The sequence below is a fragment of the Sorex araneus genome, chromosome 3, assembly GCF_027595985.1.
Source record: "Sorex araneus isolate mSorAra2 chromosome 3, mSorAra2.pri, whole genome shotgun sequence".
Taxonomy (NCBI): Eukaryota; Metazoa; Chordata; class Mammalia; order Eulipotyphla; family Soricidae; genus Sorex; species Sorex araneus.
The window spans coordinates 23,557-145,452 of NC_073304.1; the positions used below are offsets into that span (position 1 = coordinate 23,557).

Sequence of the window (121,896 nt, forward strand, 5' to 3'; positions counted from 1 at the left end):
AGGCCGGCTGAATAAGCATCATCTAATAATTTCTCTTCCTTGGTAAAAGTGAAGACTATCGCGGCCGCGCGGTTTTGGGTTTCTAATATTTTAGCTCAGTTCACAGTCAAAATGGATGGCTGCAAGAATCTGCTCTGGTGCCAAAATGGGTTAGGAGACCTCAGGATCACAGTCAGTAGGCGCGGAGGCTCTGCTTCTCGTGCCACGGCTCTTGGTTCATCTCTGGGCGGAAGGCGCGCCGGGAACACCTCCCCTCCCAGGATCACCTACAGGCTACGTCACTAAAGAGAGTCCTACCTCCTGGTGGAGGGAGCTTTAAGACTCTTTTTACAGGAGCCCGCATTGTAGAATAACTTGTCTTTCTGTCCCTGAGCAAGTAATTTGGATACAGGCGCCCTGGGTTGCAAGAAGGGTGGTGGCCAGACCAGATAACCAGATGCTTCTCACGAGACCCATATCACAAGACCCGTATCACAAGACCCAGGACTGACCCCAGAACCTGGACATTCCTGAATATTGGCGCGAATACTGATCTCTAAAACCATAGGCTAAGGAATGATGTCCCTTTAAATGGATTGGTTAAGAAAGTTTGTAATATTACAAATCTATTGGCTATGAAATGCGCGGGCTCTGCTGTAACGGCCAGGGAAGGCCTATATAAGATCTCCTTTGGAGAAGCTCGGGGTCTTTGCTCAACCTGCTGGACCTGCGTGTCCGAGTTGGTGGCTGGACCCTGGCTAGCCAGTCTTACAATAAACCCTGCTTGCTGTTTGCAGTCTCTGGACTCTTCGTCGGTAAGGGAGATCTCGATCCGCCCCCTAATAGGGAGTCGGCGGGAAAGGGGGGTATACTGGGGATATTGGTGGTGGGGAATGTGCACTGGTGGAGAGATGGGTGTTTGATCATTGTGTGATTGTAACCCAAACACGAAAGCTTGTAACTATCTCATAGTGATTCAGTAAAAAAAAAAAAAAAAAAAATTTTAAAAGAAGCAGTTATATTTCTGTTCACAAATATTTGTCATTCAAATTTTCACAAGATGCCAAATTCCCAGACTATGTTCCAGGATATTTATCCTTAGTGGGACTTGGAAATTCTACTGGTCGATTACCCATAGAATTACCCATAGTAATCTACTGACAGTGACATTGATTTTTACGAGTTAATTTTTTCTTTCTCACTATTTCTACTTTTTTTGCCTTGTGGCCCTTTGCTCTCCCTTTGCAGGACTTCCATGTGTGGCTTTTTCGCTGTAAACCAGACTTAGTCTAAGGTCTCTGTGAGCGGAGATGGGACTCAGGCCTGAGTGACCTCCACATGCAGGCAGGAAGGATTCCCTTTCCATGGGGCTGTCTCTGAACACATCTCCCTGGGGAAACTAGTGTGAATCAGACTGGGCTCACTTCCCAGTGCTCACACTTCCTGTCCCCGATGGTCTGAGGACGCACTTCCTCTATTCACACTGGGAATTGGGGGATTCTGAAGGACTCCCCCAGACCACAGGAGGGGCTGCAGGGCGCTGCCAACCACCAGAGGGCACTCGGGAGCCACCTCGGAGAAGACCTCAGCCCCACCAGGGGCAAAGAGGGTCACCATGTGCTAGAACCCACACGTGCCAATATTCTGTCACAACACAGAGACACTCAGTCCCCATCACCCCACCCACTCCCATCCATGCCCAGTTCCAGCGTCTTTCCCAGGACCCTTCCATCGGTCCCAGAGCAGCTCCACTTTCAGTGACACCCTCACACTCCAACCCCCTCCCTGTGGTCTGTCCTCCCTGTCCCCAACACTCACCCCACCAGGCCCACAGGACTCCAACACCTGGCAGGTGAGTATTAATTGGTACTTTCCTGTTTGTTATTATTTTCATAGCTTTCTCTTCATATTCATGTAAGATACAGAACAGCTTTTCCTCATTTTTCTCCCTCCTTCTAGAAAGCTCGTGTGACCCTTTTTAAAGGTCCAGGACTGAGAGTAATCCAAGACGCCTTTAGGCCTGAGTAAAAACCCACAATATATCCCTAGAGTGGAAGGCTATTGAGACTGAATCTCCATCATCACACCCTACACACACTTACACAAACAGGAGGCACTGCAGAGAGCATGAGGGAGGGGTGAGGCGTGGGGGGAGGAATAACACGGGCCGAGGGGAAACACTGGGGTGAGGGGTTCACCCACTGCTGTGGTGTGATGATCACTGCACAGGTTTGCATATATACGTCAGTGCTTTGAAACACAAATGCCCTATAAGTCAATATTCTGTGTAGGGTGTGGACTCGTGATTTTTACTACTATCCAAATGCTTACAGGGTAAGAAGGAGAGCTGGAGCCAAAACTGATGTGAAGATTCAATTCCGTGTACCTCCAAGCACCCTGGTCTTCAACATACTCCAGGGGAACAAAAAATTTAGAATAGGGGAGGAGGGGAGGGATGTTGGGTTTACGGGTGGTGGAGAATGGGCACTGGTGAAGGGATGGGTTATTGAACTTTGTATGGGGGAAACATGAGCATAAAGATGTATGGATCTGTAACTGTACCCTCACGATGACTCTCTAATTAAAAATAAACTAATAAAATAAAATAAAAATTAGAATAAACACAACTTGTTCTCATTACAGGGAAAAAGTTCTTGACAATTATCTAGTCCATATTTTGTTTACATTGTTGGTTTTGGCTTTTTGTTCATTTGGTTTAGGTTTGAGAGCCAGACCCAGTGATGCTCAAGGGTTCTTCCTGGAGCTGTACTTGGGAATTATTCTTGAGGGTGCTCATGGGACCACATGGAATATAGGGGATCGAACCTGGGTTGGCCGTGTGCAAGGCAAGTGCCCTACCACTGCACTATGTCTCAGCCCCTGTTGGTTTGGTTGTTACTGACAATTTGGGTATACTTCTGGTTCTGTGCTCAGGGGTCACACCTGGTGGGGGATGGAAAACCATGTGAAGGGAAGGGAATCAAGCTGATGAACCACACGCAGGGGAGGATCCTTCCCCCTCTGATGAGGAAGAGCAGAGATGAGCAGACACAGGAGCTCCCCTCACTGGCATGACATGTATCAGGGCCCTGTGATCTGGCCATTCTGCCTTAACTCCCGATTCTATCTTAACCCTTGCTTCCCAAAACAGTGACAACTGTGAGTGATTCAGTGGATTCCTTTTGTCTCGATAGTGGGACCAACTCTTAAAATGTACTTTAGGGGCTGGAGTGATAGCACAGCGGGTAGGGCGTTTGCCTTGCACGCGGCCGACCCGGGTTCGATTCCCAGCATCCCATATGGTCCCCTGAGCACCGCCAGGGGTAATTCCTGAGTGCAGAGCCAGGAGTGACCCTTGTGCATCGCCGGGTGTGACCCAAAAAGCAAAAAAAAAAAAAAAAAAAAATGTACTTTAAATACACTGTAAAAACCATTTACGCTTTTATGTGTCACATTATATCACAAAATGGAAGTAATATTGTACAGATTAGAGAATTTATATTAAAATAAACATTAAAGAACATCAAATAGGTTTTCACTTAATAATTGCATACTGGAATAGCAGAGTTTCTGATACTTTTCATGGTCACCTGCACCCCCAGAACCCCTCACCTGCCCTGGAGTCCTCCCTTCTCTCTACAAGTTCAAAGAGAACTTTTTATAGAGAAGGAGGACATGCAAATAAGACTCTCCACAGTGATGAAAACAGCCTGGGCCAGCCTCAGCTCTGGGAGAGGAGTCAGTTCAGGGGTTCCCAGGGGCTCCATCCTGACTCACACAGAACCAACATGGTGTGTGGGCTGAGCTGGCTTCTCCTGGTGGCTGTGTTAGGAGGTAACTCCTGGGCGACAGAGACACGGAGCATGGAAGAGATGGGAGAGCAGATCCTCTGTGAGGAGAGTTTCCTGACCAGGATGTCTTTGTGTTTACAGGGGTCCAGTGTGAGGGGCAGCTGGTGGAGTCTGGGGGAGACTTGGGAGACCTGGGCGGTCCCTGAGACTCTCCTGTGCAACCTCTGGATTCACCTTTAGTGACCACTGGATGTACTGGACCCACCAGGCTCCAGGAAAGGGCCTAGAATGAATTTCACACATTAGTTATGATGGTGGTTTTGCAAATATGCCCACGCTGTGAAGGGCCGATTCACCATCTCCAGAGACAACAGCAAGAACACGCTCTCTCTGCAAATGAGCAGCCTGAGGAGGAGGACACGGCCCTGTACTACTGTGCCACAGACACAGTGAGGGGAAGGCTCTGTGAGCCCAGACACAAACCACCTGCAGGAGGAAGCAGGGTGAGCTTCAGGGGCGCAGGCCCCCAGGAGGCTCTGAGGACTCACCCCTGAGGAAATGTTGCTCATAACCAGATGATGTTGCGTGAACATTCGTGCGGTTGGAGGTGCTGAGATAAGGAATGCAGAAGAAATATGTCTCATGGAGGTCCAAGGCTCATTCTGGCTCTTGGCAAAGGCAGAGGGCCTCGTGGATCTCCTTTTATTGATCATGGTAACTCTAAAGGGCGCAATACAGTGACATCACCAAAGGCATCAAAAGAAGTTACAAGAAGAACTTGAGGCAGTAGAACATATTGTTTCCTTGTACCTGTAGGCCTGTATCCTCTGCCTCCTCTGGAAAGAAGATACAAACCAAAACTAAAGCCTTTCTTGGGCTACAGTCACCTGGATTTACATCCCAAAGACTAGGCTGGGCCAGAGCCTGCATTTTGCAATCTCAAAGGTCAGGCCTGGCTAACACCGGAGATCTGCATGTCAAAGACCAGCCAGGCTTCTGTGAGAGAAGGAAAACTGCTCTTTTCAATATACTGAAATTATTTTCTGAAGGCAGCTTGAAGGGGAAAAATGTTCCTGTCTGTAGTACAGTCTATGTGGGCTCGCCCTGGTAGTTCAGTCTATCCCCAACAAGATGAAGCATCCTTTAGGAAGCTCTGCATGGAAGTGATTGAAATCTTGATAATAATAATAAAGTCACTAACAGCAAAAAAAAAAAAAAGATGAAGCATCTTTCTGTGGAGATCAGGACTGACCTGCCCCTCAGCTCTCAGAAGACCCCACCAGCACCATGTCCTGTGGATTGTGGCTCTGAGTCTTCCATCCCCACTGTGGGTGGGAGAGAGTTTGTCTCACTCTCTGCATCATGATGGAAGTTTCTGCTGATAGGACCATGACTTCCCTGGGGCCTGAGTAGCTCATTATCCTCTTGTAGAAATTAAAATGACCCTGTAGAGATTATCATGGTCTCCTGGTAGGAGTCACTTCATCACAAAGAGAAATCCTGGTGTCCACTCAGCCGTGTGCTGGCTCCTTCCTTCTGCTCTCAGACACACACTCTGTGCCCACTGACCTCTCTGACCTCTACCCTCTGCCCTGCACGCAGGCAGCCTCTACCTGCTCATCCTGTACTGGCAGTCCTGCTCTCTGGGATGGGCTGACCTTGTCCCCTCATCTGCTCTTGAGATGGACATTCAAGGTTTCCCATTCCCTCGGCCCGCCTCGGCCGCTGTAGTGGAGAAACCAGCCGCTGTGGCAGGGGCACTCTGAAGCCTCCACACTGAGACAAGAGGCAGATCCCATGGGAACGCCCCTCCCGCCCCTCACCATAGCAGCCCTGGGTGAGTCCTGACAGGGTTCCCTCAGGGAGGCACCTCTCCTCAGGGCCTCTCCTCAGGGCATCTGACTCTCTCAGGACTCGGTTCCTCACACTGAGTCTCCAACAGTCACTCAGGGCCGTGAGCCCAGACTCAGACTGCTCAGTAGAACACTGAGAACGTAGACTGTGCTCATCGGTAGCTTTCTTAGTCTCATTTCTCAAACTGCAAGTCAGACTGCTTTGATGGCACTGCTCATAGAATCTTAAAACCTCTCTTTTATTGTTGATTGCTGATGTGTTTTCCAGACTACTGGAAAGAGTGAGAGCAATGAGATGCATGAGGCGGGTGTGTGGAAGCACCCAGCGGCAAGGCTGTGTCTGAACACAGCCAGAATCTCCGAGTCTCACCACACAGAACCCACTGAGCCGCCCTGCCCTGAGCTTCTGGAGGCCAGTGCATCTGCCACAGTCCATTGACCTCACTCTCCACTCACTCCGCCCAAGTGGTAATTGGGGATTTGAATTTCAATTTTTACCCTCTAACAATGGCTGACCCTCTGAAGCTGTTCTTCTGTTCTGGTGACCTTTCAAAGTCACCATTTAACAACAAACACACCACTGTCACTGTCACTGTCATCCTATTGCTCATCCATTTGCTCGAGCGGGCACCAGTAAGGTCTCCATTGTGAGACTTGTTACTGTTTTTGGCATATTCAATATGCCACGGGTAGCTTGCCAGGCTCTGCCACTAAGTCGGCCACCAGTAAGTCTGATTAAATTGAAAGTGATATGGTGGTTCAATGTCAGTGACAAAGACCGAGACTGTTTCTTCCTGTGAATCACTTTCTCACCCTGGGACCAAATGACTAAATGAGGATAAAATTGGGGAAACTGGGAGACTGTGACTGTGGCGGCTCGAGGGCTGCCCTGCAGGGGGCGCTCACACCCACTCAGAAGAGGTGCAGCCCAGGAGCAGGAGCACAGGGCCGGGAGGGTTTCTCACCCAGGGTCCCGGTTTCCTGTTGGAACAGCAACAGAAACGCTCTGATGACCGGTCAGCAGGATCGTGTGCCCAGAGCGGGTTTCTGTCTAATGCCTGAGTCACTGTGAGAACTGACCTACTCAGGGCAGCCAAGACAGTATTAATGACAGTTTCTGTTCTACAAGTCAGGACCCTCACCCGCAGGACAGCGGACAGCTGCATGTGCGTGTGAGTGGCCACTGCTGCCCACAACCAGACAAGCTGATCTCCCCTGCAGGGCAGGCCTGGGGTCTCTGTGCCTCTCTGGTGGGTCCCATGAGGACGTCCCTGGGGCTTGTTCCTCAGTGGGTGGAGTTCTGCATACACAGAGCTCAGGGGGTCAGAGCTCTGACCTGTCCACACCAGGGTGAGGACTTGACCCTCCTCCCACGAGATCTGGACCCTGCCCCTTCCTACTCCTCTTAGATCAGGCCTGGGGTTCAGCTGTGATTCATCCTCCCTAGGAATATGCAAAGGGCCGGGGGCTAGTGGGTGAGACACAAAGAGTGGACCCTCACCCCACCCACACACACCCCTGAGAGCTCAGCCCTCACCTAGCCTTGCCCAGACAACCCCCTTCCTGGGAGGCCCTTGATTGTTGTCATGACTTTCCACACTATGTGCTGAACGTGACAAGTGTAGACAGGACAGGCGTGCTGAGCCGTGGAGGAGATGTGCCCAGAGCTGAGTCCTGGGAGTGCCCCTGCCCCGGCCCGCTCCTCATACCCCGAGAGCAGCCTGAGGTGTCTGATTCCTGGGACACTTCGGGTGCAGGGAGCCCCAGTGGGAGATTCACACACACACCCAGAGCTCTGCCTGCGCGCCTGGAGTTTCACTTCTGCCTCCGTCCAGAAATCAGTGTCTGAGACGAAGGCCAGGGGGCCGGCGGGCTGTCTGTACTGGCAGGAGGGGCCGGCCGGTGTCTGCAGACATGGGGCCTCAGGTTCCAGCCTTAAAGCCTCACAGCAGATGCCAGCAAGGAAAAGAAATTCAAAAAATCCAGTTTATAAAGTAGGTCAAATGATCGCTATTTTTTTTAAAAATTTTATTTTATTTTATTAAATCACCGTGTGGAAGATTACAATGCTTTCGGGCTTAGGTCTCAGTTATACAATGCTGAAACAACCATCCCTTCACCAGTGCCCATATACCACCACCAAAAAAAAAAAAACGCACAGTACACCTCCCATCCCGCCCCCCCACCCCCTACCTTGTAACTGATAAGTTTCATTTTACATTCTGTTTACTTTGGTTACATTCAATATTTCAACACAACCCTCACTATTGTTGTTAGGAGTACCCCACTAGATTCAGACCTACTGTGAAGACAAATAAGGTCGCAAATAAGGTTTTGAATTTCTGTGCTTTAACACTAAGTCCAGGGAGATTTCTTCCAGATATTGGATCATTGCAGGCTTGAAAACCCAATCTGTGGTCGTCTTAATATGGCGGCCACCGCGCCCTTCATCCCCGGAGAGAAAGAGGCGAGAGAGAGAAATACCTTTCCCCTCCCGGGCGGGCACGGGGCCGAGGCTTAGTTCTCAGGCTGGAGACATTCTGCGGCGAGGAGTTGCTCACACCGAAAGAGGTTTTGCTGGGTCTGGATTCACACTTGTACAGCTGCGGAGAGGCCGCACATGTGTGCGGCCCCCAGGCAAATGATCGCTATTTGAGGATAGCATGACAATATACAAAGACCCTAAAGAGTACACAAAATCTCCTAGAAACAACTAGGAAAATAATTTTGACACAAAAGTGGAGAACCTAAAAGAAATGGATAAATTTTTGGACTTGCATTGCCTTCCAAGGCCAGTAACTACCAAGGACATCAACAATGAAAATAGTTAATTGACCCTGCTGGTGGGATCAGTGATAGAACCTTGTATGTCGAAAACCCAACTATGAATAACTTTGTAATACATGGTGCTTAAACTCGGCCCCGTGCCCGCCCAGGAGGGGAAAGGTATTTCTCTCTCTCGCCTCTTTCTCTCCGGGGATGAAGGGCGCGGTGGCCGCCATATTAAGACAACCACAGATTGGTTTTTCAAGCCTGCAATTATCTAATATCTGGAAGAAATCTCTCTGGACTTCTTGTTAAAGTACAGAAATTCAAAACCGCGCGCGCGACCTTATTTGTCTTCACAGTAGGTCTGAATCTAGTGGGGTACTCCTAACAACAATAGTGAGGGTTGTGTTGAAATATTGAATGTAACCAAAGTAAACAGAATGTAAAATGAAACTTATCAGTTACAAGGTAGGGGGTGGGGGGGCGGGATGGGAGGTGTACTGTGTGGGTTGTTTTTTTTTTTGGTGGTGGTATATGGGCACTGATGAAGGGATGGTTGTTTCAGCATTGTATAACTGAGACCTAAGCCCGAAAGCATTGTAATCTTCCACACGGTGATTTAATAAAATAAAATAAAATTTAAAAAAAAATACATGGTGCTTAAAAAAAATTAAATGTTGGGGGAAAAAAGAACTCAAAAATGGTAATACCAAAGTCTCCCTAGGCTGGATCTAGCAAGTTTTTCAAAATCTTTTTTTGTTTTTGTTTTTGGGTCATACCTGGTGATGCACAGGGGTTACTCCTGGCTCTTCACTCAGGAAGTACCCCTGGCGGTGCTCAGGGGACCATATGGGATGCTGGGATTAGAACCCGGGTCGGCCACGTGCAAGGCAAACGCCCTACCTGCTGTGCTATTGCTCCAGCCCCAAGTTTTTCAAAATCTTGAAGGAAATCATACTATTAGTCTTTTCAGTTTCTTCCAGAAAGTCGAAGAAACAGGATTCACTACACACACACACACACACACACACACACACACACACAAGAAAAACCTAGTTTCGATGAGGTAAAAATTATCCAGAAGGCTGCTCTCCACAGGTTTGGATGAGCCTCACCTACAAGGGAACCTGCAGAAAAACCCAGGTATGCAGACCCGTGACTGAGATCTCCAAGCTTGCCTGGATCGAGACTGGGTCTCCTCCCCTAGCTCCCCAGTTTTCCAGTAGTTTGGCAGTCACACCCACAAACTGCACTCCCCCATGCCATATAATCTCATCAGTGGTCAAGATCCAGAGACTAACTATGAAATAAAGATCCCAAAAGAGAGCAACACAGAACATCTGGAGCACATAGCCGCAATTGTGGCCATGTGACCTTTTATACTCTAGCCCACTGATGTACCAAAAGTAGCACACATCTGTTTGGGTTTAACATAGATGCTTGTAATCTCTTATACAGCTCCAGGATGAAATACAACAATCTTCACACACTTTCGTGTTAAGGTGGTGGGAAGGTGCATGGTGGTGGTATTGTTGTTTGAATATTATCTGTAATGGACTATTGTGAACAACTTTATAAAAATAAAACTAAATTTAAAAATTATCCAGATGTCAAAAGCAGACACGGCACTGGAAAAAAAAAAGAAAATAATATTATATATCCCTGATAAGTATAGACACAAAGATCCTACACAAAATATTAACAGAATCAAACAAAAAAATCAGAAAGAGCATATACTGCTAGAATTTATCCTGGGGATTTAACTATGGCTTAATATAATTAACAAAATACACCATATCAATACAAAGAAACATAAAAATCATTTAATTGTATCAGTAGATGCAGAGAAAACATTTGACAAGATCCACCATCTATTCATAATAAAATTCTCAATAAAAATGAGAATAGAAGGAACTTTCTTCAAAGTGGTTAAAGTCATTTTCCATGAACCTATGGACATAGAACAAATGCTTTTAAAAAGTTTTATTGACTATTTTTGGGGAGTCACACCTGTCAATGCTCAGAGGTTACTCCTGTCTCTGCACTCAGGAATTACTCCTGGTTGTGTTAGGGGGGACATACAGGATGCCCAGGATTGAACCTGGTTTGGCTGCATGCAAGGCAAACACTTTACTCGCTGTACTATCACTCTGGCCCCTGCTTTTGAAATTTTTATAGAGAGATAAAACCCCCTGAATAGCCAATGCAATCCAAGGAACCACCAGCTTTAATCCATACTCTAGAGCCTTAGGAACCAACATGTGTGGGACTGGAATAAAGACCTAAATAATGAACTAAAGACCTGAATTCATCAATTATGGAAACCTAGGCAGGACCCCTCATGACACTGAATCTAGAGGCATCTTCAATGACAGAATGCCACCGGACAAAGTAACAAAAGCAGAGATTAACAAATGGGACCACATCAAACTCAGAGGCCTCTGCAGAGCAAATGAAACAAGGAGTGTCAGGCCTGCTCCCCAGGTCTGGATCGGATCCCGCCTGTGGAGACAAGAGGCCTTCGAGCTTCCCGCTTGGCTCCATCATGGTAGTGGAATAAAGACAGACCCACAGATTAATGAAACAGCGTTCAATATCCTGACACGTACCTTCAACTATATGATCACTTAATCTTTGATAAGGAACAAGAAACATGAAGGGGAACAAGGAACGTCTTTTCAAAAAATGGTGCTGTGAAAACTGGGCACCTACATGCAAAAAAAAAAAAAGAGAGAGAGAGAGAGATCCAGATCAGTCTCGAAAGAAAACGGCCCCTATGCTCCTTAAAGACTATGATCAGGAAGGTCTACTAACCCATTTTGGCACCCAGTGGCTTCTTATAGAAATGCATTTTCTATACTGTGAACTGAGCTAAAATATCAGAAATCCAAAACCACGAGGCTGCGAGCTCGTATAATCTTCATTCTCAGCAATGGAAAACAAATTATCAAATGATGCCTTTTCAGCAGGTTTGATTGTTGGGGGAAAATTCCAAATAATAATAGTGAGTTCTCTGTTGAAATATTGAAAGTATTCAAAGTATAGATAGAATAAAGTGAAGATCATTAACCACTCAGGTGGGGGGGGCGTGTGGGAGGGGGTATATTGGAGTTCTTGGTGGTGGAACATGTGCACTGGTGAAGGGATGGGGGTTTGATCATTATATGACTGAGACTTAAACTTGAAAGCTTTATAACTTTTTTCACGGTGATTCAATAAAATAAAAATTTAAAAAAAAGAGCTCAGACCTCTAATGTCAGGCAGAAAAGTAAGATAAAATGGAATAAGACCTCAGGGCTTTTTTAATTCATGCTATGGCAAGACTCTCAGTACTATATCTTGAATAAGAGTGCAAGATTGGCATCCTTGTCTTGTCCCCAATCTTAGAAGAAAGGCTTTTTTATTTTTTCTTTTTGGGTCACACCTGGTGAAGCTCAGGGGTTACTCCTGGCTTTATGCTCAGGAATCACTCCTGGCGGTGCTCAGGGGACCATATGGGATGCTGGGAATTGAACCCGGGTCAGCTGCGTGCAAAGCAAGCACCCTACCCCTTATGCTATTGCTCCAGCCCCAGGCTTTTGGTGTTTTTATCCTCCCATGAGAGTGCCTTGCCCACGCATGTGGCTGTCTTCCCAGGGGGCCCTCGGAGGGGGTGGACTCCAGCTTCCCTCCCCACCCAGAGCAGAGCTCCCTCGGCCGAAGACCTCCGGAGCCTAGCCACAGCCATGCTCAAGGCCCCTCTCCACACGTTCAGACAAGCTTCACGCATGAAGGGACTGGCAGAGGAATCCAGGTGTATGGGACCTGGGGCTGAGACCTCCAAGCCTGCTCGGATCAGGACTGGGCCTCTTCCACCCAGATTTCCCATTTTCCAGTAGCTAGCCTATCACACCCAGGGACTCCCCCCCAGAGCCATTTAATCCCACCAACAGCCAACATCCAGAGACTATAAAACCAAGCTCCTGGAAGCAATATCTTATAGCATACTTCTCCCTCTGGGAGAACCTGGCAAGCTACCAAGAGTTTACTGCCCACAGGGAGAGCCTCACAAACTCCCCGTGGTATATTCATATGCCAAAACCAGTAACAATGCTGGGTCTCATTCCCCTGACCCTGAAAGAGCCTCCAATGCCGCATGGTTGGGAAGGATGAGTAAAGAGAGGCTTTTAAAAATCTCAGGACTAGGACGAATGGAGACGTTACTGAGACCACTTGAGAAATTCGACGATCAATGGGATGATGATGATGAGGATGAGGATGAGGATGAGGATGATGAGGAGGATGATGATGATGATGAGGAGGAGGAGGAGGATGATGATGATGATCCTCCCATTGAGAATAATGCTAATGCTTGCTACGTGTAGGATAACGCTGGTTTATCCTTTCTCCCTGGTCCAGGGAGCTTAGGTTTATTAGGTTACACCCATCACAGTGTACCCAAGACACTCCCATTCCTCTGTGTTTATTGGAATATTGCTCTAAACACTTTAGGTTTAACATTGGTATGTCCTTTCTCCCTGGCCAAAGGAACCTTAGGTTTACTGAGTAATACCCATCACAATGCTCCCGTGGCACTCCCATTCCTCTGTGTGCCTCTGTAACCTCTTCTCTGTGCTTTGCTTCCCCAACCAGTCAATCACCTTTATCCCCCAACCAAACTCTGTTAACTTGTAAGGTCAGATCCTTCTAAGGACACTTGATTTGTATTTGTAAGTGCATCACTTGTATCATTTGTCTTCCTGTTGATCTTCGATTTGCTTGAGCGGGAGCCAGTAACGTCTCCATTTGTCCCTGTCACGTGCTAGTGTAGCCCAATAATATCTGCTCACTCCAGGGAGGAAGTGCCTCAAACCGTTCATTCAGGGTTTTAACGAAGAAGTCTGACCATCTCATTGGTGGGCGGCCACTCGGTCTTTTGAGGTCCCATGGAATCCAGTTGGTAACAGCTCAAGTCCAGCAGTCATCTCTGAATCGCATTACATTTCTGGCCCATCTGATTTTTGACGCGTTGGCAAACGAGACAGCGCCCCTGATTCTTGACTGTCGATGGAGGTCAGAACTTTGGATTCCTTCTCTCACTTGAGTGAGACATGATACTCCCAGCATAGCTCTTTCAATTCCCCTTTGGGATACCCGAATAGCTTTCTCATCCTCTTTGCATAGGGCCCAGCTCTCTGAGGTGTACGTTAGTGCAGGAAGAATGGTGGAATCGAAAAGATGTGCCCGGAGTTGGAGATCCATCATCCTCTTAAACACTTCTTCGACGTTCTTGAAGGCTTTCCACGCTGCTCTCTTCCTCCTGCGCAGTTCTGGCGCCAAGTCATTCTTCATGTTGAATTCTTGACCCAGGTACACATAGCTGCTGCATTCGGAGATGTTCGTTCCATTGAGAGCAAATGAAGCGTCAGGGACTAATTCGTTTTTCATGAGCATCGTCTTGTTGGGGTTCAGCTGCAGTCCAACCTTTCCATACACGCGGTTGAAGTTGGCCAGCATTTGTGCCGCTTGGCTAATGTTTGGCATTATGAGAACAATGTCATCAGCGAAGCAGAGGTGGTGTAGTTGCCGACTGCCTATCTTCACTCCCATTCCTTCCCATTCGTCGTCACATGACGTTCTCAGGGGTGGCACTGAAGAGTTTCGGTGAAATGGTATGCCCTGCTGAATCCCTCTCTTTACATCAATGATCACTGATCACTTTCTTATAGATCCTGGTGGTGAATCCATAATACAGCTCATGGAGGATCTTGATATACTGAGTTTGAACGCCCTGTTTGGCTAGGGCTTTGATGACCACTTCAGTCTCAACAGAATCAAAGGCCTTCTTTAAGTCAATGAACATTAGTCAGAGCGGCATCTTGAACTCTCGCGAAACTTCAATGAGTTTGGTCACTTATTTGTAAGTGTAATATTGCTTTTCTCTTCTCCTTATGTCCTTTGCATAGTTACTTCAGAGCAATGTTCTTTTTATATAGACATAGGAAGATAGTGCTATGCTTTTGTAACTTGGAAGTTAATTGATTCCAAATAATATTCACTCCTGGGCATGTTTTCTCGATTTACGTCTCAGTTGCCCTTAGTTCCTAGCACCCCAAAAGCAGGGTCCCGATGAGGAACTGGATGGACCTAGGGCAAGCTGTGAGTTACCCTGGCATCGAAACAGGCTAGGCCAAGTGCCCCACGTGCCATAATACTTAACTGTAAGTTAAGAGCACGGCCGTAAACAAATTTTGTCATGATCCAATGAATAACAATGGAATCAGGACCCTACTAGGGTTAGGAAAGATTAATCCAGCCTGAGCACTGTAGTCTGAGATCTATAGCAAGATGTCCCCAGGAGAGTCACCCTACAAACTTAATGTATCTCTTACTGTGTCTATACAAAATGACTAATATTATGAACTAGAATATGAAAGTTTAAATGGTTGTTGGACTAAGGAAAGGAGAAACGCACCCCTAGATGGTATTTTGCCCTTAGGCAGGTCTTGCTGGATGAGAGTTTGTCCTAGGAGAACTTCCCAGAGGGAAGGTCATCTTTTGATTGTTTGACCACACCTATGTGTAATTGTTACCCCAACCCCTCATGGTTTGGGGAGATAACTAAGGCTGTAGGAGTGGGAAGATGTGCAGAGAGGGAATCAAGGAGAATCGTGGAGAGAAGAATCAAGGAGAATCAGGGGGAGGAGAATCTTGTCTCCAGACAAGATGGGAATAAACTGCCACTGATACCAACCAGCCTGGCCCTTGTTTCCTGTTTTGTCCACCCATTGCCATCGGCTGTCTCAGGGTGGGGGAAGCAGCCCATGACCACCAAGAGAGCACCACGGGTTTTCTATTCATTTTTGAATACACACTGTGGGCTTGTGGTAGATGGCTTTGACTATATTAAGGAAAGTTCCTTCAACTTCCATTTTGTTGAGTTTTTCATCATGAATGGATGCTGGTTCTTGTCATGTTTTTTCTGCATCTATTGATTTGACCATCTTCCAGCTGCTTGCCGGAGAGAGTCTCTTGCCCGCATGCCTGGCTATCTTCCCCGGGGCCCCTTGAAGGGGATGGGCTCCAGCTTCCCTCCCCACCCCGAGCAGAGCTCCCAGCGACCGAAGACCACCGGAACCTAGCTACAGCCATGCCCGAGGCCCCTCTCCACACGTTCAGACAGGCCTCACGCATGAAGGTACCGGCAGAGGAACCCAGGTGTGTGTAATTCCATCAACGACCAATATCCAGAGACTTAAAAGCAAGCTCCCAGAAGCGGTATCTTGTAGCCTACTTCTCCCTCTGGGAGAAACTGGCAAGCTTCTGAGAGTTTCCTGCCCACATGGGACAGCCTTGCAAGCTCCCCATTCATATGCTAAATCCAGTAACAAGCTGGATCTCATTCCCCTGACCCTGAAAGAGTCTCCACTGCGACATGGTTGGGAGGTCCAAGTCGAGAGAGACTTCTAAGATCTCAGGGAAAGGACGCTCGAGAAATTGACGATTAATGCGGATTTTGTGATTCGTGATTCGCTATTGATTTGATCATATAGTTTTAATCTTTTGCTTTTATTGATATTGTGAATTATATTGACTTACTTGCAAATGTTACACTATCCTTGCATTCCTGGAATGAATCCTACTTGGCAATGGTTCATGACCTTTTTGATCAGTCTTTTTATTCTATCTGCTACTATTTTGTTGAGAATCTTTGCATCTCATCTGTGTTCATCAGCGATATCAGCCCATTATTTTCTCTCTCTCCCTCTTTCTCCCCCTCTCTCTCTCCTTCTTTCTCACTCTTTCCACCTCTCTCTCTCTCTCTCTCTCTCTCTCTATCTCTATCTCTATCTTTTGTGGTGTCTCTGTCTGCTTTTGGAATCAAAGTAATATTTTCCTCATAGAAACTATTTGTTTATGTTTCATCAATTTTCTGAAAAGGATTGGCAGTAGGTCCTTTTTAAAGGTTTGGAATATTTCATTAGTGAATCCATCTGGGCTGGGGCTTTTGTTTTGGGCAGACTTTTTGACTACCATTTAAGTTTCCATGATAATGACAAGGGTGTAGGTGGGGGGAACTGGGAACATTGATGGTGGGAAATGTACATTAGTAAAAGGACAGGTGCTAGAACATTGTATGACTGAAACCCAATAATGAGCAACTTTGTAACTGTGTATCTCATAGTGATTCACTGTCACTGTCATCCCGTTGCTCATCGATTTGTTCGAGTGGGCACCAGTAACGTCTCTCATTGAGAGACTTATTGTTACTGTTTTTGGCATATCCAATATGCACGGGTAGCTGGCCAGGCTCTGCCACGCGGGCTCGATACTCTCGGTAGCTTGCCAGGCTCTCTGAGAAGGGCAGAGGAATCAAACTCAGGTCAGCCACGTAAAAGGTGAACGCCCAACCACTGTGCTAGCACTCCAGCCCCATAGTGATTCAATTGGGAAAAAACCTCAATATCAGACCTGAATCTATAAGGTACATGGAAGAAAATGTAGACAGAATCTCTAGGACATTGAAGTTAAAGACGCCTTCAAAGATGAACCACTGACCAAGCAAATGGAAGCAAAGATAAATAGGACTACATCAGACTAAGAAGCTTTTGCACCTCAAAAGAAAGTGACCAAGCTACAAAGACAGCCCAGATACCAAGATACAAAGATAGGAATGGGTAAAATTATTCACCCAATACCCATCTGATAAGGGGCTAATATCAAAGATATAAAAGGCACTGGTAGAGTTTTACCACAGAAAATAAAAATCCATCAAAAAATGGGGAGAAGAAATTAACAGAAACTTCCTCACAGAAGAAATACAACTGGTCAAAAGGCACATGGGAAAATGCTCTACGTCACTAATAAGGGAGATGCATATCAAAACAGTGAGGCATCATCTCACATCACAGAGACTGGCACACATTAAAAAGAACAAAACAACCATTGCTGGTGCGGATATGGGGAGAAAGGGACTCTCCCTCACTGTTGGTGGGAATGTCATCTGGTCCAGCCTTTTTGGAAGATAATACGGGCATTTCTCTAAAAACTAGAAATTGAGGGGCCGGGGCGATGGCACAGCGGGTAGGGCGTTTGCTTTGCACGCGGCCGACCCGGGTTCGATCCCCGGCATCCCATATGGTCTCCCAAGCACCGCCAGGAGTAATTCCTGAGTGCAAAGCCAGGAGTAACCCCTGAGCATCGCTGGGTGTGACCCAAAAAGCAAAAAAAAAAAAAAAAAAAACTAGAAATTGAGCTTCCATACCACCAAGCAATACCACTTCTGGAAATATACCCCAGGTGCCAAAAAACACAGCAGAAATGCCATCTGCACTTATATGTTCATTGCAGCACTGTTCACAAAGCCAGTATCTGGAAACAACCCTAGTGCCCAAGAATAGATAGAAACTATGGCACATCTACACTACGGAATACTATGCAGCTGTCAGAAAAGATGAAGTCATGAAGTTTGCTTAGAAGTGGCTAAACATGGGGGCTGGAGTGATAGCATAGCGAGTAGGGCGTTTGCCTTGCATGCGGCCGACCTGGGTTCAAATTCCAGCATCCCATATGGTCCCCTGAGCACCGCCAGGAGTAATTCCTGAGTGCAGAGCCAGGAGTAACCCCTGTGCATTGCCAGGTATGACCCAAAAAACAAACAAAAAAAAAACAAAAACAAAAAAGAAGTGGATAAACATGGAGAGTATCATGCTGAGTGAAGTGAGTCAGAAGGAGAGGGACAGCTATAGAATGACTGCACTCATTTGTAGGATATTAAAAAAGAAAAAAATGGTATGAGACTAATATAGAAGGAGAGCAGAAAAAATGACCAGGAGAACTGGTCCCATGGTTAGAAGCTTGCCACAAGGTGCGGGGGGGAGCAGTTAGGATAGAGAAGGGTCCACTATGACAGTGATAGAAGTGATCACTCTGGATAAGAACTACGTGCTGAAAGTAGGTAAAGGACCAAACATGATAACCTTTCAGTAAAATATTGCAAACCATAATGTCCAAAAGGAAAGAGAGAGAGAATGTGTGTGTGTGTGTGTGTGTGTGTGTGAGAGAGAGAGAGAGAGAGAGAGAGAGAAGAAAATTGCCATAAAGGCAGGTTGTGGGGAGAGGTGGTGGGAGAGAAACTGGAGACATTGGTGATGGAAAATGTACACTGGTGAAGGGGTGGGTGTTGGAACATTTTATGACTGAAACCCAACCAAGAATAACTTTGAAATTGTGTATATGACAGGGATTCAATTTAACAAAAAACAAGATACATAAAAACAGATTTCCATGTCAGCACAGCATATTTTTAGAAATCTTGAAAATAACAATTCATCGTTTAATTTTGTTATTCACTTGTGAGAAATAAAATTAACTGAAAGGACCTAGAGTTAAAAGACACTTCAGGGGCTGGAGAGAGAGAACAGTGGGTAGGGCCTTGCACTAGGCCGACAGGTTTGATTCCAGCACCCCAAAAGATCTCCTGAGCACTGCTAGGAGTAATTCCTAAGTACAAAGTCAGGAGTAACCCCTGAGCATCACAAGGTATAACCCAAAATCTGAAAATAAAATAAAATAAAAGACACTGCACACAGAAAAATATATTGGCCCCCAACTTATCTGACCAAGATATATAAAATAGCTGTAAAGCTAAACAGGATAAAAACAATTGACCCCATTTTAAAAAATGAGGGAGAGAGAAGAACAGAAACTTCCTCAAAGAAGACATACCAATATCATTATGAAAAAAATTCTCTGCATCACATCATCAGAAAAATGCAAATAAAAACAGCAATGATACATAACTTCACACCAGTGAGATTGGCACACATCACAAAGAACAGGACCAACCAGGGCTGGTGTGAGTGTGGGGGAGGAGCCCTCACCCACCGCTGCTGGCAATGCCAGTGATTAAACTGTTTTGGACACTCCTCATGATCCAGCAATCCTACTTCTTGGCTCAAAAATTTTGTTCAGAGCGTGTAAATGTTCCTTTTTGGCAGGGCTTACCGTGGGGGGAAACTCCAAACAACAGTACTGAGTTTTTTGTTGAAGGGTAAAAGATTATAGCGATAGAATTTTAGGCAGAATTTTCCCTGGACTTTATATAGAAACCCAAAACCGTGCGGCCTCGGCAGCCTAATGTCATCTAATCATCAGCAATATGAAATGGTTCCTTTGTAATGGGTTGGACTTTGGGGGGACCATAATAGGGTTAAAGTTTGTAGCGATGTGTAATTTCTGGCTGTACTTTCCCTGGACTTGATACAGAAATTCAAAGCCGCGAGGCCGCTGCCATGGCCGCGCAACCTATTGTCATTTAATCATCACCAATATGAAATGGTTCCTTTTTAGCGGGTCGGACTTTGGTGGGAAATCCTAACAAGAATAGTAAGTCTTTTGCTGAAATATTGAAGGCTACCAAAGTGGTAGCCATCTCTATAGACTGAACTAAGCCATATCCCCACGCCGGCTGAGAAGAAATATCCTTCTTTCTCGGGAAGAAACGCGGCGTGGCGTTAACCATAGTATGATGTCCATTAAGCTGACACGGACCTGGTGGCGTGGAAACGGGATACAAAGGAATAAATTATTATGTACTTGGAACAGCGGGATGCTGGTGGAATCTCGAGCCGGGGCCGATACCAGCGTATTACTTTTGGTTTCAGAAACTGCTTGCAGACATTCTACCAGACTATCAACTAAGCCAGAGCCCCACGCCGGCTGATGACGGGAAATAACCATCTTTTTTGGTTTGTTTTCCCTTTGTCAGGCAGTGTGGTGATTACTAAACAGGCGTGATCTCGGTGGCTCGGGACGAGGGGGGAAAAAAAAATAGAAAAGTTATGTAACAAACAGCGGGACTTAATATCTCTACATTCTCAGCAATGGAGAGCCATCAAATGCTTCCTTGACAGTGGGACTGTCTTTTCTTTTTTGGGGGGAAACCCTAGCAACAATAGTGAGTTATGTGTTGAAACATAACTGTAACCAAGATAAAGCTTAAACGAAGTGAAACTTATCACTTACAAGGGCGGGGACTGGGGGGTCGGGAGGGGGCAGGAGGTATAATGGGGTGGTTGGTGATGGAATATGGGCACGGGTGAAGGGAAGGGTGTTTGAGTATTGTATAACTGACATAATCCTGAGAACTATGTAACCCTCCACATGGTGATTCAATAAAATTTAAATTAAAAAAAAAATTTGTTCAGAGGGGCTGGAGCGATAGCACAGCAGGTAGTGCGTTTGCCTTGCACGCGGCCGACCCCGGTTCTAATCCCAGCATCCTATATGGTCCCCTGAGCACCGCCAGGGGTAATTCCTGAGTGAAGAGCCAGGAGTAACCTCTGTGCATCGCCGGGTGTGACCCAAAAACCAAAAAAAAAAAAATTTGTTCGGAAAAGAAATGTATGCTCCATTGTTTACTGTAGTACTATTCACAATAGGCAAAATATTCAACGACCCAAGCGTCCAAGAAAAGGTGACTGAATAAGGAAACTATAACATATATATACATAATATGTAACAATGATTTTTTGATATGTACTTTTAAATGTGAAATATATGCACACAATGGAATACAACTCAGCTCTAAGGAAAGATAAGGGGCTGGAGCGATATAGCCCAACAGGTAGTCTCAGTTCAAATAGTGTGGGCACGTGCAACACGTGCATTTGGTGGCAGAGAACCACGCCCCGCCGCTGGCCCACAGTGACAGAAGGACAAACGAGGGAACAAGGGAACAAGGGAACGGAGGAACAGGGGTCAAAGGCTGGTTGGTAGTCAGGACCGTTTATTTTTCCTTTATCCCATTTTCTCTTATAGCGTCATATAGAATCATGAAGGGTGGAATAAACACAGGTGGGAGCTGGAGCGATAGCACAGCGGTAGGGCGTTCGCCTTGCATACAGTCGACCCATGTTTGATTCCTCCACCCCTCTCGGAGAGACCGGCAAGCTACCGAGAGTATCCCGCCCGCACAGCAGAGCCTGGTAAGCTACCCGTGGTGTATTCGATATGCCAAAAAACAGTAACAATAAGTCTCATAATCAGACATTACTGGTGCCTGCTCGAGCAAATCGATGAGCAATGGGATGACAGTGACAGTGACCGTGGGCTTGAACGTTACCATAACAACAGAGGTAAAGCCATTCCTTCAGGGGAAGTTCTAGGGCATTAACTAAAGGACAAAATCTCATCTGAGGGTTCAGGACTCCAGATTACCAGGAGATCCGCTCAAGGGCAGGACTCCATCCAGGGCATATTGCTCTTTCCTTTCCTCAGCTAGTATCTATTTAAATAATCATACTGAATACTAATATTTCTGGCCATTTTGTATGAACACAGTAAGAGAGATATTAAGCTTAAAGAGCGGCTCTTCTTGGGGACATCTTGCTATATATCCCAGACCACAGCCTCAAGACAGGTTAGTCTTTCCTAACCCTAGCAGGGTCCTTATTTAGTCATTTCTTTTTGGGGACATGACAGAGTTTGTTCCAAGACCATGCTCTTAACTTATTTTACTACTTATGGCACTAAGCTTGTCCCTTTTCAATGCCAGGGTAGCTTATGGCTTGCCCTGGATCTATTCAAATCCTTTGCTGGGACCCTCCTTTTGTGGGTGTTAGGGAGCAAGGGTAACTGAGGCTTAAGTCAAGTAAATATGACGAATGTCCAGGAGCAAATATTATTCAATTAATTCCCATGTTACAAAAGCACAGCATCAACTGTCTTCCTGTGTCTGTACAAAAAGGACATTGTAAGCCATGCAAAGGACATAAAGGAAAGAGAAAAGCAATACAGGGCTTTTAGTACCTGATAGAATTGGGTGTGCCTCGGGAGCACTGTGGTGGGAGTCCTGAGGGAGAAGCAAGGACAAACCAACGTTATCCAACAGGGGAGGGCACATACCTTACATGTGGCCACCCAGGAATGATCCCCATAACCCATATGGTCCCTTGAGCCCAGCCACGAGTGATCCGTGAGTGCAGAGCCCAGAGTAAGCCCTGACTACCTCTGGGGTGACCCCAAAGATGATGTTAATGCTGATGATGAAATCGTCCAACTGGCTTCTGCAGGGTGGGTCTGGAGAGGATCATGCTGAGTGAAGTCAGCCAGGGAGGGGCGGACACAGAATGATGTCTCATGTGTGGCATATAAAGACACATGGTAAGGAACACGATGCCAGAGGCAGCAGAGCCCGAGATCTGGTCTGAGATCTGAGCTTGCTGGGTGGGGGCAGGCGTGGGGGCGCTCTGGGGGAGGCCATGGTGTCGGAACATTGTTTACATGAAGCCCAGCCACTAACAGTACTGGAAATCACGTGCCTAAAATCAAAATGAAATAATTAAGACAGTTAAGGGAGCCAGAGGCGAGGGAGTCTGGCCGAGTGTCCTAAGCAAAATCGATGGAGCCCTTGTCCAAGAGGGAAACCGTGCCTGGGAGAGGCAGCTCGAGGCCACTCACCGCCCGCCGGCTGCCCTGCTCCTCCGGCGGGCTGCCCAGCTGGCCAGGCGCCGGGAGAGCAGTGGCCGCACGGCTGGCCTGACTCATTCGCTTCTGCCCACCACACCCCGCCCAGGCAGGGCTGAGGCTGAGAACCTGCGAACACCCCGCGCACCACTCGCCTCCAGCGTGGGTCTGTCCCCGTCACAACGACGGCTCTGCTCACCTGTCCCAGGGCTGCTCTTGCCACATTCCGGGCCACTCTGGGGTCCCCATGCAGCAGGCCAGGAAGAACTGACCCTCTCCCCTCTACAGCCGCCGGGCAGACAGTCAGGCGGAGCCCAGAGGAATCTACAGAGGACAAGGGGGCTCGGACTGAGGCCTGCGGGTCTCGGGAAGCTGCTGGAGCATGAGGCAGAGCACTGTGCCAGGCGGAGAGTCCGGCCGCACTGCCCCCGCCAGAGTCTAGAGGGAAGAGACAGCGGGGACGGCTGGGGGCCCGGTGCAGGAGGAGCAGAGTGACCAAGTCCATCCCGGAGGGGCCGGAGAATGTGCCTCTGAGCACTGTGACTGCACTGATGTGCCGGTGCACAGGGCCCCCCACTCTGCTGAGGTCAAGCCCGGGGGCTCCCCAACAAAGCGCCCTCTGTGACCTCAGCCCTCGGGGGACAGGACACACCCGAAGCAGCCACTGGCCACTTGGGGCAGCCCTTTGCTCTCAGTCAGCACCTCTCTCCCTGGCAGAGTGGCGTCTGGCACCGCATGGCTGAGACCCGGCCCCCTGGCCCTGCTCACTGGCAGGTGTCCCTGGGCCTGGGCATGAGGCTGGCAGAGGGCCAGAGCCCCCCGTGCGCCCCCCTCCTGCTGCTTGTGCTCTGGGTGGCGCTGGCTCCGGCCCGGTGTTCTCCAGGCCGGCCCTCCTGGCGCTACGTGTCCTCGGAGGTGGTTGTCCCTCGGAAGGAGTTGTACCAAGGCACGGGGGTCCCCGTACCTGGGTGGCTCTCCTACAGCCTGCGTTTTGGGGGCCAGAGGCACGTGATCCGCATGAGGCGCAAAACCCTGTTCGTGCCCGGCCCGCTGCTGCTGCTGACGCAGGATGACCACGGCCGCTTGCAGGCGGACTACCCCTTCATCCCGGCCGACTGCTACTACCTGGGCTACCTGGAGGAGACCCCGCTGTCCATGGTCACTCTGGACACGTGCTACGGGGGCCTGAACGGCATCATGAAGCTGGACGACCTCACCTACGAGATCAAGCCCCTCAAGGACTCCCGGAGGTTCGAGCACGTGGTCTCCCAGCTGGAGGCCGACGCCCAGGCCACGGGGCCCGCGTCCCCGCCGGGAGACAGGGAGGACCTGGAGCCGCTGCTGCCGAGGCGAGTCAGTGGGTACCCCAGGCCGTCGGCCCAGCTGTACGCCGCCCACCAGGGCCACATCCGAGGCCTCTTCATGAGCTCTTTCTCCACGTACTCGCTGTTCCGGAACGTGACGGAGTGCGCCAAGTTCCTGGTCCGAATAGGCAGTTTGATAGACACCTTTCTGCGTGGCATTGACCTGCGGGTCTACGTCTACATCTTGCTTATCTTTAACACTAAAGATCCGGCCCTGATGAGTGATTACCGGGTGCCGGGAGGCGCGTTTCACACCTACTATAGGTATTACATATATTTGGAACTCCTTCCCGACGCGGGTTTTATAGTGATAACAGGAGGGCCGTTAGACCATGATTTTTCACCAAGTGCACGTGCTATTTGTAATGATGACAGTCTGGTCATGCTTGGTCACGGGGACAGACACTTCCTACTGCTTTCCATCACGGCGACCAACCACCTGGGCAGAGTCATTGGTCTGTATTACGACACTCCAGAGTGCGTCTGTCAGAGGAGAAGCACTTGCCTCATGTACAGGTACCCTGAGGTGACAGACTCCTTCAGTAACTGCTCCTTTGCACACGTGGGCACCCTCTTTTACAACTCGTATGGCAAGTGTATGTTCAGCAGCATCGTACCTTACCCAAACAGAACCCGGACACCGGATCGCTGTGGAAATCGGGCAGTGGGCCCCGGGGAGGAGTGTGACTGTGGCTCGCTCAAAGAGTGCTCCCTTGATGCATGCTGCACGACCGAGTGCCAACTCTCACCCGGAACCCAGTGCCACAGGGGTGACTGCTGTGAGCATTGCATGCACACCCCCGCCGGCAGCCTCTGCAGACCCATCATGAATATATGTGATCTTCCCGAGTACTGCCTGGGCACGCACCACACCTGCCCCGATAACACTTACGTCCAGGATGGGACCCCATGCTCCGAGGAGAGTTACTGCTTCCAGGGGAACTGCACTGACCGCACCATGCAGTGCCAGGAGATCTTCGGTCAGTCTGCCAGGAACGGTGAAAACTGCTACATAATTAATGCACTCGGCTTTCGATATGGACACTGCGGTAGGAACCCTGAAAACCGGATCCCTAAGAAATGTGACTGGGCAGATGTGCAGTGTGGAAGACTGCAATGCACCAATGTCACCAATATTCCCCAGCTGCAGGAGCACGTTGGATTCCACCAGTCTCTGGTCAGAGGGGATACAACGTCCCTGTGTTTCGGGCTGGACGAGCACCGTGCAACAGTGACAGCTGATGTCGGCCAAGTGAGGAACGGAGCCCCCTGTTCCAGAGGAAAGTTCTGCCTTAATAACAAATGTGACGGAGTGATCAGGGAATTAACCTATGACTGTACTCCTGAAAAATGCAACCATCGGGGAATCTGTAACAATCACAAGAGCTGCCATTGCCGGGCTGGCTGGAAGCCCCCAAAATGCATAGCTCCAGGGTCCGGGGGGAGTAAGGAGAGCGGACAACCTCGATTCCGAAAGGTGCTTGATGTACCAAACACAACAAAACTGACAGAGCTTAGAATTATCTTTTGTCGTTTGTACATGTTTGTAGCTGCTCTTCTTCTTGGCGTGGCTGCAAACTCAAAAACTATCCTGGCTGAAGACATAAAAGATGAAAATGAAGCCAAAGAGGCCCCTGGGAAAAATGTGGCCAATCCAACACAGAAACAGTGAAGATGGTGTCCCCATTTCTAGAAGTCTAGGTGGGCACAGAAGACCCCGCGTAATGTACGGAGTGAGAGGCAAAATAAACCTTGTAGACCATCCCCTGGTGTCCACCACATGCAGTCCAGGCGCTTGAGTGCCCAAGCTAGATGGGCCTGCAGTAGCCCAGGGAACTGCTGAGAGGTCCCTGGCTCTGTCCCCGCTCAGAAAGCTGCTCTCTGGCCTGCCAGGGGTCTGGATCTCGGAGGGCCACCTGGTGCCTGGAGCACACGGTCCCTGCAGCTGAATCTGGAGCTAGAGGATGACCCACTACCCATGGCACCCGGTGGGCCCGCCTGTTCTCAGGTAACTAGATGATGTGCCTGGTGGGTCCCCTGGTCTCGGGTAACTAGATGGTGACCCACTACCCATGGCACCTGGGGAGCCCGCCTGTTCTCAGGTAACTAGATGATGCGCCTGGTGGGTCCCCTGCTCTCACACAACTGCTTGATGCGCCACTTCCCATGGCGCCCGCCGGGCCCCCTGCTCTCAGGTAACCAAGGTTGAAAGACCCAGAGTTCTGTGTGTTGCTACTGTTAAGGCCAGGGGGCAGAGACATGCAGACCCTGAATTGTCAAGTCACCGTGCCAGGTTGGGGCGGGGGGATGGTGCCAGTAGGGCAGGGAGTCGCCTGGGGCTATGCTGGACAGGTGCAGGACGGGAAGGGAAGTGTGTATGTGCGAGGCTCCAGGCCTGACCCACTACAGGGAGGGGGCCTGATGTCCACAGGGTGTGACCTGCCCCTGCGACAAAACGGAGCATCACAGGCCCGGGTGCAAAGCTCCATCGGCCTCCGTAGACTCAGAGCCCACGGGCGGAGAATCCAGGGCCCAGGCCCTGTGCTCCAGGGCAAGCCTCCTGTCACTTTTCCCAAGATATCTGTAGGACTGACAGAGGACACAGCCCCCCAGAAGATTCACGAGGCACCCCCTGGGCCCCACGCCAGGGCCCCCTGCATTAGGGCCATGAGGGGTGACAGGCTGGGGCTCGAGCAATCTACCAGGAGCAGGCAAGAGAGGGATGTCAGTGCACCCAGCTGAGGGGCCACAGGTCCCTGCTGTGTCCAGGGGAAGAGGCCCTGCCTTATCCAGTCTCGCAGGACGGGGTGAGAGAGGGAAGGAGGGAGGGGGAGAAAAAGGGACAGGTGTAGAGCAAAAGTAAGGATCAAACTGGCAAACCCGAGCCAGGGAGATGGTACTGCGGGTCGGGCACTTGCCTGCATGAGATCAGCCCCGGTTTGATCCCTGGCACATCCGGTCCCCCGGCAGGCACATCAAGGAGAGACGTCTGAGCACAGAGCCAGGGATGGGAGCATCAATGGGTGTGACCAATAAAAGAACATATCTCAAGATAGCAATGACTACTCACATCAAGCCCACAGCCCACAATACAAACAGCCTTCGGAGAGCAGGCCCAGGGCTGGGTGTCCTCCCTCTCCACTTACCTGCAAGACAGTCTGGAAGTGCCACAGCAATCAGGCAGGAAAAAGGAAGTAAAAGGGATCCTAACTGGAAAAGAAGCTAAACTATCACACCTTTGCAGATGACATAATAGCATGTGCACACACACACAGAAAAATCCTAAATATTATACAAAAAAAAAACACTTAGAAATAGCAAATGAGTGCAGAAAACTAGCAAGCTTCAGAATCAATACACACAAAAATATCTGTTGCATTTCCGTGTGCAAGTAAAGAACTAGAAGAGATAAAAAGCCCCACTCAGGGCTGGAAGGATGCTACAGAGGTAGGTCATTTGCCTTGCACATGGTCAACCTGGGTTTGAATCCAGCACCCCATATGGTTCCCTGAGCCTGGCTGGAGTAGTCCCTGAGTGCAGAGCCCTGAGCACCATGGAATGTGGTCCAAGAAACACAGAACTGATAACCCTATTGGTAACAGTGTCCAAAAACATCAGATACATCAGAATCAACTAAGGATGTGAAAGACCTCTGTGTTTTTCTGTATTTTTTTCTATTGTGTCTTGCTGTCTCCTGGAAGCCCTAAGTTCTGCAAAGCACTGAGCCTTATATTCCTCTCAGGCGGGCCCAAGTGTGCACTGCAGTGCCCCACTGTTACCCGCTCTTCACACACACTCTCGGGTAAAGACTGAAGGTGGCGGGAGAGTGGTCTCGAGTCAGGGCGGTCTGGGCGCCCAGGCTGCAGAAGGGGCTTCTCAACCTGCAGTATCAGACGGGGAGCTCCAGGGAAGTGCTGCTACTGCCGCGTCAAGGTAGAGCACGATGCTCAATACCAGCACTGCAGGTTGTTCCCACTCACCCAGTCTCCTGCCGTCCCACGCTGACTATCTCACCACCAAGGACGGCTTTGACATTTCCAGAGGTACGACTGGTGCACTTGAGGCTCCTGGACACTTTTGAATGGGGCTGTCCTCATGCTGATTATTCAAAAGGAGGGAGCAGTCCCAATGGGGAAGATGTCTGGCAGGAAAGCCAAGAGATGCTTGATCTCTGTCAAGAGCAGGAAACAGGAAATGCGAGGGCAAAAAAAGATGGAATCCCGGTCTTGACCTTCCCCTTCATGAAGGTCACGGCAGATGGCAGGTTCAAAAGACAGACTGGAGCCTTTTACATTTCTGTTGCCACCTGGATGACAACAGACAGCAGGGTCTTTGTGGCACCTGTGCCCTGTGACTGCCCTGGGCCGGGCCCAGGGGTCCCAGTGGCCACCATCTGGCAGCTGGTGCGATGGAACAGCGACCAACCATGTGTCACGGTGCCCAGCAGTGGCCACTGGGCTGACTCCTAAGGGACGGACCGCACTGGCCAGCACCACCGCCGAGCCAGCCCGGGGCTCACCTCCTGGGGGCTGCTCCTCGCTGCAGCACCAGGCTGACCTCACAAACAGCTGTTCCCAGCTGCCATGCCAGGGGCTGTCTGCTCCCAGGCACTCTCCCACGTGGTGAGGCTCGCACTGACCCTTGGGGCCCCTTTGTGCTCACTGTCCTCTCCTGTCCGGTGGAGACAGAGTCTGCTGCCCACAGTGGGGAGCTCCCTGGAGTCCGAGTCTGTCAGGTGTGGGGGATGGAGGCTCTGGGTCTGTGCCCAGGAGTGGACTCTCAGCTGCCATCCTGTGGGGGCCAGGGGGCGGGTCATGCCACTGGGGGTCACCTCAGGTTAGACATTCCCAGTCTGGGCCAGGGTCTGTCCCACCTTTACTGGGTTTAGTAAGTCCCAAGACTCTTTACAACTCAGTGAGTTTAAATTCAAATCTCAATTCTAGATTTGGGCAGTTCTTTTGTCCGTCCGTTTTTGTTTTTACAAAACGAACACCTTGGTGCTGAACGCCCCACTCCACACTGTCAGCCCAGGTGGTGAGCCTGTGTGGGCATCTCTGGGCACAGCTGAGGGTGCAGTTGGGTCGGGGTCACCATGCGGGGGGTGGGGGGTGGACAGCTGTCCCCTGCTCCGGTCAGCAGCAGCCCACCCTATCCGACTCAGCACAATCCAAGTCTTCCCAACCTAGCAAAGCTGATGCCACATCAAACCTTTGCATGCTGCTCCCCCACCTCTAGTTGGCACTGGGCACAGCCCCAGCTCGCCAGTCCCCTTCCTCCCTCCCCGACCCAGAGGACGGTCCTTGGCTCAGTCTTGCCTGAGAGTCTCCCTGGGGGACACTGTTCTCCCGGGTGACTGTTCTCAGCGGCCCCTCCTGCCGCGTGTGCTCACTGGGTCTGTAGGGTCCGAAAGCTGGTGCCCCAGCAGCACTCACAAAGCTCTTCCCTGTGAGCCATCCCAGTCCTGCCCCTCCAACCGCTGATGTTTCAACTCAGTACATTGGCAATACAAAGAATTCCTTTTAATGTAACAATCACCAACAGACAAACCCACAGCTAACAACATCCTGACTGGTGAGAGGCTGAAAGTGTTTTCCTTAGGATGTCTGCTCCAGTCACCATCTTCAAGATTGTATTTAAGCTTCTACTCAAAACAGCTTCACAAGAAAAATATCTGAAAGGAATCTAAATTGATGCAGAGGCCACTGACACTTTTGGGCCCGAGAGAGAGTACAGTGGGTAGGGTGTTTGTCTTGCACAAGACCAACCAGAGTTTGATCGCTGCCACGCTCCCAGCTGGACCCCACTGCTCAGACAAGCCTCATCCAGAAATTTGTTGAAAAACTCAAGTATGCAGGTTTTGTGACTAAAATCTCCAGAGCCGGGGATGGGCTACCTCCCCCCATCTCCTGTACTTCCAGGAAGCCCGGCAACCACACACATGTCCCAAAGTCACCAGTCAGTTAAGCATCAAACTCCAGCCATATCACTTCATTAAAAAGTTCAGCTGTGCTACATCTCAAACTCTATAACACTGATAAACCAGGAGTAGCAGCACAGATTGAGATGTAATGAAGAAGATAACCAATTTCAATTAACAAAGTATAAACACAGGAGACCTAACTTATAACAACATTTTAGTAATCTCTTCTACCAGGGCTTTAGGGCTCCATGGTGAGAAACAATCTTCACTAACTTTCATCTAAGGAAACATTCTTGGATCATCCTTTTAGCAAGGTATTTATAAAAAGCAATGTAAAAAAAAAAATTGACGGCTGCTGTGGGGGCAGCTCCAGGGGTGGTTGGGAAAATTGGAAATAATGGTGGTGGGAAGGTGCAATGGTGGTAGGATTGGTGTTGGAATACTGAATGTAACTCAAACTACTGACAATAAAGTTATTTAAAAAATAACAGGGTTTGATCTCTGCCACCGTGTATGGTCCTCCTTGCCCCAGCAGGAGTAATCCCTGACCACAGAGCCAAGAGTGAGTTGTGAGTACATTTTGGTGAGGTCTAAACTCTCCTCATAACACTATTTGCAATTATCATGAAAATATGCATCAAAGACTCTAATGGATGCACCAAAACACTCCTAAAAATTACTGAGCTCATTACCAGCATGATATAAAACCAATATACATAAATCTACTGATTTTCTACGTGCAAAGAAAGGATTGCAGGAATAGAAAAACAATTCCACTTAAGATTACACAAAGAACAAGGAGGTACGGCATGGCTCTGGGCAGAGCACAGGCACACCACCTTTCTGAGAGAGAAGTAGAAGCGGAAAGAGCATCATAGAGTAAAGTTCCCTCACTTCCAATTGTATTACAGGGTACTGGAAATTCAAACAGCTCGGTACTGGAAGAAAGTCAGGTACACAGACCAACAGAATAGAATAAAGAGTCCCCAAATAAACCCAGACCTAGCGAGACATCTAGTGGACAATGAAGAAGCCCAAAAGGAAACATTCATATATCTCACACACAGACTCGCAATCTCACATGATACAGACTCCCACAATCTCACACTCACACACATACAGACTCACACACATTCACACACTCACACTCCTTACACACATAACATACAGATTCACACTCAAGAGTTCACACTCTCGCACTCACATACATAGACACATTCTCACACTCACACGAGGACTCAAAAAACACTCCTTTATACTCAAACTCATAGACACACAAACATGCACTCATAAGAATTTTCTCACTGTCAAACTCATGTACGGTCACACTCCTACACATTCACACTGACTCTTTCACACGTACAGTCGCATGCACACACACCGAGAATGATGCGGGAGCAACGCTCGCCGGCCCACACTGGCAAACCCTGTGGAGTCTGCTGCCCCGTGTGGCCGAGGCGGTATCGCAGGCGCGGCTGCAGGAGCCGCTTCCCGCTCCCGCGGTGTCCCAAGGGCTCCTCGGGACTCAGGGGGGTGCTGCAGAGCTGCCCTTGCCCCAGCACCCACGGGCGCCCGCGCCAGGCCAAAACCCCTTGCAGTGCCCCAAGCACATCTCCAAAGAGTGAACCCGCAGCCTGTCAGGGAGGAAGCTGTCTGGAGACCCCCAGGGCCAGGCAGGCTCTGCTGGGCAGGTGGCCGCGGCCCGTGCTGCCCTCACGGCCAGGGCCCAGGGGGCGTCCCCAGCGGTCGACCTGGACCCAAAGGGCAGGAGCACCCGCATCCCAATGGTGCCCTCGGGCTTCCAGACACCCCGAGCCGCAGCTAGCCTCTGGCCCGACTCCAACAACTCAGAACCAAGTTTTCCAAGAATTTAAACCACCAAATTTAGGGACACAGGAGCCACGCCCTCAAGTCACCTGCGGTTCCACCATACAAACTCCTGAGACTCAGAAATAAATCTTGTAAGAAATCAAAAAGAGGAGAGATAGCACAGCAGGTAGGGCGTTTGCCTTGCACGCGGCCGACCTGGGTTCAATTCCCAACATCCCATAGGGTCCCCTGAGCACCGCCAGGGGTAATTCCTGAGTGCAGAGCCAGGAGTAACCCCTGTGCATTGCTAGGTGGGCCCCAAAAAGAAAAAAAAAAAAAGATGCGGCACATCTCGGACCTGCACACGGCTGAGTAATCCGGGCCCATTTGAGAGTGTTAGCCCAGTGTCCCCCAAACAGAGCCCCCAGCACTGCTGCTCCCACAACCCAAACTCGCCATGTCCCGGCCAGACCCCACACTCTAGGTGGATCTCCCCGAGGCTCGGGTAGGAGGCAGGATGGGCTGCCTCCCTCCCTCCCCACTTCCCTATACTCCCAGAATCCCTGGCAGTCACCCCCACGAACCAACTCTGCTACTACCACTTAAGCTCTTCCACCAGACTTGCTTCAGAGAACCATAAATAAATCTTGAAAGAGATCAAAAGCCACAATGAATATCAGACCCGCGCATGGCTAAATAAGCTGGGGCACATGGAAGCAGGGCAGGTTAGCCCTGTGTCCACCCAAACAGAGCCCCATATAGCCACCTGCTCCCAAAATCCAAAATCACCGCCATGTTCCCATCTGGACTCCACCATCTCAAGATAAACCACCAAGAAATTTACCTGCTGAAATCTCAGGTGTACAGATTTTGTGACTGAAATCTCCAGGCTTTCTCAGAGTCGGAATGATCTACCTCCCACCACCTCCGTGCACTTCTGGAAACCCCGGCAGTCATATCCACACCCCAAAGCTGCCACCCATTAAAAAACCTACTCCAGGGGCCGCAGCAATAGTACAGTGTATAGGGAGTTCGCCTTGCACGTGACCAACCTGAGTTCAATCCCCAGCATCCCATATGGTGGGGTGAGCACTGCCAGAAGTGATTCCTGAGTGCAGAGCCAGGACTAAGCCCTGAGTATTGCAAGTGTTTCCCAACCAAAAACAAAAAAAAAAAAAAAAAGCTACTCCAGCTGTACCTTCCCAATAAAAATACTAAGCTCCTGAACAAACATGATGACATAGTGGTACCTGTATTGCAAACCATAATGCACAAAAGGAGAGAGAGAGAGAGAGAGAGAGAGAGAAGAAAAGTGCCTGCCATAGATGCAGGCTGAGGGATGGGGGGTTGGGGATGGTGGGAGGGAAACTGGGGACATTAGTCATTGGTGGTGGGAAATGTACACTGGTGGAGGGATGGGAGTTGGATCATTGTATGACGAAACCTAATCATGAACGGTTTTATAATGGTCTATCGCACAATTATTCAATAAAAAATTTGTAAATAATTTTTTAAATTGTACACACAAATGCATGTTCATGCTCTCGCTCTCTCGCTCTCTCGCTCTCTCTCTCTCTCTCTCTCTCTCTCACACACACACACACACACACACACACACACGTTCCATGGTCTCTGCTGCCCCTGTGTGGCCCAAGTCGGCATTGCAGTTCCTGGGCTGCAGGAGCCTCTTCCCAGTCTGGGGTTAGGCTAAGAGGGGGCGTGGAAAAGGGGGCGCAGCTGGTCAGCAGGCAGGTGAGTGGCTCAGAGGAGAGAGGGGCTGGGTATGAGAGGTAAATAGTGGAACAGGGACAAGCATGGGGCAGGCACAGTTGCTCCTGTTTAGTTCATGACCTGTGCTAATGGCCTGAGGTGACAGTCTGGGTGGTCCCCAGGTGACTCATTCTGGGCCAGTTCCACATCCCAGACGCTGAGCAAGAACCTCAGCATTCACACTCACTGTGACACTCACTCACTATCACACACACACACTGTCACACACACACACAAACTTCCACATACAGACTCACATTCTCCTACACACAGACTCACACACATATAGACACACTCATAGTCACACAGAGACTCAAACATGAAGAGTCTCCAAAAAACACTCATTAGCAACATGCACTCACATCACACTCATTCATACATTCTCACAGACACAATCATAACATTTGCTCACTTATGTACACTCACTCACTCTTCACACATACAGTCGCATACATACACACACAGAAAAACAAACACTCGCTGTCACTCAGGCAAATGCACTCTGTGGAGTCTGCTTCCCCCATGTGGCCCAAGGCGGTATCGCAGGTGCGAGCTGCAGGGGCTGATTCCCAGCCCAGGGTCCCAGCAGGAGGGGACAGAGGCAGAGGGGTAGTGGGGCAGAGGGATGGTCACTGGCACAGGTGAAGGACACGGGAGAGTGGTAGGAATGAGGGGCCAGAGGGGGGTCAGGGCCAGGCACACGCGGGCCATGCAGCCCCTGCAATGGGACCAGGGGACCTGGTGGGTGACCCGGGCTGACAGTCTGGGTGGTCCCATCAGACTCCCACTGTCCAGTTCCAGAGCCAAGACACTGTGCTGACCCTCAGCAATCACTACGCTACACCCACGGAGAATGATGCAGCACTCACACTCACAATAACACGCAAAATCATACACACACACACACACACACACGCAGATTCACACACAAGCACAACACACACACACACACACCACGGACTCTGCTGCCCCCATGTGGCCCGAGGCGGCATCGCAGTTCGTGGGCTGTAGGAGCCTCTTCCCAGCCTGGGGTTGGGTTAAATGGGGGCGCAGCTGGGCAATGGGTAGTTGAGTGGCGCAAAGAAGGGCTGGGTGTGAGGGGCAAATAGTGGGACAGGGACAAGCATGGGGCAGGCACAGTTGCTCCTGTTTAGTTAGTGACCTGTGCTAATGACCTGAGGTGACAGTCTGGTGGTCCCCGGGTGACTCATTCAGGGCCAGTTCCACATCCCAGACTCTGAGCAAGAACCTCAGCATTCACACTCACTGTGACACTCACTCACCATCACACACACACACACACACACACACACACACACACACACACACACACACACTTTCTGTGGGCTCTGCTGCCCCCATGTGGCCCAAGCTGGCATCACAGGCTGCAGGCTGGCAGGAGCCTCTCTCAGCCCTGAGGGTACAGGGCAAGCAAGGGGTGGGCCGGAGGACAGCTCACGCCAGCCTCCTGCAAAGGGCTTCACCTGCCTCCAATGGACAGTCACAGGTCTGCTCTCAGCCCCTGCCCTGACCTCAGGCTCCAGTGGTCCCAGCTGTGTCATGGACAGTATGGGGGTCTCGTGGCCTGTCCCCGGGTGCCCCCCTGGGGGTGGGTGCTGGACCATGGTCTGGGAAACGCGCCAAGCCTGGGCCACGCCTGTCTCACTCCCTCCCCCAGAACTCAGATGCAGATGCCCAGGTGGGGTCCCCAGGAATTCTGAGGGGACACTGCTGACACGGAGAGACACAAGTATGGGGGTCTTGGCCCCCATGGGAGGCCGCTGATGCCAGCCAGTGGCCTGTCCCCACAGTTCCTCCACCTGAGCACTGGGAACTCCTTGGGGTCCTTGGGGTCAGGCCAGGATAAGCTCCCTGGGGACACTCACAGGGCACCGAGAACTCCCAAGATGCTCAGGGAATGCTCTGAGGGCAGGACAGGCCCCGGGGACACTTGCAGGGCCCTGACCAGCTCCAGGACAGGACAGGGGACACTCGCAGGGCCCTGACCAGCTCCAGGACAGGACAGGGGACACTCGCAGGGCCCTGACCAGCTCCAGGACAGGACAGGGGACACTCGCAGGGCCGTGACCAGCTCCAGGACAGCACAGGGGACACTCGCAGGGCCGTGACCAGCTCCAGGACAGGCCAGGGGTCACTCGCAGGGCCGTGACCAGCTCCAGGACAGGACAGGGGTCACTCACAGGGCCATGACCAGCTCCAGGACAGGCCAGGGGTCACTCACAGGGCCATGACCAGCTCCAGGACAGGCCCCGGGGAGTCTCCCAGGCTGACACGCTGCAGGGCCAGCTGGTGGCTCCAGCGTGGCGAGCTCAGGTCAGGCCGACTCTGCACTGAGCTGGCCGCCAGCCCTGGGAAGGACAGAGCTTCGGAGACCTTCAGTGCTTGGAGTGTGACCGCAGTCTGTCAACAACTGCCCCGTGTCTGTGTGGTGCCATCTCGGCCTGCCCGAGTATCCACACAGCTGGAACCCTCAGCTCCCTGCGGCCGAGCCCCCCTGCCTGTCCTGAAGCCCGGGGGCAGCAGTGGCCCGTCAGCATCGGGACTGGGGTTAGCTGAGAGCCCGGGAAGGAGGGGCGAGGCTGGAGAGAGCACAGGGGCGAGGCCTGGCCTCACACATCCATCCCCAGCACCACGTCAAGTCCCCGTACAGATCCCTGAGCACTACTGGGTGGGGGAGGGAGGAGGGGGCGGAGGAAGGTGCAAGAGGAAGGAGGAAAGAGGAGGAAGATGAGGAGGAGGGACGAGAGGCGAGGCCTGCAGGCTGCATGTGACAGGGACAGGCCACTGCAGACAGCCCTGGGCAGTGGCCGCGACCTGCCCATCCCAGCGCCCTGAGGCCTGTGCTCTGAGCGTGTCTGCACCCCTTTACCCAGAACGTTCTTTGGGGCTGAGTGGGCTGGGAGCAGTTTGATCTCAGAGTGGGTGAGCCCCGAGGGCACCTCCAAACAGAAGCCCAGAGTCCCCCACAGGGGGCGTCACCCACAAAGCCCGCAGCAGCGAGAGGGACGGCCAGCGCGGACACCGAGGCAGCCCTGGCATCTCCAGGCAAGCAAGGGTCCCTCTCGGTGCCCAAGGGGCCTTTGGAGACCGGCAGGCTCCCAAGACACAGTGAGTGGCGGGACACCCACCTGACCCGGGTGAAGGAAGCGAAGACACAGCCGTGCGGGGGGTGAGGAGAGGGGCCCCGCAGGCCGGGCCAACAGACCCCGACTTCAACGGGCCAAGGGCAGTGGTCTCCCGAGGGCCGAAGCTCACAGACCCCCAGCCCCTCAGGAGGCCAGCGGGAGTGAGGGACACAAGGGCCACCCAGGATGGAGCTGCCGAGGCCGAGACAGAGCTGGACGCGCGTGCAGCAGGGCCGCGACTCGGGTTCAAGCCCCGGCACCATGCGTGGGCCCAGATCCCACCAACTCATGAGCCCGGCTGTGACTGCGGGAGTCAGGCGGTGAATCCGCCCAGTGCACGAGCTCTGGCCACCGAGCAGCATCGCTGCTCCCGGCAGGCAGACCCTGTCCCTGCCCCAGCCCCCAGCTCCTGCCGCACCACAGGGGGAGCCAAAGCCCGCCCGGCCCCAACTACGCCCCCCACCCCCCACCCCACACCGACTGCTCGCACTCCAGTCTCCCACACCCCCTCAGGCAGCTCCACATGAACCTGCCCCCCTCCTCTTGACCCCGTGATGAGCCTGCCAGGACGCATGCCCAGTCCCCAAGGGCCAGTGCCCAGTCCCCAAAGGGCCAGTGCCCAGTCCCCAAAGGGTCAGTGCCCAGTCCCCAAAGGGTCAGTGCCCAGTCCCCAAAGGGTCAGTGCCCAGTCTTCAAAGGGTCAGTGCCCAGTCTCCAGAGGGTCAGTGCCCAGAACCCCAAAGGGTCAGTGCCCAGAACCCAAAAGGCCAGTGCCCAGTCTTCAAAGGGTCAGTGCCCAGTCTCCAAAGGGCCAGTGCCCAGTCTCCAGAGGGTCAGTGCCCAGAACCCCAAAGGGTCAGTGCCCAGAACCCAAAAGGCCAGTGCCCAGTCTTCAAAGGGTCAGTGCCCAGTCTCCAAAGGGCCAGTGCCCAGTCTTCAAAGGGTCAGTGTCCAGTCCCCAAAGGGTCAGTGCCCAGAACCCAAAGGGCCAGTGCCCAGTCCCCAAAGGGTCAGTGCCCAGTCTTCAAAGGGTCAGTGCCCAGTCTCCAGAGGGTCAGTGCCCAGAACCCCAAAGGGTCAGCGCCCAGAACCCAAAGGGTCAGTGCCCAGTCTCCAAAGGGTCAGTGCCCAGAACCCAAAGGGTCAGTGCCCAGTCTTCAAAGGGTCAGTGCCCAGTCTCCAAAGGGTCAGTGCCCAGAACTCAAAGGGTCAGTGCCCAGAACCCAAAAGGCCAGTGCCCAGTCCCCAAAGGGTCAGTGCCCAGTCTCCAAAGGGTCAGTGCCCAGTCCCCAAAGGGTCAGTGCCCAGTCTTCAAAGGGACAGTGTCCAGTCCCCAAAGGGTCAGTGCCCAGAACCCAAAGGGCCAGTGCCCAGAACCCAAAGGGCCAGTGCCCAGTCCCCAAAGGGTCAGCGCCCAGAACCCAAAGGGTCAGTGCCCAGTCTTCAAAGGGTCAGTGCCCAGTCTCCAAAGGGTCAGTGCCCAGAACCCAAAGGGTCAGTGCCCAGAACCCAAAGAGTCAGTGCCCAGTCTCCAAAGGGTCAGTGCCCAGAACCCAAAAGGTCAGTCCCCAGAACCCAAAGGGTCAGTGCCCAGAATCCAAAAGGCCAGTGCCCAGTCTCCAAAGGGCCAGTGCCCAGTCCCCAAAGGGTCAGTGCCCAAAACCCAAAGGGCCAGTGTCCAGTCCCCAAAGGGCACCAGCCCACAGTGGCCATTCCTCCGCCCTCGGCCGCTCCTCCGAGAGAGGAGTGGACACCAACCCCACAGGCCATCACATCTCCTGACGCTCCTTCCTCGGGCCTCGGGGACACCGGGGCGTCATCAGCCCCATGCAGCTCAGTCACTCTCCCTGTGACTGCAGAGAAGGGATAGGGCAGCCTGTCAGCGGCACCCACAGGGGAGCACCGGAAAGAGTCACCCCACTGCCGCGGGGACAGTGCCCAAGGGGGACACCCAGGGCCCCGCTAGCTCGGCAGTGAGAATGACAGCGCGAAGGCTCTGCCCGTGCATCGGCTGTGAGCAGCTGAGGGACTCCAGTGACACCACAAAGGATGCTCAAGGGCACCAGGAAGTGACGGGGCAGTCAGGGAACAGGAGAAGGTGCGAGGGCAGAGGGACGGGACAGAGGGCAGCCTGGGCTCAGCCCCCAGCACCGCCAGCAGCAATTCCTGAGTGCAGAGCCAGGAGGAACCCCTGAGCATCGCGGGTGTGGCCCAAAAGCAAAAAGAAAAGGAAGGAAGGAAGGAAGGAAGGAAGGAAGGAAGGAAGGAAGGAAGGAAGGAAGGAAGGAAGGAAGGAAGGAAGGAAGGAAGGAAGGAAGGAAGGAAGGAAGGAAGGAAGAGAAAGAAGAAATGAGAAAAATACATTCAGAAATTTCAGAAATGAAGAATGTGGTTTGTGATATAAAAACGCAATAGAGCGCATATGCTGCCCGGGTCCATATGCTGCTTGCGCCCACGTGTCCGAGCACATGTGTCACCCACATCTCCCCTCTTGAGATGTGGACTTTCATGCTTTCCTGTCTAATGCTGGGCTGTGTAGAGGCTCTCTCCACCCTTGGAGAAGCCTGTGTTCTCTCCTGAGCACGCTACTCTCTCTCTCTCTCTCTCTCTCTCTCTCTCTCTCTCTCCACACACACACACACACACACACACACACACACCCCTTCAAAACCCTCCAAATAAAATCTATTTACTTCACAAAATAAAAATAAAAAATAAAAACTTAATAGAGGGAGTTAGAGAGATAGGACAGTGGGCAGGGCTCTTGCCTTGCACATGCCGACCCGGGTTCAATTCCTGGTGCCCCATATAGTCCCCAGAGCACCACCAAAGGTGATTCCTGAGTGAAGAGCCAGGTGTGACCACTGGGTGTGGTCCATATAAACAAGACCAAAAAAAAGGAACTTATGGGGCTGGAGCGATAGCACAGCAGGTAGGGCGTTTGCCTTGCATGCGGCCAACCCGGGTTCGATTCCCAGCATCCCATAAGGTCCCCTGAGAACCACCAGGAGTAATTCCTGAGTACAGAGTCAGGAGTAACCCCTGTGCATCACCAGGTGTGACCCAAAAAGAAAAAAAAAAAGGAACTCATAACAAAGAAAAGCCCGTCAGATTCATAATTAGGGGCCGGAGCAATAGTACAGCGGGTAGAGCACTTGCTTTGCACGAAAAAATTCATAATAAATCTAACAAATGAGACTCTAAGAACAGAAAAAGATGGTGGAATACAGAAGGGGAAAAAAATCTAAATAAACACCTTCCCAAGAACACTCTGTCCCATCCAGCTAGACCATCACTCAGACCCGGAAGAGCAGCCTGAGCTTCACAGCCAGGAGCCGCTAAGGAAATTCGTGGCCTCGAGTAGTTTTGTGAGAAGCAGCTTTAAAGCAGCTCCCTTGGGGCTGGAGTGATAGCACAGCGGGGAGGGCGTTTGCCTTGCACACGGCCGACCTGGGTTCGATTCCCAGCATCCTATATGGTCCCCTGAGCACCGCCAGGAGTAATTCCTGAGTGCAGACAGGAGTAACCCCTGTGCATCGCCGGGTGTGACCCAAAAAGCAAATAGCAATAATAATAATAATAATAATAATAATAATAATAATAATAATAATAAATAAAGCAGCTACCTTGCAGGCAAGACAATTTCTCAGCATCTGCCGGGTACTGAGTTTGGCACTCACGCAATGCACAAGGGCTGCCTTGCAGAGACGAAGGGTCTGTACACTCCCAGCTTGCTAAAGGTCTGCACTTCCTCAATACCCGGGTTCCAGGCTGGGCCCTACCAGGAGTAAGCCCAGAGCACCCCACCCCGTTATACCCCCCCAAAAAAATATTCCTCTCATGTTTGGGGTATAAACGAACCTAGCAGAGGACAAGTGACTGGGAACTGAGCCTCCGTGGAGGGCCCTGGGCACGCTGGCAGGGACGCAGGCCCCGCGGTGCGGGTGTGCGGGAACGCAGGACACTTGAGGAGGGAATCGACAGCACCGCGCCCCGGGGCTGCGGTGACAAGACCAGAAACCTCTCACCGTCCCTAGCACTGGGTCTTTTTGCCTTGGCTGCGTTGTTGCGGGGAGGGGCTGCACCCAGCAGTGCTCAGGCCTCCTCCCACGCTGCCAGCTGGCCCCAGGTGGGCTGAATGCCCCAGCGGCTGGCCCCGTGGCCGGCCCTGGGCCTGGCTCTTTCTCATTAGCATGTGCTCTAGCACGTGACTGGACCCACTCTCAGGCACAGCGGCCACCTGACAAGCCTCCTCCGTCCCACACACGAGGGAGGCTGTTGCTCGGCCTTCGGAGCATCCTGATGGGAACTGGCGCGTCCCGTCGCTCGAGCCCCCCGATGGCTACCCCCTTGCTTTCCTGTGAAGCCCTGAACCCTCCCAGCTTCCCGCCTGCTCCTGTGCTCTCCCCGCTGTGGAAACGCCCGTCTCCCACCTGTCCCACGGCTCCCCTCCTCAGCAGCCCTCTTCCTCAGGTCTCCCGGCCCCCATCTGGCATGAGATGGCCAGGCAGGGGCTCCTGTCTGCGCCCACATGTGCACCCCCACTTCCCATCCGCCCCAGATCAAAGCCCAGAGCAGCCCTGCCCCGCCTCCTCCCAGCACTGCAGGACTCAGACGAGCCTCTGTTGGGTATCACTGGTTTGTCCTTTCTCCCTTGCCACAGAGTTTGGGCTTATCTGGTAATAATCTCTAAACTATTCTAGACTACATTGGTTTGTCCTGCTCCCCTTGCCACTAGGAGCTTAGTTATATCAGTCACACCCATCAGAGTGCTCCCAAGTCACTCCCATTCCTTTGTTTATCTGTAGCCACTTCTACCAGTTTATCTGCTCTTCCTCTAATCAAACTCTGTTAATTTGTAAGGTCAGACCTTGCTAGGACAGTGAACTTGTATTGTAAGTTAATATTGTCTTTCTCCTCTCTTATGTCTTTTGAATAGTTTACTTTAAAACAATGTCCTTTTTGTATGGACAAAGAAAGACAGTTGTTAATATGCTTTGGTAACGTGGGATTTAATTGGCTTCAAATATTATTCACTCCCAGGCATCTGCTTTCTCGACTTAAGCCTCAGCTGCCCTTACTTCCTAGCACCCCCAAAAGCAGGGTCCCGATGAGGGACGGGACGGACCCAGGGCAAGCAGTGAGTTATGTGCTACCCTGGCATCAAGATGGGCCTGGCCAAAGCGCCTAATGCTTAACTATATGTTAAGAGCTTGGTCATGGACATGTTATGTCATGATCCAGAAGCAACGACGAGACTAGGACCCTGCTAGCGCTAGGAAAGACTAATCTGGCCTGGGCACTGTAGTCTGAGATCGAGATGACCCCAGGAGAGCAATTCTATAAGCTTAATGCATCTCTTGCTATGTCCATACAAAATTATTTATAATATGAATACTTACATGTTAGTTGGACAAAGAGGAGAAACACACCCAGGGGATTCTGCTCTTGGGCGGATGTCCTGCTGAGAGATTCTGTCCTAGTGAAAGCATCCCCTAAGGGATAGAACTTTACCCCCTATTGATTGTAACCACATCTATGTGTAAGCCCCAGCCGGATGGGGGGGTGGGGGCCGGGCGGGGATTTAAGGTGGCTGTGAGAGGGGGCTGGGGGCGAGTGCTGTCGAGTTCCAGGGCCAGTACCAGCGCCAGTCCCAGGGCCAGATCTGGAGAAGCTAGATCGAGACCTAGACCCAGAGGAGAAGGAGAATGAAGCAGCCTGGGGGAAGGAAGAAGCAGGAGGAGAATCAGAGGAGAATGGAGATGGGAATGGAATAAACTGCAACTGAGACCAACCAGCCTGGCCCTCGTTCCTTCCTTCGCCTGCCTCATCATCGCCGTCAACTTCCCCGGGGTGGGGGAAGTGGCTGGAGACTACCGAACGCGGGAGGCGGGAGAGACAGCGCCACTGCCCTGTGCCCTGTGCCTGGCACGGTGCCGTGAGGCACTCCTCGCCCCTTTCTTTTTCTTTTTTGTGTTTTTACATAAGCCTCCACTGGGTAAGACATGGTCCAGGGGCACCTGCCTGTGGTCAGCTGGCCCAGCTGCACCCCAGCCTCCTAGACGTCCCCCAACCCCCTCCTGAGTCACCCCTGAGTGCAGAGCCAGGAGCCCGCCCGAGCACCACCAGGAATGGCAAATAATAAACCTTTGTAAAATGGTCAGGGTGGGGCTGGAGCAATAGCACAGAGGGTAGGGCGTTGCCTTACACACTGTGGACCTGGGTTCGATCCCCCAGCATCCCATATGGTCCCCTGAGCACCACCAGGAGTAATTCCTGAGTGCAGAGTCAGGAGTAGCATCACCGGGTGTGACCCAAAAAGAAAAAAAAAAACGGTCAGGGGGTGTTATGGCAGCATGACAGAGGTTACTTGAGGGGCCTGAGGCAGTTGGGAGCAGTCTCAGGAAACATCCAGAATCAGAAGCTCACGGGGCAGGGGCAAAGTCCACCACAGCGATTCCGGATCCCGCAGGTGAGGCCCGAAGCTGACTTGTCGGGAAGACCGTGAGGGGCCCGGCTGAGGGACTGGGGATTCGGGGGGTGTCTGAGTTCCCAAGAAACAGGAAATCCGAGGCGATGACAGTGGAGAAGCACAGTGACTGGGTGTGAGAGCCACCGAGAGGCGCTGGGGCAGACGGGACGGGAGCAGAGCGGGGTGCAGCAGGAGGGCGTTCGCCTTGCATGCGGCCGACGCGGGTTCAGTCACGGGCACCGCATACGGTCCCCCAAGCCCACCAGGACTGAGTGAGCCCCGAGTGCAGGTCTGGCCGGGGTCTGCGCGCTGAGAACTGCTAGTTTGGTTCTGGGAGGCTGCCATGAAGTCCCGGGCGGGGGCGGGAAGCACCTTTTTGTGTTGTGGTGTTTGGGGGCCGTAGGGGGCTTGGGGACCATGGGGAGTTTCCGGGACCCAACCCCAGTGGCCTCATCAAGGCAAGGCCTGTACCGTTGTGTTCTCTCTCCGCTCACAGGGCCTGAGCTTTCCCTGTGCACCCGCGAGGACACGCAGTGGGGTAACACGCTCTCAGCAGCCATCCAGTCTGTCCTGGACGCGCTGCCAGCCAGAGCCTTCGCCGTCCCGTCCCCTCAGCCTCCACAGGAGCGGGCCGGCCTCCGTCTCCCGCCCATCCCGGCACTCCTGCTCCTCTAGCGGGACAGGCGCAGCCTGGGGGAGGCTCTCGAGCTCGGTCCCGCCAAGCACACACGCCTGGCTGCTGGCGGACGCCTGGACGGAAGGGGCGGGGAGAGGCGAGACACGCGACTGTGCCCACGACTCCTGCAGGGCTGTAGTCTCCAAGGGCCCAGCTCTTTCCCCCGATGAGCGCCTTTCGTTTGGGGGAAATCTTAGATTTTAACTCCATAGACACCTGTCACTCCAGCATGAGATGAGCAAGCCGCCCACCGAGGCCCTTTGATCTAAGACTCGGTTGACCAAGCCCACCGGGGTGTGTCTCTACCAGGGGGAGGCTCCCTGCCCTGTCGCCTTTCGCTCTACCATGCTGGCCCCTCTCCTCCACCCCCCTCTCCAGACAGTGGCGGGCTTACCGACATCTTCTGTGCCCGCCTCTTACCTATTTCTGCTCTCGGAGAGGTTCCAGCGGATGAGTCTTTTCCAATAGAAAGATTACCGAATGGGGGCCGGAGCAATAGCCCAGCGGGGAGGGCGTTTGCGTTGCACGCGGCTGACCCGGGTTCGATCCCTGACATCCCATAGGGTCCCCTGAGCACCGGACTGGTCCACTGTTGGAAGGCTGCCACGGAGGGGGTGAGGGGTGCAGTTAGGACAGAGAGGTGTTAGGACATAGCCGTGCCACTATGCCAATGGGAGTTGGAAATGATCACTCTGGACGAGAACTGAGTGCTGAGAGGAGGGGAGGACACATGCTAATCTGTCAGCACCTGCACAGCAAACCATGGTGCCCGGAAGGAAAGAGAGAGACACAGACCGAGAAGGAAGTGCCTGCTGCTGGGTTTGATTCCCAGCATCCCATATGGTCCCTTGAGCTCCGCCAGGAGTTAATTCCTGAGTGCATGAGCCAGGAGTAACCCCTGTGCATAGCCAGGTGTGACCAAAAAGGCAAAAAAAAAAAAAAAAAGAAAGAAAGAAAACAAGGATCTTTTCTACCCTAGGACACAAAAATACTTACTGAAAAAGACATATGCAAGTATTATTATTCGCTGCAGCTCTTAGAACAATAGCTAGGATACATAATCAACCTCACTGTCCAACATCAGACAAATGGATCAGGAAAATGTGGTATATAAGCACAATGGAATACTATGCAGCTGTGAGAAAAGATCAAATCATGCCGTTTGCTGCAGCATGGATGGAGCTGGAAGACACCGGGTTAAATGAAGCGAACCAGAAGGACAAACGCAGGCGACCTCACAGGCTGGTCTCACTTATCTGCAGTATATAGGGTAACTGGGCGAAGGAATGCAATGTCAGAAGGGGGGCCCTGTAAGGGCGAAACTGACGCCATGACAGGAGGCAGAAATGAGAAAATCAGGTAGGCCTCAGGTTCAGTTCCTGGAACTGAAACAGATTCAGTTTCCCAGCAATAAAACAATGTGTAACTAGCCAACCTGAACCCCCCTGGGAAAGCTCCTGGGCTCAGCAAGTGGGCTCAATTAATCAATTCTCACAATGCCCCAGAAGCTGCTTTTTGTTAACCCTAAAAGAACAAGAAGTGGGGGCTGGAGCAATAGCACAGCAAGTAGGGTGTGTGCCTTACAAGCAGCCAACCTGGGTTCAATTCCCAGCATCCCATGTGGTCCCCCAGCACCGCCAGGAGTAATTCCTGTGCATCGCCGGGTCTGACCCGAAAAGAAAAAGAAAAAAACAACAAGAAGTTTATGTAACCATAAAATTGGTACTGATACTGCAAATTACTGTGTAATTGTTGCCTAACCACTGTCACCCAGACACTTGCCAAAACACCTTTGGTAACTAAGTAAGATTTCTTTCTAAAACAATAAGGCATGTACTGCTTATGTAAACCTATGTAAACTGCTTGCTGCCTGAAATTGGGGTCGCTATCAGAGACCACTCTGCGGGTGAGAGAGCTGACCCCAGTATACTGGAATAAAACTCCTACAGCTTTTGCATTACCAAGTTAGTGTTTCTGTTTGTCTCACCGCCTGGGAACCCAGAATCCCGGGCTTGACAGTCCCAGAGTATAGGGCGGACAGAGAAAGAAAGAAGCTGAGGTGGGAAAGATTGACGGGAAGCAACAGGCAGCAGGAGTGCAGGGTCAGAGTCGTGGGCGAAAGGAGCCGTGTGGGGGCTGGAGCGATAGCACAGCGGGGAGGGCGTTTGCCTTGCACGCGACCGACCCGAGTTCAATTCCCAGCATCCCATATGGTCCCCTGAGCACCGCCAGGAGTAATTCCTGAGTGCAGGGCCAGGAGTAACGCCTGTGCATCGCCGGGTGTGACCCAAAAAGAAAAAAAAAAGGAAGAAAGAGAGGAGCCGTGTGGCCAAACATCCAGGCCACAGCCAACGGCACTGAGAATAAGAGATCCGAATTTCGTTTTGTTGTTCTTGCTTATGTTTCGTTTGGGGGTCCACACCTGGCAATGCTCAGGAGTCACTCCTGGCAGTGCTCAGGGGACCATATGGGATGCCGGAGATCAAACCTGGGTCAGCTGTATGCAAGGCAAGCTCCCTGTCCACTGTACTACGGCGTTTGCCTTGCACGCGGCCGACCCGGGTTCAGTCACGGGCACCCCGTACGATCCCCCAAGCCCGCTCTGGCCCCAAGATCCAAATTTCAACAACCAAACTTAAAAGTGTGTGTCTCTGTCAGGCGGCAGGCTGGGGCGGGGGGTGGAGGGAAGACGCGTGATGGTGGGATTGGCCCCAGGATGTTGCCTAAACCCAACAAGAATGACTCTGAGAATCATGGGGGTCTGCTACAGCGAGGACTGAGGACGGAGCATCATTCCGAGGAGGGCCTGACCTTCTTGCAGCCGCTTTTCCTTCTTTTGTCTTGTTTGGGGGCCACATCCAGCAGTACTCAGAGCTGCCAGGGGTCGAACGGAGGTCAAACACCCCACTCACTGCACTATCTCTCCAGCCCCAGCTGCTTTTCTTGACCTCACACTCCAACCCAACTCTACTCCTGTCCCCTCTGAGCTCATGTCAGGGGAATCTAGAGCATCACCATGAGTGAAGTGAGTCAGAGGGAGACGGACAGACACAGAGCGAGCTCTCTCCTCTGTGGGGCATAAAACTTCCTAGGGGGATACCAGGTTCCCGAAGGCGATAGAAATGAAGAGCGGGAGAACTGGTCTCCAGTAGGAAGCTTGGCGCTGGGGGGAGCAGGGGGCTTACATTAGGGAAGGGAACAAAGGAAATGTGCCCCAGAGGCGGGCTGGGGCGAGGGGGTTGGGGGGGAACCGGGGACATCAGTAGGAAGAGGTGGGTGCTGGTGAAGGGGCTGTGATCGAGCCTTGTATGCCCGAAACTTCAACGTGAATATTTTGTGACTCTATTATTCACAGTGATCGAATAAAGAAAATAATCCTGGACTATACTCATTCGTCTCTGACAAAGAGAACTGTTGAAGTCTCCCAAACATCCTTAGACCAGGGCCCTGGGTCTTACTGAAAGGGAGAAAGAGCAGGGAGGGTGTATGCAGCCAGCCGGGTGTGACCTCGGCAAGAGTGATCCCTGAGCACTGCCGCGTGTGGGCGGCCCCCAGAAGGAGATAAGAGACAGCTGGAGGGATCGTACAGGAGTCAGAAGCTTGCCTTGCATCTTGCCAATTCCTTTGATCCCTGGCATGGCATAAGGGCCCCCAGGCACCAACTGGAGTCATCCTCGAGCACAGAGCCAGGAGTAAGCTCTGAGTACTGCTGGGCGTAGTTTGAAAACAAACAAAAAAGAAAGAAAAAAATTAAAAATTTAAAACTTAAAAAAAAAAAAAAGGAAAAGAAAAGAGGAGCCAGAGAGATAGTCCTGGGTTAAGACACTGTCCCCAAGCACAGGCTCGCCGTCCTCACCTCTGCTCCTAGAAGCTTGACCCCCAGGCCAGCCAGCCCAAGCTGGCAGCCTCTTACCCCGCCCCAGCCTGAATGACCCTTGAGGCTGTGGACACCCGCTTGCTCTAGGTGAGTTGGCTCTTTCACCGTCAGTTCCCTGCCCAGGGGGCTTGTCGCCGCACCTTGTCCGGTCGAATCTGCCTTCCCTTCTCACGTCTCTTCTCTTTCCCCGCGCGAGCCCCTTCGCTCGCTCGTCAAGGGCCCTTTATCTCCAACCCGTCTCCAAACACCCGCAGCTCTGTCCCTGAGTTTGCTATGCAGAGTGAACAGCACCGACGCAAACGGACCTGGCACGGGTTGTCGGCGAGTCCCTCGGGGTGAGGGGCCCGTCTCCCACAGCTCACTGTGACATCACACTGTCACGGCACAGGCCACAGTGTCTGAGACCTGTCAGCTGCTGGGGGCTTGGGCCAATCGGGAAGAACAGCACTGCTGCTTGGTCTTGTTTGGGCAGCCATCCCCAGGTGGGCTCGGGGGACCATACGGGACGCAGGGGATCAAACCAGGTCAGCCACGTGCAGGGCAAACACCCGACCCACCGTACTTTCGCTCTGGCCCAGAACCCTCTTTTAATGTTGATGAATTGGGATCCCCCAGTCCTCGCTCCCCTAGAGCAAATCCAAACTAGGGTTGCCTCTTCATGCCTCATGCCCACATTGAGCCATCTTGGAAGCCCAACAGGAAGCTTTCCTTGGGCCGAGATGCCACCTCCTGCTGGCGGTGCTCGCCCGGCCTGCTGAAATACCGTTTCCTTCATCCGTACAGGCCCCCACGGGTACTCGGTGCAGCCCAGCAGCAGGTGACACTGAGGGCCCATCCTGGACATCCCCTCGCTCTCCCTAACGAAGAGACATCTCCTTGGCCCTGATGCCCACCGAGGTAGGTGCAGAGGACAGACCACCAGCCCCATCCGTGGAGATTCATGAAAATGAGGAGGATGGAGTAGGGGCATCTTCCAGTGAACCCACCCAGGCGCTGTTCTAGGGGTCAGATCCATTCAGGACGGGACTTTGTGAGTCAATGCAGTTCAGATTATCTTACAGGGACAAGGAGCAAAGGGCTGAAATCTGTCACCAGGCCCTACTACAGCGTCGCGCCCAGGTGTCCACGGCTCCCAGCGGCCTGGAACCCAGCACCGTGCTCCTGCCAGCACAGCCTTGGCTGAAAATAAGGGTTTTTTCCTTTTTTCATGGCGGGGGACGGAGGTTGTGGTTGGGCCTTCCCTGGTGGAGCGCAGGACTCTGCCTGGCTCCGTGCTCAAACCTGCCCCCTCGCGATGCCCTGAGGGCCGTCTGGAGTGGCGGGAATCTGAACCCAGGTCAGCAGGCTGCAGGACAGGCGCCCCAGCCCACTTTTCCAGGACAGTAACTGAGGGTGTGCCAACGTTCCTGGGTGTTTCTCTCGGTTCTGCATGTGCCTGTCTCCCACCGCACAGGCGGGGCGGAGGCCAGATCTCAAGCCCCTCGCATTATTCTGTCTTCTTGCCCCCCAACCCATCCTGAGTGGCAGGATGCCGTGCTCTCTGGAGACCCCTCACGCCCCTGCAGGCAGCTCCCGCCGCGCCCCCGTCTCGAGGACAGAGGTACCACATGCGTGCCCACTGCAGGGCTCTGGCGCAAGGGCTGGGCCGGTTGGGAGCCAGCAGAGAGGAGCTGGCAGGAATAAGACGCAGCACCCCGTGTTCTAGCCCCCCAGCTCCCCCGGGGCACGGGGCGGCAGCTGCCTCTGGGGACTGAGAGCAGGAAGGGCTCGTCCACGGAGGGTGGGGCAGGAAGCACCCCACCCCACCCCACTCCCACGGGGTCTGTCTGCCCTCAGCCCAGCCCTGAGGCCCAGAGGGCCTGAGACAGGGCACAGGGGGTGACCTGAGAGCCCTGGGGAGACCGAGACCCAAGGAGCCTCAGGGGTCTCAAGACTCCAGGAGTCTCAAAATGGGGAGCAGCCCTGGGAGCGGGCCTTGAGATGGGCAGGGGCAGTCTTGAGACTCAGGGGGTCCCGAGACCCCGGAGTGAGTTGTTTTCTTCCCTGGCTAGGGGACATTTCTGCCTTCACCACCCACCTGGCCTTCAGCTCGCCCTGAGGGCTGCAGGTTTCGGGGTCCCCCGAGGCCGCGGCTCCCAGCCAAGCGTCTCAGCAAGCACCGGGACTGATAGTTGGGGCACCTGTCCCTGTCTGGGGGCCTGTCTCCCGGGGGTTCCCCGCACTCATGAGGGCCGTGACCCAGTGCTGCCCAGAGGAGTCCCTGTCTACATGCCAGCCAGGCCGCTCCCCACTAGGGTGCCCCCCTGAGCCCGCACGGGCGAGGGAGGCTGGGCCCTGTCCCGCAGAGGGAGGCCTGGCCCCCAGAGAGCTGGTGGCTGCAGGCACGGAGCCCTGTGCTGGCCGCAGTGACACCAGCCAAGGTCCCTGCGGTGGTAGTAGGGACCCCACTCCGGGGACGCCCCACATGCACCCCGTCCCCTGCACAGCTCCTCCCAGAGGGCCACCGCCTCAGGTCACTGCCTCAGCCCAGCCCGAGCTTGACAGCCCACCCAGGTCCCCAGAATAGCCCCAAGGCCTGCCCTCCACGTGGTGTCCTCAATGACCGCCCACGTCCCCAGTGACCAAGTACGCCCCCTTCAGCACCAGGCAGAGCACCACGGGACATGAATGGGGGCCTCTTGTTCTTTGAGCCCCAACCTGGCTTGGCCCCCCAATTTCCCTGGGGTGCCCTGGCACACCCGTGATGCCAGCTCCAAGCCCCCAGAGGACCCACGCCTGGGATCCAGGGAGGACATGCTGGGTATGGCCGCACACCTGAGGCCACGATTCCAGCCCGGCCGACGGCAGTGAATGTGGGGGTGAATGTGGGGTAGCCTCACGCTCCAGGGTCACAGGGACCGGTCACTGACAGGTGTGGGGCAGGGGGTCAGATGGGGAGGGGTGTGGCAGGAGCACAGTCTGGACACTCCCTCTGCACCAGGCACCGGAGGGCCCTCCCCACGCTGTCCCCACATCACTGAAAAGGTGCTGTCTAGTGCCACCGGCTACACAGGCGGCCTGGGCATCGGTGGGGACAGGAGGGGCACTGAGGGCCAAGCCCTGGGGGCCGCAGGGGCGCTGGGGACGCGCAGGCCGAAGGTGGAGGCCACTCCAGCCCCCGGGCAAGGAACCACCCCCTCCACATCGGGGTGTTGGGGGCTGGGACGCAGGGCCGCGGGTGGATGAAAACACAGGTGGAGCCCACGGCCCCTCGGCAGCTCGGGACGCGGACAGAGCGGGACCACGTCGGATACAAAACTGTAAACACGAGTCTTTAAAACGCCAGAGGCCCCCACCAGGGGCCCCGGGCCCGGGCCTCCGCCCACCCCATCCTCCCCCCTCCCAGGCCGCCTGCACGGGGCCGAGGGTCTGCGGTCCGAGGGATTCCTGAGATGAAGAGGCGGCCGCGAGAGCCGGCGCCCCCGGCCGCACCCTCGGGGCCGGCCCGTCACGTGTCCAGCGCGTCGCGCGAGGGCGAGGGCCCGCGGGGCCGGCCCGGGGGGCCGTGCAGGGGCGCGGGCGGCGGCCCCGGGTTGCGCTGCGGCGCGGGCGGCTGCAGCTCCAGGGCCAGCGCGGGCGGCGGGAAGTCGCGCACCTGGCGCCGGTACTCGAGGAAGGTGCAGGCCTTGGTGGCCAGCGCCACCACGTTCTTGCCCACGAAGATGGCCGAGACGCGGCTGTCGCGGAACAGGGCCATGTTGGCGGCGCGCGCCAGCACGGCCACCACGTTGACGGTGGCGAGGCTGAGCACGGGGTAGAGCATCATCTTCTGCGGCGCGATGTGCTCGCCCTGCATGCTGACCTCGCTGAGCGCCACGCACGGCAGCACGAGCAGCAGCATGTAGCAGTAGAAGAAGGTCAGGCCCTCGGCCCACAGCGGCAGCCCGGTGCGTGGGGGCTCCCACAGGTTGGCCTGCATGTCCAGCAGGTCCAGCAGGTCCAGCGCCACCCAGAAGAGGCGGCCGCGCAGGTCCTCGCGCTTGCGGAAGGTGCGCACGTACTCCATGCGGTCGAGCGCCACGAGCAGCAGGAAGAGGCCGGGCACGCACACGGACAGCAGCAGCGTCAGCGCCTTGCGCGCCACCGGGTCGGCGGCGCCGCGCCGGCTGGCCTTGTAGTTCTGGAAGATGAAGTAGAGCTTGATCTCCAGCACGAAGATGTAGAGGAACCAGAGGATCATGGCGTAGCCGCGCTTGGCCGTGCGCACCTCGGCGCCCACCCACACGGCCACGTAGCGCAGCACCAGCAGGAAGCACACGTCGCCCACCAGCACGATGATGCACACGCCGATCTTGCGCGGGCCCTGGTTCTGCTCCACCAGGTACGCGTCCATCACGGCCATGCTGCCCATGATCACCAGCGTGGTCAGGCACACGTGGCGCCGGTCCGGGGGCGGCAGCACCATGGTCGGCCGCCGGGGCCTGGCCCGGGCGCGCGCGGCCCCCACGCCAGGCGGGACGCGGCCCTGCGGCGGCGGCGGCGGCGGCGCTCAGCCCGCGGGCATGGCGCGGCGAGCCGGGAACCTGCGGAGACCAGGGCACACGGTCACGGCGGGGCCTCCAGGCGGCGCTGCGGCCTCCGCGCCCAGCCTCGGCGCCCGCGGCCCCGCCCCGCGCGCGTCCCCGCCGGGCCCGGCCGCTGCGGGCCGCTCCCCGCGCCCGCGCCCGCAGCCCCGCGGGCCCAGCACCTCCGGCCCGGGCCGCGCGCCGCCCCCCCAGAAGCTGGAGCACTGCGGCCCGCCCGGCCGCCCCCCGAGACCCCCGCACGCTCCGGCCGGGACCGGGACCTAGAATCGAATGTCACCGTGATGGGGCCGGCCTGCCCGCACACACCCCCGCAGCCCAGGGACCCCCGGCACACGCATGCAGCCCCGCTGGCTGAGGCGCCGCAAAAGAGGGGTGGGGGTCGCTCCCGGTCCTGCTCTCGCGCACCCCCTCTTCATCCCGCGCGCATCTCGGCCCAGGACGCCCCGACCCCCTCCTCGGGCTGCAGGGATGCGGCGGGGCGGGGGGTGGGGGAGTACCCTTCCTCGCAGCCTCCCCGCCCCGTCGCTCCGGCCACTCGTCACGGAGCTGTCCCGGCCCGTGCTCCCAGGGGGCCCCGCACCCGTGCCCCGCTCCGGACCGGCCTTCCCGGGATCCCGTCCCCACCCAGCGCCTCCCAACGCCCGGGCCTCGGCACCCCGGCCCCCACACTGCGCGCCCCAGCCGTCCCCCAGCCCCACCCCCCCGTGCCCACCAGAACCGGGCGCCTACGGGCCGCCGCGCCCCCGGTTCTGCCTCCCCTTGCAGCCGCCGCAGCCCCGGCCCGCGCCTACCCGCCGCCGCCGGCTGATGCTGCGCCGCGCCGGGCGGCCCCGCCGAGCACTGCGCTGGGCCGAGGCCGCGCTCCGCCGCGCGCGCGCCCGCCCCGCCCCGCGCCCCCCGCGCCGCGCCCGCCAGCCCGGAGGGGCCCGGCGCCCCGCCCCTCTGCAGCGCCGTTGCCTCGGCAACCTCTCCGCGCGGCGGCGGGTGTGGTCTCCCCGCACCCCTCGGCACCCGGCGGCGCCCCCCAGGTGAGCCCGCAGCGCCCTTCGAGGCCGGGCACGGCGGGCGGGGGCCCGCGAGCCAGAGCCCACCAGGGTCGGAGACAGGATCAGGGCCTGTCCGAGGAGGGACCCCGAGCTGCGGGGGCAGGGAGCAGCGCGAAGCCGGGAGAGGAGGCCCTGGGAGATACTGAGGGGCGTCCTCGGGGTGGGTGGATGGGGCCTCCCCACCTTCTTTCCCTCCCCTGAAAATCCATAACTACTCTAGCGTCCAGAACAGAGACGGGTCACCTCCCCCAGGGAGGCTTCCGTAGCCTAGCAGGTGCCCGCACCTCCACACCTTTGCCAGGGCACCAAGGGCGCCCCAGAGCACGCCTGAGTCCGCGGAGCAACACCCAGCTCCCGCTCCCTCAGATTCGCTTCTCTCCTGGTCGTGGGGGTCCCCCGCTTTCTGCTAATGCACAGTGCACTGATTTTTGTTGCTCCGTTTAGGCTTGGGGGCCTTACCCAGCAGTATTCGGAGACTATTCCTCATTCTGCTCAGGGACACTACAGGCAGTGCTGGGGTGACCCAGCCAGGCTGGCCACCCCATCCGCGGCTGTCTTGGATTTTGAGAAGCTGCGGGGACTTCTCAACCAGGCCCTTCTGGCTTCTCCTCAGAGACTGGGCCTTCCTGCGGCCTCTGTCCACCGTCTGGCGTGGTGCCTGGTCCAGGGGCACACTGGGACCCGGTGGAGGACGTGCCGCATCAAACCCAGCCATTAAGAGCACTGCAAACCATGGTGCCGAAACTTAAGGTGGAAAAGCCCATTTCATTGTATTTTTCAGTACAATAAAGACCGACCAGTCTTGGTCTTTATTGTACTCACCAAGACTAGGCTGGAGAAACTGTCCAGTGGGTAGGGCGCTTTTTGCATGCAGTGACCCCCATTCCATCCCCAGCACCACAAAGGGTCCCTGAGCCCCATAAGGAGTAATCCCTGGGTGCAGGGTGCAGGACAAGCTCTGAAGTGCCTCTTGTTTGGGAGCCACACCTGCTGATGCTCAGGGCTTACTCCTGGCTCTGCACTCAGGAACCACTCCTGGTAGCGCTTGGGGAACCATTTGAGATGCCAGGGATCGAACCTGGGTCAGGCGCGTGCAAGGCCAAGCCTCTCTCCTCTGGCCTCTCGGGGTGCCGGGCATCAGGTGCCGATGCCCCTCCCCAAGACATAGAATAAAGTGCACACCTGAGGAGCAGAAAGAGCTCAACAGCTGGGAGCAGGATTTGCATGGACGCCCAAACACAGCCCAGCGCAAGCCTGAATACAGGCTTGGTTTGATGCACTGGGTTTGATGCAAGCCAGGAGTAGCCCCTGAGAACTGCTGGGAGCCAAACCGGTCAGTCGGGTGCACAATCGGACACACACTCTTGGAGAGTGACACGGACATGCAGGGGTGGGGGAAGACACTCAGCCAGGGTTGGTGGTTGCCAGGTCCCCACATCAGTGGACAGCCGCGGATTCTTAAAGCAAGCCTAGCAGGTAGGAGACCAGAATAGAGCCCTGCCAAGCTGAATCCGAGGGTCTTCCAGAACCCCAACCTGGACCAATCCTGCCCACGAGCCGGAAATGAACCCAGCCTGAGGCTGAGCTCCAGGAGAAGCCGAGTTGTCCTGGGCACCTCAGTAAGGGAGCACTGGTGTCCACAAATGCAGGGAGCACCTAGGGAGTGGCATGGGTCCCTCTGCACTCACCCCAGCCCTTCAGCAAAATCCTGCCACGGGAAATCAAAAAACACAAAAATAAGCAAATACCCGCTCATAGGAGGCTCCCCAGGAATGCAGGCCAGTGCAATGTGTGCAAGCAATGCTGGTGGCCCCGAGTGGCCGAAGCAGCACCGTCCCCAGACGCAGGGCAGCATCGTCCACCGGAAGCATTTCAGCACACTAGCAGCAGAGTGTACCCTCGAGGCCAAGAAAACAAGGCGGCCCTACTCTGACACATACACGCTTTGCCCTGAGAGCATGGACAAGCGGCCAGTCTGCCCGCTGCAGGCAGTCCTCGCTGCTGCAGTGGGGAAAGGACATACGGAAACGAAAACTGCGTGGGAAATAGTCTGAAGAAAACCCCAAAGGCTCTCAAGAAACGCCTGACTAAGGGCTAGAGGAGAGTACAGGGCTAGGGCACTACTGTGCAAAGTGCCACCCTAGGTTGGGTCCACAGCACTGCCGGGCATGAGCCCTGAGCACAGAGCCAGGAGTGAGCCCCGAGCACAGAGCCGGGAGTGAGCCCTAAGAACTGGCAAGAGTGCCAAAAACAACAAAAAGAAAGGAAAGAAAAAAGAGGGAGGAATGAAAGTCTAGTCTCTTCATTAAGGAGTCAAGGTTGTGGAAATGCAGCGCAAAATCCTAATTCCAGTGTCCTGTACACAGCAGGGCTGGGCACACTGGACTGCAGTGTCCCGGGGATTGGACACTTTGCTACTTTGCTGTTCCACAAGGGGTGCACCCAACACTCAGAGGGTGGCGTCTGGGATCTAATTCACAGCCTCGCTCCTGCAAGACGGGCATTCCTGCTGAGCTGTTTCCAGGACCCAAGGAACGCCAAGTGGCTGGGGCCGGGGAGATGGTGCAGTGGGAAGGGCACTTGCTGTGCATGAAGTAAACCAGATTAGATCCCGGAACCCCATAAGGTCCTCTGAGCCCCACAAGAAGTAAATCCTGAGTGCAGAGCCAAGAGTAAGCCCTGAGGGACCAGAGTGATAGTACAGTAGATAGGGCCGGCCAGGAGCCAGCCCCAGGAACCACTGGGTGTGGACTGAAAACAGAAAATGAAAGTAATAAATTAAAAAATAAAAAGAGTAGGGGCTGGAGTGATAGCACAGCGGGTAGGGCATTTGCCTTGCACGCGGCCAACCCGGGTTCGAATCCCAGCATCCCATATGGTCCCCTGAGCACCACCAGGAGTAATTCCTGAGTGAAGAGCCAAGAGTAACCCCTGTGCATCGCCGGGTGTGACCCCCCCAAAAAAAAAGCAAAAAAAAAAAAAAGAGTAAGCACAGCAGGTGTAGCACAAAAGCCAAAAGAAGAGAAACAAACACTGGACTGCAAAACGGAAACACCCACTTCTCCCTTCCTCTTGCCGCCATAGGAAGGTGGCGAGGCGGGGCGGGGTGGGGGGTGCAGGTTGGCTGTGGATGCCTGGCTGGGAGTCCTAGAGATCTCACATTTGGTGCTGGGGATCCCCAAAGTGGCAGTGCCCCAACGTCTCCTGCCTCCTGCCCTCCCTCCGCCCCCCCCCCAGCAGTTCTTCTGTGCTCTGTGCTTGTCATGTCAAAAAGCTCCTGCTGAGGGGTGGGGCAGAGCTCAATGGCTCAGCACAGGCTTTGCTGGGGAGCCCCTGTCTGACCCCCAGACCACCTGATCCCTGGAGTATGACTGGGGGACCCCCAAGCACAGCTGGGGCAGCCCCTGAGCACTGCCTTTATGGCCTCAAAATAAAAATAAGAAAAAGGCTTTGCCTAAACAAGTCTCAAATTCTCTCCCACAAATCTTAGTTTTGTTTCACATTTAGATGGCTGACCCATTCCGTGTCAAATGTCCAGCATATGTAAGAAAGTGGTCTGCTGTGAAAACTGACCCAAAACAGATCTGCTGCTGGGGCAGGAGATGGGACAAGAGTTGAGGAGCTCGCCTTGAGCAGCCAGTCAACTCCCTTTGTCTCCTCAGCACTGCCCGGGGTCACCACTGAGCACAGAGCCAGGAGTAGCTCCAGAGCATTGCCTGCGTGGTCCCAAAACAAGATGATCTACTGGGGGGTGGGGGAAGCAGTGCCCTCCTCCCCAGTACCCACGGCTATTGTCTTCTCAGAGATTCCCTAACCCAAGGGCCAGTATCCTGACGAGGGCAGTCAGACAGGGGACACAGCTGACTGCCCAAACACCAAGGACTGGTGGACACCCCCAGAGTCACCCCTCGGACTCAAAACACTGAGGGGGCACATTTCTGCAACATCAGTTCCAAGTCTCAGCCACATCTACTGCAGGTCCCCGGGGTGCCAGGCAAGCACCCTACTGGCCACAAGACCATTTCCAGTCTGCTCTGTGTGGACACTGCTGTGCCGGCCACACAGTAGTGTACGCTCTGCGGGAAGTTTCCTAACTGACCCCCGTGAATCTTCCAGCCGAGTTCTTTTTGAAACCCTGGGTCATCCCGAGCTCCTCGCATCTCTCCAGGATCTCAGATGACTGTTGATCTGGCACAGCCCAGTGGGATTCTGGGAGGAATGGCAGCGCTGACTCTAGAGGCGACCTGGAGCCCAGGCTGGCCCTCCGTGACTCTCCCACCCATCAGCAGGGCCACTGTTGAGTTCTCAGGGTTGGGGCTCTTTTCTCCCTCTTGCCTTTTGAGTCCCACCTGGCAGTGGCCAGGAGCTACTTCCAGCTCAGTGCTCCAGGGTCACTCAGGGTGGCACTGAGGACCAGGAGGTGCCACCAATCAAACTCAGGATTGCTGCGTGTAAACTTGTGCTTAGCTCCTTGTTTCCTGCCCAGCCTCTCGGGTTCGACTTGATGCTGTTGCAAATGCAGTCGCTTTCCTGGCCCCTTGGAGCTGCTCGTCACCGTGAGTTCAAGCCCAGTGGACGTCTCAGACCACGCAGCCAGCAGCGTCGCTCACCTGTCCTAACGGCTTCTGCGGATTCCTTAGGGTTTCCTGCAGAGGTCACACTACCTGAGAATTCCATTTTACTCCTTTCTTTCCAGAATGGATTCCCTCAGTGTCTTCTGGCCTAATGATGGTGACTTGAACACACCCGCACCCCACCGCTGCCGCAACAGCCTAACTACACAATTTGCTGAGAATCCCTGAAGTGGGACTGAAGAGATTTGGTAAGGCACTTGCTTTGCACGTGGCCAACCTGGGTCCAATCCCCCAGCATCTCATGTGGTCCCCTGAGCATTATCATGAGTGATTCCTGAAAACAGAGCCAGGAGCAACCCCTGAGCATTGCTAGTGTACTTCCCCCTCAAAAAAAAAGAAAATACCTGCCAACTCATCTCACTTATACCTAGATCCTTAAGTTTCTGGACCACGTGGCTGCAAATGTGGCTGTGCAACTCCTCCAAATTCCACAGTACTGAAATTCAAGTAGGAAAGTGTAGGATGACATTGGTTTGCCCTTCCTCTCTGGCCTCTGGGAGCTTGTGTTTCCCTACCTGTCAATTACCTTTGTCACCTGGTCACCTGACTTGTAAATATTGTCATTCTCTTCTCCTTAATGTCCTTTGCATGGTTAGCTATTCCAGAGCAATTGCTTTTTGTATGGATACAGGAAAACAGTTAAAAAGACAAGCCTGTGGCTTGGGAGTTGATTGACTCCAGATATTACCTCCTCAACATCTGCTCCCTCAACTTAAACCTCAGTTGCCCTTACTTCCCAGATCCCCAAAAGCAGGGTCCTGACAAGAGACTGGAGGGACCCAGGGCAAGCAGTGAGCTAGCTACCCTGGCATCGAAATGGGCCTGGCTGAAGTGTTCTAATGCTTAACTATAAGTTAAGAGCTTTGTCATGGACAAATTCTGTCATGATCCAAAAACAACTAGGTTTGGCCCCTTCTGGGATTAGGAATGATTGATCTGGCCTGAGCACTGTAGTCTGAGTCTGTGGTGAGATGTCCCCAGGAGAGTCACCTTACAAGCCTAAAAGTGTCTATTTCTGTGTCCACACAGAATGGTAAATATTAGGAAGGAGAATTAAAGATGTTAATTAAGTTGCTGGTCTCAGGAGAGGAGAAATACACCTTAAGGGCTATTTTGCCCTCGTGGGCTGCAGGTGGTCAGGAAGACTGGAAAAACATTTTGATTGCGATTCCCGTGGGGAGGCGTGGCTGGGGGGGTGTGGGGAGAGAGAAAAAAGAGCAGCTGCAGGGAGGGAAAGGAAGAAGAGTGAGTGAGGGACAGACAGAGATAGAGGAGACGAATACAGCAGGAAGAAAGAACTGCGGGGTTACAGAGACAGAGAGACGGTTATGGAGAGAGGGAGAGAGACAAAGAGGTAGACAGTGACAGGGATGAGTGGATTGAGACAGAGAGTTCAAGGAAGACTGAGGGAGAGACAGAGACAGACAGGGACGGAGAGAAGACACAGAGCTAGAGGAGAAGGCTGCGAGTTAGAGAGGAGACTGAGAGCTGAGAGTAAGAGTGGCTGGGGAGATTGGAGGAGTCTCGGAGAGAGTTGTGGAGCGAGTTAGAGAGGGTTGGAGTGACTTGCTCTTCCTTCGTCCATCCAAGGCAACAGCTGTCCCGGGTGGGGAAGCAGTGAGAGCCACCCAGAGAGTCCGGCCCGGGTGGGCCAGGGGGCAAAAAGGGGATTGTCACAGCAGAGCGTCAAATTAGAATGAGAAAGTAATAGAAGCCAACTGAGCCCACAAAAGGCTCAACTAGCAAGGAACAGATTAGGAAATCCTCTGACTTAACCACGTGGTGAGACATAGCGACTTTCACAAATTTTCTTTTACTAAGTATTTTTTGATAATAATTCCTTTAGCCATTTGTTTTAACAAGTAATATGTAACAAATTATTGCATGCCTGCTAAGAGGACAGGCTTGGGGGTGGTTGGAAACATCGGGACAACGGTAGAGAGATCACTTAGGCACTCAGGTGGTGGGACTGGTGTTGGAACATCAAAACCTGCAACAACTGTATTATGAACAACTTTGTAAACTACGGAGTTTAAATAAAGTAAAACGAAAAAGTTTGCGGCTGGAATTAAGCACAATGTTGGGCAGCTGTGGTGGGGCGGCGGCTCTTGTTCCCAGTCTCAGGGCAAGGCTAGGGTCTGGGCTCTTGAGAAGGCACCTAAGATTAGCATACCAAGCACCACAGGACTTCAGTTTTATGATTCTTAATTAACTGCTCCACTTGGTCCAGGCAAGGTAGGCACATCAGAAAGCAGCAAAATCACGGCCAGGAAGGTATTAAACAGGATAGGGCTCATGCCTTGCTGGCATGTATGGTGTCCAGCCCCCTAAGGCCAACCTGGGTTCCGTCCCTAATCCCTGGGCACAGAGCCACAAGTAAAGCCTGAACACCGCCTGGTGTGGCTCCCAAACAAAAATAAAACCAAAAGCAAACAAGAAACAAATCTAGGGTCAGAACAACAGTACAGTGGGGTGCAGTGCTTACCTTGCACATGGCTGCCCAGGGTTTGAGCCCCGGCATCCCATAGGGTCCCCTGAGCACCACCAGAAGTGATCCCTGACATAGAGCCAGGAGTAAGCCGGCAGCACCTCTGAGGGCAGCACAAGAACAAAAACAGAACAAAATAAGGTAGTAGTAAAAAGCAGGTAGTGGAGGCGGTGGAGGAATAAGGGCCTTTCCATACTGACCTGGTTTTTATATATTTTGTGTATCCCGCCCCTTAGTTGTTTTAGCTATGTAATTGGTCACACCCTAAGGTCATCTGATTAGAACACCCAATCGAGTTGTGTATGCAAATGAGTGCCAAGTTGTGGAATGACCAATCAAAGCACACATACCCTAATATGGCCATGCAAGAGGATGTAATCCAACCTTATGCAAACGAGGCCTGAAAGACAACCAATCAGACCACACATACCCTTATATGGCTATGTTAAAAACCCATCTCGAGGGGCTGGAGCAATAGCATAGCAGGTAGGACGTTTGCCTTGCACGCGGCCGACCCAGGTTCTAATCCCAGCATTCCATATGGTCCCCTGAGCACTGCCAGGAGTAATTCCTGCCAGGAGTAATTCCTGAGTGAAGAGCCAGGAGAAACCCCTGTGCATTGCCGGGTGTGACCCCAAAACCCCCAAAAAAAAAAAAAAAACCCACAAAAAAAACCATCTAGCAATATTCATGCAGTTTCTATAGGATAACCAATTAGACCTCACATGCAAATTAGTGTGTAATATGACTCCCCAGAGGGTTTGACCCATCCCCCCTCTCTCAGGTCCCTCCCTTGACTTAAGTGAGTGATGTCCTTGAGCCATGTAAGCAAATCCCCTTCACTGGGCTGAGAATGTTGACTTCCACTGCTGTTGGCAGAGTGTGACCTCTTTAATAAGGTGTAAAAATAACAGAGAGACACGTCGGTATTTGTCCCAAAGTGGACTTACATAGGCAAATCTCCATGCTAAATCTTACACCATACACAAAAACTCAAAATGAGTCACAGCTCTAAAATAAACATAAAACTCTAATTTTTTTTGGTTTTGGACCACACCCCGTGACACTTAGGGATTACTCCTGGCTCTGCACTCAGGAATACTGATGAGCACTTGGGAGACCTTATGGGATGCCAAGGATAAAACCTGGGTCAGCCACGTGCAAGGCCTGCCCCTCACCTGCTGTACTCTCTCCAGCCCCCTAAGGCTCTAAATCTTTTACAAGAAAACATGACTGAAAACCTTCATTAACAAAATGCTTTTAGATATGACGTTTTGGGTTGACACCAAAAGCACAACCCATGAAAGATGTATCTATTAACTGTGCCTCATCCAAAATAAGAACTTCAGGGGCCAGGAGCTAGATGGGTACTGTGCCTGCAGGCGCTGCCTCTGAAGCCCAGCACATCCCTGAGCACCGCCAGGTGTGATCCTGGTGGGTGTGGGTGTTACACGCTCACGCTACATGATCAGGTTGCATTAATCACAGGAATGCAAATATGCTTCAACACAGAAAAGGCACCAAGGTCGTCAGTGTGACACCCAGTCTGTGGCAATACTCGGGCAAGAGAGATAGTACAGTGGGTAGGGTGCTGGCCTGGGTTCCATCCCTGGCATCACATATGGTCCCACAAGCACCAACAGGAGTAATTCCTGCATTCAGGGCCAGGAATAACCCCCTGAGCATTGCTGGGTATGGCCCCCAAACAAAACAAAATAAAACAAAAAAAGCAGAGGAGGAAGTCTTTGAAAGACCAAGGCAACGCCTTTGACAGCACACAAGCTCCAAAGAAAAGAGGGAACATTTCCAAAATGCTGGGCAGGGAGGGGCTCGAAGGGCTACGCACAGGTCTGCATGCAGGATGTCCGGTCCCAGCCCTGCAGCTCCCAAACAAAACAAAACCCAAAAAGTCAGTCACATCTCGAAAGCAGTTCTCGCTGTCTCCAGGCCTTGGCTTTACTGGAGACACAGAGCTGCCCATTGTCATGGGTAAGGCCACCTGCTGGCCGAGGCCCAAAGGAAAGTGCAGTGGTCAGGTCTTCCCACCCTGCGGGCCTGAGTCTCCTCCAGTGGATGGACCTGGGCAGCACCACTCGGGTGGATCTGAGACAAGGCACAGACCAGAGCAGAGGCAGGAACTGAGAACGGGCAGGAAGGGAAGTTGGGCCCCTGTGATGGACAGATGTGGAGATGTGGTGGGTGGGACAGCCAGCCAGAGGGAAGGATATGCAGGACAGTCGGCTCGGGGGAAAGGGAGTGGAGCGAGAACACGGGGGCAGCGCGTGTCTCGCACTTGGGCAACCCCAGTTCCATTGATGCCCAAGCACCACTAGGCATGACCCCGGAACTCAAAAACTGGGAACATGTCCCAACCCGCTCAGCTCAGAAAGAATGAGGGGATGCTCAGAGACGGGGAGATGCCAAAGGGCCGAGCGAAGGCTCTCCTGGAGCAGGTCCCAGTTCTACCAGGAGCACCACGTCAGGAGCACTAAGGCAGGATCAGGAGAAGCCCTCAACAATGCTGGGTGTGTCGGCCCCCAAAACGGGGGTGGGGGGTCCTTGTTCCCCCTAGCCTGTCCAACACTAAGCTGTATGGCACGAACAAACCAGTGCTGGGTGGGGTTCCTTTTCACATGGCAGACAATGAACACCAGAGGTGCCGCCGAGGTAACGGCCGAAGCACTGAACCCTGAGCAAAGGTCCCAGCATGGAGGGTCCAGAAGGCAACAAGGAGGGACAGCGCCCGCACACCCTCACTGCTCCCAGCAGCGATGCCAGGCCCGTGCCAGGAGGGCCCCGGTGGCCTGTGGCTGGGGGCTGAGAGGAATGGGCGTCCCTGCAGCAGCCCCTGAATGGGGGCCATCCACTCCTGCCTCCCGCGGGGCCCGTCCCACCCATCACTGGTGCTGACCCAGCGGCCTCCTGGGAAGGCCAGCAGCAAGGCCGGTGGACTCCAGCGTGCCCTGCACACCTGGGCCAGGAGGGCCACTGCAAGACGAGCGCGTCCTGGGCTCTCTCCAGTCCTCTCCCTAGGGCTCTCTGGAACCCTGCGCAGGCGCAGCCCCAAGCTTATACCCCGAGGGCCGGGGCACATCCCCCGATCCCCACACAGGCGGCTCTTTGTAGGGCCGAGCCGAGAGCAGCGCACAGAGCAGCCTGGGGAACAAAGGCCACCCTGTCCACGCTGGCCTCCCCCTCGGCCCCCCGCCCCCCGCCCCAGGAAAGGCACAGAGCCCCCTCCAGGTGCCCGTCCGGCGACATGCCACCCCACAAATGCGCGGCACACACATGCACACACGCACATTACACACGCACAGGACATGGCACTGGGACAGCAGGGGAGCGGGGTGCGGGCGGCCAGGCCCAGGACATGCCTGTGACGGGCCCAGGGAGGGCAGCCTGGCCTGGTGGGAGCCACCAGGAGCTGCCACCACCTACAGCATGCACATGGACAGAGCCCGGGCCCTGCGCCCTCCCTGAGCTGGACAGCACGTGCCTCAGCCTCAGCGTCTGGGTGGCAGGATCCAGAGGAGGCCGGGCTGGGCTCCTGCCAGCCGGGCCAGCTCCTGCCGACACTGTCCCTGCAGCTGGTGCAGCACTGCCTCCAGGCAGGCCTCCCGGCTCCTCAGTGCCTCCATCACCTGGGCCGCTCTCAGGCCTCGGCCCTCGGATCCTGCCGCCTCTCGCTTCACAAGCCGGTAGGGCCCGCAGGGTGGGATGGGGGCCCCATCCTGCTCCCAGGCCTGCCGCAGCACTGCCAGCTCCTGTCGCACGGCCTCTTGCGAGACGCGGTGCCAAACTGTCCACTCAGGGCCCAGGGCTCCAGCCTGCATGGCACACACTGGCCTCAGGCCCTCGCCCCCCAGAGGACCCAGAGCGGGGACCAACCACCCCCACCCAACCTCAGGGGCTGCACTGGGCATGGAAAGTCTGCTGCCGAGAGGGGCTCCCCCACATTCCGCCCACCCTGACCAGCCTAACCCCTGCAGGGGTCCCTCACCCGAGCCTCCCAGGCTGCCCGCCGTGACTCGGCCACATCCTGAAGCTCTTCGTGCAGGGCCCGCAGCTCCTGCGACAACAGCTCCAGCTCACCAGTCCCCTGCGTAGGGATCCTGGGCCGCGGGGAGTCCGGGGGGCAAGTCCTCAGCACAGTGTCCTGCAGAGAGAAGCCCCACCCGGGCTGCACCACAGGCTGCCAGGCCAGGGTTGTACCAGGGCTGGGAGGGCTCGGTCAAGCCCGGCAGCCTGGAGGCACAGACCGGCTGTGTCGCATGTGGGAAGGGAAGGTGGGTTGCAGCAGGGCCTGTGCCCACCACCGGTGTCCTGGCCCGAGGACTGGCAGGGAGCCCCTGGAGCCCCGGTGCTCACCGCCCACTGCCAGAAGACCAGTTGGTGGCGCCTCCATGCCACAGCGGCCTCCAGACGCACGTTCTCCTGCTCCAGGCTCCGAAGCAGCTGCAACCAAGGTAAGCCTTGCGCTGTGAGCAGCCGTGGGCCCCGGCCCGCCCCCCGGACTAGCTCACAGGCTCACCCCTGCACCTAGATCCCCACTCGTCCCCAGGCACCTCAGCTCAGAGCCTGCCCATAACTCAGGACCCCGAGGCAGCAGAGCAGCTGTCCTGCGGACTGCTGGCCAAACAGAGCTCTGGAGGGACAGTGCTGGGGTGCCACGGGAGGGGGGCACGGTCCGGGGAGCCAGGACACCCCCGCAACTGGCTCCACAGCCAACCAGCATGGGGCCTGCCTGGGGTGGCTCAGCCTGGCACCCAAGACTGGGGAGGCCTGTCCACAGGGCAGGTGGGGCCTGGGAGCTTCGGAGAAGCCTGGGAGGGCAGTGCAACAGAGGGTGCAGCCCACCCTCCCCACAGTCCAGTTAGGGGCCCCACCAACAGGCGCAGGGTGCCCGCCACGGGGAATGCCACTGGTCTCAGGCACATGCAGCATGCGGAACACTCCCTCGTCTGCTCACCCCGGGCTGCCACCCGTCTCTGGGGGGTCCCTTGGCAGCCCCTGCTTGCATCAGCTAAGTCACCCTCGAAAGTGAGCAGGGCAGGGGCACATGGGGATGCCTGGCAATGTGCAATACCACGCAGGCTCTGGTGGGCCCTGGCCGTGGGCCCCATCCAAACCCGGCAGGGGAGCAGGTGCCCCTGAGGGACCCTGGACTCTGAGCTGGATCTCCGGGTGTGTGTGAGGACCCCCAGCTCGGCCTGGCCTCCTGGTAGTGCATCCCTGCTGGGCAAGCAGTCCCCGTCCACCCTGGAGAGGCCAGTCCCAGGCAGACCCTGGAAGGTCAGTGGTATGGGGTGGCTCCCAGGGTCCCTGAAGCCCGAGAGCCGGGGGTGACGAGGCAGAGCCCATAGCCTGTGGCCCTTACCTGCTGGCCGTGCCGCGGGTTCCTGAGCAGCTCCGTCTCCACCACAGACAGGTGGCCGAGTATCCGGTCCCCATGGCAGCCCCGCGTATAGCTGTGGATCTAAAACAAGCCGCAGAGGTAACACCTGGCAGCGCTGCCAGCCGAGGGACCACCAAGAGCCCTGCGGAGGGGAACCCAGGGGGACCCCCGCCCCCTTCCAGCCCACATGGGGGAAAAGCAGCCTCTGGCCCAGCACCAATGAGTTGACAGGTGGGGACATGATAGCCTGGGTCTGTGGGGAGGGAGGTCTCTCCAGGGGGGCAGGCCAGGCCCAGCTCAACGCTCAGTGACAGCCTCAGCCAGAGACACTTCTGGACAATGACACCCCACTTCCGCAGGACTGCCTGGAACTCGGCACCAAACCGCACACATGGCCCAGCGGGGCGCGGGAGGCCCCCACTACCTTGGCCAGCAGGGCGCACTGCTCCTGCTGCATGGAGAAGAGGCTGCGCCAGCGGAACCGCAGCTTTCCCATCAGCCACTGCAGCTGGCGGATGTCCACACGGCCATCTGCGTCCACACAGGGGGTGGGCAGGCCCGGGCTGGCCGGGTCCTCACACTGGAGGGGGAGTAAGGGTCACCAGAGGTCCCCACACGCCTCCAGGAGAGACCAGCGGAGAGGAGAAAGGGAGGGGCGCCAGTGCCCAGGGTGCTGGGACAGGGGAGACCCCGGGCAGCCCCAGGCCTTGCCACCCAACCGGAGACCAGCAGGTGGCACCAGAGTCCCGCCAGGGCCGCCCCAGCTCGCTCACCCACCTGGCACACACACAGCTCATCGCCCAGACGCAGGCGGGAGCGCTCCAGCAGCTGCTCCAGCAGGGGTCCGTGCGCCAGGAGCCAGGCCAGGGCCAGCAGCAGCTCCCGGCTGCCCTGCGAGCCATCCTCGGGGAGCAGCGCCAGCGCCCGCCGCGGGTAGCCCTGAGAGCGCAGGGCGGCCTTCGCCAGGCGGACCTGGGCCTCTGCACACGGGGACGGGCAGCTCAGCGGGACCCCGCGGGGCGGCGCCGCCGCCCGCCCCACCCGCCCCGCCAGGCCCAGGGTGAGGGCCGATTTGGAAGGAGACCGGGACGAAACCAAGATGAAGCAGGGGACTACCAAGGGGGACGGCTGACCTGCCCAGCGCGGCTGACCTGCCCAGCGCGGGCAAACTCGGGTGACACTTTACAAGAATAGGCGGAGCCAGCAACACTCCCGGGGCGTGGCCTATTGATGGGGATGACGGTGGGCGGGGTCTCCGGGCCAAGCCAATCGCGGGGCCCGGTTGCGCCGGCGGGGCGGGGCTTACCTAGAGGTAGCGAGGCGCCGGGCGCCGGGCTCGGCGAGAGCACATCCGCGAGCAGCCGCCAGAGCGCGGGGGCCTGAAGAAACCAAACTACGGACGGTCAGCCGAGGGGTCCTCCTCGCGTCCGCCAGGGGCCCCCGCCGAGCCCCAAGGCCCCTGCGGCGCGGGTCTCACCGCCTCCGGACGGTCGAACTTGGCTCGGCGAAAGGTTTCGGGACTGGGCCCGGCGGGCAGTACCCGGCTCAGCGTGGCGATAGTTTCGGGCAGGGACCCGGCCCCGTCCGCTCGGCCCTCGCGGCCCCGCGGCCGCCCCATGGAGCCGGCCCTGGCCCTGGCCCAGTCGGACTGCCCGCCGCCGCTAGCCCGCGCCCGCGCCCAATCGTAGCGCTGATCCCGCCTCCCGTGGGCTCTCGCCCAATGCCTGCGCGCGCCAGAACGCGCCTCCGGCCCTGTCCAATGAATGACATGCGTCCCGTGCGGGCTCTTCCGGGAGGCGCGGACCAATCGGAAGATGGCGGCCCCGCCCCGCCGCCTCGGGCCCCGCCCTCCGCCCCGGGCAGCACGGGCCGCAGCACCTGGCTGGCGGCTCCACGCCCAGATCACTGCCCCGGAAACCCCGCCGTGCGTCCCGGACAGGCTCTGTCCAAGTCCTCGCGCCTTTGGCTTCTGTCGCTCCCTCCCCTTGCTGCACCCCAACCGGCCCCTTAGAAAAGCAGCTCGGGCCTGCTTGAAGAGCTCAGCGCACCTGCACCCTAAGGGGCCGCAATCCTGGGGGCGGGGGCGGGGGAGGGAACCCAGGAGATTCCCTGGGCGCGCACCCCACGCTAGGGCGTGCATGCGGAAGCCCCCCGCCCCCACTCCCAGCGGCGCCGTCCTTTGCCGCTCAGGCTCCCATATACGCCCCCTCCACCAGCCCTTCAGCCCAGACACCAGCTGACTCTTTTCCACATGGAGCTCGGTGACTTCCCCGGCCCCGCCCCTCCCAGCGTGGGACACTGAGGCACATCCCTCACCCTTGAGCCCCCTCAGGTCCGCCTTTAGAGCAGCTTCCTGGCAGTCCTGCCCCACTCACCACTGGTCTTTGGTTCCTGCTTTGGGGTTTTTTTTGGGGGGGGCGGGTCACCCACCTGAAAATACTCAGGTTATTCCTAGCTCTCAGGAATTTACTCCCCAGTGGAGCGATAGCACAGCGGTAGGGCGTTCTGGCCAACCTGGATTCCTCCGCCCCTCTGGGAGAGCCTAGCTCGCAGGGCAGAGCCTGGCAAGCTACCCGTGGTGTATCTGATATGCCAAAAACAGTAACCCTATCCCGCTGTACTCTCTCTCCCCTGCCCTTTGGTTTCTGAGCCTGGGGTTCCGCCCCAGACCTTTGCTCCGTTGAGGCTGGTACCTGGCACAGGTGCCCGCTCCATAGCACTCACCCTACAGGATCCTGGGGGCGAGCCCAGGAGCCAAGACAGAGCTGGAGAGTGAGGTGAAGAGCCGGGTCCTGGGGAGGCCAGGATTGGGGGGTACAGAGACTGGGGGCAGGACCACCAGGAGCTGTGAGTGGCTGGAGGGGAGCCACAGGGAGTCACAGAGAGGTCAAGGGGCAGCGGGGTTGGTGGGACCACCTGGGAGACCAGGGGCAGGCAGGGTCCACGGGGTGGGGGCAGACACAGGGTGGTGGGAGCCGTGGGGGGCAGGAGGCTTATGAGGCCAGAGCCATGAGCTGGTGGGGAAACCACAGAAGCTGGAGCCCCCTGAGTGATGGGGGCAGCTGTCCCAGTCCTTGGTGCCCCACTGGCCACTCTGCTGTGGGGTCACAAGCCACTGAGCCTCACTGCAGCCACCCCACCCATTCAACCCCTGAATCCGCTCCTGCCCCCTGGCCCCTCCTGTTCCATCCAGAACTACCGAGCCCACACAACAGGTTCCCGAGCGCCAAGACCACCCATCAGACCTTTGCAGCCTGGGACCAGGCCAGACCTCCCCCAACAAGGCTGTCCCGAGCCCTCGGGCTCCTTCCACCAGCCCAGGCCCAGCCCATGCTGCAGTCATGGGCGTGGGGTGTGGGGCTCGGCACTGCTCTTGGGCTGTCCAAATTCCCCTTCAGGCAGGAAGTGGGGAGGGCCAGGCAAGGGCTCCGAAAGGGAACCACTGAAGCCGAGCACGGCACCTTCGGCCCCGCCCCCAACACGCTCATTGGGCTGGTAGAGCGTGCTTGGGGGCGAAAGGAGCCCGGCTCTGCCCAGGGGTCTGCACACGAGGGCCCCCGGGGCAGCACCTGTGCCCCACAGGAGGCAAGCTGCACACACATGAGCACAAACAGGTGTGCCCCTGCACACACATGCAGACATGCATTTACATGCATACCCTCATATGTGCACAGGTGTATTTGCAGATGTATATACACGTGTACGTGAGCACGCCACAAACATGTGTCAGTGCATCCACATGCGCACACAAAGACACGCATTCTGGCTTTCCCAATGTTGGGGTTTATTGAGGGCAGGTGGGTCCACGTGGGGCCTCAGATGCCTGGAAGAACGGCCTGGTGTTTGCGGGCAGCCAGGGACAGGATGTCTTCAACCTGTGACGGAGTCAGAGCCGAGTCTCAGCCTGCAGGCCCAGGCAGCCCGACCCCAAGGAGGGCAATGGGACAGAGCTGGGGTACCTGGGATCATTTGAAGGTGTGACTCTCAGCGCCGCCACGCCCAAAGCCTGCAGGAAAAAACCAGGGGCAGTTGGGGCTTGGGGGGCCTTGGAAGCGGGTGGGGGCCGCAGGTGGGGGCAGAGGCCGACATACCTTTGGGCCCGAACAGAGCGGCATAGCAGGGGTGGTTGCAGTAGGGCTTGCCTTCGTGCTGCGGGAGAAGGCGGGTGAGGGAGCGTCCTGCCCCCGCCCGCAGCCGCCCGCCACCGCCCGCCCCCACCTACCTCCAGCCCCCACCTACCTCCGCATGACCCCCTGAGGTCAGGGTCTTCCCGCATTTCTCACACTTCAAGCAGGGCCTGTGCCAGTCCTTCCCCAAGGAGGTGACCCGCTCGGCTGGGGGCAGAGACGGGGGTGAGTGACACAGTGGGCAGACACCAGGGGCTGGGTCCTGTTTGGTGGGTGGCCGCAGCTCTGTCCCAAGCCCGCCAAATCAGGGTGGGGGCGCTGGCCTCGGGGTTCCCGCCCGCCCCTGTTCCCGTGGTTCCTGCAAAGGGGTGGTGGGTGGGGTTCGCGGCTGGCGGGGGCGTCCCACTTCCTGCCCTAGCTCTGGGGAGGGGGCGGGGCGGGGCGAGGGGGCAGCGGGGTACTGAGGGCTGAGCAAGGCCGGGAGGATGGCGGGAGCGGGACCGAGCGGGACCGAAAGGGACCCAGTTGGATTGAGCAGGACTGAGCCGGGCAGCGCGGGAAAGAGCGGGCAGGGCGGGGCACAGCGGGACCGGGCGGGGTTCAGAGGGTCCGGATGGGGTACAGCAGGACCGGCGGGGCTCAGAGGGTGCGGGCGGGGCTCAGAGGGTGCGGGCGGGGCTCAGTGGGACCGGGCGGGGCACAGCGGGACCGGGCGGGGTACAGCGGGACCGGGCAGGGTTCAGAGGGTCCGGATGGGATACAGCAGGACCGGCGGGGATCAGAGGGTCCGGGCGGGGCTCAGAGGGTCCGGCGGGGCTCAGAGGGTCCGGATGGGGTACAGCGGGACCGGCGGGGCTCAGAGGGTGCGGGCGGGGCTCAGCGGGACCGGGCGGGGCTCAGAGGGTCCGGCGGGGTTCAGCGGGACCGGGCGGGGTTCAGAGGGTCCGGGCGGGGCACTGCGGGGGCGGAAGGGGGTACAGCGGGGACGGAGCGGGACAGAGTGAGGCAGAGCGGGACCGGGTGGGGTACAGGAGACCGGGCGGGACGGGGAGGGGTACAGGGGGGCCGAGCGGGACCGGGCGGGGTACAGGGGGGCCGAGCGGGACCGGGCGGGGTACAGGGGGTCCGAGCGGGACCGGACGGGGCACAGGGGGGCCGAGCGGGACCGGGCGGGGCACAGGGGGGTCGAGCGGGACCGGGCGGGGTACAGGGGACCGGGCGGGGTACAGGGGGGCCGAGCGGGACCGGGTGGGGTACAGGGGGGCCGAGCGGGACCGGCGGGGTACAGGGGAGCCGAGCGGGACCAGCCCGACCGGGCGGTGCAGAGTGGGACCGAGCGGCGTCGGGCCGGGCCAAGCGGAACTGAGCGGAACCGAGCGGGCCCGGGCGGGACGGAGCGGACGCAGGCGGGGCCGAGCGCGCCCGGGCCGGTGCCGCGGGCGTCGGTTTCCGCGTCGTGTCCGCTTTTCGCCGTGAAGGGCGGCCGGGCGCCGCTTCCTCCTGCCCTGGAGGGTCCCCGCCCAGGAGCCCGGAGCCCACCCAGCCGCCCAGACCCCGGATCGGGCGCGCAGCCCTCGCGGCCGGGCGTCCCCTCGAGCGCGCTTCCGCGTCGGGGCGCGCGGTGTCGTGGGCGGGTGGCAGGGGCCGCTCACCGAAGTACACCTCCTTGTCGCACTTGGGGCACTTGGGCATGGCGGCGCGGGTCCGAGCGGGAGAAGGCACGCAGCGGCAGGTCGGCGCAGGACTGGGTGGGTCTCGCTGGACCCGCGCCTTTCAGGGACCCCGCGACCCCGCCCCCCGAAGGCCACGCCTGTCGCCCCGCCCTGGCTCCGGACTTGGACCCGGGGGACCGGGGCTCCAGAGCAGGGCGCCAAGAAAAGTCACGGGCCCCACCCGCCCCTGGGACGGGCCGGAGCCCGGGGGGGAGCGGGCGGGGACGGGTCGAGGGGGCTTTCCGGAAGGGGGGCTCCTGCGGGGGGCTCTGGAGCCCGGCTGTTGGGGGACGCCTGGGCAGGCCTGGGCCTCAGAAGGAAACAGGCGCGAGCTGGATGCTCCGAGGGCCGCAAGAGCCCCGGCTTGATCCCGTGCCCGGTTGTAACCCCAAATATAAGGGCAAATCAGCACGCTGTCGTCCCCGCATTTCGCCCGCCCTCTCCCTGCGGACTCTTATCCGTGCACCCTGCAGGAACACCCCTGGGGGAATTTGCAAGTCACGGGACCCCTCGCTCCCTTAGCTGGGATGCAGGGGTGGGGGTGCTGCTAGGGCGGGAGGTGGCGCCCCCCAGCGCCTGGGCACGGTCCTTATCTGGGTGGGTGGTGTCTGTCCCTCACCCCTGCCCATCCCGGGAGCCACTGCCCACAGCCCTTACTCAGAGTGGGTGTGGTTCCCTTGGACCTGAGGAAGCACCTGTTCTTTGTGCACCTCAGTCTCTCATCAGCAGCTGGCACCGGGCCACACCCAGGCTTCAGCCTCTGGTCCCCTCTGCAGGCCCCCCCCCCCCACTCCAGCCCCATGTCCTCATCTGGTTTTCCTTTTTCTCTGGCTTTTTGCCTCGCACAGGGCTTACTCCTGGCTCTGAGCTCAGGATCACTTCGGGCAGGGCTCAGGGACCCTATGGGGTGTGCAGGATCCAAGCGAGGTCAGCTGCTTGCAAGGCACGCGCCTCCCTGTCCCCCGCGTTCTCTCTCTGCGCCCCTTATCTCCCCTGACTCACCATCTCATGCAGTGAAGTGGCACCTCCAGCCTAGCTAGGCCTGGTCCTCGCTAGGGCCTCAGAGGGCAGGGGAGGGGCAGAGACCCCCCTCCTGTCCCAGGGCGCCCCCACCTGCATCCCGCTCTTCCCAGTCCTGCCCCAAGTGGAGGGTCCACACACATGCCCTCTAGGTGCCAGAGTGACCATCTGGCACCCCATGTAGTCCCCCAGACCCCCAGGAGTGATCCCTGAACACAAAGTCACGAGTCTGCACCGCCAGGTGTGGCCCCAAACAAAAATAAAGCACAAAATTCAGACAGATGTGCTCTCTGTCCCAGAAGCCTGCGGCAGGACCGGGGCAGGGATGCGGGGAAGGGGCTGGAGCAGAAGCACATGGGCCCAGAGGTGGATACGGCAGCAGAGCAAAGGCCTCGCCTAGCCCAGTCGCTGGCCACAAGGGTGTCAGGTGCTGGGCCTGCACCCAGGCAAGCCACTGCTGTGGGTGCCTAGGGCATGCCTCGTGAGTGAGCCGGCCGTGCCAGGCGTGCACAGCCCCCAGGTTCCTGTCCAGCCCACCCGGGACACTTGCGGGGGTGGATGGGGGTAGACAGCCGGAGCCTGGCTCCTCTTCCACCACCCCATCATCCCAGCCTGCCCCATCGCCCTATTCAACCCCGCCCGCAGGGGTGGCCCTCGTTGAACACCAGGGCGATGACTCTTCTCTGCCCGCTGTTATGCCCGTTGCCATGGCCATGGTGGGGGAGGGGCCACGGAGAACCAAGGGCCAGAGGCGCACCCTCAGCTGAGCCACAGCCCGTGTTCCAGATCCCACCCCCACCCTACACACATCCTCATACGAGCTCGGGGCAGCCTGCCGGGGAGCTGGGCTGCACAGTCCACCAACCCGCCACCCCCTGTCTGGCCCCTGCTGCCCACTGCGGGGGCCAGGTACAGAGCGGCCTGGACAGAGACACCGCGCGACCAAGCGCATGGCATGCCCCAGGCCACGCAGTGCTCAGAATGTCCTGCCCCGAGGCTGCAAAGCAGCTATGGGGAGGAAGGCCACCTCCATCACCTTCCTCGGCAGTGCCTGCAGCCAAGCTCGCGGGGCTGCAGGGAACAGAGCGCCCCCCCCCCCCCCGCCGTGCTACATAAGTCAGGGGAGCGGGGAGAAAGAGAAAAACACAGTGAAAGCCAGGAGATACGGCAGGGCTGGACTCCCCCCAGGTCCCCCCAGTAAGGGCCAGTCCAGTGACCGCTGAGGAATCCATCCCTAGGGCCGCTCGCCTCCATGGGGAATGTTCTGCTCCGGGCCATGTACCCTCCCAGACGGAGGCACTTGGCCACTCCACCCCCAGAACCGGGCGCGGCAGCAGTTCCCCAGTGTGGTCAGCGCCCCACCTCCGGCCTCCCGCCCCAGTCCCCAAGGCCGACCCTCCCCGATTGGTCACAGGCCCCTGGGGTCACCGGCTCAGACATTCCCAGCATCTATTTTCAGCAGCGCCGTCTCGCGGGACCCCCGTGCCCGGCCGGGCCTGGCAGCAGCGCTGGAGCAGCAGGGGTCGCGGGGTCAAGGGGCGGGGACCCGCGCGGGGCACCTCTGCGCCGGACCTGCGCTCGGCTGTGCGGCCCCGCGCGGCCGGAGGGGGCTGCCGTATCCCCTGGGCGTTGAGCCTGGTTCCAGGAATCTCGGGGACCGGAGCCAAAGGCTGGGAGGAACCGCCTCGAATTCCAGCGCGGCCGGTCCAGCCGCCTGGCCTGCCCAGAGCGCAGTCCCCCGCGGCCCGTGCACCTGGCCCCCCCTCCCACCCGGCCCAGCCCACGAGTCCTGGGGGGCTCAGGAGGCTGCCGTCGGCGTGGCCCCAGGGAATCTCCAGCAGGGGCTGGTCCAGGGCAGAGTGTGGGGTGCTGGTGGGGCCTGGCCAGGACGCGTGGGTGCAGGGGCCCTGCGGGGAAGTCCGTGAGCCCGCCCGGCGGTTCACAGCGCCAGTGCCACGTGGGGGCCCGGACGTGGTCCCCGGGGTCTGCGGAGGAACCTGGGGGGGGGGGGGCGAGCGTTTCGGGCGCTTTGTTCAGTGGCTGTAACGGGTGGATGTCCAGGGGGCAGGCCGGGGGCACTCGCGCTCCCCCTGCTGCCCCCCTGCCGCCCCCGCGGCGCGGCTGGACCGGCGCGGGCGGCGCCTCCCCGTCTCCATGACAACGCCCCGGCAACAAACAAGCGCTGCGTCAGCCCCGCCCGCAGGAAGTGGGCCGGTCGCCGGCCCTCCGACCCCCGCGGCCAAGCGCGCTGGAGCCGCCCACCTCGCCCTGGGGGCTTCGCGCGGTCCCCTGGGCCCCCCAGTCGCGGGAGAGGCGCCCGCGCGCCCCGGACCCGGCAGCTCCCCCCGCGGCGAGCCCGACGCCGCTGCCCACGCGGGCGGGGCGGGGTGTGCGCGGGCAGCGGGGGCGCAGCGCCCCCTGGCGGCCGCCGCGGCCCCTGCGCCCCCGCCCCTCCCACACACGTGGCCGCGGGAGGCGGGTGCGGTGCATGGAGCCCGGGGCGCGTCCCCACAAGCAGACAGACTCGGGGCCTGTGATCCGCAACCTTTATTGACAGCAGCTGGGCAGTGGCCGCTGGAGGCAGTGTGGGCCGGGGCGGCCGGCAGGGGCCCTCCAGCGGGGCGCTGGGAGCGGCCTGGCGTGGCCACCAGGGGCGAGGACGGTATAAATAACACTGGCGGCAAGCACGGGGCAGGGGGGCAGGGGACAGGGTCCCTCGGGGACCAGCCGGGCACCACACAGGGACAACCCGGGACGGGAGCTGGGAGGGTAACGGGAGCAGAGGGTACATCTTGCAGCTACCGCAGATGCAGGAGCGGCATTTGCGGGCAGGGCAGGGTGGCAGGACAAGCGGGCTCGCCCCCACCTAGGGCTGCACTTTGCCTTCAGGGTCCTTGTCGTAGATGTAGCTGCCCACGGCCCCAGTGTTCACGCCTGTGTGGAGAGAAAGGGTAGAAGGGGGGAGCGGCGGGGGGGGCGCGGGCACTGCCCCCCACCCGCTCGCTGCACTCACCCTTGGGTCCGAAGAGAATTCCATAGCAGGGCTTGTGGCAGTAGGGCTGGCCGTCGTGCTGCAGGCGAGCAGGGACTCAGTTGGGTCCAGAGCGAGCCTCCACTGGCCACCAGGGGGCAGCCCCGGCCCTGGCACCCGCCCTGCAGCCCCGCCCGCCCGCCGCGCCCCTACCTCGGCGTGGCCGCCCGGCGTCAGTGTCTTCCCACAGCGCTCACAGCGCAGGCACGGCCGGTGCCAGTCCTTGCCCAGCGAAGTCACCTTCTCGGCTGGGGAGGAAGGGGTGAGGCAGATGGGGGACTGAGGGCGGCAGGCAGGGGTGGGGAGGGGATTGTCACTCACCAAAGTAGACCCTCTTGTTGCAGCGCGGGCACATGTTGGGCTCCCCAGTGAAGGTGGTCACGCTGGAGGCTGCAGAGGGAGAGGCCGGAGGCTCAGCCCCACTCAGAGGCACACCCACCCACCCCCCGCCCACCAGCTCAGCGCACCTTTGCTGGGCCCCTTTGGGGGGCCGCTGGCCTTCCGCTCCTCGGCAGGGGCTCGAGCCACGGGCACCTCAATGGGACCCGTGACCTGAGTGCTCTCAGCCGCGGGCTTCTCGTAGATGTAGGAGCCGGCACCCCCGATGTTGACACCTGGGGGACACGAAGGCAGGTGGCTGGTGACCCAGACAGCTGGTGACCCTGGTGACCTCCCTCTGAGGAGCTGGGCAGGGTCCCCAGAACCTGAGCAAGTCCCTGCTGGCCGGGCTCACCTTTGGGCCCAAACAGCGTGGCGTAGCAGGGCTTGTGGCAGAAGGGCTTCCCGTCGTGCTAGGCAGGCAGGGGTGCGTGGTGAGGGCCGGGGCAGGCGGAGGGGCTCGCCGGCCACCCCCGACCCGGGGAGGGGCTCACCTCAGCATGGCCCCCAGGCGTCAGAGTCTTGTTGCAGCGCTCACACTTGAGGCAGAACTTGTGCCAGTCTTTGCCCAGGGAGCTCACCTTCTCGGCTGCGGGGGCACGTGGTTGGGGGAGCGGCCCGCCTCAGGCCCCCCCCCCAGCTCTGGGCGCTCCCTGCGGCCGGACACCAGCTGCTGGCAGCGTGCTGGCCCCACCTGTCTGGGGCTGTGGGCCATGTCCAGTGACCGGAAGTGGGGGGGACTTCCCGGCGGAGGGAAGCGGGACTCCCCAGGGAGCTGGGCAGGAAAAGGGTGGAGCAGACCGGAATTCCGAAGGGAGGACCGGAAGGACCGGGCCTGAGGAGCGCTGGGGGTATCTCGAGGCTGATCCCCCACCCCAGCCCCAAGGGCTGCAGGTCTACTAGGGTCCTGGAGCCAAACCCCAAGAGGCGGCACAGGCTTCCTCCCGGGGGGCCACTGACCTCCCCACGCACACCCAGGCCACGGGCCTTGGGCTATGCAGGCGGAAGCTGGCGGGGCCCATGCGGGCTCCAGGCCCACATCGGCCTGGCATTGTCCCCTGCTGGCCAGGGGCAGCTGTGGCAGCTGCAGCTCAGGGCAACCCAAACCACGTGGCACTGGCCAGCTCCTGCATGCAGCCTCTGGGGGCAGGGAATGACCCTGAGACCCAGTGGGCAGGTCGATGTCCACTCATCGGGCCCGGCTGGGAACACCGCATCGATTGTGTCTGCTGGCTTGGCAGGAAACAGCTGCAGCCCTTCTGAGGACCCAGAGGCACGGTGTCCCGAGGTCCCTGCACTGCACCCTGGCCAGGTTCCACTCCGCACACTTGGGGAGATGGCTGCTGGGCCTCAGGGCAGCCCGGTGCAGGGGACAGACCCTGGCCTGGGGCCCTGGCCTGCAGCCGGCCAGGGTGTGAGTCCCCTTTGTTCCCCGCCTCCAGCCAGGCCAAGACGGAGGAGGTCCCAGGCCTCGTGAGCAGGTCAACAGGCGCCCCCCCATGCGCCCCCTGGGATAAGGACAGGGAGCCCCGCGCCAGATCCAGCCCTCCCCTCTCTGGAACTGCAAACCAGGCTGGCCGGGAGGCCCGCAGCGGGAGGCTGCTTCCTTGCCATGGCCTGGCGCGCCGTCCCAGGCCCTGACCACCCTCCGGGGGTGCCCAGGGAAGTGCCCCCTCCAACAGCACTGTCCGTGCGGGCGCTGGGGGGCGGGATTTTGCCCTGGCAGGGAGGGCCAGCGACTCCTTGTGGACACCAGCTCTCTGCCCCAGGCCGGCTGACCTCAAAGGAGGGGGTGGGAGCTTGGTCACTCGGACTTCTCTGGTCGCTCCCGCTCCCGCGCTGTCACGCGCCCCGCGGCCGGGCCGTGGGAAAGTTCTGGGACGGGCGCGTCGGGACACGCGGGAGGCCGCGGCCGAGGTCGCCCCCGCGCGGCTGGCGTCCAGGCGGGGCCGGGGTCGCCAGGGGCGGGGGTCGCGCTCGAGGCCGCGGCGGCGCGACCACGTGTGCTCGGCGGGAAAGCCGGGGCGCGCGGCCCGCCGCCCCCCGCCCCGCCGGCTCCGCGGGCGGCCCCCTCGGGCGTGGCCGCGCAGCCCGCGGGGCTCGGAGCGCGCGGGCCGGGGGCGGCCGGGGGCGGCCGGGGTCGGCCGGGGACCCCACTCACCGAAGTACACGGTCTTGTCGCACTTGGGGCACTTGGAGGCCATGGTCGCCGCGCCCGCTTGCCCGCGCCCGTCTGCCCGCGCCCGCCGCCCGCGCCCGCCGCGCGCCCGGCCGCGCCCGCCGCGCCCCGCCCGCTGCCCGCTGCCCGCGCGCCCATTGGCTCCGCGGCCGGGCGGGGCGGGCCGGGGGCGCACGGCGGGCGGGGGCGCACCTGCCGGCCCCCCGCCCGCGCCCCGCCCAGCGCGCCGCGCGCCCGTCGCCTAGGAGACGCCGGGCCGCCCCCCACCCTCGGGCCGGGCCGGACCCCGCGAGCGACGCCCCGACGGACAGCGCCGTCCGCACGCCGTGCCCCGCGCCCAGACGGCTCCCCCGACCCCCGCCCCACCCTGCGGCCCGGCGCCAGCCCCGCTTCCCTTTGTTGCTCAGTTTCCATGGCAACGGCGGCGCGGCGGCTCGGAGCCGGATTCCGGGCCGGGTCCGGCCGCCCCGCCCCGCCTCGCCCCCGCCCCGCCACTGTCAGTGGTGCTGAAGGCGCCGAGGTGGAGGGCAGGGCTTGGAAGCAGAGGCGCCAGCCGCTTCCAAAAACAGCACGGGAGAAAGTGCTGGAAGGGGGTGGGGGAGGGGGCTGGCCCGGGACGGTGGGCAGGGCGCGGGCGGCCCCGGCCCACGGCTCTGGGCACAGCCCGCGCCCGCCTGCTGCCACATCCGCTGCCCCCACCTGGACCGCGCCTCCTCCCTCGCGCCCCCGCCCGGCTCAGCCCCGCGCCTGGCGAGAACAAGGGCCTGAGCCAACCGGGCAGACGGCGGTGTCAGCCCGCTGCCCCCCAGAACCCAGGCATTCCTGGGCCTCCTCAGTTCCTGCTGCCATCCGGCGACAGCAGCCCGCCTCCCCCGCCCCGCCACCCGACTGACCAGCCCGACCGGCCCCTCCCTGCGTATCCGGCTCTGGCGTCCAGCCAGAGCCAGAGGCTGGAGCAGGAGGGGCGGCCAGCCTGGGGCTCCCGCAGGTCAGCGCCCGCTCTGCGGGGCGTCAGGTGTCTCTGAATAATTCATGGGTCACGGTCCCCCACTTGGCTCTGCACCATTCCCTTTCCAGCTGAGCACCCCAGCCGCCTGCGCAGGGCCTGGGGCAGGTGGTGCTGGAGGTTTCGGGCCCAGGCCCCAGGCCCCTAGCTCCGAGCAGGATGCAGAGGGGGCTAAAAGCAGGGTGGTCCAGGGCCCTGTCCTCCCTGCGGCCACCTAGCCCAGGAGTGGGGGGCACCCGACCGTTCCCAGCCCTGATCAGTCCCTGGCCTGCAAGGGGGCTGCATGACCTGTGTAAAGACCTCAGCCAGCCAGGGGCTGCCTGGCGGTCACGCCCCGGGCAGGCCTGTCTGCTCAAGGTCACAGCCCCCCCAGCCGCAGCCAGGGCTGTCGAGGGGTGCCACTCAGCACTCAGGAGGCTGTGGGCCCTTATCTGCGTCCCTAGGGAGAAGTGTTTCTATTTTCACTCTGGCAGAGATTTCCACATGAGGAGGGGACCTGGGGAACTGGGGTGGCAGGCACAGCTGGCCGGCCGCACCTGTCCCAGGCCCTTGGGCGGGTGCTGCTGGGGACCAGGAGCACCAGAAACCGGAGCAGGTCCTGCCCCTGCCCCTGGAGGGTCCCTGAGCTGGGCCCGGGGTGGTGCCAGGCTTCTCCCCCATCAGAGCCGTACCCCCCCACCCCCGGCCATCCAGCCCAAGACAAAAAGCTCAGAGGACCAGTTGGTTTTTTCCTTTTTATGAGTTTTTTTCTTTGTTTTTTTTTAATATGAAAATTACTTGAAAAGACAAGGGGCCAACCCCACTGGCCGGCCACACCGATCCTAACATTCCAGGTGTAAGTTACAGAGCTTAAATTCATCTACAAAAAAAGTAATAAAAATAAAATTTAAAATGGCACCTTCAACAGAACACAACAGAACTGACGCCGCCGCGGGGCCCGCAGCAGGCGCACGGCGGCTCCTCCGCTCCGCTCCGGCCAAAAGGAAACTCAAAGCTAACGGGACTCCTCGGAATAAATCTTGGAATAAGTTAGAGAGCGGCCGGGGCGCGGCTCTCTGCATGGGGGCAGGGCACTACCAAACGGGCGGCGGGCGGGTGGGGGCGCGGTGGGGGGGGCTGGCTAGTCCTCGATGACGATGGGCTCGTCGTTGACCGGGGCGGGCACGGGCGGCCGCAGCGGCAGCGCCTGGCTCTGGCGCAGGGCAATGGGCTTGTAGGGCCGGCGCGCGGCCCGCTTGGTCTCCGACGACGACAGCAGTTTGCGGATCTTCCTGCAAGCACAGAGGCGGGAGGGCGTCAGGGCCAGGGGCGGAGTGGCGCGGGGCAGGGGGAGAGACTGCGGCCTGCCCCACCTGGTTTCCTCCGTGGCCATGTAGAACACATCGTCCGGGGCATCGATCCAGTTCATCCGTCGCCGCTTGACAGGGGGCAGGGAGCCCCCCCGGATCAGGCGCACTTTGGTGGGGTAAGACTTCCCGTTGAGCAGAAGGTTCCGGCTTGGTCCCTATGGGGAGGAGGGGTTAGGTGATGCCCCAGGGCAATGCAAGTATCTGCACCCCCCCTGCTCGGGCCATACCCACGCTGTACCCCACTTACCATGTGCCTGGCCTGTCCGTGGTTCGCCAAACCTGGCAAGAGCAAGGCGACAGTGTGAGACCCAAGGACGCATCCTGTGCCACCCGCGGCCTCTAAGCTGCAGTCTAAGCAGGCAGCCCCGTCGGCCAGATGCCCTGGCCCCTTAGCCCGAGGGCCTGCAGGGACTCAGGGCTTTATTACAGGCCAAGCCAGCCCGACCCGCTGGCAGAACAGAAGCACCATGGGGTGTACTTGGTCATGGGTGCGGCTGCTGTGGCCTGCACCAGGGCCTGACAAGAACTTCCGTGGCAGGCTCAGACGCCTGCAGAGGTCCCTCCCCAGCTGGCCACTGAGGCCCTTGGGAGGGACTCCAAGACTGGGCTCAGAGATGACAAGCCAGCCAGGTTTTGCCCAGGGGCTGTGTCAACACACACCCACCCACCACCAGCTTCCTGGCACCAAAGACTCAACCCCCATAAGCAGAGGGGAGGGCAAGAGCTGCAGGGCTATGCCTGGGAGCAGGTACTGAGTGTGCAGGTGAGGGCATGCAGGTGAGTGGGAAGATGTGTGTGCATGTACAGATGAGTGTGCAGTCGTGAGCACGCACCACTGAGCATGCAAGAGTGCACCTGTGAGTGCAGGAGAAAGCATGCAAGTGTGTGTAGAAGTGAATGTGGCAAGTGTGTTCAGGTAAGCATGGCAAGTATGAATGTAGAAGTATGTGCACACAGAAGTGAGCGTGCAGGTGTGTGCATACAGGTGAGTGTGCAGGAATGTGTATGCAGGTGATAGTGCATACAGGTGAGCGTGTGTGTGCGTGCAGGAATGAGTATGCAGGTGTGTGTGTGCAGAAGCAAGCATGCAGGTGTGTGCAGGTGAGATTGTGCAGGTGCATGTGTGCAGGAGTGAGCATGCAGGCGTATGCAGGTATGCATGCAGGTGTGAGCGTGCAGGAGTGCACATGCATGCAAGAGTGTGCAGGTCTAAGCATGCAGGAGTCTGAGCATGCAGGAGTGTGCATGTGCATGAGTGAGTGACCGTGCGTGAGCGTGCAGGTGTGTACATGAGTGTGTAGGAACGAGCATGCAGGAGTGAGCATGCAGGTGTGTGCACGTGCAGGAGTAAGCATGCAGGAGTGTACAGGTGCGCAGGTGTGTGAGCATGCAGGAGTGAGCGTACAGGTATGTGCATGCAGATGTGTGAACGTGCAGGTGAGAGCATGTAGGTGTGTGCATGCAGGTCTGTGAGCGTGCACATGTGTATATATGTAGATGTGTGCGCATGCAGGAGGGTGCGTGCAGGAGCGAGTGTGCAAGTGTGAGCATGCAGATGAGTAAGAGTGTGCGTGTGCGCCCTGGCACATGTGGTCACCAAGGGTCTGGCTGAAAGAACAGCACCCAGCACCCCCATGGAAGGATGAGGCCCGACATGGGCGCTCTCAGGTGCACCAGGGGGAGGGTGCTGGGAGGGGCCTGGGCACCTGGTCTGCAGCCCGTGGCCAGTGTGAAGGCCAGCAGAGCCCACACCACTTACCCAGGTAAGTGCCTAGCACGGCGAGCAGCAGAGGGAGGAAGCACAGGGGAGCGTTAGTGCGGGTAGCCCGGGGGCACAGACAGTGAGGGCGTGGGCGGGGCGCCTGGGCACACCCCACGTGTTCAGTGGGGCTTTGCAAGGCCAACCCAAGCCCAGGGGGCATGCTGGAGAAGCAGAGTTGGTGTGGGGAGCACCCAGCCCCCAACACGCTGGGGGAAGTGGCCAGAACAGTAGGACACTGCCTGCTGCCCCTGGCTGGTCGCCAGCCTGGGCAAGTCCACACGGACGCCCATGCCCTCACGTCCTGGGCACACCGCCGCAACCCCTCCACGGTGGCCTGGTCCCCGATGGTCCTGTACGTGGCCCACCGAGGGGGCAGCGGCTCCTGGAGGACTAGGGGTGTCAGCAGTGCTGTGGGGGGGCTGATGGCAGGAACCCAGGTGCCCCATCCGCCCCCGCCCCCCACCCAGGTCCCACAGCCCCCGCCAGGCACAAAGAGGGGTGCGGTGGTGGCGAGCGGCCCAGGGAGCTAAGGCAGAGGCATGCGGCAATCAGCACAACAGCGAGGCGGGCAGCGGGGCCACACCCGCGAGGACAGTCCACAACCGGGTGGGGGCCTCGAGCTCAGTGCGAGGAGGGCGCGGCCCGGCCCCCATGGACTGCCCCGGGACGTGGCCGGGCCGCCGGCGGCCATGCACACGAGCACATACAGGCACCCCACCAGCGGCCGCCCCAGGCCTTACCCCTACTGGGCATCAAGAGACGCTTCTTCATGTTGCCTGGCCATGCCCGATGGCGGGAGAGAGAGGAGAGAAGACACGGTGAGCGGGCAGCGGGCGGGCCGGGCCCTGCGCCTCGGCGCGGCCCACACTCACCGTCCACGCCGTTGTGGTGCTCGTAGCCCCTCTTGCCCAGGATGGTGGGCGAGCCGCTGCTGATGACGGGGGCCGGCTTGGCGGGGCTCAGGCCGGCCAGCACGCCGGGCACGCTCTTCGCGGGCTCAGGCTTCGGGGGGCGCGGGTGGGCCTCTGCAGGAGCGCAGGCCGGGTCAGCGCGGGTGGGGGAGCTGGAGCCACCCACCTGTGCCTGAGCTCGGGGCCGGGGCGGGCGGGGGCTCACCCAGGTACCGCAGCACGGCCTCCAGGGGCTTCCGCACGGCCTGCTTCAGCACCAGCGGGCTCTGGGAGGCCTCGGGCAGCCGGGCCGTACCTGTGGGGCCAAGAGTCAGTGCTCGCGGGCACCCCCAGGGCGGGGCAGGGCGTGGCGGGCGGGCGGGCACTCACACTCAGCCTTGATGGCCGCGCTGTTGATGGGCGTGTAGGGGTGCCTGGCCGCGTGCTGGGGCCGCAGGATCTCCCTGCACAGGCGCCGTGCGATGCGCGTGAGCTTGGTGGTGTGCAGGTAGAAGGCCTGTCGCGTCTTCATGGCGAACTTGGGGCTCCCGCTGCTCCGGGCTGGGAGGCCGTGGGGACTCTGCGGGAGGGGGCGCGCCGCCCCGACACAGCGCCATGACCGCGGGCAGGGGCCGCGTGGCCAGGCGGGGCTGTGGGGCGGGCGAGCCGCTTACCGAGTTGCTGCGGTTTGGTCCCGGCCTCTCCCCATCGAGCCGGGTTGGCATTTTCAAGCCACCATATTTCTTCCAATATGTCCAACAAGAGGCGCAGAGACGACACTGCATGTTAGGGGGACCCCAAGAATACCACTGGTAAGACTGGGTGGCTACGAACAACAAAGTTGGAGATAGGCGGGTTCTTAAGCAGAACCAGTGACGGCAGAGCCCTCAGCTGCCCCTGCCCGGCCGCCGGCCGCCCCGGGTGCCCAACCCCCAGGGACCCCAGATGAGGCTCCCCGGACAGGGTATGGGCCCCAGGCTGGCCCCGACCGCGGGCGGCACCCGGGCCGGGCACTTACTGTAGCAGCTCTCGCAGGCCCGGCCGGCCCCGGGGCTCTGGCCCGGGGTGCCTGCGCCATTCACCACGCCCGCCTTGACATTATTGCCGCTGATCTGGTTCGGGTTTGGCTTGTTGCTTGGAGCAAGGGAGAAAGGGGCGTCAGGGGCTGCTGGGGGGCGTGGCTCGCCGCCCACCACCCACTGCTGCCGCCCGCGCTCACTAGTTGGGGATGTAGACCTGCTTCAGCTTGCTCTCCGCCTCAGCTGCCTTCAAGCGTTTCTGAAAACACAAGGGCCTGTGTGTGTGGCATGCCCAGCCGGCCGCAGCCGCCCCCGCACGCGCCACGGTGCCCACCTGCTGCACGTATCTGTCCGTGGTCTTCCACATGTAGTAGTACTCGATGATGCTCGTCAGTGACTTCCAGGGCAGCTGGGCCAGGGCGGGGGCAGGGAAGCCGCATGAACCCCACGCCGAGGCTGGCCGCACCACCCCTCCCTGTGCAGTCAGCCGGGGGGTCCCGCGTCCCTGCCACTGTCCCCACACTGCCCAGGCTCCCCCGTGGTGTCCACCAGTGCCATCGTCCGTGTCTGGAACTTTCTCACGTGACGACTGCCAACCAGCCCTGTGCTCTTGGCATCGCCTATGGTTTGTCGTGGCTCCTGACACAGGCCGAGAGGTGCCTGGGCCACGCCCCCAGCACCGACAGTTCTCGGACCTACCTTGGCACAGGAGACAGGGACCACTGTTCACTGGCGACTGCTTGCCGGGCTGGTGGCACAGAATGTGCCAGGCTGACCCTGCCCTCCCACCCCTCCACCTGTGCAGCTGGTGAGTCAGGTGGCCAAGGCGCCCCAAGGACGAGGAGCAAGGAGCACGGTGGCCACTGCGGTACTCACAAAGTCCTGCTGGATGTCAGTGAAGTCCTTGCCGTACTTCTCCAGGGCCTCCTCGAAGAGGCTGGCCTCCGAGGCTGACCACTCCTCCATCTCGTCTCTGCATAGCACCGGCCCGCCCTGGGGCACCAGGGCTGAGATGGCCTTGGCCACGTCATATACACTCTTGTGCAGCGTGTCCATGGCGTGGAACTGCGGCAGAAACAGGGCTGAGTGCACACACGCACGCGCGCGCGCACAGACACACACACACACACACACACACACACACACACGGAAGGGCCAAGGCCACGGGAATGCGGGAGGGAGCAGCCAACCATCAGGGTCCCACAGCAGGGAGGAGCTTCCCTGGGAGGGCCCAAGCAGCCCCTTACCAGCGTGATGTCCCGGGAGGCCGCGGCCGCGCTCATGTGCAGGCTGGGCTGCCGGACAGAGCTGCTACAGTCCAGGGCCCGTGCAAAGGTGCCCACAGAGCTGGGGGAGAGAGACGCTGAGCAGGGCAGGCCACCCACCACACGGACATGCGACATGCCCCCCAGTCAGTCCTGGGCACTGAGGACAGAGACTAGACATCCGGGACAGACACAGAGTACCCATGAAGAGACAACGGGTTTGCCGGGGACAGGCACTGAGTATCCTGGGGCCAGACACTGAGTATCCCGGGGGCAGACACTGAGTATCCCGGGGCCAGACACTGAGTATCCCAGGGCCAGACACAGAGTATCCCGTGGCAGACACAGAGTATCCCAGGGCAGACTCTGAGTATCCCAGAGTATCCCGGGGGTAGACACGGAGTATACGGGGCAGACACCAAGTATCCTGGGGGCAGACTCTGAGTATCCCGGGGCAGACACTGAGTATCCTGGGGGCAGACACGGAGTATACGGGGCAGACACTGGACGCCTGAGGACAGACTCAGGATATCCCTGGGACTTAGTTGGGCACCCTGGGGAGCGGCTGGCAAGAGGACACCTGGTGTTGGCGCAGCCCTGCTGATAGTCCCCTCAGAACTGCAGAGGCTGGGTCTATGGTGCCACTAGCAGGTCAACCTGTACCTGCGGGGCAAGTGCATCAGCAGCCTGATGGTGCCTTCAGGCTTCCTGATACCCCAAAATTGCCACTGTGCTTTTAGTCGGAACCCAACAACATGGGACCAAGTTTACCAAGAAATTAAATGACAAAAAGTTAGATATGTGGAAGTCATGCTCGCAAACCTCTGACTCAGCCATACAAGCTCATTTATTGGCCTTATTTCAGAGACTTATAAATAAATCTCAAAAGAAATCAAATGTCACAATTAATCTCAGACCTGCACATGGCTGAACAGACTGAGGCAAATAGGAGGGGGGTGGGTCAGCCTAGAGCCCGCCCACACAGAGCCCCTGGCAGCCACTTGCTTCCATAATCCAAAACCGCTGCCGTATCCTGGCCTGACTCCACCATCTCAGGACAAACCTGACCAAGATGTAATCTGCTGAAAACTTGGATATGTGGCTTTTGTGACTGGAATCTCCAGGCTTTCTCAGAGTTGGATGGGCTACCTCCCCCCACTTGCCAATACCCCCGGGAGCACTGGCAGTCACCCCCACTGACCAACTCCAGCACCACCAAGTCAGCTCTACTACCAGCCTTGCTCTAGAGACCCCTAAAGAAATCTCAAAAGAAATCAAAAGCCGCAACTAATCTCGGACCTACGTGTAGCTGAATAGTCTGGGGTAAGTCGGAGGACGGCCGGTTGGCCTGGTGCCTGCCCAAGCAGAGCCCCAGGCGCTGCTTGCTTCCACAATCCAAAACTGCTGCCATACTCCTGGTCTGACTCTACCGTCTCAGGACAGGCTTCACCAAGATACAATCTGCTAGAGAGATCTTGGGGCTGGAGCGATAGCACAGCAGGGAGGGCATTTGACTTGCACATGACTGACCCGGGTTTGACCCCCAGCATCCCATATGGTCCATCAAGCACCGCCAGGAGTAATTCCTGAGTGCAGAGCCAGGAGTAAGCCATGAGCATCGCTGGGTGTGATGCAAAAAAAAAAAAAAAGGTCAAGATACAATCTGCTGAAAAATTGGGTATACTGGTTTTGTGACTGAAATCTCCAAGCTCTCTCGGGATCAGGATGGGCTACCTTCCTCCACCTCCCTGTACTTCCAGAAGACTTGGCAGTCAGGTCCATACCCCAAATTTGCCACCCAACTGAAAAGCTACACCAGCCTTACCATTCCAATAAAAATGAGTGCCCTGAACAAACATTATGACCTCTTAGCACCTCTATTGCAAACCATAATGCACAAAAGGAAAAGGAGAGACAGAGCAAGAAGGAAAGTGCCTCCATAGAGGGAGGCTGGGGGTAGGGGTGGGTGATTGGGGGATGGTGGGAGGGAAACAGGGGACATTGGTGGTGGGAAATTACACTGGTGGAGGGATGGGCTGGATCACTGTATGACTGAAACCCAACTATGAACAGCTTTGTAATGGTCTATCTCACGGATATTCAATTAAGAAAACTTAAAAAATAAGTAAGGTAGAGTTCAGCCCAATTCAATCAACTTAATCAATGGCTGATTTGCCTTGCAAACGGCCGAACCAGGTTCGATTCCTCCGTCCCTCTCAGAGAGCCCAGCAAGCTACCAAGAGTATCCCACCCGCACGGCAAAGCCTGGCAAGCTCCCTATGGCGTATTCGATATGCCAAAGACAGTAACAAGTCTCACAATGGAGACATGACTGGGGCCCGCTTGAGCAAATCGATGAGCAACAGGATGACAGTGCTACTCCTAGTTAGAAACAAACAAACAAAAAGAAGCGCTGAGGTGCAGGGCAGGGCAGGGCCTCCTGTGAGGCACTTTCTCCCGTCTGCCCCAGGGCCATGCTGGAGGCTGAGGTGCGAGCGCAGTCCTCTGAGGCTTACCGGGCCACCACCAGGAACTGGTCGATCTGCTTGTCCACCAGCGGGTTATGCGCCTCCCACACCTTCGTCTCCAGCTGGGCCTGGTCCCGCCCATCCTCCTCACCTGCAGGGGACAAGCAGGGAACAGGGCTCAACAGGCCCATGCAAGCACACACACGCACCCCGCCTCCCACACACATGCACATGCTCCCACACACGTGCACACTCCCACATACACGCACCCTGCCTCCCACATGCATGCACACGCCCACATACACGCACCCCACCTCCCACACGCATGCACATGCTCTCACACGCTCTCCCTCCCCCACACACTGCACACTCCCTCTCCCACACTGCACACACGCACACTCCCTCCCACATGCACGCGCTCCCTTCCACATACATGCACACTCCCACACACACGCTCCCCCCCACACTCCCTCCCACACACATGCACTCTCCCTCTCCCACACACACGCAGTTTCTTCCACATGCACACGCTCCCTCTCTCACACACACTGCAACTCCCTCCCACGTGCCCCCATATATGCACACTCCCACACACATGTTCACATGCATCCTCACGTCCACACAAGCTCCCCCCTCCCCTTTCCCTCACACACACACTCACACTGACACTTCCTCACACACACAGGCACCCACGAGCACACGTGTGTGCTGGGAGTTGTCGTTTAAACCCCGAGGAGGCCCCAGGAGCTTCGGCTACACCCCAAGGTATGGCAGCTGGGCGCTGTAACCGGGATTACGGCCAGAGTGGCCCCAGAGCCATGTCCATCATAGCTGTGCTCAGCCAGCCCTTCGTGGTGCTCCAAGCGGCTTGGACTCAGTCCAGGGCCCCCTTCGAGCAAGCACGCCCCCCGGCAGCCCCTGCCCAACGCAACACACAGCAGTGGGGCCCGGCCAGGGCTGAGGGGGCAGACCTCCAGCAGTGTGCCGGGGGAGCCAGAGAACCTGCACCCCCCCACCCCCAGCTGACCACCCCCAGCTCCCCCTGTGCTCCTGCAGCATCAGAGCCAGTCTGGACTGGGCACCGGGCTGTGGGCACCAGGGCTGAGCCGTCCACCAAGACCCCTCCCAGCACCCAAGCTCCAAGGGTCAGGTGACTGAGCACAGTGTGGACAGGAAGCTGTGGACGCACTCACCCCTGGGGGCGAGGTCAAGTGTCCAGTGCAAGGGTGGGGGGACGGCCCACGGCAGCTCAGTCCCCACCACCCACACCCGTACAGCCCTGTGGGCAGGGGTCCCAGGAAAAAGGATCGGACAAGAGGGAGGGGCGCGCCCTCACAAACACGCGAACACACGGCAGGTGCATGCCCAGAAGCCGGGGCACGCACGGACGGACAGCCAGGGAGCAGTGGCCTCGGGGGAAGTCAGAGCCCGGTGCTAGCCCCGGAGCCCCCTTCCTCTCTCAGAAGCTCCACTCCAGGGTCTCGTTTACCTTCGCGTGACGCCCCCCGTAAATCCACACCACGCAAGAGTTCTCCGACGGGGCACAGACACACCACGTAGGTTTATGATTAGAAACAGACTGCCCATAAGGCAAGAGAAAAGCCCTGCCAGTGGGCGCGCGTCCTGGGGAGAAGGGCTGCCCACTGGCCGCCCACCCACCTTCTTCCAGCAGGTCGGTGATGTCGGCCTGGTAGCGGCTCCCCACACGGATCTCGCCTTTGTCGGCCAGCAGGGTCTTCTGCTGCGGGTCGTAGACCAGGGAATAGAAGAAGAAATCCTGCAGGACAGCAGGGCCTGCGTCATGGGGGTGGCGGGTCCCGCGAGCAGCCCCGACCAGGGCCAGCAGCAGCAAAGGCCTGAGGCCAGGCCAGTCCACTCCTGGCAGTGGGCAGCTGCAGAACCACACAGTGGAGGCTACATACACACACACACACACACACACACACATACACACACACACACTGACCCCACCATTGGCCATTTCCTTGGAACACTGGCCCTTCCCCCGCCTCAGTGCCCCACAGGGCACTTGCAGCTACAGAACCACACGGTGGAGGCTACACACACACACACACACTCTCTCTGACCCCACCACTGGCCATTTCCTTGGAACCACTGGCCCTTCCCCGCCTCAGTGCCCCACAGGGCACTTGCTGCCACATCTGTCCCCAGGTCACTCTTTCCGGCCATGCTCTGCTGCCAGCACTTCCACCGAACAGGGGGGTCCCGCCACCCGCAGTGGCCAACACTGGAGAGGGCCGCAGCAGGGCTGGGGTCTCCCCACTGGGTCTTGCCTGACTCCAGTGGACACTGTGCCCAGCAGCTTCTGGGCCCAACTCTGCCTCTCCTGACAACACAGCGCCCTCTGCTGGGCCGCGCCCGCAGCTGCTCATTCCGGGATCTCCAGCCTTGTCCCGTGTCCCCAGAAGCCCAGAGCCTGGAGGGGGGGCTAGGGGACACTGTCGGTGGTGACGGGGGCCAGAGGCAGATGGCTCTTGGAGGGAGGTCAAGGAACAGGGGTCACGTGAGCTCAGGAAGGCCCTCGTGATGCGGCCACCGGACCCCAGCAGGCGTCTCACACACAGCGCTGCTCTGCACCTGGGTGCCCCCGGCTGCTGCTCAACTCTGGAAGCTCAGCCTCCAGGCGGACAGAAGGCCAGACGGACACAGACACAGAGACACAGACACACACGCGCGCCACAGACACGCAAAGACACAGACACACACACACAGACACGCACGCACGCCTCGGGGACCAGCCGGTGCTCACCTCCCGCTCCAGGTAGGACTTGAGTGACTCGGTCTCATTGAGGAGGGTGACGCTGCACTTCCCCCTGGAAGAGAAGGCCGTGAGGGGGCTGCGCGCACAGCCCTGCCCAGCAGGCCAGGCTCCCGCCGTGCGGGCCAGGGGGCACCCGGCCTGCGGGCCCGCCCAGGTACCTGATGTGCGTGGCCGGCAGCGACTCCAGCTGCCGGGACAGGAACAGCTCCCGGTGGCGCAGCTGGTGCTGCAGCTTCTCCGGCAGGCTCACCATCTCGGGGTTCTCCAGCTCCTCCTCCAGCTCCCCTGGGGACGGGAGCTGTCAGCCGGGGTGCAGCCGCGGAGGAGCGGGACGAGGCCGCAGGCGTCCCCGCCGGCGCTTACCTTCCTCGCCATTGTCGGCCCCGGCTCCCGTCTTGTAGCAGACAGACAGAGCTGGACAAGGAGACAGTGGCCCATGGGTCAAAGGCATGGGGGACACCACTGGCACCCGCGAGGGGTGGGAGGGCCGAGAGCAGCGCCGCGCCCGCAGGCGAACACAGTCCCAACAAGGGAATTGAGGCAGCTCCCCGAAGGCGGGGGCCCGGGAGGCGCTCCACGGGCAGTGCCGGGCGGGCACAAGGGGCCTGTCTGCTGACCCCACAGCACACCTGTGCCAAGGGCCCAGTGCCCAGTGCCGTGAGGAGACAGCGGGGCCAAAATGACACACCCTCCTGGGGTGTGACACACCCACCACGCTCTCAAGCCCCGAGACCCCGAAGGCCGAGACAACACCGGGCAGACCCCGGTCCCACCTGCACCCGAGACAGGAAATCGGGTCACAGGTGACTGGCGGGAGGTAACCACACCTCTGGGATACCAGAGGCCTTTGTCCACTGCACCAGGGCAGGCGTCCAGGGTGCAGCCTGGCTCTGACCTGGCCCGTGAGCCCCCGCAGCCCCCCGCCCGGCCCGGCACTCACTGGCGTGCTTGTCGGCCAGCGCGATGAGCGTGCTGGAGATGTCGCGCCGGCGGTAGAAGCACACCACCTTGGCCTCCACGTTGCCGTTCGCTGTCTGCAACAGAAGCAGGCCCGACGCCGGGCTGGAGGCGGCCAAGGGGTCGGGGTCCAGAGCCCCCCAGGCACGCTCACAAGGCTGACCCTGGCACAACGCAGTCCCAGCCCACACCCCGGGCCCCCGCGAGACCTGCACTGGGCCAGCAGCTGCCCAAGGCAGAGCCCCCAGGCCCCTGGCACTGCTCCCCCCGGCCCCCGCCCGGCACTTCTGCTGCGCACCTTGTTGAGCTCCTCGATCCTGCGGATGAGGTACGGATTGCTGGAGGAGTTCTCGAAGTACACGTAGTCTGCAGAGAGCAAAGCGTCAGCCAGGCCTCGGGAGCCCCCCAGTCGCCGCGCCCAAAACACCCGGGGCCCACCCAGGTCTGCTGTGCGGGAGCCACGGCCGGGGCAGACGGCTGGGAGGTATCCCCTTCCCACAGCCACTTGCACCTGAGCCACACGTCTGCGGGGGCAAGGCTGCATGACACACCTGCGGGGGGCACAGCTGGGGGACACACCTGCGGGCACAGCTGGGGGACACAGCTGAGGGACACACCTGCGGGCACAGCTGGGGGACACACCTGCGGGCAGGCACCTACGGGGTGTACGGACACGCCTACGGCATACACCAAAACCTCGTGTAGGTGGCACAAGGCTGAACCCTATACCACAACAGGACGAAGGTGTCCAGAGAGGGACTTGTAGGCACTAGAAGGTTCTGGAAGAAGGCTGCTCAGCACAGGACATCCTGTGCTCTGCTCCCGCCCACGGGAGCCACCGTGAGGTCAGTGTGGGCAGCTCAGCAGCGGGCACCTGACGCCTCCAGGGCTCAGCAAGGAAGGACGGGGCCAGGGAGCCAACTGGAGGGGCGCCAGTACAGCCCCCCAAGATCCCTATGCGCCTTGACTTCCTGCAAGAAAGCCAACATCCCCAAGTGGGATGGGCGCTGGCCCAGCACGTGGCACAGCCAAGCGGGCACTCCGGCAGCGCCCCTCACCCACACACCTAGCAGAGACCACCCCCTCAGCCAGGCCACCCATGCCAGGGCAGGGCAGGGCGCCCACCTGCGCCCGGGCACAGAAGCCCAGGGGCAGGGCCCCAAGATGGGGCAGTGAACAGGGCCCAAACCCGAGATCTCTGAGCGTGGAGCCGGGGTACCCCGAGCACTGCTGGGTGTGGCCCCAAACAAAAACAAAACAGCAACGGGGAGGGGGGCAGGATGGTGCCCACGCAGCACTGCTACCCCGAGGGGTCTGAGTCCAGTGTCCCGTCCACCCTGGGCCCCTCCTCGGCCCAGGGGACACTCAAGGGTCACAACTGAGCAATAGCAAGTGGTGATCAGAGCCGGGCCTGCTTGCGATGCCTCAGACACACTGCGGGTGACACAGAAGCTGGTCCCCGGCATCAGCCCGGTCCCCGGAGGCCACCAGAGCAGGCCCTGGCCAGTGCGCCCTGTCAGTCTGCACCCCTGCCCCTTGGGCACACGAGCAGCGAGGGGCCGGCCGAGCCCTCCGGTCTGAGGAGAACCCTGGGCTGGCGCCACGCAGGCGGCCGGCCCCCCGTCCCCCAGCTTGCAAACCGGGGTTTGGCGCGGTATGGGCACTGGCCACAGCGACTCCCACGGCAGACTCTTGAGTTTGAAGTGTCAGGGTGAACCCAGGGCCAAGAGCAGCACGGTGAGGGTGTCCCGGGTTCGATCCCCAGTACGGGGAGGGTGCCCCTCAGCCCTGCTGGGAGTGGCCCCTGAGCTCCCCTGCCCCACGCACACACAGAAAACTCCAGAAAGCACGTTGAAATCTGACATCTGAGGCATCCAGACTCCACCGGCAAGACAGGAAATGGTGTGCAGACTCAGGAGCGACCAGCAGGTCCAGGGGGTGAGGCAGCTGCAGGCCCCCCGAAGGACCCCAGTGCAGCAGAAGTGCAAGGGACACCCTCCTGTTACACAGCCCATGGAAAGGCGTGTCCAATCGCCCCCCACATCCCCACACAGAGCCCGTCTTCCTGGGCTGGGTCTGGAGGGCCGCAACAGGGGTCCCGGAGTGGGTCTGGAGGGTCTCAAGGGGGGTTCCGGGGAGGGCCTGGGAGGTGGCGTGAGGGTTCTGGGGTGGGTCAAGAGGATCTCAAGGGGGATCCCAGGGTGGATCTGGAGGGGGGCGTGGGGGTCCCAGGGTGGGTCTGGAAGGTCACAAGAGGGGTCCAGGGGTGGGACTGAAGGGCCACAATGGGGGTCACGGGATAGGTCTGGAGGACCACAATGGCAGTCATGGGATGGGTCTGGAGGGCCACAATGGGGGTGACCGGATGAGTCTGGACGGTCTCAAGGGGGGTCCAGGGGTGGGCCTAGAGGGTTGCAAGGTGGGTCCAGAGGGTTGCATGGGGGTCTCAAGGTGGGTTTGGAGGGCCGCATGGGGGTCCCGAGGACCACATAGGAGTCCAAAGGGCTGCATGGGGGGGTCCCGGGGTGGACCCAGAGGGCTGCACGGGGGTCCTGGAGTGTTTTGAAGGCTGCATGGCGGGTCTCGGGTGGGTAGGGAGGGCCACATGGGGGTCCCAGGGTGGGTCCTGAGGATCGCGTGGGAGTCCCAGGGTGGGTCCGGAGGGCTGCACAGGGGTCGCTAACTGACTGGGTCCTTAAAGACCGCGACCAATCAACTTCTGGGTTGTTTGGGGTCTCCTGCTCCAACACTGGGTCAGCAATGACCACAGACCACCCTGCCTGCCCTGCCCACCCGCGAGGCCCCTCGCTGACGCCCCCTGCAGACGCGGCAGTGACGGGGCGGGAGTCAAGACCCCCGGCGCCGGGCCAGGGACACCCTCTCGGGCCGGGCGCTGCGCCGAGGGAGGGGGGCAGCGGGCAGAGGGCCTGCCGGGGGCACGGCGCGATGCAGCAGCGCCGGGCAGGGGGAGGCAGGGGCCCCGGGGTCCGCACGGGCCTCCCGCGGCAAGCACCCCGGCCGGGGGCAGGGCCAGGTGAGTGTGGGCAGCCCCTCCCCCAGGCCGGGAGCAGGGAGGGGAGAGGCTGGCGGGTGGAGGGAGAGAAGAGGCGGAGCAGGGGGAGAGAAGAGGCTGGAGGGAGGGGGAGAGGCTAGAGGGCGCAGGGGGAGGCCGGAGGGCGCAGGGGAGGCCGGCGGGGGAGGCCGCGGGAGGGGGAGGCCGCGGGCGCGGCGGGCGGTGGGGGAGGGGCGGTGGGGGAGGGGCGGCGGGGGCGGCGGGCGCGCGGGGGCGGCGGGGGCGGCCAACAGGTGGGCGCGGGCGGCGGCGGCGCTTACCTCCGACCCGGTACATGTTGGCGGCCATGTCCGGGCGGCGGGCGCCGGGAAGATGGAGGCGGCGGGCGCGGGCCGGGCGCCGGGCGGGCGGTTTAAAGGGGCCGCGCTCCCGCCGCCGCCGCCGAGCCCGCGAGGCCGCGCACACCAAGGCCGCGCCGGAGCGGAAGGGGCGGGGCCTGGCGGGGCGGGGCCTGCGCGGGCCCGGCGCGACTTCCGGCCCCCCCGCCCGGGACCCCGGCCGTGATGGGGCGGGGGGAGGGGCGCCGGGCGGGCGGGCGCAGTCCCGGGCTCGGGAGAGGGGCCCTCGGGGAGGCGGGACGGGATGACCCCCGAGGGCGGTGGGCCGCAGGCCCGGCCACGGCTGGGGGCGGCCAAGGACAGGGTCCAGCCGCCCCAGAGCTGGGGGCCCCGGCACAGACCAGCGGGGGTCACTGAGCTACAAAGGCTGGGGCAGCACCATGCAACAGTTTATTCTTCCCTCCTTAGGGGCAGAGGGTGACCCAGGGGCAAACCCCCCCCCCCCGCCCTGTGACCCAATCAGTGTGTGTGACCCGCCTGGCTGCAGCACCCAGTCACCAGGACCAGGCCGTGCACCCTGAGGCTCACCCCCAGCCCCGCCTGCACGGGGGTCATGGGGCCTGGGAACAGCCACGGGCTGCACACATGGCCCCAGTGACCGGAGGCCCTGCTGGCCAGGTCAAGGCCAGGCCCCTTCTCTCCTGGGCACTGCTGAGGGGTGGGGTCCTGGGGTGTCAGGGCAGGGCCCAGCCCCAGGGAGAGCCCGGAGAGCCGGTGCAGGTGCACAGACAGACTCCATGGCCGACGTAGTCATCAGTGTGGCCCTTCCCACCAGCCCACCCCCATTCTTTATGATGTCCCCAAGTTTCCGTGCACCCCCCAGGGACCCTGGGGTCAAACACATTCAGGGGCCCCCAGAAACTGGCACGCTGAGATCTGGGAAGGCTGCCTGGAGGCACACGACGGGGGAAGCACTGATGGCCTGGAGTGAGGGGCTGCCCTTCCTGGCCACCCAGCTCCAGACACTGGCCATTTCTCCTCTGGAGGACTGGAGGCCTAGTGCAGGGTGCCCCCTCCTCCAGAAGTCCCCTCGTACAAAGCACTGCTGCCTCAACTTTCCCTGGTCCTATGTACCCACATGGGCATCCCCGTGGACAGCCGGTGGAGCCGCAGAGCCAGGGCTGGGCAGGCAGCAGGCACTGACCTCGACTTTCACCCCCCAACACCCAGCCCCGCCCTGGGCAGCGAGCAGACGGAGCGCAGGAAAGCACGCAGACATGAGACAAACTGAGACGACTCTTAGACACAGGGAGAGCCCGAGGGCCCCTCACACCTCCTCGGGGACAAGCCAAGGCCCAGGACGGGGCGGGGGGCCCGGGGGAGCAGCACGTCCTTGTCCACGCCGTCGGACAGCAGCCAAGCCACCGTCTGCAGGATCCTCTAAGGGCGGCAGTACCAGTCACGGGCTTGGGAGGGACCACAGGGGCACCCCGCCCGCAAGGCCCCTCACGTACCCTGTCGGGGGAGGGGGAGTCAAGGGCCAGCTGGCGGCGCTCCTCCATGTCCATGCTCCACTGACAGCTCCACTGCCCACTCTGGGGGAGCTCACACACCTGCAGAGACACGAGGCTGGCCACGCCTGCTCACAGATGCCCACAGCAGTGGCCCGGGCAGCAGTCGGTACAACGGCCTGGGCAATGGCCCAGATAGCAGTCAGTGCAGTGACCCGGGCAGTAGTCAGTACAGGGGTCAGTACACTGGCCTGAGCCAGTCAAGGACAGGGGTCAGTGCAGTGATCAGTGTGGTGGCCCAGGCAGTGGTTAGTGCGGTGGACAGTGTAGTGGCCTGGGCAGAGGTCAAGGACAGGGGTCAGTACAGTGACCCAGGCAACTGTCGAGGACAGGTCAGTGCAGTGATCAATGCAATGGCCCAGGCAACAGCCATGGGCAGTGGTCAGTGCAGTGATTGAGTGCAGTGGTGAGTATAGTGGCCGGTGGGTGCAGTGGCCAGTGCAGTGGTGGGTGTGGTGGCCTGGGCAGGGCCTAGCTGCACTGTGGGGGGATATCTTGGGCCCCAGGCAGACAAGGTGCTCCCCCCAAGGCGAGCAGACAGGAGGGGCCTGTGACAGCGCCAGGGGGGCTGCTGCCTTCCGGGAGCCTCCTGAGGAAGGTACCGAGGGGCCCCAAGAGGCAGGAGAGGGGGCAGGGCACTCGCCTTCATGCCAGCCCGGAGTCTATCCCACACCCTAGAAGGCCCCCAATCCGCATCAGGAGTGCTCTCTGAGCACAGAGCCACGAGTAAGCCCTGAGCAAAGCCTAGTGGCGTGACCCAGAAAGAGAAAAGTACAGAAGGAAAGAAAATCCAAAGCAAACCACAGTGCTAAGCCCTCAAAGGGCGGAAACTCGTACCAGCACGTGGGCTGTGATCACTCACGGCCCCACGCTGCCCTCGGGACACAGGACCAAGCCAGGGAGGCGGACGGGGGCGAGGAGGGACAGAGACCTAGAAACAGTCCCCGCCTTCAGGCAGCCCCCAGCAGGCGGGGCTGTCTTCAGGAGTGGGGTGGACCCGTCCCGTCCCCCGGGATGGTGACATCACAGTGGATACGCTGCAGAGGGGCCTCAGAGAACAAGCCTGAGCTTCCCGGCCCAGTCAGAGGCGGGGCAGGGCTGGGAAACGCGCCCGCACTTCCCAGCCTGGTCAGAAAGACAGGACAGGGCACAGCACTGCCCCACAGCTCTTACACGCGACCGGGACAGCCCAGTGGGAAACTGCAGAGGGGCACAGAGGTGAGGACACCAAGAGCAGGTCCTAATGGAGCTGCCTATGCCAGGCCGAGACACACACAAACAGAAACACACAGAGCGTCAAGCACTTGCTCCCACTCCCAGTACTGCCACAACCCAGTCCCACATATGTGCCCTCGGGCTCACACCACACAGCTGCACTCACTCACATGCACACCTCAACACACATACGCATCACACCACATTCGTGGGAGTCACACGGACACTCGTCACACAGCAGTCCTACATATCAAAACTTACAGTCCCATGCAGTCCTGTGCACTCAGAATGTATATGGCTGAGTCAGATGCACATGCTCACACAGCACAAGTCACAGCCACTCACAATTGCATTCACAAGCGTTCACATGCGGGTCAGACATACAGTTACATGCACTCACACTAATGCATTCGCATACCCAAATTCACACCCAAATACAGCCACACTCATTTACATACTCACACTTGTTTAAGACTCAAACTCGGTTCATTCCAGACAAACACACTCATTCATCATTACACTCACGTACTCACGTGTCCAACACACACACACACACAACACACTCGCAAACTTAGGCCAGAAAGGGCACGTGCTCACATCGGCTCATCTGCCTAGAGGAAGGTGTTAGAACAGCTCCAGAATCCTGCAGCAGGAAGTACCCTGGGGGCAGATGCCCTGGAGGTGAGGAGCCGTGGCTCCGAGGCAGAGGATGAGGATAGCTGCTGTAAGACATCCTTGGGACTGTCACTGGAGACTCCAGTGACTTCAGGACCCGCGTGTGGGCAGGAGAAAGGCCCTGGCAAGGTTCCCTCGGGCTACCATGCCTGTGCGCCCGACGGCATCCCCTGGGAGGCTCTGTCTGAGCTGCTTGTCCCCATCTAGCTGGGGTTCCGAGGGGGTGCTGCCGTGCTGTCCCCGGCCCCATGGGTCACGTGTGGGGGAGTGAGTGGGTGAGGGTCTGTATGTAGAATGTGGTGTCATGTGAGCGGGTGCCACGAGTGCAAGTGAGGGCACCATGGTGCACACCAGCAGGGGACAGCTGATCAGGGCACGCACCATGTCCCCCCAGGGAGGGTCTTGGACCCGAGCCCAGGGTGCCAGGAGGGTCAGACCTGAACCCAGGCGTCCCAGAGAGAGGCTCTCAGACCCGAGCCTAGGTGCTGCTGGGGCTCAGGGGGGCAAACTCAGGGCTGGTGTTTGCCACTGCTTCTGGCTTCCAGACCTGGCAGATCCTGGATCTGGCTTTGGGGTCCTCTGCGAACTTGGGGTCCCTGCTGTGGGTGGTCCTGTCTGCAGCCTACACTTCTGTGGGGCCCCTGCACCGGAATACAGATACGGCCTCAGCACGAAGGTGCGGTGGCACGTGACGGTGCCCATCACCCGGGTCTCCGCAAGAGCCCCGGCCCACGCGCGCATCCCAAGTTTCCGCCTCGGCTCCCATCCTAGAGCCAAGTTCTCCGGCTTTGCTCCTGCCCTGCTCAGGGATCGCCCCAGCAAGCCCGGGGCCATCGGGGGTTCGAGGGTCACAGCAAACGGGTGGGCTGCGTGCCTGTACTCTCGACCAAAACCTCTTCATTTTCATGGGTATTCTTTGGACACAAACTCAGCAGGGCTCCGGGCCCACACCCAGACTGGCCGCCGGCGGGCGAGCGCCGTCCCCGCGCGGGAGGCACCTGGCCTCCCTCCCAGGGGTCACTCTGGCCTCGTGGGCCCCGGCCTGACAGGTGCGCGTGCGCGGCGCGGAGGTCGTGGTTCGCCGGGCCGCCCCCGGGAGCCCTGCCCGGCGCGGGGGTCCCCGTCTTACCCAGTCCTGGGTCTGCAGGCCCCGCGGGCAGCCCCCGCCGCGCATGCCCACCTTGCCGGCCGCCCGGCCGCGGGCCCCCCCGCCCCCCGGGGCCCTCGAGGGTGGGCGCATGTCCACCCCCGCGCTCGGCCCACACAGCCCTCGCCCTCGGGCTTGCTCCGGGCCCGGCCCCGCCCCCGCCTCTGTGACTTCACGTTGACGCGGGGCCACGCCCAGGACGGCGCTGGACACCCGGGCGGGCACTTCCGGCAGGGACCACGCCCACTTCCGGCCCGCCGGAGCCTGCGCCCCGCGTCGCCCTCCCCACCGCGCGGAGACCCCCCGCAGGCCCCGCGCCCAGGAACCACGCGGGCCTGGGGTGCGTCTCCAGGTTTATTCTGTCGCATCAGCACCTTAAAATAGTCCACAGTCACGTCTGTGACAGATTAGAATCTGTTCCCCCAAAAGGTTATTTACATTAATCCTGTTTTGCATTAAAAAACCTAGCAACACACACCCTAGAAACCAGCCATGGGTCTGCAGGGGTGCACGGCCCCCTGGGGCAGGCCTCCCACCCGGGGAGGCGGCAGGTGCCCTCGGCTGCAGGCGGCCTGGGACAAAAGTCCTGACCAAGGGCAGCGGGGCCTCACCCATAGCCAGGCCAGTGCAGCGAGGCAGGGAGCCCCAGCCCCAGCCCCCCAGACTCCCCCCACGGACACTGGCCTTTGAGACTCGGGAGATGGGAACACAGCGACACGGGGGGGGGGGGGGGGGCAGGGGGCAGGGCTGGACCTGGGCAGGGCGAGACTCGCTACTCCCACTGCCACAGGGCGGCTGGCCGGCTGGTCCAACCTGAGTCCTCTGCAGACCCATGGGCTGGTCCTGGCTGGGGCCCCACAGACCACCCTGGCCTCTGCAGCTTCTGCCTCTGAGGAACCAAGTGCTGGCAAAGCCCTCAGAACAGCTCCATGAGGTAGGCAGGCGAACGTGGCTGCCCCCGTGAACAAACGGGGAAACTGAGGCACGGGGGTGAGTGCAGCCCAGGTCTCCACGTAGGCTGTGTGCCGGGCCTGCTGGCAGGACCTCCCACAAGGGACAGGGTCCACGGGGCCCTTCCTCGAAACCAGTCGAGTGGCGTGGAAGGGTGGGTCCCCACACCCCTCCTCGCCTCAGGCGCCCGCGGCCCTAAGGCCTGCGGCTTCCACTTCTGCCTCACGACCCACCTGGGGTCACAGCGCCTACCAGGGAGGGGACCCTGGGTCCCCGGTCCAGACGAGCCTGTCTACAGAGTAGCCCCTTCTGGGGGTTAAGGGCTGCTCCTGAGAGCGGGGGGGTGTCAGTACGGCGCTCCTGCCCACGCTGCAGGCCGAGACCCAAGGTTTTCCAAGGGGCAGGTGCTCAGCCCTGCAGGGTCCCCCCCAGCCGCCGTGGACCAGCAGGCTCCCAGGCTGGTAGCCGCAGAGGCCACCGTGCGTGCTGAGTGGGCAGCAGGGGCAGCTCGGAGGGGCACCGGGCAGCAAGGGTGTGGAAGAGCCAAAGTGTTTGACAGCTACACTGTAACCTGCTGGGAAAAGCGTTAAAAACTGCTGAAGGGCATGGGGGCTGGGCCAGCGGCACTTCCTGCCCCAAGCCTGACCCTCCCGGGCCACTCGGTAAAGGGCAGCGCAGGTGCGGGCCGTGAGCGCGTCCGTTAGTGTCCAGGCTGCGAGCACATCATACTGGAGACTTGCTGAGTTTACGCGTCTGTCATGAACCAAAGGGGACCAGGAAGCAGCTGGGCCTGGCCGTGCCCCGCGCAGGGCCGAGGGGGCTATGAGGAGGACTTGGAGTGTCCGAAGATGCAGATAGGAAAGTGCTTGACGTGTGAGGACCACTGCGCCGCCAGCTGGAAGAACTTGACGTCGCTCCACTCCACGCCGTCGATGAGGACTGTGGGGACAGAGCTCCTGACGGTGGGCTCTGCAGCCTGGCAGAACCTCCCCCACTCTGACCGGGACGAGCCCAGCGCGCGGAGCACGGTGACAGGCAGAGCCAGGAGGGCCCGAGTCCCGCTGGACCCGGCCGGGGCCGGCAGGGGCGGGAGGAGACGGGCAGGCCCAGGCGGGCGGGCTCACCTCGGAGCATGTTCTGCTGGTGCTTGGCCGTGCAGATCAGCCGGCTGATGCCCTCCACACACTGGCTTTTGGGCTCCGCGTCCCGGTCCTTCGCCTTCTTGGGCAGGAACATGACTAGGAGAAGGACCCGCTGTGAGGCTGCGCCGACCCCGGCTGCCTGCGGGACGGGGGCACCCCCCCGCCTCACCCTTCTTGTTCTTCTCCTTGGTGACCACGGTCATGGACATGGTGGGCGTGGGTGCAGCCTCGCCGCCGCTGGGCAGCCTGCTGACCTGGAGAGACCGGAAGGTGCTCTTGAGCGTGGTCTTGGCCGCGGGCAGCTCCCGCTTCTCGGCGTCCCTCTTTCTGTCTGCCGGCAGGGCTGACGTCCAGTAGTCCACCTGCAGCCCCATGAGCTCGGCGCCGACACCCTGGCTGGAAGAGCGGGCTCTCAGCCTCCAGCCGGGCCGCGGGAGGGCGCCCGGGTGGGGGTCAGGGGGCCGCTACCTGGGGGAGGACAGGCCGCTGCTCACAGACGGGGAGGACGGCGGGGTGGGCGAGGCCTCCTTGGTGGCGGGCGACGTGGACGGCGGGGTGGACGAGAGCACACAGGAGCCCGAGGGGGCCGCGTCATCAGAGTCTCCTGGGGAGGAGCCCAGGGCCGTGAGTCCTGCGCCCACACGCCGGCCCCGGGCCCACCCGGCTGGGACTCACCTGATGTGGCCGATGACGGCTCCACGATGCCCACCTTCACCACCTGCAACACAGCGGGCACCGGCTGCAGTGGTGCTGGACCGCCCGCCCGCCCACCCGCAACACAAAGCCATGTGCCTCGCGGCAGGAGGGCGCTGGCATCACACCCGCCAGGGCTCTGCCGCTCCCCCGCCCCCATGCTCCCGCCCCACCCGGGTCCTGTCCCCCGCAGCGTGGAGCTGGGCAACGGCCAGGCACTCACCCCAACGAAGGGGATGAACTTCTGGGCAGACTCCTCGTCAGGGCTAGAGCGAGAGAGACCCCGGTCACCCCTGCCCCTGCCGAGTGCCCAGGACCCATCTGAGCTGGGCTCCGTAGGCTGTTGCCATCCCAGGGGCCGCATCAGCTACAGGCCAGCACCCCAATGCCGGGCTCGGCCATTTCCTCCCGTGGAGTCTGTGCGGTCAGTGCCGGCGGGCACCTCTGCCTCAATGAGGGCGCCTAGCGCAAGAAGACCCCCAGAGGCCTGGTGGGCTCTGGCAGTGCCACCTGGACGCTCCAACCCCGGGCCACAGCCTATGGTGATGGGGCCCGAGCGTGAGCACCCGAGGCACAGCCCCCACGTCAGGGCCTGCTCAGCAGGCTGGGGAAGACAGCACAGAGCCGTGCCAGCTGCCCCGGGCCCCCCAAACTCTCCCCTTCTCGGCAGAGCAGGGGCACCTGCTACCTCCTCCTGCCTGGTCGCATGCGAGGGGCAGAAGTGGGGCCCCTGGACCCAGGCCACAGGGCTCCCACCGCAGCCGCAGGGCCGGGACGCACGCAAGACAGACTGGAAGCCAAGCTCGCGGCCGCATGCAGGCGTCCATCCAGCTGGCACGGCCATGCCCCGGAGCACCCGGTGCGCAGGGTGGGGTGGGGTGCCCGTAGGTGGAGCTGAGGCCATGCAGGCCGCTGGGCTCTCTCCTCCGCTCAGGACAGCGTGGGGCCCACCCCTGCCTGGGGTTTCCGGGCGGAGAGAAGCCCAGGCCCCAGGCGGAGCAGGGGCAGACAGCACTTGGGCCACCAGGGGGCGCCAAGTGCAGGAGCGCTGCTGTCAGGCCCCGCCCCACGCTGAGAGGAGAGGGATTCTCCCAAGGGAGGGCGTCTGCTTCTCACGCGGGGCTCCGAGATGCCCGGCGGGAGACCACCAGCCCCGGGCAGCGCCCTCAGGGCGCGCCCACCTGCACACTCTGCTAGACAGCCCCAGAGAGTAGCCTACGGCAGGGCCAGGCCGCGACAGCAGTACCTGAGGGTAAAGTCAAAATGAAAGTTCTTTCTCCTTTCAGAAGGCGCAGGGAGAGAACGAGACACGGGTTACTGCGCTGCCGGCGGGGCGGGAACACGGGCGCCCCCCACGGCCCTCGGCCCCGGGCCACAGCTGCCCTTCCAGGAGAGATTTCTGGGTGCCTGTCGCCCCAGACCCTCCCGGGAAGCAAACCCAGTGCCTGCGGGCCCGGGCCGCCTCGTCCACTCGGGAGAGCGCCTGGCGGGGTGCCTAACACTGCCCCTCGGTGCCCCCAGCAGGCCCTGGGACAAAGGGGTGGCGCAGGGGCAGGTACCTCTTCTGCTTGTAGGTCAGCATGGCCTCCGCGATGGGCAGCGGGTGGGCGCAGTTGGCCCCCGAGATGTACTGGGTGATCCGAGACACGATGTCGGGCGTGTCCTGTACTGCAGGAGGAGGCGGGGCCGACTGGGTGGGTGCAGCTGGCTGCCCAGTGGCCCCGGGGCTGGCCCTGCGCCCCCAGGGACAGCCGCCCACAGCCCGCCCTCACCAGTGCTCTGTGCCTCCAGCTTGTTGAACAGGTCGCGCCACGCCAGGTCCTGGAAGAAGTTGTTGTAGCGATAGTCCACGGAGCCCAGGTAGCGGGCCACGGGGTGCGAGCCTGCAGGCCACGGGCTGGAGGTCAGGCCGGGCACCTGCGCGGGCCAGGCGAGGCGGGGTCCCCACGGCCACCCCCGCCGCGGCTCACCCAGCGGGATGACGAGGAAGCGCATGTAGCCCAGCCAGTCGGGCGTGCGGTGGGACAGCTGCTCCACGAAGAGGCGCAGCACGGCGCTAAGGTAGTGCTGGGCGCCCGCCACCGCGATCTTCACGGGCCGCGGCGGCTGCGAGTTGCAGTTGCAGCTGCTCCGGGAAGGGCGGGCACAGGGACAGGGACAGACGCCTCAGGGAGCGCCGGCGCCCCCGCCCCACCCCCACGGCGGGAGCCGCCCCACTCACTATCTCTGGATGCGCGAGACGATGGTGCAGAAGGCGGCCTGCACGTCGGCGGCCGAGCAGGTACAGACCACGGGCAGGGTGTGCCGCTGCAGGACGCCCGACAGGAACTGCAGGAGCTCGGCGTGAGGCGCGCCCGCCGCCCGCCCGCCCGCCCGCCGCCCCCACCCGCTGCCCGCCCGCACCTGGCCTTGCCAGTCGGAGGTGTTGACCAGGATGATGCTGTCGGGAAGCTGGTCGTCCGAGACGAGGATGTGGTTCAGCTGGTCGTACACAGTCTTCCGGGGGATCTGGGGACACGGGCTGGTCACCGGAGGCCCGGGGACCCCCGGCACCCGCCACGCCTGCGTGGGCCTGCGGGCCGCGCCCACCTGCAGCTGGCTGCGCGCGTCGGGGCAGCGCTCGTTGTCCAGGCTGTTGGCCCTCTCGCTCTGCGGCCGTGCCGGCTGCCGCTCCTTCAGCGACGTGCTGCGGCCCCGGCGGCCCGCCTGCTTGCCCTCGCTCCTGGGGGCGGGCGCGGGAAGGCTGCGGCTCACACCGGGGCCTGGGGCGGCGGGACCCCCGGCCCGGGGCCGCCCCTGCCTGGCCTCTGCCCACCTGGTGGAGGGGATGACCAGGGACTCGGTCTTGGTGATGCGCCCGCTGGGCGGCCGCTTCTCGGTGAAGACGTCGGGGCTGTTGGTCTCCGACTCGGGGCTGTCCTGGGGCGGTGCCGGCTGCTCCCCGAGGCCAGGCCCGCTGTGCTGCAGGCGAGAGGAGCAGCGGCGCGGGGACAGTGAAGCGAGGCGGCGGCAGGCGGCAGGACACGGCAGGCACAGGCCCGCCTGGGCTCAGCCTCTCCCTCCAGCCTGGAGGGCACTGACACCCCAGCCTAGCCCCGCCACCTGGTGGACCCGCTTCCCGGGGCTTCTGCCACCACCCCTCTGCCTGCTGTCCTGGGCCCTGGCCCCAGGCCCGACTGCCGCTGTGACCGGTCTGTGGGGACGGGTGAGAGGTGCCCGCCGTCCCGCCCGCTTACATGTGCCACCAGGTCGGAGGCGCTGTCACTGGGCAGCTTCACCCCCAGGGCCCGGGTCTTCTCGGGCACGTCGGCCTGTGGGACAGATGTCATCAGCCTGCTGAGACACCGAGGCTGGCGGGGCCCGGCGGACGGCGGGGTGGGCACTCACCGGGCTGGCGGCCTCCTTCTGGCTGCGGGCGCTGTGGACGCTGCCCACCTCTGTCTGGGAGCTGGAGTGCGACAGGCCTTCAAAGTAGGGTCTGCGGGCGGGACAGGGTTCAGCAGGCGCCTCTACTTGGGCCCCCGGCCAGCCGGGCAGGGCCAGCACACCGGGGCACAGCCGGGAGGCGCGGGGACCCACGAGGCCACACGGGCACAGAGCTGGGCACTAAAGGCATGGGCAGGGGGTCCCCCGCGGACGGACAGCTGGGGGGCAGGCAGGCGCACCTCACCTGCGCTTCCCTGTCCGTCTCCCGTACACGGGCTCACTGCACCCGGCCTCTGCCCCGCTGGCCCTGGAATATTCTAGGACCACTGAGGGCTCTGCCCACCTGAGCTTCGGCTTCGGGGTGCTGAGGACACTGTCGTCGTCGTCCATGTCGGGGCCACTGTCGCTGGGCTCCAGCGCATCGTACAGGAGGTCCAGGTCTTCCTCCACCTCAGGGACATGTTCCGTCGGGTCCTGCTCCGAGTCCAGGACCTGCCAGAGGACGCCCGTCAGCAGCTGCTGTGGCCCGAGCCCGCCCTGCCCCATGTGCCGTCCCCGTGCCTCTGGCCCCTCCTCAGGCTCAGCAGCACCGGCGACCCCGGTGCCCACAGCGTCTTGTTTGGGGAAACGCAGGCAGAGAAGACACCGTGACCCGTCTTCAAGTCCAACACCCAGGTCCCCGTGGGGTGTCTTTCTTTGCTTGGGAGGAGGTACAGGTGCCTCTGCTCTGCCGAGCAGGGGAGAGTTTGGGGGCCCGGGGCAGCCTGCACGGCTCTGTGCTGTCCTCCCCAGCCTGCTGAGCAGGCCCTGACATGGGGGCTGTGCCTCGGGTGCTCACGCTCGGGCTGTGGCTATGAGGACCACGCCCGGTGGTGCTCAGGGCTTACTCCCAGTGCTGCACCCAGGAATTACTTCTGGCAGTGCTGGGGGAACCAGACGGGCACCCTCCACGCTGTACGATCTCCTCCAGCCCCAAGTGTGTCTTTCTGAGCCATTTCTGGACCATCTAAAGCATCTTCCTCTTTTTTTTTTTTTTTTTTGCGTTTTGCATTTTGGGTCACACCCAGCGATGCTCAGGGGTTACTCCTGGCTTTGCACTCAGGAATTACTCCTGGCGGTGCTTGGAGGACCATATGGGATGCCGGGGATGGAACCTGGGTCGGCCGCGTGCAAGGCAAACGCCCTACCCGCTGTGCTATCGCTCCGGCCCAAGCATCTTCCTCTTCTGTGAACACAAGTTCCCACTGTGGGGCTGGAGAAATGGTTCCAGGGCTGAGGCACTTGCCTCGCGTGCAGCTGTGCCCGTGGTTCGAATCCCGGCACCACCTATGGTCCCCGAGCACAGAGCTAGGAGTGGAGCCCAGATAAAGAGTCTCACGTGGAAACCAAGTCTGGCGGCTGAGCACCCGGGTCTAGAAGCCGACTGAGGCAGCGGTAAGACCCCTCCTGATCCCAGCCCCACGAGGGATTTTGGGGGCTGGGACCTGATGCTGGCCCTGCTCCCTGGCCACATGGCGGCACTCGGCTCCTCTCACAGGCCGAGGACCTGCACCTAACCATCGGCCAGAAGAGACAGTCCAGTGGGAAAGGCCTTGTCCTACTTGCGGTCAGCCTGGTTCAATCCTTGGCATGCCCGAGCACCACCAGGAGTAATTCCTGGGTGCAGAGCCAGGAGTGACCCTGAGCCTTGCCGGGTGAGGCCCAAACTAAAAACAAAAAGGCAGGAATGGAGGGCGGAGGAGACGGGCTTTGGCCCGCAGAGCGCATGAGATTGGAGCAGCTCTGCGGAGGGGGTGTCCGCGTGGAGACCACGTCTGGAGGGGGGCAGGGACCGGCCACACCTGACCCACGGGAGCCACAGACAGCCAACGGGGCGCCAGCCTCGTATGTGGAGGCCCAGTTTGCTCCCTGGCACTAGAGTCCTCTGGGCCCTGCCAGGAGTGATCCCTGAGCACAGAGCCAGGAGTCAGCGCGAAGCACTGCTAGGTGTGGCTCCAAATCATGTAATAGGATAAAATAATCCACTTGTAAGGAACCCAAACCTGGGGTCACGGCAGTGCAGACCAGGGCCTGTCCCAGCACCACTCTGCCCTGCCCAAGCACGTGGCCCGGGACCCCCGGGCATGGACTGCTGGTCAGGCGGGCTCAGAATGGCTGGCGGGGCCCCTGCCCCCACGGGGAAGGCACTGGCCTTGCGGGTGCCACCCCAGCTCCACCCCAGCCCCGCTCCCAGGACTGATCCGAGCCCGCCACGCCAGGCCCCCCGCACCTCACCTCATCCGACACTTTGAACCTCCGAAGCAGAGCCACCACTTTCTGCTTGAAATTCTGCTGCTGCAAGACAGGGGGAGGGGGTCAGGGGTTGTGTCACTGCCAGGACCAGGAACCTCCACCCCATGGAGAGCGGCCTAGGCAACGGGAGCTTCTAGAAGCTTCCACAGCCAATGAGGCCCACCTGCCAGCCCCCCAGGCCCCTAGGGCACAGCTCGGCTCTCTCCGGGGCCCACGCTGCAGAAGGAATTTCCCACCCACTTCTGGAACATGAGGTTCCCACAAGGGCTGCAGGGCCCAGGGCTGGGTCTGGGGTCCCGGGCGCCCCAGCACCTGCGGACAATGGCAGTTCGGGCCTGGCCCGCAGCCTCATCCGGCCAGCATGGCACAGCTCGGTGTAGAGCGTCACTGGGCACCCACCTCCCAGGGAGCCTCTGGACAGCCCCCGCTTCATCTGCCCTGCAGGAGCCCGGCGGTGCGGGGGGGGGGGGGGCGGGGGGGCGGGGGGGCGGGCCCTCCCGAGCGGCGGTCCCTGGGGAAGCCCCGAGAGCAGACTCCGCCCAGCAGCCCCACCGACCCTGGTCATGGAGGTCGCCCTGACTACGGAGCGCCGCTGCTTCTCCGCTTTCCCCACGTCGAAGTCATCCTCGTCCAGGTCCTGCGGAAACAGGCGCCGAGTCCGGCCCGTGCAGAGAGGGGACACTGCTCACCACGGCCAGCACAGACACACAGACGCACGATAGCCCCAACACAGACCCACAGACACACACACAGACTGACACGCACAATGGCCCCAAGACACACAGACACACACGCACAGACCCACAGACACACACGCACAAACTGACACGCACAATGGCCCTAAGACACACAGACACACACACAGACCCACAGACATACAATGGGCCCAAGACACGGACACACGCACAGACCCACAGACACACACGCACAGACCCACAGACACCAGACCCACAGACACACACACACAGACTGACACGCACAATGGCCCTAAGACACACAGACACACGCACAGACCCACAGACATACAATGGGCCCAAGACACAGACACACACGCACAGACCCACAGACATACACGCACAGATTGACACGTACAATGACCCCCAAGACACACAGACACACGCACAGACCCACAGACATACGACGGGCCCAAGACACAGACACACACGCACAGACCCACAGACCCACAGACACCAGACCCACAGACACACACGCACAGACTGACACACACAATGGCCCTAAGACACACAGACACACGCACAGACCCACAGACATACGATGGCCCCAAGACACAGACACACGCACAGACCCACAGACACACATGCAGACCCACAGACGCACAACGGTCCTGATATACACAGACGCACACGCACAGACTCACTGATACACTGACAGAGCCCGAGATACATACACACAGACTCACAGATACACAACGGGTCCCGAGACACACTGACAGGCCCCGAGACACACAGACAGAAGACAGACACACAGGCGACACACATGTGCAGGGCGGCTCACCTGGCCCTGTACGGCGTCGTCGCTGGCCTCCTGCTCCGAGGAGAAGCTCTCGTCCTCCTCCTCCGAGTAGTTGTCTGTGGAATGGGGCACGGAAGGGCGGCGCCGTGAGGTTCCGGCGTGTCCTGGCGACGAGGCCACGGCGCCCCCGCCCCCCGGGCTCACCCGCAGACTTGGCCTTGGGCCCGGCCTGCAGGGCGCTGTCCTCGTGGTCCACGGGCTGGCTGCACAGCGAGAAGACCCAGACCTCGGCCACCTTGACGGCTGCCTCCTTGGTGCCGCTGCAGAGCCCCAGCACCTGGCCGCCCTCGGAGGGCTGCTGCATCACCTGGGGGGGCAGCGGCTGAGGGCGCGGCCAGGGCCCGCACCAGCCCCCCAGAGACCGCGGCACGGCCGGCTCACCTGGGCCATGTTGATGGCGCCGGCCGCCAGCGTCTTGTAGCCCAGGATGGTCCGGTTCTTGTAGCGCTTGCGCCGCTGCAGCAGCACCTGCAGCTTGTTGCCCTCCCGCTTCAGGAAGTGGGGGTACTGCAAGGGCCCCCCGTGAGCACGGCCCCGCGGGAACCGCGCGGGGGGGGGGGCCCACACCCTCCGGGGGCATGTCCCGAGGTCGCCCCGCGTGGCGCCGACCGGACCCAGCCCCACCGCAGGGCTCACCTGCAAGGAGAAGGTCAGCGCCAGGTCCGTCTCCACGTGTCCACTGGGGGGCAGCACGATCTCGTGGGACCGCAGGATCCGCTTGGAGCCCTGGGGACCAGCCGCAGTTACAGGCCGGCCTCCTGCGGGAGTGGGGGTGGGGAAAGGGGCCACGGGCAGGCGGGGGCGGGCGAGAGGCAGGGGTCTGTCTGGCCTCCCCCCTCCACACCTCCCCCTGCACCTCAGGGTGCTCCCCAGACACCTGGCAGCTCGGTCCCACTCAGTCCCGGGGTCGCAGAGGAGGCCGGGAGGGACAAAGACGGGAGGAAGGGCAGGGGACCACCTCGCCTGACCCCACCCCGAGCTGAGGGGAGAGCTGTGGAGGGTGCGCTCCCGGACCCCGCGACACGAAGGCTGAGCCGGGGCGCGGTGCCCCTGAGCACCACAAGTCAAGGGTCTCCACCAAGACATACGAGTCTGCTGCCGCTGCCTGGGGGCGTCAGCAGGCCCCTGCAACACCCGTCACCCACCACCTCCAACCACCCCTCACCCCCAGCCCCTGGCACCTGCATCTTGACAGCAATGACCACGGAGATGAGCTCCTTCTCCAGCTCGCGGAAGACCACCAGCTTCTTGACCGTCAGGCTGCACAACCTGCGGGGGCAGCAGCTCAGGGCCCGGGCACCCCACCCCCCTCTGGACTGAGCCCTCTGTGGCCTGCCCCCTCACACCCGGGCCCAGTCCCCCCTGCCCTCCTCCCGTCCTGGGCCCCACCCCAGACACGGCGCCCCCTGCAGGACGCTCCCTGCCAGCGTGGTGGGCCGGGAAGGGCCGGCACCTAGGGCCCACCCCGCACTGAAGCCAGTCTGGGAAACCCAGGCAGGCGAGAGCACTGTAGGAAGAGCAGCAGGAAGAGCAAAACCCAAACCAGAAAACTGCCCTAAAGTGCAGGGGCTGAACAGGCCATGAGGGGGCAGCAGTGGGGAAGGGTGGTGGAGGCCGGGCCCTGGCAAGGCTGCCCAGGATGAGGGGACACCTGAGCGGTCTGAGCATGGGGGCTGGGGGCAGCCAAGAGGCCTCAAGGAGAGAGCACAGTCCAGCAGAAACGGAGCACCGGCAGGGCCCCCGCGCCCGGGACGCCACAGCAGGCGGGCTGCCAACAGCGCCAATGCACAGACCCCTGCCACCAGGCCGGGCAGTGCCCAGCAGCGAGCGGGACAGAGGTTGTGGGCGCGGCCAGCTGGGGACAGTGTGTGCCCACGCGACCACCACCGCACCCTGAAGAAAAGCAGGGACCCCCGACCTGAGGCAGGCTGGGGGCTCAGAGACCCCAGGGCGCCACCACCCCCGCCACAGCCAGGGGCCCAGCGGCCCGAGCGTCAGGCCGCGGGGAGCCATCTGCCCGGCACACCGACCCAGGTCGACCCCCAGCACCGCGGGCTCTTGGAGCAGCCAGGACACGCCCCAGGCACCGAGACGACAGAAGGAAGGCAGCGAGCCCGAGACAGGAGGAGAGGCTGGAGAAAAGCGGCTCAGAGACAACGGCACATGCCCCCGTCTCCAGCAGGAAGGGGCAAAGCCTCGGAAGACCCCCAGACACAGGCCGTGGGGCAGCAGGCGCCGGGTCTTGGGAGAAGCCCCCGAGAGCCCCACCTGGGCAGCTTCACCGAACGCTTGCTGGGCGCTGGGCACTCCCGAGCGTGGGGACGGCCCCCAACCGCTCATGAAGGCCAGGCGTGGCCGCCCTACTCGAACAGACGGTCCCAGCAGCTGCCATGGATCGGGGCTTCCTCTCTACCTCTTCGCTGCTCCCAGGCCAAGGTTTGCGGACAAACGCTGCGAGTTTGCCCAGCACAGAGCACGGGACGCGCCCACCCAGACCCCGCCTCCCAGCCCACAGAAGGCGACTGAGCTCTGGGCCGGGCAGGACTGGGCCCACAGCCCCACTGGCAGCCTGACGGGAAGCAACAGGACAGCAGCACGCCGCAGGAGCACGGTGGGCACTCCCGGGTGGCAGCCTCCGGAGACACTCCACAGTGGCACCATGCCCCGGGCGCCACAGCTTCCTGTGGGGGGGGGGGGACACTTAAGCCAAGGGATGTAGGACCCCAGCAGCCGGAGTCAGCTGCACACCCGCCTCAGCCACGTTTCAGGGCCTGGGCGCAGCATCACCCGGGAACAGGGCAAGGACACCCGAAGAGCCTGCGGGGGGCGCCACCAACCCCGACCACACATGCAGCCCGCGGCCCAGTGCGCCTTCTACCCCCGCTCACTGCTGCTTCGCCACGGTGCTGGCCACTGGCGGCCCTGAAATCCAGCCCCCAGCGCTGGGTGCCCTCCGGTCACCAGGCCTGCGTCCCGAGACTGCTCCGAGGCCCCGCTGGGCCCCCTGAGGCCTGGGGCCAGGGCCTGTGTGCTGGGGACCAGGCAGGCGCCTCCCCCAGGGCTCAGTTCCTGCCTAATCGCATTGTGAGGAATGACCTCCACTCGGTCCAGGTGGACTAGATGGCGCCCAGCTGCGTCCGGCACTGTGCCCTCCTCAGGGGCGCGTGCCCCAGACGGCTACTGACGCCACCTGGGTATCTCCTGTTGCTGCTTTTGGATTTGTGCTTTTTGGGTCCCGTCCGGCGATGCTCAGGGGTCACTCCTGGCTCTGCACTCGGGAATTACTCCTGGCAGTACTTGGGACTCTCGGGGATGTCGGGGATCGAACCCAGGTCGGCCGCGTGCAAGGCAAAGCCCAACCCACTACTGTGGCTCCAGCCCCTGTCTGAGTCCTGAGCCCCGCTGCCCAGCACTGCGGAGGACAGTGCCGGCCACTGTCTCTCTCCCTGTCTCACTGTCTGAGCACCCAGGCGCTCACCCCGATGCTCTCAGACCGCCCCAGTGAGTTAGACAAGTCATTTGTGACTGCTTTCAGAGCACAACACTCCAACACCAGTCCCTGCACCGGTGTCCCCAGTTTCCCTCCTGCGCCCCCAGTCGGCCTCTGCAGCCACTCTAGAATGTTCTGCCTTATGCAGCCTGCAGAGTGCCTGTCACTCGTCTGCCCCAGCAAGCTGCCCTTTCACCCCAACCGTCCCAACGTGCCGGATCAACCAGCACCTCGGAAACGCTAGCTTGTAACTGTTGGCTTTAGGCAGAACATTTCAAAGGCAGAACAGCACACGTGAGGGCCAGGACAAGCCCAGCGGGGGAGTGGATGCTGAGCGTCGGCAGACCTGGGTTCGAGCCTGGCCGAGGAGCAATGTGCGCAAGCACCAACTCATCAGCCTGACACTGCACGGACACTGCCCACCACCCCCCACGCCAGGGTAGCCACAGTGCACGTCCACGGCAGCCGAGCAGCAAGCCCTGGGCTTGAGAACGGGCCACACTGAGTGTAGGCAGCTGCCCGGGGCCGGACACGCTGTGGCCCCTGAGGACGTGGTCACCAGCTGAGCGCATCCACGCACAGCCCCGGCAGCCCGAGTCCTCTGGGTCTGTCCGCAGACTGTGGGACCCAAGGCGTCTCCGAGGACCGCCCGCCCACGGCCCAGCACTGCGTCCACCACCCGCAGGTGAGGCGCCGTGTGGACGGACCGACAGCAGCAGCCGGGCAAGGGGAGGAAGAAACGCCCGTGTTCCGGCGACGCCAAGCAGGTGCAGAGCACTCAGTCTCAACTTTGTTTTTGAGTTCTGGACCCCACGCGGCGGTGCCTGGGGCTCCTGGCCCTGCACTCGGGTCACCCCTGCAGGTGCTCCGGGAACCACATGCCGTGCTGGGGACGGAACCCAGGTCGGCGGCGCCAGGCAAGCACCTCCCACAGCCTGGGACTTAATTCGAGACCAAGAACTCTGGGTAGGAAGGGCCAGGCCTCTCCTCTGGGTGCTGCTGCTCCGCCCGGAGTGGGCAGGAGCCCCCCCCCAGGCCTGCCGGGCACGCGGGCACCAGCTCCCGGGTCTGCAGGCCCTCGGTGCCAGCCAGAAAGCAGCAGCCCCCACCCCACCCACTCTGTCTGCCCCGGGATGGGACGCGCTGCCACCACCATCTCCGAGGGGACAATGGCCCCGGGAAGGCTGTGCTGGCCCCACAAAGCGCTGGTGTCCCGGACAAAGGCTCTCTCAGAAGCCCCAAGCCAGGCGCACTGGGGGCGCACAGACGCCACCCACGCCACCGCCCATTTCCAGAAGCTTCCAGGGTGGTGGCTGGTGTCCCGTAGTGCAAGGGGCCAAGGAGATTGGCCTGAGCCTGCTCTGGGGGGCCACAGGAGATACCAGAGGGCCACAGCGCTGCCCTTCCTGTTCCGCCACGCCCAGACGCCCAAACCCAGGGAGCCCCAGAGGGGAGATGAGGGGCTGAGGGCTGGGCGGGGCCCGAGGGAGCGGGCAGAGGGGAAGGAGGCTGGGGGCACGAGCGTTAAAGGGGACATGGAGGGGGTGACGGGGCTGGAGACGGGGCTGGAGACATTGGACTGGGGGTGGGGGCTAAGGGGTTTGGGGTGGGCTGAGAGACAGAGGGTCGGGGCGGGGGCTTACAGGCGTAAGGTGCGGAGGGGTCAGGAGGAGCCGGGCCGGGCGGGGGCGCCCTGCAGTGCCGTGCCGGGGCCCTCAGTGTGTCAGCACGTGCACAGTTAGGGGCCAGAGAAGGGGCGCGAGGCCCCTCAGGGGTGCAGGGGGCGGAGTTCGCAGGCCTGGACCCCAGCAGGGTGACGGCCCGTGTGGATCTCCACGGTGGGGGGCTGCCGCTGTGCCGTCATGGCACATTTTGGGTGGAGGGCGGAGGAAACGCTGACTCGACCTGGCCCATTTCCAAGGGAGAAACCACCCGAGCTGCAGGGAAAAGCGTGACAGAGACCAGGGCAGGAGCTGGAGCTAAACTTTGGTCGCCTCGGGCCGTCCACCACGGGCGGGCCGACCCTGCAGGCCCAGGACCGGCAGGGACCCAGAGGCACAGGGCGGCGTCCAGGCCGGCCACCACGGGGCCAGGGCACCTCAGCAGGGCGGGAGGCACGGGCGGGAGCACAGGCCGCCCCAGGAGGAGGGCGCGGGGCACCCAAAGGCCCCGGGACCCGGTGCCTGGCCGCCAGCCCTGGGCTGCGCAGAGTCGGGGGTCAGTGAGGACAAGCACGAGCCCGCCCGCCCCTCTGACGGGCACAGAGCAGGGAGCTCCTGTGACAGCTGGCACGGACACCAGACCCAGGACCAGAGAACCGCCCCCTGCCGGACAGCTCAGCGGGGCACCTGGCTCCGCGGGCTCCCACCGAGGGGCTCAGCAGCCCACCCACTCCCTGTCTCCCTGGCCCCTGCCCCGACCTCCCAGCAGCCTCAGCAGTGGGCTCTCACCCGAAGCCCGTGGCCCGGGACTGTCCGAGCGCTCCACCCCAGCGAGAGGGGCTGCTGCCCTGCCCTGCGGGCGAGGCGCCCCCTCTCCTGCCTGCCAGCACAGCACCCAGCCTGGCCGCACATCAGCCCCAGGCTGCAGGTGATAAGGTGGTCGGCCCCGCCCACAGCAGATGGAGGCTCCAGACGCCCCCCTAGGGCTCAGACCCTGCTGGGCTGCCAGGCCAGAGCCAGGCCCCACGGAGGCCTCACCCAGCAGGGCTGGCCTCGGGCACTCGCCCGGGGCCCACCCCACAGCTGGCGCTCACTCGCAAAGCCCAGGTCACCCGCCGTGCAAAGCCCAGGTCACCTGCCGTGCGCGCAGCCCCTCAGGAGACCCACCTGATGCCTGCCGGCCTCGGTCGCCCAGGCTGGAGACGTGGCATCCCCCGCGTGTGGCGCGGCAGTAGGCGGGCCCCCCAGGAGCTCAGAGTTCGGCTCTCCCTGCTCCGGCCGGCAGCGGGTCCTCAGGCCCGCCCGAGACGCCACCTCCCCCACACCCCCACCCTTCCCAATACACATTTTTTCCCTTTTCTTTTCTTTCTTTGAGTGTCTCTGCCGCCCAAGCGAGCACCCCAATACACTTTCAGGGGCCCCGGAAGCTGCACCACGTGAGCTGAGACACCGGCACCGGCTGCCAGGAGCCCCAGCGGGACGGCAGGGAACAGTCCCACGGGGGGCGCCGGGGCCAGACACAGGCCAGGCTGGAAACGCTCCTTCCAGGTGGGCTCCTTCACGTGGGGACGCAGAGAGAAGCATCCTGCCGGTGGCCACGGGACAGGAGCCTGAGCCCCAGTGCACGGAGGGGTGGGGGGGGTCGCCCAAGGTCACCCCCACAATCCCCGTCCACGCAGCCCGAGCCCAGGCAGCTGAGAGAAGGGAGGTGCGGCCTGGGCAGAGAGGCCCCACTCACCCCCGCTGGGGCCACGGCACGGGGCTCTGGACAGCACCGCGGGGACGTGGAAACCAGAGCCCAGGACACAGCGAGCCCGGGCTGGGGCCGCGGTGCCAGGCCGGCCTCCCCGGGAGACGCCCGCGGCTCTCCTCACGCCCGTGTCGCCACGCTGGCAGGCTGGAGGGTCTCTTCCCTGGGGTGCAGGGGGGCTCCAGCTGTGGGATGAGCCGTCCTCGGGGTGAGCGTGTTCCCAGGACAGTCCAGGCGGAAGGCACCGGCCTCTAATGCGCCGTGCCGCTGGCAGCCAGCCTGAGGCATGGACAGCCGCACAGGGTGTCCCCACCAGGTCACCCCGGCCCCGCCACGGTCCCCCACGCTCCTGCAGGGACCCGAAGGTCATCCGCGCTGCCCACAGTGTCCATCACAGGATGGCCCAAGAGCCCGGCCACAGCCTTCTCGGCTCCCCTCTTGGACGAGGCCCCGGCTGAGCCCCAGGCAGCAGGTACCCCAGGCGGGCCCCGCCTGTGGTGAGAGCCGCCCGGGCAGGCCGCGTGCCCTGCACAGGGTCCCTGCAGGCTGGAGCCCCGCCCGCGGCCACACAGACCCAGACTCCTCGGCCCTGGCCGAGACCCTGCCTGCGCGTGACAGCTGCGTGCCGGGGGACGCCAGTGGCACGGACAGGGCCCCGGGCGTTTAAGGCCACTACAGCCAGGCCCTACCGGGGCGGCCACACAGTCCCGCACTCCAGAGGAGGGGACCGGGCGGCACCACCACCTCGAGTCCCCAGAGGAGAGCACGTCACCACCACAAAAGTGGAAAGTTCGCTCGTCCTCCCGGGGAGACGCAGCTGGGGGCAGGTGGGCCGGGAGAGGCGAGCCGCGAGGGACAGCGGCGCAGGACGGCAAGGCCGGAGAGGCCCAGGCTGCCTCACCCCACCCCCGCGGCACAAGCTGGACACTAGCCACAGGCACCGCCGCAGTCCGGCTACAGGCGCAGAAAGAGCCAGTCCACCACAGGCAAGGCACCGAGCACAAAGAAAGTCAAGGTTGGCCAGACAAGACTGCAGGTGTGGTGTGGAGCGTGGCCCCCCAAAACATCAAGGCTCTGGGGCTGCACCAACAGCTCAGCGGTAGGGTGTTTGCCTTGCACACAGCCGACCTGGGTTCGATTCCCAGCATCCCATATGGTCCCCCGAGCACCGCCAGGAGTAATTCCTGAGTGCAGACCCAGGAGTAACCCCTGAGCATCGCTGGGTGTATTGCCCCCCACAGCAAAATGTCACTGTCACTGTCATCCCGTTGCTCATCGATTTGCTCAAGCAGACACCAGTAACGTCTCCATTATGAAGCTTGTTGTTATTGTTTTTTGGCATATCGAATATGCACAGGTAGCTCGCCAGGCTCTGCCGGGCGGGCAAGATACTCTCGGTAGCTGACCGGGCGCTCCGAGAGGGGCGGAGGAATCGAACCACGGTCAGCCGTCCGTGTGCAAGGCAAACGCCTTACCCGCTGTGCTATCGCTCCAAAGAAATAAACGAGATAAATAAAAAAGAATAAGCACACATGCAGAAAGCTAGCCAGAGGCCCAAGGGGAGGGCCAGGCGCTGAAGCAGACCAGAGCCAGGGAGGCACCAAGTTTAACAGGTGCTGAGAAACCACGTATGGCACTCAGAGGAACAGCAGATGCATCCAGTTTGAACCCCCTTCTCCAAGGGACAGGAAAGAAAGGCATCGAAGATGGGGGACCTCCCAAGCACGACACGTAGGGACGAATAACACAAGAAAGCAGCCCGGACATGAGGAGTCACGGGAAAGCCCTGTGTAGGGAGGCTACGGCACCGCGGCGGGGGCCGGAGAGGGTACAGCGGGAAAAGTGCCTCTGAAAGGCACTGACCAGGGTTCCAGCCCCAGCATCCCAACGGCCCCCCGTGCCCCGCCAGGGGTGGCTCCTGAGAGCAGAGCCAGGAGGAATCTCTGAGCACTGCTGGGTGTGAAAAAAAAAAAAAAACACCAAGGGAAAAAAAAAAGGAGACCAAGATAACTGAGCTGGAGGGAGAGGACAGGCCAGCGGGTGGGCGACAGGATCCATCCCGGCACCACACAGGGCCCGGCCCTGCCGGGAGTAATCCTGAGCCTGAGGCCAGCACCAGGAATTAGCCCCGAGCATCTCCCAGAGTGGCTCAAACCAAACAAAACAGAACAGACAAATGAATCAGAAGCACAGGAGAGAGCAGGGCAGGGGCACAGGAGCCAGGGAGGACAGCGCAAGGTGTCCTGGTGCCCCGGTGCCAGCGGCTCCCGGCCTGCAGACGCTGCAGAATTAGACCCTGTGCAGAACAGCTTACGCCAGTACACTCGGAAATCCAGACCAAGCGGGCCGGTCGCAGACAAGCCCGGAATGCACGCAAGGGACGTGTCCCAGGCCCCTGATCCGAGTCGAGGGACGCAGCCCCCCGAGCACGCCTCCAGCTGCTCCCAGAAACACACAGTCGCGGGGCCAGGGGCAGCGGGGAGGCAGGGATGCGCCCTTCTAGAACGCGGCTGCCTCACTGCGTCCCCCAGAGCCTAGTCCTAAATGCTCCACAGACCAAGCAGGACCCCACACCTCCCGGGCAGGCTGCCGGAGAAGGACGAGCGGGTGGCAGGCGCACCCAGTGGCCTGGCTACCCAGGACTCTGCGAGCCCAGGGCCGGGCGCGGCTGCCGACTCCCACCTTTCAGAGACAAGGCTGGGCTGGGGGGCCTCTGCAGAGGGGCAGGGGCTCCCCAGGCCTGGCCCTGGCACCCAGCAGGAGCCGCTGCCAGCCGCACTCAGGGCACCCACCAACGGGCTTGGCCCGAGAGTCTCCCCGGCCAGGGAGCACGCCTCCCCTCCCACCCCCAAGAAACTGCGAGTCTCAAGTGGGAGAAAAAAAGAAAACAAAAGAAAAGCTGGCAGAAGGACTCACAGGAATTTTGCTGACGAGGAAGTACCGGGGCCTACGCTAGTAATCAGAGAAATCCAGATTCCAACCCGGTGCCGCTTCCCACCCACCGGCGGGAGCACTGGGCCAGGCGCGAGGCAGGACACACCCTCTGCTCACACCTGCAGCCCCCTTCCCGGCAGGAAGTCCCCAGCAGGTGGCTGAGAACTTTCTCACGTGTGCCAGAGCCAGCACCTCTGCTGAGGGCTGTCCCCTGGGACGGGCGCGGACGGGAACCCCAGGGCTCCCGTGAGGGACCCCAGGGCAGCAGGCACGGTGGGGCTGACAAAGCCGCTGGCCGCCCCCTCCCCAGGAATCGCTGGAAGGGCCCGGCAAAGGCAGACCCCCATGCCCCGTCCAGCCCAGTCCAGGAGGTCCCACGGTCCCGACGGCGACCCTGCCCCGCGCTCCTGTCCCACGCCGCCCGGCGACGTTGCTCTGCACGGGCCTGTGCCCCGCCGGGTGCCCCCCGTCCATACTCCCACCCGACGCCACCCGCGCCCTCCTCCGGGCTGTCCCAGGTCGTGTCCCCTGCCCCGCCCAAGCGCGAGCTGCAGGGGTGCCCTGGGGCGCTGCTCCCGCGCTCCCACCCTGGAGGGCCCGCGGGTCACGAATCTCCCTCCCGGCCCATCAGTGGGGCCGAGCCTGGCGTCAGGGGGGCCGAGCACATCCCGAGGGCAGAGGCCGGGGCGCCGGCCGCGGGGAGGCCGGACCAGCTGTCACCGGGCAGGGCAGGGCAGGGCCTCTCCGGGCCGGACCGAGGGGCTGCAAAGGGCAGCGTCGGGCCGGCGGGCGCGGGGGCCAGCGGGGCAGGGGCGGCTGCCTGCCGGGCCGGGGCCGGGGCCGGGGCCCGAGGGCAGGGCCCAGCCTGCAGGACCGGGCGGGGAGGGGCGCGGGGGGCGGAGGGCGCCCCGGCGGCAGGTGAGGATGCCCCGGCGGGCAGGGGAGGGCGCCGGGCACGCGCCGAGCCGCGCCTGCAGGCGGGGCGGGACCCCCTCCGCGGGCGGGAGCGGCACGGCCGCCGGCTGCCCGAGGCCCGGGACGGGCGGGCGGGGGTCCCGGGGGTCCCGGCGGGCCGGCGGGCGCGGAACAAAGCGGCGGCGCGTACCTGGGCACGCAGCTGGGGCTGGAGCCGTCCACCTCCCAGGTGGCGAACAGGTTCATGGGCACGGGCATGCCGAGCGCGCCGGGCGCGCCGCCGGGCCCCGGGCGGCCCCGCTCGGCCATGGCGCCCCCCGCCGCTGCCTCGGGCCTGGGGCGGCGGCGGCCGGTCACATGGCCGGCGGGCGGCGGCGGGGACGGCCGGGCCGCGTCCGGCGGGCCCGCGGGCGGCGACCAGGCGGCGGCCGCACGCCCCGCCCCGCCGCCGCGGATTGGCCGGGCGGGCTGCGCGCTCGCCGCCGCGGAGCCAATCGCCGCCCGCGCCGCCCCGCCGGAAGTGAGGGGACGCGCGCCTCCCCGCGGCTCCCGGAGCGCGCCCGCCCCGCCCCGCGCCTGCCGGCCCGCCCGGGGGACCCCCGGGACGCCGCCCGCGCTGCCCAGCGCGCCCGGGACCCCGCCGCCCCCCCACGGGCCCGGGGCTCCGGCCGGCCCCCCGCGCGCCCGGGACCCCCGCCGTCCCCCGCGCGCCCGGCCGCCTCGCGCCCCGCACGTCCCGTTCTCCCCGCCCCCACCTGCCCCGCCCCCTCCTGGTACCCCGAAGCCTGCCGGGCGGCTTTCTGGTGTCCTGGGGCCAGTGTCCTGCCTCCTGGATCGGCTCCGCAGGCTCCTGGCCGCTCCCGGCGTCCCCGGCTCCTTATCTCCCATTGTCACCTAAACCCAACACCACCACCCCCTGATGATTTGGGGGACCCTGCACCAATGCACCTCACACACGTACCTCTGAGCCCACTGCCCCTGCTTCCGACCGCTCGCCCAAGTTCCTGTGCCTGTCCAGGGCCTCAGCTACCAGCTGTGATGGTCACTGGCCCAGCCACCTCCTTCACCCCTGAGGCCTCGGGGCGCCAGGCCCAGTGACCTGGGGGCACAGGCAGGTGACACCACGAAGACCCCCTGGGCTGTGGCTGCAGCACTGGAGAAGGCCCCGAGGAAGGACATCTAGGTTTAGGGGTGGTTGTTTGG

At 60.3% G+C, this 121,896-nt stretch overlaps 6 protein-coding genes across 22 annotated transcripts; all 6 read right to left on the reverse strand.

Annotated features, from left to right (window-relative positions):
- Positions 1-9,877: 9,877 nt before the first annotated feature.
- On the reverse strand, positions 9,878-67,709 carry TEDC1 (tubulin epsilon and delta complex 1). 9 transcript variants are annotated; one of them, XR_008629195.1, is made up of 9 exons: positions 67,480-67,709; positions 67,309-67,381; positions 66,780-66,982; positions 66,427-66,582; positions 65,985-66,083; positions 64,976-65,062; positions 64,608-64,763; positions 11,002-11,100; positions 9,878-10,020 (listed from the first exon to the last, which is right to left on the reverse strand). XR_008629195.1 is itself a non-coding variant. In XM_055131204.1 (9 exons), the coding sequence occupies exons 1-9, from the start codon at positions 67,618-67,620 to the stop codon at positions 52,279-52,281; spliced, it is 1,179 nt and encodes a 392-aa protein (XP_054987179.1). In that variant the 5' UTR covers positions 67,621-67,709; the 3' UTR covers positions 52,148-52,278. The 9 variants fall into 9 exon arrangements, 7 of the variants coding, with proteins under 7 accessions (XP_054987178.1, XP_054987183.1, XP_054987179.1 ...); XM_055131204.1 differs by lacking the exons at positions 9,878-10,020; positions 11,002-11,100 and adding exons at positions 52,148-52,436; positions 60,605-60,710; XM_055131207.1 differs by lacking the exons at positions 9,878-10,020; positions 11,002-11,100 and adding exons at positions 54,215-58,131; positions 60,605-60,710.
- Positions 67,710-69,762: 2,053 nt separating this feature from the next.
- Positions 69,763-72,007, reverse strand: CRIP1 (cysteine rich protein 1). Its single transcript, XM_004603613.2, has 5 exons — positions 71,782-72,007; positions 70,242-70,336; positions 70,094-70,151; positions 69,962-70,008; positions 69,763-69,877 (listed from the first exon to the last, which is right to left on the reverse strand). Exons 1-4 carry the CDS (start codon positions 71,819-71,821, stop codon positions 69,968-69,970), a joined length of 234 nt encoding a protein of 77 aa, XP_004603670.1. The 5' UTR covers positions 71,822-72,007; the 3' UTR covers positions 69,763-69,877; positions 69,962-69,967.
- A 3,386-nt stretch (positions 72,008-75,393) lies between these two features.
- On the reverse strand, positions 75,394-78,558 carry CRIP2 (cysteine rich protein 2). Its single transcript, XM_055131412.1, has 8 exons — positions 78,432-78,558; positions 76,765-76,859; positions 76,626-76,683; positions 76,360-76,506; positions 76,214-76,282; positions 76,046-76,140; positions 75,875-75,932; positions 75,394-75,795 (listed from the first exon to the last, which is right to left on the reverse strand). Exons 1-8 carry the CDS (start codon positions 78,472-78,474, stop codon positions 75,728-75,730), a joined length of 633 nt encoding a protein of 210 aa, XP_054987387.1. The 5' UTR covers positions 78,475-78,558; the 3' UTR covers positions 75,394-75,727.
- A 1,617-nt stretch (positions 78,559-80,175) lies between these two features.
- On the reverse strand, positions 80,176-95,428 carry MTA1 (metastasis associated 1). 4 transcript variants are annotated; one of them, XM_055132767.1, is made up of 21 exons: positions 95,281-95,428; positions 92,246-92,313; positions 91,931-92,024; positions 91,354-91,404; positions 91,149-91,275; positions 90,979-91,042; positions 89,868-89,985; positions 88,257-88,359; positions 85,723-85,822; positions 85,352-85,540; positions 84,810-84,884; positions 84,676-84,734; positions 84,475-84,590; positions 84,131-84,282; positions 83,847-84,036; positions 83,683-83,772; positions 83,439-83,591; positions 83,307-83,342; positions 81,052-81,083; positions 80,808-80,959; positions 80,176-80,726 (listed from the first exon to the last, which is right to left on the reverse strand). In XM_055132767.1, the coding sequence occupies exons 1-21, from the start codon at positions 95,306-95,308 to the stop codon at positions 80,576-80,578; spliced, it is 2,148 nt and encodes a 715-aa protein (XP_054988742.1). In that variant the 5' UTR covers positions 95,309-95,428; the 3' UTR covers positions 80,176-80,575. The 4 variants fall into 4 exon arrangements, 3 of the variants coding, with proteins under 3 accessions (XP_054988742.1, XP_054988743.1, XP_054988741.1); XM_055132768.1 differs by lacking the exon at positions 91,354-91,404; XM_055132766.1 differs by having other exon boundaries at positions 83,307-83,591.
- A 1,148-nt stretch (positions 95,429-96,576) lies between these two features.
- TEX22 (testis expressed 22) lies at positions 96,577-100,039 on the reverse strand. The gene is made up of 3 exons (XM_055133084.1): positions 99,889-100,039; positions 96,813-96,911; positions 96,577-96,738 (listed from the first exon to the last, which is right to left on the reverse strand). The coding sequence occupies exons 1-3, from the start codon at positions 99,997-99,999 to the stop codon at positions 96,598-96,600; spliced, it is 351 nt and encodes a 116-aa protein (XP_054989059.1). The 5' UTR covers positions 100,000-100,039; the 3' UTR covers positions 96,577-96,597.
- Positions 100,040-100,247: 208 nt separating this feature from the next.
- On the reverse strand, positions 100,248-121,056 carry PACS2 (phosphofurin acidic cluster sorting protein 2). Of its 6 annotated transcripts, XM_055131773.1 has the most exons (25): positions 120,884-121,052; positions 111,125-111,212; positions 110,580-110,669; positions 110,325-110,450; positions 110,088-110,250; positions 109,926-109,999; positions 108,967-109,047; positions 108,393-108,452; positions 106,462-106,610; positions 106,080-106,170; positions 105,929-106,003; positions 105,508-105,653; positions 105,282-105,414; positions 105,096-105,200; positions 104,914-105,020; positions 104,663-104,817; positions 104,465-104,575; positions 104,252-104,360; positions 103,939-103,971; positions 102,916-102,958; positions 102,675-102,717; positions 102,468-102,603; positions 102,169-102,395; positions 101,982-102,095; positions 100,248-101,796 (listed from the first exon to the last, which is right to left on the reverse strand). In XM_055131773.1, the coding sequence occupies exons 1-25, from the start codon at positions 121,000-121,002 to the stop codon at positions 101,678-101,680; spliced, it is 2,697 nt and encodes an 898-aa protein (XP_054987748.1). In that variant the 5' UTR covers positions 121,003-121,052; the 3' UTR covers positions 100,248-101,677. The 6 variants fall into 6 exon arrangements, with proteins under 6 accessions (XP_054987748.1, XP_054987746.1, XP_054987745.1 ...); XM_055131771.1 differs by having other exon boundaries at positions 105,096-105,414; positions 108,393-108,449; positions 120,884-121,056; XM_055131770.1 differs by having other exon boundaries at positions 105,096-105,414; positions 120,884-121,055.
- Between the last annotated feature and the right edge of the window lie 840 nt (positions 121,057-121,896).

Coding starts and splice junctions, on each gene's coding strand:
- CRIP1 (XM_004603613.2), bottom strand. CDS start 71,821: ATGCCCAAGTGCCCCAAGTGCGACAAGGAGGTGTACTTCG. Junction 70,337..71,781: donor CGACAAGGAGGTGTACTTCG/GTGAGCGGCCCC, acceptor CTCTGCCCCCAG/CCGAGCGGGTCACCTCCTTG. Junction 70,009..70,093: donor CGCTCTGTTCGGGCCCAAAG/GTATGTCGGCCT, acceptor TTTTTCCTGCAG/GCTTTGGGCGTGGCGGCGCT.
- TEDC1 (XM_055131203.1), bottom strand. CDS start 67,620: ATGGGGCGGCCGCGGGGCCGCGAGGGCCGAGCGGACGGGGCCGGGTCC. Junction 67,382..67,479: donor AGTTCGACCGTCCGGAGGCG/GTGAGACCCGCG, acceptor TGGTTTCTTCAG/GCCCCCGCGCTCTGGCGGCT. Junction 66,583..66,779: donor ATGAGCTGTGTGTGTGCCAG/GTGGGTGAGCGA, acceptor CTCCCCCTCCAG/TGTGAGGACCCGGCCAGCCC.
- PACS2 (XM_055131770.1), bottom strand. CDS start 121,002: ATGGCCGAGCGGGGCCGCCCGGGGCCCGGCGGCGCGCCCGGCGCGCTC. Junction 102,604..102,674: donor GCCGTCATCGGCCACATCAG/GTGAGTCCCAGC, acceptor GCTCCTCCCCAG/GAGACTCTGATGACGCGGCC. Junction 102,396..102,467: donor AGCGGCCTGTCCTCCCCCAG/GTAGCGGCCCCC, acceptor CCGCTCTTCCAG/CCAGGGTGTCGGCGCCGAGC.
- TEX22 (XM_055133084.1), bottom strand. CDS start 99,999: ATGCGCCCACCCTCGAGGGCCCCGGGGGGCGGGGGGGCCCGCGGCCGG. Junction 96,912..99,888: donor GCCTGCAGACCCAGGACTGG/GTAAGACGGGGA, acceptor GTGTCTCTGCAG/GTGTGTGAGCTCCCCCAGAG. Junction 96,739..96,812: donor ACTCCCCCTCCCCCGACAGG/GTACGTGAGGGG, acceptor TGCCGCCCTTAG/AGGATCCTGCAGACGGTGGC.
- MTA1 (XM_055132766.1), bottom strand. CDS start 95,308: ATGGCCGCCAACATGTACCGGGTCGGAG. Junction 89,986..90,978: donor AGTCCTACCTGGAGCGGGAG/GTGAGCACCGGC, acceptor GCTGTCCTGCAG/GATTTCTTCTTCTATTCCCT. Junction 83,592..83,682: donor GGCCGTGCTGCGGTACCTGG/GTGAGCCCCCGC, acceptor GCGCTCCTGCAG/AGGCCCACCCGCGCCCCCCG.
- CRIP2 (XM_055131412.1), bottom strand. CDS start 78,474: ATGGCCTCCAAGTGCCCCAAGTGCGACAAGACCGTGTACTTCG. Junction 76,141..76,213: donor CAACAAGAGGGTCTACTTTG/GTGAGTGACAAT, acceptor CTTCCTCCCCAG/CCGAGAAGGTGACTTCGCTG. Junction 75,933..76,045: donor CGCCGGGCGGCCACGCCGAG/GTAGGGGCGCGG, acceptor GCTCGCCTGCAG/CACGACGGCCAGCCCTACTG.